The following is a 144,179-nucleotide window of genomic DNA, read 5'->3' on the forward strand; positions in this document are numbered from 1 at the left end:
GTTTTTTCCGTCATTTGAGTTGGGGGGTACATTCTATTCCTAATTCTTCATATCCCTCCACCTCCATCATCTTTTTCTTTTTTTCACTTTTTCCATCCATGCATGTTGAATCGAGTTTAAGTCATGTGGTTAACAATAATAATAAAAAAAAAGTTAAAAAAAATGAGGGTAATGATGAAACAAATGCACAAGGCAAGCTTCTCACCAAGATTTCATGCTTTCTTCTTCTTTTTTTCAAACCCTTTCCCCAATAAATCTAGCATAGGCACCCTTCATCCTCCTTGAATTTATTTCTTAGAGTTTGAATTTTACCCTTCACTTTTTAAATAAAAGGAGCATTTATTTTCTTGCATATGATCATCGCATTGCATTGCATTAAAAAAAAAATCCATGTCGAATTAAGCACAAGGTATACCAATGATTTGAGGCACCTCTTGTAGCCACATCATATCACATTTCACCCTTCAAATATACAATCCTTTTTTTTATAAACCACTTTGAGCCTTGTCTAATGACAGACCTTTCATTTTTCAACCTATATCTACCTAATCTTGGGATGGGATAGGGTGCAACTTATGCAATTTTCAATATCATAAAAAGCTTGAGTGACTTCAAAAGATTAAAATAGCAAAAAAATAAGCAAAAAAGTAATAAAAGTGTACAAAAGGGCAAGTGTTCCAATGTCTTTGACATGAACATGTCTTTGATATGAATACGTCTCAGATTGCGTCTCTTATCGAGTGCTCGGTACCGTGCCTGAGAAACATGAATGCCAAGTGAGTGATAGACCGCATGATCGGGATTGCCCACACTTGCAAAAATAAAATAAAATAAAGCAAAAAAAAAAAAAAGAGCTAAAAAAGAGTTAAAATCCTCAAGCATAAAAATATAAATATTCCAAAAGCAAAGTTGCACACCTTGGGGGCTTATCTAGGGTCTTGAGCTTTTATCCCCTTCTTCTTCAAACCTTTAGCCTAACCACGTTACAACCCTTAAAAAGACCTTTTTGAGGTATACACACTTGTGCGAGGTTCGGCTAGAGCTACGTTCGGCCTGATTCCTAACGGATACGTAGGCAACCTCACATCGAGGTGCGGCCGTAATAAACATGCATTCATATTCACATTCACACACTTACACCATGATCATATCAAGGGATCTCCTATGCTCATCCCTATTTTCTTAGAGCTAGACTCGGGGGCTTGATCCCTACATTATTAGCTTACCTAGCCTAAGAGTCACCACCATTTGACTCTTTTCAATATTTTCTACACACTTAGCTCTTGCGGCCTAACTTTAGTGTCACTTTCACACACTGCACAGATACATGACCAAATATACTTCCCTTAGGAACCCTTTGTCATGAAATCTTAACATAACGTTGAAGCATACCTTGTCATATCAACATCACTCATAATTGTCATTGCATCACGAAGTATGAAGTGCTCAGCCTCCGTGCCTAATTTACCCAAATACTTTCATCATTGAGTCAACCATTGAAATAGCCTAGGATAGATTAATCCTTGCACCTTGAGAGATAGTATCAAACAACATTTGACTAAGCTCATTCAACATGCACCTTCAAACACTTCGATTCTTTTTCGCGTTTTTCTTTTTTGGGAGAAAGTCGGTACCCTCCACAAAAATGACGGAAATTTTTTGCTTTTTTAGCATTTTCGAGTCGCACGATCACATTACAATGCACACACGGGTCATGAGTCACACGTGTCATTTCACTTTGAGTTGAGTCAACCTCGAGTCGGTCAATCACAGAGAGTCAAGTTTATAACTTGAGTCGTGTCAAGTCGATGAGTCAAGCAACATTAAATCTTAGGTCAACCCTAAGATAATTGAAAAGAGATTGGCAAAGTTCTATAATAAATACAGGTGCAGCAGAATAGGGAAGACCCTATCACGGCATTCGGCGACAGAGTCAATTCTTGGCGCCAGAAATATCTCAACAACGACAGAGCTCGAAGCCTCTCAGAAAGGTGATTTCGACCTCATGCAGTAATTTTGGGTTCCTTGGTACGCCAGTTAGCCCCTATAAGCAATTTGACATGATTAGTAGTCGGCTCGATTACAATCGTAGTAAGTGATCGACCTGACGAAAGATCGTCTCACTTAGCTTAAGCGCCTAAAACACTGGCTCATTACAATCGGTTTAAAAGCAAGCACTTAAACAATAATATTTTCAAATATGGATTGTCGCGCATTCTTCTTAAACGACAATTTTTCCAAGATTGGATTGTCATCTCCGGTAAAGTTTACAAGCGTGGATTGTCGTGCTCCTTCTTTATTGGCAAGTTTTTCCAAGTTCGGATTGTCATACATTCATCAACTCGTTGGCAAGTTTTCCGAGATTGGATTGTCATACACCCAGTTCCCTATGGCAAAATTTCCCAAAGGATTGTTGTAGGTCTCTACTCATCATAAATTTCGGTAAAGGTTCCTCAACGTGGATTGTCATTCATTTCAGTAAGTGGCAAATTTTCCCAAAGTGGATTGTCGGTCGACTCTGTTTTGCAAATGTTCCAAGACGCGGGTTGTCAATAGTGGCAATATTTTCCCAAAAGGATTGTCGCATAGCGTTGGCAAATTTCTAAGGTGGATTGCTTTCAAGAGTTATATTCCAAGATGTGGATTGTCGATCGTAGCAAAGTTCTTATGAAAGATTCTTACAAAGCATTGACAACTTTCCCTGAATCGGATTGTCATACATCATACAAGAGTTGTGTTGGAAACTATTCCCAAAGAAAAGAGGATTGTCATCACAGCAAAAGCACCGACATACTGGTTCATAAGCAGCAAAGCGCTGACGTACTGGCATAGCAGCATTAAGGATTAAAAAGCAGTGATCTTTTCGAAGACTATCACAGCGGAAATTGGAGTCATATAAAAAAGAAGCTCTTTGTTCAGAGACGCGTGAACATCAAAACAGCAAGGTGGCGTTCCCTAGATTGTGGAGAGTTGTCACAAACAACTGAGGATTGTTTCAAGAGAAGCAATCTTCGATAGTATTCCCTTGGAAGTGGAATGTTATCATAGCGGAGGAGGATATTTTAGGCGAAGCAATCTTCTAAATTGAAAGCAGTTACAGGCGTAGCGGTTTTCAAGCGGGATGGCATTCTCTAGCCTGCAGGAGGTCATCAAAACAATCGGTTACTTTCAGAGACGTGTGCTCGACGGTGCAAGATACGCGTTTCTTAACTCTTTTATCTGTTTAAATAACGCTAGTTTTGCAGGTATCGGCGTTGCAAGAATGGTTTAGGATCGCAGAACGTTCTGAATCATTCTCCGTCCCTATCGCTACTTTGACTTTTGTTTTCGAAACTTGCGTTTCTCCAAACTCAGTCAAAGTGGGGGCTTCTGTAGACACCCATTTGTGTCTCCCCAAAACCAAACCCAGTGATGAGTACCTTTCGCGTCGAATCATAATCGAATGAAGTGAAAGTGTGGAAAGTCTAGTGTTGCGGATAGTTTTAATTTCTTTTTCTCTTCTCTCTGTTTTTGAAAAACTTATTTTAAAAAAACAGCCAATCCAGTTTGGTTGGTCCATGATATGGGTCCAATAATGGTGTATTTGGATGGGGCTTGCAAAGATCTTTCCAACGATATATTATAAGCCTAATTCCGATGAATATTGAGGAAGTTATGGCCAATTTACAAAACTAGGCCAGGTTTGAGCCTTATGTGCGGCCCGATGATCTAGAGGAGGGCCTAATATGATTTATCATTCCTAATGCAATTAGGAATGGTTTTAGTCTTCTAGATTCTTCTAGAAGGTTCTTTTCATTCCTAATTCAATTAGCATTGATAAATTGACTTTTGACTTTTCAGTGTTTTAATTAAAATCAAAAAGCATTTTCGAGAAAAATATACGATTTTATCCTCCAGTACGGCAAACTTATCTGATTTTCGAAAATGCGTTAAAAACTGGCCTGGCGCCTGACTCCAGGCATTGGCGCCTGGTGCTAGCCATTGGCGCCTGGCGCCAATTAGCCAGGGTTGGCGCCAGCTCTGTTTTGCGTGCGCCAATCTCGTTTTGCGTGCACCAAGTGCTCTGTTTTGATATTTTATCTTTTTGGCTGATTTTCTCTATAAATACCGCATTAAAAACTCCGTTTTCATTATCCTATTCTCACCAATTCTCACGAATTCTCATCAACAATCAGTTTTCATTCGCAATCATTAATTGTCTAATTCTCTCATTCATCATCTCTCTCTTTCTTTTATTCTAAACCTTGCTTTTTTCATACGAAATTCCGCATTCACAAGATCTAGAAACACCTAGCCATATTCAAAGTTGCCTTCGCCCTAGACGTGAAAGGTTTAATTTCTGAGGGTTTGGCCCCAAATCTCTCTTTCAATTATTTAATTTAATTGTTTGTTTATTATTTTTCTTGAAGTTACTAACGTGTGTATTTTGTTATTAGAAAGAGGTACAAAGCATCAAAGTAAGTACTTTAATGTTTTTATTGATATTATGATGTAGACATCATGTTTATATTGTTATTATGATATTCCTAGTATCATGTCTAGGGTAATTTTAATATTAAATATGATTGTTACGATGCCTTTTATTTTCTTCCTAATATTTATGATTGCTAGTATCATGTTAGGGTTAAAGATTTGATCTTTATTGCTTAGTGACATGCTAGGGTTTGTTATTAATCTTGTTAGTATCATGCCTAGGATCTTGCTATTTTTATTATGCTTTAACATGATTTATGATTATTTTTATTGTTTTGATTATGATTACAATTTTATAATTATTATTAATATGATTAACATGATTATTATTATTATAGTTAATATGATTATTGTTATTGTGATAATTATTGTTTTGATGATTATATTTTTATTATCATGATCATGTTTATTATTATGTTGCTTGATATTTATATTTATTGCTTGATCACACCTTTTATGCATGTTTAAAGGGAATTGATACTTGTAATCACGCTTAATAACATAATTGATAATCTTGTTAGGGTTAATATGATTATAATTCAAGTGATCGCCAATAATAGATTTATTTGTGCATTAATATTCAACCAACATAGATAAACAGGTTTAGGGTTAATCCTATTGATTGCATGTTAATTAAAAAGCGCACATGAATACGATTAGAATAAAGTAGAGGCCTATTATTAGGGCAGGTTCAATCTATTTTAGGTTGGATTTGTACCTTCATCCCCGTACCCTTATTTGGTTCTAGACCTTATGGAGTTGACGATCTCTTGGATCGTTAAGGGGTGTAACCTTCACCTCGTGAACGGTTTACAAGTTCCTAAAAAACTTGTTGGCGAATCTTTTGCTCTATCTTCTTCCCTTTTGGACGCCACCATACTTTAGTGTATGATCACAGTGGGGTTCAAGCTAAGGGGTTAACGCTTGAAATTATTCCCTATGCAGGGCCATCAGCAAGCCAACCAAATCCTGCTGGCAATTTAAGTCCAAGAGCTAGGAAAATCATGAATAGGTTGTCAATGCTTTAGCAAGATGTTTGTTATATGTTGTCAATTTTTGGGTCTAAAACTAGATGTTTGAACTTTATTTTGGTAGGATACATCAATGTGGCAGTGCACTTCTTTTTGGTCTAGGAACAAACCTGAACACATGCATGCATTTTTACTGCCAAGTGGTAGCATTTTGAACTAGTGATGTAATTTTTTGACTATTATAACATACATATATATATGGCCAGTTAATATTATATATGACCAAATATATGATTGAATACATGACTATGATTGTACTCATTAACTCATAATTTGCAAGGGGAAACCAATTATATTTGCGTTTCACATTGATAAACATACAACCATTTAACAAAATCCAACCTAATTCCACCCCATACTGCCTACTTACACAACTTGTAAATTTAACTTTTTCTTCCTAATTCTGACCATTACTCAACTCAAAAGCACGATAATAACTAACATTATTACATACATAAATAAACCTAATTTTAAAATAACCATCATGTAACAGGATAATTCTTTCAATTTTTCATTCATGCTTAATATCTGCACTCGAAGTTGCTCTAGTTCTTCATCTCCAACCTTACTTCCTCGAATATCGCTTTCCAGCAACCACTTGAAATAGCCACAGTCGTTGCACTTGAAGAAACCTTTTCTTGGGTTGCGACTTGTGGTAGAGATCTTCAACTTTGCTACTTTGTTGGGATTGCAATAGAACCTTGATAACTTGTTATTTGGTATGATTTTAGGGTACTTTTGAACCTTGTTTTCGTGATTATTCGACATCAAAGTTAATTATTTATCCTATTTTTATACAAATTTTGTACCATCCATGCTTCACGGGTTGTTTGTGTTTTTGATGTAATGTAGCTATTTTTAGCACTATATATGGACGTGATCAAGCATGAGTGAACAAGGAGAAGGGAAAGCTTGGTTGATAGAGCAATTAAGGAAGAAGGATGAGTGCCTTAAAGAGAAATGAAAAGCTTTTGGAAAGTTTTGGAAGGATTTTTTCACTAAGGTCAACTTCAACTGACCATAACTTTTGTTCTACTCAACATTTTGAAGTGATTCAAATTGGAGATTAAAGTTCATCTTAATATCTTTCCAACGACTGGTCACATACCTTATTCTGATGAGTAACAAAGAAGTTATGACCTTCCAAAAATAAGTTGTTTTGCCAGAAAAGAGCTGCACGTCCGTGCCAATAAGTGGCACGTCCGTGCAAGTCCTTGCACGTCCGTACCAAATGAAGCACGTCCGTACCAAATGAAGCACGTCCGTGCAAGGTCCGTGCAACCTTTGACACGTCCGTGTCGACCTGTAGACGGTTCGTTTCCTCGTGTTCTCCGTCCTTTTACTTGGGGGTTATATAATACCTCTTTGGCTTCATTTGTAAGGGAGGATCTTCTTAGTGTAGTTTTAGCTTAGGTTAGGTGTTTAGAGAGAGAAAATCTCAATTTCTAGAGAGAGAAAGTGGGAAAAACTTGTTGAAAGCTTGGAATATGAAGAATTGAAGGAAGGAGACTTGAAGATTTGATTATTTCTTGCATTATCAATGAGAATTTCTTACTCTCTCTCTTATTTTATTGCTTTAATTGCTTATTTTTGTATCTTTTCTTGTTTTATTACTTGTTTATGTTAAATTAGTGTTTGATTTCATGTTCTTAGTTGTTAGTTATTTATTTAGATTTGCAATTTATTATGATTTGTGACTAGTTCTTTTACTTGGGATGGTTGAAACCATTGATGAATTCACAAATACTTGTTTGCATGTGTTGATTTAGCTAATGTGGGATGTTAATTAGTTGAGCTTAAGTGGTTTAATTGTTAGTTCTTGTAAATGGACATTGCTAGAACTATTTATCTAAGCTTTCTCAACGAAGGATCGAGAGATGAACTTGAGTTAGCTCCCTTATGCTTAATTGACTTGAAATGCCATGAGAATAGGAATTTCCAGTCAAGGGAATGTTTATGTCATCGTGATTATGCTTTAACACTTGTTTTATGCTTTGTAACCACGAGAGTAGGTTGTATTCATAACTCAAGTAATCCCTCTAGCTTGAGAGGGTAGTTGGGTGCCTTAGATGACTTCCCCTAATTTATCCCCAAATTTCTATGTTTTGTATGTTAAATTGTAGTTTGTGAATGACTTAATTGGTGGATACCTTCCCAAGATCCTTTTTATTATTGTTTGTAGTTTTTCTGTATAACTCAAAACCCAAAAAGACTTGACTTAGCTTATCACAAATTGATACTTGTTAGTGCTCCCCTTAGTCCTTGTGGGATCAACCCTTACTTGCCCTTTCTACCCATTAGAGAGACCAAGTTAGGTTTTTATCTTTGGTAGGCTCGACGACGGCCTATCACACCTAGGGCTGATAAATTCCAAGGAACATTCTGAATTGGAGGAGAACGAATTCCTTGAGTTAGACATGTTTACTCATATGAAAAAGGAGGAGAGAGTAATTGAAGAGGGAAATCAAGGTGGGAGAGATTAAATAAAAAACAGAGGTCTGCCGCAAACCCTAGACAAGCTCCTAACTTTTGGAGGGAAAGCTACCCGCTGTAATTAACCAACATAAATTACAACATAATCGTATTTTACTTAACTAACTAACAGCAGCTTAACGGCAGGAATATATCTTGTAACGGTGTCAAAGGTGGAGGGTACAGTGTACAACTTTGTAAAATCGTGGGTACAAGTGAGAAACTTAAAAAATAGGAGGGCACAGCTTAGAATTTCCCTAAAAAGAAAATAATTTAACCTCAAAAGCTATTTCCATGGAGGATCAGAGAACATGGATAAAGGAGAGGAGAGAGAAAGCAACTGAGTAGAGAAAAGGACTAATCTGATCCAAAGAAAACCAAAGTAGCCTGCCTTATTTAGTAAAAGGGTAAAGACGTCAATAAACTTTCTTTAGTTTTTTAGGGGTAGAATAGTCAGTACACTGTTCATAAGAAGATACCCATTTTTTCACCAATTTGGCTTTTAAGAGTTATAGATATACAGAGCTACAATGACGAATAGTGTAGTTATAATTTGATCCCAAATCTTAAACACAAAATCGACCTTAATATTTTAGGTAACTAAGCTATATAGTTAATCATCCACAATACCTTGCACGCACAATAATAAGGGGCTTGCTTATTTATTAGGCTTGGTTGTGAATTGTGATTTGAATCATTCAATGATATAAAAATTACTCCCTTCGTCCCCTTTTGATAGTCCTTATGGACATTTTTCACGGAAATTAATTAAAAAAAAAAGGTTAAAGTACATTGAAAAATTAAATTGACATTGGGTATGCAAAAAAGTAGAGATAGAAAGTAATAAAAGTACATGGGAAAACAAAATTTACATGAAAAAGTTAAATTTGCACAAATAATGTTGCAAATTGGAGGGAATTTTGGTTAAAAAATTACTCGCAATATTAATAGTTGTTGGAAAAAGCAAATGAGGTGAAAATTTTGGGCTAAAAGGACTATTAAAAGAGAATGGAGGGAGTAGGTGATACAAAAATAAATTTAAAAAAAAAGTCTTAAGAAACTCTAACTACTTTACGCGGCAAGGGCGAAGGGAAGGACTGGCCCTGATTTGCTACCCATATATTATACCTTATGGCCCCCCTTAAAATTAGTATATATAATATTCAAGACACATACTTAAAAATAAATAGGAAAATTTAACAACAATAAACCAACCTTTGCTCCATTATCCCAAAATGAACCAACCTTTAAATCTGCCCAAAATAAACACAAGTTTGCTTTTATTCTCCCAAAATGAACCGAACAGGTCACCTTACCTGTTACACTAGGTAAAAATCCACGTGTCATTAAATCATTGGTCAAGACTTCTTTTTTTTTGATAATTTTTACAAACAAAAACAGAAATTAAAAAAAAAAAGCAAAACACCCTTCCAAATGCCAGCCACCCCACTACCAACCACTCGAAGCTTGACCCCCAGCCCCCGGTGCTGACCCGCCCAGAACCCCCCTCCTCCGGTCGTCGATGCCGACTATACTCACACCTTAACCTTCACCCTTCTCGCCACCAAAACCAACATTACTTACCAACAACCATATTCTCCACCTGCTGCACAAACAAAGCAACATCAGCAGCCCACAGTCCCACACCTACAACCGCCAAGACCCACAAATCACGACTCACCTCAACAACAATCGCCACCCCTGAACCCTAATCGAACTCTTCATCAACAATATCAACAACGTTGAGGGACGAGTCATAGTGTTGCTAGCCGACGACAGGTTGCGGGTTGCGAGTTGAGGTGTTACTCCGTTTATGGGTTAAGGTATTACAAAATCAACAACGATGATTATAGCCTTACAGGGGTGTGATTGGTGGCGATTTTGGGCTGTGGTTGGAAGAGGAATGTGTGGTGAATGGTGGTAAGGCAAAGGATGTTTGTTGCGGCAAAGTGGTGGTGATTGGTTTACAATTGAGGGGTAAATTGTGGCGTAAGAGGGTGGTTTCGAGAAGGTGATTTAGGGTTTGAGGGTGGGGTTGCTGGCACCCGAAGTGGTTGGGCGCCGGCCGCCGGCAGACGGAGGGAGGAGGGGTGGCTGGCAATGGATTGGGAGTTGAGTTTTTTTTTTAATTATTTTAATTTTATTTTATTTATTTTAAAAAGATAATAAATGGAAAATAAAAAAAGTGACCGGTTATTCAGGTCACAAGTCATTTGGGTTTACTATGGGAGAAAAAAATGCAAACTTGTGTTTATTTTGGGCAGATTTAAAGGTTGATTCATTTTGGGAGAATGGAGCAAAGGTTTGTTTGTCATTGTTAAATTTTCCAAATAAATACAGCTTGTCAAGTTGGTTGGGTAATGTTGTATTTTCCCAAGGGGGTTGGGTTCGAATCCCATCACCCATAAGCTTTTTAATTAAAACTTCTTATTCAACTTGGGTTTCTAGCACTAGATTTTTTTTTTTTTTTTTTTTTTATTGTCGTAGATTTTAGTGTTTAATCTTTGATTGATGATTTTGCTACTATGAAAAATCATCGAGTATGATTTAACTAATGTTTTTTGGTGACAATAAAATATTAGTACACTTTAATTTTTTCCATCAATCTATTAAAACTTCTTATTCAACTTGGGTTTCTAGCACTAGATTTTTTTTTTTTTTATTGTCGTAGATTTTGGTGTTTAATCGTTGATTGATGATTTTGCTACTCTGAAAAAAAAATCATCAAGTATGATTTAACTAATGTTTTTTTGTGACAATAAAATATTAGTATACTTTAATTTTTTCCATCAATCTGTTGTCTAATAAGTCCGGCCCTCGAAACTTGAAAATCCTGACTTCGCCCCTGTCACGCGGATAATTTACATTTAATCTAGATGAGTACAATTTGATGACCAATTACGTCATTTAATTATTCTACAAAAACTTCCCGTCAAAAAAAAAAACAAAAAAAAAATTATTCTACAAAAACTTAAGGATAATGTTGTCTATGCATGTGAAGGTGCATGGTAGTTTCTTAAACATGAACATTTACGTACGTAATTTTCAACGCGTCAAGTATTATATTAGCTTCCAAATTTGTTGAATTTACATCTTTATATCACACGTAAATGTATACTTAGCTGAGAAGAAAATGAATATTTCTTTCCTATATATAGATCACAAAAATTGTACATAGATATAATTGTTTCTCATTTAAAATCGTAACAAATTAAACTCGATCTTTATATCTTTCAACTTCTCAATCCATCTTTACTCTACGAACAACTTGTTATTCGCAACATGACTGGTCTCCACCGTCACAACAATCACAAGGAGGAGGCACCTAAAGACCCGAAGAAGGAAATGAAGCACCATAAACACCTTCAACATCTCGGCCAAGCTACTACCATTGCCGTTGGTGCTTATGCCCTAGTAAGTGTCGCTATCTATTTGCCAATGAGCAATAATTGTTAGCTACATAATTATATTAAGTTAAATTCAATATTTTTTTTTTGGTGATCAATATAATCTGGTTTTTATAGTTAGGCTTGCTCATTTATATAAGATATACCTAAAGACTACATCTAATAATTTGTTTTAATGACATTCGCTTCACTTATATATGTAAACTAGCATATTGCCCGTGCGAAGCACGGTTTATAAATCAAACTATTAAACCCGTAGGAAAAATAAAAATAAAAACAAAGGTAATTCATTTACTATTAAAGGACTTGGTTACTAATGGTCAATAAAAAAAAATTAAAGGAACGTTATTTTTTTTGAGAACATTAAAGGAACGTTATTTGAATAGTATTTTATGTTATTTGAATTTCTTTTAATTTTTTATAATGTTATTTTATTAATTGAAAAATAATTGAATAATACACCACATAGCTATATAAGAAGTGGACTAATTTATTTATATCTCCCGTTGAGAAAAAACTAAAATTTTCTTATCATACCATCCACATCAGTAGCTACAATCAATCTAATATATACATTTTTTATTTACCCGTCGCACTCATTAAATCTATAGACACAATAATAACCATATATTTTCCTAAGTTAAGCATTGTGCCAAAAACTATATATTAAATAGTCATATATATAACCAACAACTGATTAAATATAGTATACAACACAAATTCTTTGTATATAGGTATGGATACTGATAATTTTATATAAGTAAAATATACGGAGTATATATTACTAAGTTTTACTTAATTATAAAATGGTTAACAAAACTCTTATAATAGTGCATGGACATTTATATATCTAAAAATGTTCTTTTTACATATATTTTCCCCCATTTAATTTTAAAAGCCTTAAAATTGTCTCTTGAATTCGCTAAATTGATTTAAAAGGTTATGTTTATTTCAATATTTAAAGCCATTTACTATTTTTATTTCCTTTTGTTTTAATTTTTCTATTTAGAATTTATTAGACTATTAGGTTTCAAGATCGAAGTCAATATCTTTTTCCCGTACAATCACTAAATCAAAGTCGCTCAACTAAAGTTTTGGACATTGCATAGCTACACAACATCCAACACATTTAATGATTACATGCAAATAATGTTAATAAAATGTTAGTTTTTCCAAAAAAAATTCATAAGTAATAGCATTGTTAATACGAATATTACAATTTAAAACACGAGTAATAGTTATAATACATTTTATATCTATCCCTTTTCCGTCAAATGTCTAATTCAATTTAACTTTTATTTTTCTTGTTTTGATTGGTTATTGGTTCATTTTTTTTTATGCAAGAAAAACAAAAGGTCATTGTAAAACACATTGTATAGAAAATGAAAGGCCGATCAAAATTAAATTTATGTTCACGATTATGTATTTTTTTCCAAGACAACATTTCGGCTCAGCATTCAGTATTTGTTAAGGAGTACAACAAACGATAAAAGTAATTTTTACACTATTTTGTATCTTTATCAAAAACTTTTGTATTCATCCGATTACTTGAATTGAATTTAGAATAACTTGTAGACTATTTTGGGTAACTTTTATCAATAAAGCATAAATAACTTTCATTCATTACATGGTAGCTTTTATAATAGGTGCACAATTTTTTATTGTACATCTGATTTTTTTTAAATGTTTGTATTGATTTCATAATTGACGTCAAACTAAATTCTTATCGATTTTATTTAATTTTCATAAAAAAATAATAATATTAGCCTTTCAAAATACGAAATATTTGTTTCCTTAATTATGCCACTTTAATCATATTGCTTCAAATTAGTTATTATTCTTTAACTTGACTATAAATAAAGATTGGAAAGACTTTATGGATTATTTGTAGTATTGAAAAGTATATATTTATTATAAAAAATTTAAATCAATATTTATGTTAGGAAATCATGAAAATCTTATACATGTATAGAAACTTGCTTTTATTGTTTGAAGTTTAACAAAAATAACTATGTTTGAATATGTAAACAGTAATTATATAGATATATTTAATACTTAAGATAAGCCAATGAGAGAGTGACATTTGTCATCCTCACATTGAGGCGCTTGTCTTTTAGTATAATATAATAATATATAGATAGATTATACATAATAATAACCCTTTTTATCACCCGGAATATTTGATTTCTGTAAGATATTAAACTGCTATTAATTTTCCATAATTTTATCAACCTTCAAACTGTATTATTTTTTATTTTTTATTTTTTTAAAAATCTTTTCATTACAACAAATATTACCTATGTTGGATAAATGAAATATTACTTGTATTATTTTATAGAAATTAATGTACTGTGTTGCCCTTTAAATATATGTATAGCATGAGAAGCGTCAAGCTAAAAAAGATATGGAGCATGCCCACAAGCACAAGGTGAAAGAAGGGGTTGCCGCCGCGGTTGCAGTTGGGGCTGCTGGATTTTCATTCCATGAACATCACAAGAAGAAGGAAGCCAAGGAAGAACTTAAGAAACACAAGCACCATCAGCATAAACACTAGTTATATCAAATTAAAAGCCCTAGCTTATGAACACACATATTACATATAGTATATATATCTATTTTAATTATATGGTCATTTGTATAATTCATGTTATAATTTTATTTGATTGATTATGTGTTGTAATTTATATATATTATATGATTGTTTAATTATTAATTATTACATTCTTTTGCATCATTTGATATAAATTATTGCCTTATTAGTTAATTGGTGGTCTGTTTCAGGCTACTATTTTATTCCGCATTATCAACTTTTCGATCTCATTTTATACTTAACTTCCTCCTTTTTTTTTAAGTTGACAATTTAACTTCTGCATTATTCACAAACAACAATTTGACTAGATTTTATGAGTTATAACTATGATAAAACATAGTCATATGACTTTTTATTTTAATTATTTAAATTTACAATGTTAATATTTAGATATTAATCGTTAAAATTATGCATTAGCAAGAAGTGTTAAAAAAAAAGTATCAACTACCGAGTAAAATACAAAAGGTGGTATTATCTATACAAGAAAATATAGTATTGACGAATAGTAGTAGACTATTATTAGTGCTCTGTGCACCTCGCTCTAATTTAATTTGTATGGGGTCCGATCCAAGGGACCATTGGCTCCCAGTAGTCGGGTACAATATTTGTGGCCTGAGTCCCTACTAATTAATTAAATATTAAACTTATTTTCTAAGGTCCTCAATTAAGTTGTGTACCTTAAGGCCATTTTTCAGTTTTTCCCTAACTATTATAGCCATGCATGATGGCCTTACAAATATCAGATCTGATCTAATCTGATTCGATTCTAACTATTTGATGTATAACTAAACATATTTATATTAAGGAAAGTTCAATCTTGAAAATTTGAATATCTAATTTGAAATATCTAAATGTAATAAAAATGGATTGGATAGCTGTTTTCTTGGATTAAATATCCTTATCTTGATGTTTTCCATACTAAAATTATACAAGTAATTGGTAACTGTTTAGGGTTTACTCTTAATAGGTTTTTAATTTATCAATCAAATATTTTGTTGATTGCAAATTTAAAAGATTGGTAAGAATAATTCCAAAAAAAGAAATTATTGTAGTTTGGAGTATAGATAGAGCTAGCAAGTTAAATTAAGTGATTGGAAGTTAGGAACAATGTTCCATGATTAATGAAGATCCCTTAAAATAAAGATCATTTTCAATAACTAATAAAAATTGACTAATTATTAAATATAGAGCAATTGTGTAAAATCATACTTGTCAATCATTCTTCTATTTGATTATGCTAGAATGCTAGTACTTTGGACCTTGGTCATTATTGAGAATTTTGGCACTTTTGTTTGTGAAAATTAAAATTTAAAAGTAAAATCACCACATAAATGGGAGTAGAGATGTTAAACTTACATGAAGTAGAATTGTTAAGTTTGTTATCATGTCACGAGACCCAAAAAAAAAATGAAAAAAGAAAAAGTAAAAGTAACAAAAATATCAAGAACTCGTGGCTTTAATTATGTTTTGGCAAAGTCTTCAATGAATTACTACACAAAATCATGTGAACAACGAACTTTAAGCTATAAAATTCGGATATATTGGGTAATTATTGTAGCATGAAAGTAGATTATTATTATTGAAAATATTTAAAGAGTATAAATTAAGAGTTACTTCTTACGAGTCTATCGGTACATGTCCCACAAAAAATAGTGAAATTGTCAAATACAATCATTTAATTAAACATACAAATATACAATTATACATCTATATAAAAATATTTTTTTAAAAAAAAAAAAAAAAAAAAAAACTATGTCCCACAAGTAACTTTCAATAATAAATACTACAAGTAATAATAATAATATTATTATTAACACATCACTAATTACAATCAACCAGATATAACCTGTTTGGTGATAAGTAACTAAAGATACAAGCCAAACATATCATTCACGAACTTAATTACAACAAATAATATTTATCATTCACGAACTTAATTACAACAAATAATATTGTAACTAATTAAGATAATAACATGAGGCTTATCACTTAAACACCAATTAACAACATAAGTGTTTTAATTTTCCCCATGACAATACAATAAAAAGAGTACCAAAATAAAAACCATTTTTTTTTTTGTTTTGTTTTTAAGGGAAAATTAAAACATTTAAAAAAAAAAAAAAAAAAAAAGCATAGTATATTAAACTTTAAAGGGGTTGATTAAAATTAGAAGAAATGGTGCTTCTTTTCCTTGCCCTCCGCCTCTTCGGCCTCCTCTCGATCCTCCTTAACACCCTTCTTCTCGTGATGCTCATGGAAAGCAAAACCCCCGGACGCGACCGCCCCAACAGCTGCCACTTCTTCAGCTATCCTGTGCTTGTGTGCATTCTCTGGGTCCTTCTTTGCTTGGTGCTTCTCATACTATGATTTTCATCCAAAACAAATATAACAATAATTAATTTGTGCATCAATAATCATTTTTTAACTACTAATCATCACATGATAATAGGGAAGCATATATTTAGTTAAAATGATAACATAATAAGACAGCTTTTAATTTTACCTCATAAATATGAATATTAATTTGATCATTGTTTTGATCATGATGAATTGATGATATAAGAGTTAATAAATTAAAAAAATAAATTAAAAGAACTACTACAAAGTTGTAAAAAGTTTAAGTAGCACTACCACTTTAATAATTCCAACTAGAATATTCGGCATGTAGTTTCTACTTTTTACCTTTACCTCATAAAATCATAATCAAAATTATCTAAATTACCCTTCATAAAAGTAAAAAGTGATAAAAAGTGAGACCCAAATACCGGAGATTTTAGCCAAAATTGTTAAAGTGGTAGTGCTAGTTAAACTTTTTATATTTTTGTGCTAGTTCTTCTAAAAAAAATTAATAAGTAGTTGTTTTCAAAACACGTGCTTTAATTGGTATTTATTGACAAAATTTCCTTTTACTAAATATTATTTTTATGGAGGTGAGTTGAACGGGACCTTAATGTACACACCATAATCTATTTATAACATTTAAATTGAAGATATTAACCCAAAAGAAATTATTGTAGAAAAAGTAAAAAAAAAAAAAAAAATTACCATAGCATAAGCACCGGAAGCAACAGCACCAAGGCCACCAAGTTGTTCAAGATGCTTATGTTTCTTCTCTTCCTTATCATAATCCCTAGCTGGCTCTTCACTACTCATCTCATCACTATTTTTGTAGCCACCTTCCTCTTCATACTTTTTCGTCTCACCACCATACTCACCACCGGTGGTGTTGTCGGATTCATACCGGTTACCCTCAGTGGACCCATACCCACCACCACCAACACCACCGGTACCAGTGTTGTAGTCTGAGGAACCATAGCGGTTGCCTTCTGTCTCACCACCATAGCCACCACCACCACCACCAGAGCCATAGCGGTTGCCTTCTGACTCACCATAGCCGCCACCACCACCACCAGAGCCATAACGGTTGCCTTCTGTCTCAGTTTCACCATAGCCTCCAGAGCCATAGCGGTTGCCTTCAGTGGCACCATAGCCGGTGTTTTCGGAACCATAACCACCTCTTTCCATTTTGTCTAAAAGAGTTGATAGGGAATTGAAGTGTAGTAAATTTTAAGGATGTACTATCACTGAGCTTAATTACTAGGGTTTGGTATATATTTTGAGTGTATAATTTGTTGTTTGGTTGAATGATGTGTATGATCAAGTTTAAGGAGCTATTTATAGTAAGTTGATGAGTAGAAAATCTACGTATAATACTACGGAAATACCACGTCAATACTACGTTCGTATATTTGGCAAGTTTGAACGTAGAGAATTATTGTGTTGCCAAATAGTACGTATGATGGTTTCACGATTTAATGACGACAATGACAAGTTATTTCTTTTTCTTCTTTTTAACTAAATTTTTAATTTTTGATTTGTTGTTTTGGAAAGGTGTATTGACTCGTCAAATAATAAAAACTTTGAGACTGTGTTTTTTTCTTTCATCTATCCAACATTCCAACTGTAAGATTATCTAGCATATATAGACAACCTTAATATTTTAGTGGGGTTTAAAGCTTTAAACTCATCAACCAAAAAAAAAAAAATAAATAAAAAAAAAAAAATGAGTTAAGACAATCAATGAACTATTCAATTAAATAAGTGCAAGCTTATCTAAAGCTCTTTTATGTTCATTTATAAAAAGAATCCAGGATTTAAAAGTTAACCTGAAAAAGTTTTGAAACTTGATTAGGAAATGAGTTTTAACAATAATAAAGGTACAATTGTACAAAGTCGTTCATGAATTACTCGTTTATTGTATTTGTGTAGTTACAAAAAGACTATTTATTTTAATTAATAAAATCACGATGTTTAGATATTACTTAATATATTTAGCACATTATATCTAAAAATTATTGGACTTTTTTTTTGGCCTAGTTAATTTTTATAATTTCAAAAGTCTAAAGCACATATACAGAGTATAATTTATGAAAAATAAATGTTCAATTATAAAAAAAAAAAGTAATGAAATTGGCTTAATAACTAACGAATAGACGTTATGTTACATATATGATATATCAGAAAATATATCAGACATATTTTCCAATATCTCATATCTCTAACACGTTATGTTAACAAGTTATTTTTCAATATTATCATAACGTGTTAGAGATATGTTAGCTAGGGAAATTGAACTAATACTTGAACAAATTTTGGAGCTTAATAAGTCACAAATTTCAGAGTGTGTTATGTTGAGTTGAACGTTAATACTAAATTTTAAACTAATAAGTACAGTATACAAACAAGGATACTTGACAAAAATTTCACATGAAGGGCGGTCTGTTCTCATCAGATTAAGTTCAGTTCAGTTCAGCTCCTAATTTCCTTCTTTCATAAAATATTCAGTTTAGTTCAGCTCATTTCAGTCAATAAGAACATACCCGAACTCAACGGATTAATTCACTGTAGCTGGTATAGTGAGCTATGTCTCGGACCCAACATTCACATTCACTATAACTCACGTACATAAGGCCTTTTTTTAAAAAAAAAAAGATTTTTTTTTAATTGCAAATTAAGAAGCATCTAGCTACGTCGAACCACTATGCTTCGTGTACGACTTTCCAAACTCACTACGTGTCTCATCTATATCACCTAAAGTCTTTAATATTTATACTGCGAATTATATATATTTTATATTTCATTTAATGTTGTAATTAATTTGAGACAGTGATTAATTCTATGTATTTAACCGATTTGTTTGCCACCTATTGTGTGAACTAGATCGGAACAGGGACCATAGACAATTCATGAACTCATGAAGCATATCTTTCGTCGACAATCTCCATCATTTGAAACGATTTATCAACGGTCGTAAAGTTTAAGCTAATGGGGCAATTGCTATCATATAAGATTAAGCTAGTTTGGTACGTTCCTATTCACAGCCAAGTGTACCCCTTATCTTTAGCCAAGTATACACTAGTACACTACCAATGGATGTGGATATTTGATTGAATTTTACTCCTTTAATTTTATGCTCTTGAGTTGTCCATCTTGTAAATTTGGCCAAATATAAAGATGAAATATTGATATATAGTCTACACTATACAATGAATCCAATGGTGGTTAATTAGTTGTAATTCGTTATTGTTAGTAACAAGTAGTTTTCAATGATTATATACATGAAATATTTTGGTTATTCAAAATAATGTATGATATCATCAAAATTTTATTTTTGTGGCCTCAAAACACCCCCTCGCTCTTATGGACGATCCAACCCTATTAGAGTAGGGCTTCAGTGACACGTTGTTATTCAAGAAATTAATAAAATGTTAATGAAAATCAAGAAACAAGTATTTTATGTGATTCACTAACGAAAAGTTAGTTTTAGCTAATACTTGTATATGTTATGTAATCAATATTGAAATATGAGTAATATTTTCCATATTAATTAATTACATAGCATATCTCTTACGGTTAATTATATCCCATACAAGTGAGAGGATGGAGAGCGCTATTGATCTTGATAATTGTACAGATTATAGAAAAGTGATTAAATTAAACAAAAGCGCAGGGAATAGAAAAATAGACATATTAGTCCACATGATATGACTCATGTGATAATCATTTAACGAGGATTAAATTGATTCAAGACATATTCTAACAACATACTCCGTAACTTTTAGTAGAGGTCTGATCAATATATATATTCATCTTTTACAAAAACATAGTAATTTTCTTTTTTCGATCTTTTGGAATAGCTATCAAATTATCGTGTGGGAGAAGTAAATTAGTCAGCATGAATCATGCATTAATTGTCTAAGTTTTATAATTGTAGCTAGCCTTGAAGGATACATTATCTCTTCAATAATAACAATAATAACGGTCTTACATAAAAAAAAAGTAGCGATGAAACAAGGAAAATGTGACACGAGGTTTCTTATAATCCTATGCTTTTATATCGGAAGACCTAAAATAAGATAATTTTAAGGGCAAAACAAACTAAATTTCTAAGGGCATAAACTGTTTAATTTTGGTATAACTTTAATTTTTTTGTCAAATCTATTTAACACAAATAAAAGACATAATTGGACGGTGGTATTACCCAATCTCGTGGAACTTTGGTGAGTGGCCCACTGTCGGCAAACATCTGATCTTTCACAAAGCAAATTGTAATTGGTACAACTTTGTAATAGTACTATCTTGTGCGTTACATGACTTAAGTTACATCTTACAATATTAATTGTGAATTTAGGATTTTGATATGGACATGCAACGTCATTGTATTCTTAGAGAGTTAAAGGTAGTTTGTTCACATGTGTTTAGCATTATCCAAATTGTATCTCCTTCTTTGAGGTTAGCTGTTAGCTGTTTGATGTACTCGTTATGTATTTTTTTTTTTTTTTTTTTTTTGTGTGTTCCACCTGCTTCACCCTTTGGGCTAATTTGGATTCGGGGATCAGTTCTAGGTGGTTAGGTTCCACTCCCCTCCCGATTGTTGTTGCGGGGGATCGAACACGAGTCCTCCCTACCAAGTGTAGTCTCAATCACCACTACACCAACAACCAATTGGTTACTCGTTATGTATTTAACTGATTGTATTAGCTAGTTTAACATGTCATTTATATAGGTTAACAAATTTATAAATTGATGCTAGGTTTTATTTTTATTTTTTTTTTATGATTCTATATTCCGAATCTTATGCTTTCTAGGCGTTGTTCGACAAAATGTAGATGTAGAGATAACTATTAGTTGTTAACTGTTAGCAATAAGCGTAATTGATATGTAGTATACATCATAATAAAGTGTATAATATATTCTTGAGCCTTAATTATTAGCTTAAATTTTAGTTTAATTGAAACTTTTATGTAGTATTAGAAGTCAATGTGACAAAGAGGTAATAGATTCAATCTCATTTGCCCCTCCTTTGAAAGTGTAATATCTACACTTCAAGCCCATCAAGCTCTCGTATGATATGATGTGATAGAGTTAATATATTGTTGAGCCTCAACCATTAGCTTAAGTTTATAGTTGAATTAATCCTTTAACACTCACTCATAATTTCTTCAAAATTATCCTTTTGGGTTCAAAACATTTTGGGTTCAAAATTCACTCTTAACCTTCTTTCAGCTAGATATTACCAATAAGTTATCAGTTAAATTTTTGTGTTAAACTTTTTTCCCCTAACCTCTCAAACAAAACTCCCCTATATTAAGGCCCTGTTTGGTAGTAGCGTTTGAGGTAACAGTTAGCGTTTTGACTAGTCAAAACACTACCAAAAAAAATTTGAGAGTGTTTGGTAAGGTAGCGATTCTAGTAGCGGCTAGCGATAGAGGTAGCGTTTAGGTAACTTTTCTCAAACGTTAAAAATAGTAGTGTTTAGAAGTAGCGGGTAACGTTTGACAATTTTTTATTACTTTTAAAACAATTATTATATCAATTTTGATATATTTTGGTATTGCAACCGCTACGTTTCCAAACATTCATACTATCAACCGTTACCTTGACAGCTAACCTCTACCCACTAGGTTACTACTAATTGACCGCTACTCGCTACCTTAATAGGTACCCGCTACTTGATCGCTAAAAACTACCCGTTACCATTACTTTTGCCAAACATGACCTATATTACCTTTTTTGACAATTAGCGGTTCTCAGTGTAGAACCGCAATAATCACTGGGGGTTTTTAGTCAAGTACCACAATCACAGTTTGCGGTTTAATTGTGAATTAAGTAACCAAGTAAAATTGACTTTGGCATATTTGCGCATTGAAAGCACAAATGCCAAAAGTGCGTGGTTCTTACCTATTGCTTGCCTACAAAAATCTTATTTTGAAGCATAGGGTACATGGATCAGACATTATGCTCTTATTCATACATGATCTAATAGTAAAGTTATGCAAAGTAATAATAATGCATGTTAACAATTAGATCAAGTTATGTAAACTAAACATATCCTTTTCTAAAATTCTTTGAAAAAAAAAAAAAAACAAAAAAAAAACAACTATGGTACAATGTCCAAACTATGGGCCTCCATGGTTGCCTTTCTCCCATCTAGGTGGATCATTACTCATCATTTAATCAAAGCTCTAACTTTATTATGAAGAGATCAAATTGTATCCTTGACGAGTGAAGTCTATATCCATATCATACTTTCAAATTTTAAAAAAGACAAAATATAATTAAGTTACATTGATTAAGATATGCTTGTATATGTTATATATATGGATCCCTTAAATTTTTCTTTTTTAAAAAAAAAAAAAATTATTAAAAAAAAATTATTAAAAAAAAAAAAAAGATTTTGTATTGTCACATGTATTACAAAACTAATAAAAGTCTAATCAGTTGCTAAGCTAAATAGCTAATCTATCTCTCCATTGTCCAAACCCGTGGATCCACCTGTATTACTGTTACAAATACGGCATATACAATTGTTGGTCATAAACTCATAATTTCTTAACTGTCAACTGTATCTTCCAAATTAAATAAATAAAGAAACTGTCAAACTGCATGAATACTGGCTTTCTCAAGTGGTAGGGAACTCAACAATTCAGTTGAAAGTAGAGGCGTGATGCCACGTCTATGGACGTGAAGGCACTCCAAAATATCATATTCATGATTAAAGTTTTGCGTGGGTCGGGTTGGTACAAGGGCCGATTAGGCACAACTAGCACTGTCAAAACGGTTTGACAGTTCGAGTTCATTTCGGTTTGAAATCGGTTCGGTATTAAATCGGGTCGGTTTGAAATCGGTTTAAGTGTCTCGAAGGTCGGTTTCAGTTCGGTTTAAATAGTTATCGGTTCGATCCGGTTTCGGTTTATACTTGAGCGATTTTTATTCGGTTCGGGTTGTAAACAGTCCGGGTAGTAAACGGTTCGCTGCAGACGGGTTGCGGTTTGTTAACGGTTCAATGTAAACGGTTTTTATCCCGGTTAAAACAGTTTCGGGTTGGAAACAGTTCGCTTTTTTCGATTTAGTTTATAACTAGTTCGGTTTTTTTTTTCGGTTCAATTTATAATTGGTTTGGTTCAGTTTATAACTGGTTCGGTTCTTCTAAGGTTTAACGTTATTTGAATCGGTTCCATTTCGATTTTACTAAATAACAGTTTGGGTCGGTTTTCGGTTTCAAAAAATCGATTGTTTATCGAGTCGTTTGAATTCGGGCAGTTAAATGGTTTTGGTTTGAAATTTGATAGTACTTGCTAACCATTTGGATTTGCTTTGCAAGCGGTTCGGTTTATATACAGTTCGGTGCTAACGGGTCGTGGGTTGTTAACGGTTCAGTGTAAACAGTTTTTATCTTGGTTCAAACGGTTTCGGGTTGAAAGCGGTTTCGGGTTAGAAACAGTTCGGTTCTTTTTCGGTTCGGTTTGATTTCAGTTCGGCTTAGAACTGGTTCGGTTCTTATACGGTGTAACGTTATTCAGATCGGTTCGGTTTCGGGTCATTTACATCAGTTCGGGTCATTTTTGGTTTCTAAAAAACAGTTTTTAATCGGTTTAGTTCTCATTTAGGTCGGTTGTTTCAGGCAGTTAAACAGTTTCGGTTTGAAATTTGACAGCACTAGGCACAACACAAATTTGGCTTAGTCCGACAATAGTTTGTTACAAAGCCGATATGATATGAGAGACATGTTGATAGGTTATGTAGGGATATCAATTTCAAAAGTTGGCATGAACTCGGCATCATAGGTAAACAAATGTATCAACTGATAATGTATGTCGACCAAATTATAATTAAAGGGGAATGATAACACGACACAACTTGTCGAACAGTTCTATCTGTAGCCAATTAGCCAGGTTTCTAATAACAAAATTCTCCTGAGTGTGTTGGGTTTTTTTAGGTATATCAAGATGTCTCGAGTCTATGTCCAATTGTCCTAAATTCTGAGAGCTCTACCTTGCAAAGGTATGTCTGAGAGCTTCTTCTTGCATTGACGTCTGAGGGATCGGCCTGCAAGACAGAGAAGGTTAGCTCCCTTGGGGGTGTGCCTCGGGAAAACCTCTCCTATGCTTAAGTTAGCGAATGGTATTTTTAAAGAGTGAAAGTAGATACAGTGTACTTTCTATGTTATTTGATTAGGGGTTACTCTGCCGATTATAGGTTATTCGGTCATGAGTCACTTGGCCAAGGTTACTCGATCGGTCATGGGTTATCCAGTCAGTATTTTGGTGTGTTGTATATAGTTGTACTTTCATGTGGCAAATCCGTAATAATTAGACAGATCAGTGATAAATACGTACTTTGTAATGATTAATGGTGGATTAGTTTATAGAGGGGTATTTTTGTCATTTCAGAATACTAAACTTTATACATGGACTAGAACCAAACAAGTCATATAGGCTTTTTTTATGAAAGATGAGCACAACACAGGAGTACAAGTTTAGGATGCTATTGTGCTAAACGGATATCCCTATGACCCACAAAACAAAATCAATGCGTATCAACGTCTATTTCGTCATTTACTCACCCAACTAACTTCTCTTTTACTAATTTGTTTACAAATGGTAATAAGAGAGCTTCTAGAATCAAGATACCAGATATTTGAAATATCTTCTTTTGTTGGGTGGATCAGGAACTTGTGCTTCACAATAAACCACTAAAAGTTAAAGTGGACTTACATATGAAGTCTTAAAATAGAGGCAATGTAGGACATATTCATAAAAGTCATTTTCATTTTAAAAAAAAAAAAAAAACGTCGGTAGTTTTTGTGATTATTATAATGCTTTTTGCCCAACTTTTAGAAACTGCGCTCTTTACATCTTTTATGTTTGTTCCAACTAAATTATTTTATTTGAATAGATACGGAGTAGAAATTTACATAATAACTAATAAAATTATGATTATTTATTCTTTCAAAAAAAAATTATAATTATTTATCGATATATCTTATATAATTCAAACTTGTCTAGTATTATGGTTTTATCATATTAACTTCCATAGTTTTAATCAGACTAAAAATACACTTCATCCGTTCTCCTTATATTGCAACAATGCAAATAAAAAAATGTTTCAATATTTATAGAGCGAAAAAAGTGCATAGTAGTATAAACTTTTAACTTGTAATACATCATGTTAGCACAATACAAAATGACAGCCCGGCCAATTTAACAGTGTGATAGCTTAAAAAATATTTACAGAATTACAACACATACAAAGAGGCCCAATTACAATTGCTTTTTTCAGTAACATTATTACTAGTACTACTAGTTTATTTCACAGCTATTTTGTAAAACTTTTAACAATTAACTTTTGCATTGTTTGTACAAATTTCGATCTTAAATTATTTACTAATATTGGATTCAATATTGTTTATATACAAAAGAAGCCTTCCTAGGACAAAAATTATTCATACTTATTAGCACATCATATGATAAAAGAACACAAACCGACGTGGGAAAATCCTTAAACAACTACGGAGTACCATCTAGTCATCTACCTATCTCCCACGAAAATATACAAGCTAACTCATAGGCAACTATATTGCCCTTCCATCTTACAAAAATCCAAGATAACTAAGCATATCAAAATGAACATCATACATAAGATGGAATGAGCAATTTCAGCTTCTCAGTTGTTGATTGCTTTTACCAGTACTTCACTACTTGATAACCAAACTCATCTGCTAGTTTAATGCTCACCAAGACTGTCTTGGCTTCTCAAATTTGCACACTAAGCACACAGAGCTGCCTCGCTACCATCCTGGAGTACGACACCAATATTCACTCCAACTGAGCTGAGTAAATAACCATTAACGTTACCCTTGACTCTACCCACAGGTGGGGCAGACCAGCACTGCAGAACTGCTGAATAACAGGTAGTTGCAAAGAAGGTTTTGTTGAGATCATGTCAACAATAAGCTTATTATAAGCAGCAGTAGCGGAGGGGGTGTGCCAATCATGCTCTCTAACACCCTTGCAACAAGCTCCCCTAACGGCCCAATGTAACACCTACTCTAATTCCTGAAAGACCTCTAACAGACACCAGCTTCCCAAATTGCTAGTTTGCTACAGCTAGAGGACAGCACAATAGAGCATAATATCCACCCTATGGGTCATCCCAACACACTACACATACACACTCACCATGAAGTTAGCACACTTTTGCAGACCGTTATCATAAGTGAAAGCATATGCAGTAGATTGTACCTCACAGAAACCACACAAATCCACAGCTCCTTTGAAGTTCTGAATTTGATCATTCCTGCCCTGAATCCCTGATTTTACTTGACAGTTAACATATAGAATCTCTGTATGAATTATGCCAAATCCTTATAAAAGATGACAAAGGCACAAAGGAGTATTTGACCAACATCGGCTCAATGTTCTAGTAATTCCCCAGGCCACGTGTCAAATGTGTCATGCATCCGCCAATCCCTGACTTGAAATAGTATGACACAATGAAGATTGTCTCATTATTCAATTTGATCCAAATGAGGAATCGAATTCGAATAATAACTGAACAAAAAATTTAGTCTAAAGCTCCAACAAAAAGATTCTCGAATGTGATTTGCTTTGGCTGGCCTATGTCAAAGCATATTGTCGATTCAACCAAAAAATTGGGTACAATGTTTGGAATCATGACTGAAGTGTTCTTGTAATCTCAATCAACTTTCCAAAAATGCTCAATGTATTCCACTGTAGTCATACGTATAACTGGCTTTGAAATCAAATGATCATATATAAATCACATTTCGTATCAATTGAGTGTTATATGAATGACCATAGCAAATGCTTGACAAAAAGCCACCATACAACAAACAATGCACACCTAGTTGATAGGTAGCTGTCCTTACATCTATGGACTCGTCGCCCGATACACATTTGCTAAGATCTCCATTCTCACTTCCATGACATGAGTTGAACTCAGCTTGCTGTGACCAAGTATACTCAAAAGTCCTCTTAACTTGAATCCAGCTGAAATCAATGGGATCTTTAACATCTTTCAAGTTTTTGCAACCTTGAATTAAGAAGCTCCAAACCTTTGGAGTGATAATTGATGTACATTTGTGAAACACTTGAGTTGTGTTATCAAAATACTTATTTTGAGTTTGAGTAAAAATGTAGTGGGACTTAAAGTTATCCATCAAGGAACAGCCAGGGCAATTAACTTCAGGAGCATCTGGAAGATTTCGCAACTTGCCATTTGCAAAAGAACTCCAAAATGGACAGCCAATAGATAGTAAGGACTGTCCAGCATCTATCCAGAAAGTTGCAGCAGAAGCAATCAAAGATGGCTCAGACAGAAAAAGATGGTGTGTTGCACCAGCAAGCAGCAAGCTGTATGCTGCCCTAGTTCTGCTCATGTCAATGCTCAAGTGGTCCATTTCGCCACTAAAATTAGCACGCATGTTGTATGTAGAAATCAATGTAGTGTATGCGTTCAAAGAGAGATAATGAAAGGGAGACAACTTGACATCTATAGCAACATCTCCTTTAGCTTGCCCCAAATGTTGATTTAACAGGCCTTCAGAAAAGAGTCCTTCAAGCTTCTCACAGCATGATACAGGATCACCTACCTCCATATACTCCTCTATAGTACTATCCAACATATCACTCAACAATTCAACCACTTGATCCTTATAATCATTGTCCAGAGTTTTTGAGCAACCTCTGGTAAAATTGGCACAAAACATCTCCTGAAAAAGTAAGACATGTTTTAATCATGATTGGTAAGCATGATTGCTTTTAAATGAAGGAAATTTGGCAAAGACAAAGCTGCAATGGGAAACCAAGGAGATGCAACCCAGTCCAAAAGTAAGGCAGTACAATCAATTGTAGAGGCAAATTATAGCACTACATTAGAGAAATCCAAACAAACTACTTACATGCGTATTTGGTAAAACACCAGCACTTCGATCAGAAAAGTTATGAAACATCCAACTATATATGACTGAATTAATTATTTAATTGATTGACTACAGACAATCCAGGTACAGAGGTACTACACCAAACAACTCTTGCATCTGATCGGCTTATGTTTATAACCATGCTTATGCCTCATACTCCTTACAGCAGCTTTTAATGATTAATGCTTGATTATAAAGTATGGATTTTCTATTTTCATCTTCAATTCATTTCTAATGGTACATCCAGCATACAAATTTTACGTACTTACATGCTCTCTCCATCCCTAAATGTCGTCTTGTTTTACTAATCCTTAAATATTAGAAATTAATGCATGGAGTTTGACCCATAAATCAAATTATAGAACTCAACTTGCACCATTTGTTAGACTGAATCAAATTTTTGGCATCTTCACCATATCAAAACCAACTCATCCCCTTCATAGATTTAAAAATCCATTACAAAATGAAACGAATAAAACAAATAAACCACTAATCCCTTTGTCATTTGTTTCTATTTTTGTGGTGAAAAGCACCCAGTTCGAAATTACAACCAATTTAGAGGGGGGGGGGGTGTTTACTATTTTGTCCATCCTTTGTAACTCATTTACCCATTTCCTTTGGAACTCCATAAGACCAGTTATTCCACTCATATTTCACCAAAGGGGTAGTCATCCAGACGCAACCTAGCATACTATCTTCTTAATACCAAATTGTACCGTGAAAGTTGACTTCTACAGTTCTACTTGTAGTTGTTACTTTTACTAGTGCTTATGGGTCACTCCTCAAATTGCTCAGGTTTCCTATTGCCCATTACCAAACCAAGTCTTGGTAAAACTGTTCTAAGTTCCACTTGGGTTTCTGCTTATCCACTTTCATCCTATTATTCTAACAGTCTAACAGTCTCAGACTTGTTCTTCAACTAATTATGTTGAGATTCTTCCATACTAGTGTTGACTTTTTACCACTCACTAATCCAATGGCTACATAGTACATACTCTGTCCTTGATGATCACACCCACCCCCCCCCCTCTCCCCTGGATCTAATCCTCAGTGATAGATGATCACACCCCCCCCTGGATCTAATCCTCAGTGATAGATGATCAAGATAGATAAATACCAATATATATAATTTATTAGTTCCAACATCGTTTGCTTACTTTTGGGGCTAGACCAAAGTAGACAAAAACAAGTGATGCGAAGAAATATCTTCTCACAACAGAGACAAGGGATTTTATGTAAGAGACCATACAATATATAATGCGTAAGGGCCGACAAAAAGTAGAAATAATATGAAAGACAGAAGAAGTAGATACATAAGCACTCATGTTTCCGGATGCTCCATGCTCCTAGAAACAAGTATTTATTCTTCTTTAGACAAATGAAACACTTGCAATACCAAGCACTGTTAAGGTGCTTACATCATCTATATTTAATAAGACCAAGACTATCACACTTAAATATGTCTAAATAGAGCCATATTGCATGTCCTGCAACATCCTAAATGACGCACAACCTAGATGTGTTGGACCCTAAAAGGGTTTAATGACCCTTAGTCCTCTCACCAATCAACTTCCATTGAAATGGGCCTTAATTTAGAAATAATTTCATAGCTAATGTTATAAAACAAAAACCCTAGATCTGTCGATTGAAAGCCAAATACACAAACCTTCAATCAAGACACTAAAGCATTGGTTTGAGGTGAAGCATTAATCCACCATCTTATTACTCATCAATGGTAGGCCAAGCTGCTTGTCAGCATTCTTTTCCAACTAGATGTGAAGTAAGTCTCCATCCTTTCATTTTCCTTCTCCTTAATTCTTTACTACCAGCTCCTTTTTTAAATAATTTCTTTTCTCTGATTATTATCTCTCTCAATCACCTTCAAAACAAGGTGTAATTTTATAATGTCATGAAAACTCTCAAAACTAAAGGATTTGAATACCTACTTTCATGAGAGTACTCAACAGGTCTTATAATTTTCACCCCATAAACAAGGTCGCTTTTTATTAATCTGACCTTTCACATAATAGTTTTCTTTCACAATTATCGCTGTAGGCAATTAGTAGGATTTTAAAGATCCATGTTATGAACTCATAATAAATTTCTGAATCACCCAATGAATCCATGTATCATTGAATTATACAACTTAAAAATCTGATCCATGGCTTTGCACCTGGTCAATCCTTATCCATAATCTAGGTTAACATGTCTGTGCTCGCGAAGGTGAATTTAGACTCATTGTACACATGCATGTTATTAATGAGATGATAACTTGGACAAACAAATATTTTTAGGAGCTTGTCTTGTAAATCACGTAATACAATATTACAACGATGTATGAGACAAATTAAATGTAGTTAAAAAGGTTACTGAAAAGGAAATGTATACTACATATAAGAATCGTAAGGAATCCTTAATGATAGGACTACTTGTATAGCATTTCGGGTAATATTTGAGATATGCAGAGATAATATACGTATAACATTTTGTGTACCGGTGATTTAATCGCCGAGGTCAACCATGCCATACATATGTTACCTCTCTGATTTAGCAACCTTAAATTTCTAGAACCAGTACAAAATGACATGCTCATCGTTAAGCATAACAGAACAAACTCAACAAAGCCATGCAAGTTTTATGCAAATTGTAGCAGCAACTTTAGAAAATAAAAGTGCTTCTTGAAAAAAGACCTACCTGCAGAGCATGATCAACATAATCTTGAGGTACTGCGCTACACCGTTTACAACTACACACAAATTTGTATTCCAGCAACAACTCTGATTGCCTCAGCGCCTACAAAATTGATAGAAAACAAATTATAGCACAGATTTGCAAAGATCTAAAGAATATTAGGGAGAAGCTGTGTTCTAATAATTTTTAGAGAACAATACCAGGAATCAACATAACCAACAAAAATAAAAGATAACACGACAAAATACGAATTTTACATCTCAAATTTGCTTATTACTTGTCGTGCTTTCTCCCTCATAAAATACATTCACATGGTTTTTGTCCATAACCTCTTTGGTTAGAGATTCCTGAAGAGTCAGTCGTAATATGTCAGCTAGTAAAATTGCTTGTAAGTCAAAATAAGGCAGCTATATCTACCAGCAACTTTAGTTTTAAGCATGCCGAATTGTTCAACATGATGAAATGGATTTTTTCATGTGGTAGTAGCAATTTGAGTATTTAGTACGGAGTAACAATCATCACATGTGGAGAGAGAGAGAGAGAGAGAGAGAGAGAGAGAGAGAGGGGGGGGGGGGAGGGTTCTTTTGTAACAAACCATGGGATTACTCATGACTGGATAACTTACATGAGGAGGGGAAAGCACGGCCTTGAAGAAGAACACTAGTGGAGCAGCAGTTAGCAGAGCAACAGGACAAATGACTAATGGGATAGCTGTTGGGTAGGTAGGATCCTTGGTGACTTGGCTTTTGTGGAGTGAATTATCTACATATAAAAAGGGCGGGGGGGGGGGGGGGGGGGCAGGAAATAGGCAGCTTATGTGTGCAGAAATTGGGTAATGAGAGTGGTGTCCTAAAGCCTCCAATGTTGGAAATCTGTAACCAGAAGTTTGTTTTTTTTTTTTTTTTTTTTGACAAAAGAGCTAAGGAAAAAAAAACTAATACTGAAAATACAGCAATTGCCTATGACGACCACACCCAGCCAACCAGTGAGCCGAGTCTGACACACCAACAGGGAACGAACAGCGTCACGCAAGTCTTGAATGAGCCACCAAACTGAAATGTCTAAAGACCCTCGAGACGAGAGAAACGAAATGACAGCAGCACAATCCGTATGAATCCAGATCTTCAAGAAACCCTTGCGCGGTGCAAACTGAACTCCCCATTAACTCAGAATGTAAAGCAGAACTCGCCATAAAAGCCCGACTCCCACCACCTAGGACCTCCAATGAACAAAGGTCACGAATAACCCAAGCCTGCCTGCTCTATAGGTAGAACTATCCCAAGCCCCATCCACAATCAAGCAAGGTGTTGGGAAAACATTAGGTTACCCCTGCAAGCAAAGCCACGGGACAGCCGACAAACCCGAACCAACAGCCGAACGAGAAATCGAAGAGTTCTTCTGAACACACCGATAATACCATTCCTTAGCCATATTCTCAATTGTACCGCCAAATAGCCCAGAGAATAGCAAATAAAGCCATAACCTTGTTTTCAGAACCAGCCGAAGAATAACGAGAAATAGAATCAGCCAACCAAACCCCAAAAGGTGAAGACTGAGAAAACACCCAAGGAACGGACGAACAGACGGAGAGTCCCTGAAAGTGTGTGCCGTCACCTCCAATTGAGTGTGGCAAAAAGCACAAATTGGATCAACTGGACAACCACGAGAAGATAGGAGTGCAGACAACGGAAGAGCGTCCTGTAACAACTTCCAACCAAAACATTTCCAACGAGGCAGAATAGGTAACCTCCAAAATTTCCGCCACAAGGAAGACAACAACCAGAAATGCTAGACTGGCATTGAAGGGCATAAGCTGATTTTGTAGAAAATACACTGTCCCTAGTGAATTTCCAATAAACAAAATCGTCCACTAGACGCCCCGGACGATCCAAAGACAGAATCCTCATCGCAGAATGAGAATCAAACAGGTTGTGAAGAACCAAAGTATCCCACGCGTAAGAACGCGAATCAAATAGAGAAGAAACAAGAGACGGCATAGCTGCCTCCGATGGCTGGTCCTTAAATTGGACCGGCCCACCCAGAACCCAAGAATCCTCTAGAATCCGGACTCTAGAACCTGAACTGACCTTCCAAACTAAACCTCTAGATAACATCGAAAAACCATAAAGCAGACCCCTACAACCCCAAGATGGATGAGAAACCAAAGCAGCCTCCCTATTCCTCAAAGAAGGATATTTTGCAAACAACAGACGAGAAAACCAGCAACTGAATAAGACGCCAGCTTTGCTTAGCTAGCAAAGCAGAGTTGAAAGGAGCAACACTACGAATTCCCAAACCTCCCAATCCCTTTGGGAGATGCAGCAAAGCAGAAGATTTGATAGCCATCCCTCGACTTGAAGAAGAAGATTTCCACCAAAACCTAGCTAACAAGTTATCTATCTTGGAGCAAATAGTCTCAGGAACTTTAAAAATCGATAAAATGTGTTTACACGAAGCTACTAACACCGAGTTAATTACAACCAATTTTGCAGCGGAAGAGAGATGCAAAGACGCAAAACCCGCAAAACCACTTTATCTAAAAGAAAATTAAACTCCGAGCATTTACTTCGCCCCTGATCAACCGGGAGCCCCAAATAAGATCCGAGCCGGGATTCAGAGCGCAATCTCAAACAGTTAGAAAGATGGTCACGAAAATCCTCCGGCATATTAGGACTAAATTTAACAAACGATTTATGCATATTAAGCAAAAATACTCTTAGTATTTCTGTGCTTGTGTTCATATAATCATATTTGTAGATGGTTCATAACATCTTTGTACAGCTGCCGCAGCAGGGATTAGTAATCTCACTATAAGATTGTACCAGAAAATACTCTCTTAACCCAAAATATGAAATTACTACTCACAAAATCAGAACTCATACGCACTTTGATTAGTAATTTTACTGCCATGTAAAAAGGATACTTTGTTCGAATCCCAAATTCCTAATCATGCTCATCAAATAATTTGACACTTTCACCAAAACACTATACCAGCTTCCTGCCTTTGCTGATTGATAAAATATAATGTCCTGTTTCGGATCCATGATTACAGCTCAGACCTAGAGGATACTGGGAAGTAATTTTCTTTATAATGTATCTTAAAAATAGCATAATGATGCACAAAACATAGAAAGCTCCTTTGCCACAGTCAAATTATTCTTGCTTCTCTACTACAGTTATTCCCTTAATCCTTTCCATGCATGAATAAAACCAACCTATTTTTTTAGAACTCTTCCAAATAAATGAGGGCGTCTATAATATAACAGCCCTTTACTTGTCCATATAGTTTGTTAAAGAAACCCATGAACCTACCCCCTCTGACCCCTGATACCAACATACCTTACTAAGATATATGCTGCACATAATGATGCCTCTATATCTTCTTTCTACCTCTTGCTTCATCAATTTAACAAATGCCTATTTTCCCTGCATTTTTTGTACCAAGTTCATTGCATAAGTCTTCCTAGCTATGCATAAAATCACAAGTCACTCGGACCAATTAACATGTCTGTGATGTCGTGATTATCACGTTATACATTTGTTCAAAAACCTAAAATTAAGTCTTTCAGCATTTCCAATATCATGAAACTGTTCATCCCATCCAGGATCCGCTTCACAATAACTTCCCTACACTCTTTGCCAGACCATCCAATACAACATCTAGATGGACTAAAAATATATTGCAAAAGAAAAATGCAACCCACATTGTTTATGACATTCCCTTAAAACATAATTAGAGCACTCCTAAGAGAATACCACAAAGATATTAGAAATAAATCTTTGAATACAAAATATAAACCAATTCTCATAGTTAGAATTCCTCTTTTTTTAAATAACTGTAGACAATCTCTTTGACTTTAATCACTCTGTTGAGCTCTTCTGCATATAATATTCAATTATACAACAATTTTGCCTCATGCTCTTCAATGCCATTTTGCAACTTTTCACCCTAAATTTATCCAGTATTGAAGCTGGATAAACAGTATATTAGCCTTTAAAAAGTTTTGTTATTCTATTATTCTATGATTACAATGCCAAATACGGTATTTATACATTATTAACTCCCGTATTTGGCATAATCAACACTACCAGCTTGAAAGTACCACTAATTTATCCACAAGGCTAAACTAAGATCTTCAACATCACCAAAACATGATATTGTCATCCACTCATCCGTCACACCAATGCATATACTTTCACTCCAAAAAAATGCAACATAATATAAGAAGGAAGAGGTAATCATCAATAACATTAGAAGGGTACCGTAGGCTTCAACAAATCGGTATATGTAATCGTCACCTCCTCTCCTCTTTGAATTCCCTTAATACTTCTAACAATTATTCTTGGACCATAATTCCCAACTCCTACATCTCATTCAAATCAACAAAATCAATCTTACTTTCTACAATAAACTCAATTACCAAATGCAAAACCTTTTTCATTAAAAAAAACTAACCTTTAGCCAAATTATCAGTACTACCACCTCTACCTTCCATCTACATAAAAATACACAAAACAACACTATAATTAGATCCCAGAAAAAATGAAGCAACACTAAGACAAAAACAAATTCAAAAGACGAAAAACAAATACATTAGCTGCATCACCACAAGGGGAAATCCGCATTGCCGTGGACGACACCAAAGAATCATCATCCAAAATCGGAACAAACCGAAAACAAGAATTTGGAGAACAGCTATGATTAATCCAAGAGAAGCGGCAATCATAAACCCCAATTCCAACCCTAACACCATTAAAATGAATTTCAACAGCATTAGTAATCACCAAACACAAAACAGCCTCCTCCAACTCACAACTATCAAAATCGGAGTCTCCTTTATCCCTGATTGCCCGCGCCATGGCCATAACCCTAGCTCCAACCCTAACCCTAGCTGAATCCCGAAATTGATCTCGATTAGTGAGGACACCGAGGAGGCGAGGAGAGAGAGAGTGGGAGTGAGAAGGGAGGAGGTGGAGGAGGCGGAGAGAGAGTCGGAGGTCGGAGGAGTCGGAGTGAGGGAAGAGAGAAGGGTTGGAGTGGAGGAGAGAGAGAAGGTGGTGTTCGGCGGAGGAGTAGTGGAGAGATGCGTCAATGGTGGAGGAGCAGCCGCCATTAGAGCAGTAGTTGATGAAGGTTGCGGTGGTATTGGTGGTGGTGGAGAGAGGAAGGGAGCAGGAGGAGCAGTGAGAGGAGAGAGAAGAGTTGTAGAGAGAGAAAGCTAAAGGTGGTAATGGTGGTGTTATGTCTTCTGATACTTGGATGTCTTCTTTTGCTCTCATTTCCATGCTTTCTTTGGGGGGGATTTCTGGTTTTTGAGTTCTTTCCCGGGAAATATAGTTACTGCTCTTAGGCCCTAATCTTTAGAGCTGTTTTGCTCTGTTTGGCCCTGCTCTACTGAAATTTGCTCTACTGAAATTTGCTCTGCTGAAATCTGCTCTGCTCTGCTCTAGGTTAATATCAATTAATAATATTAATGAACCAATAATTAATAATACTTAATAATTAAAGTGCATAATAATTAATATTTAAAAATTATAATAAAGTAGCAGTAGTAGCAGCAGCAGTAGCAGCAGTAGTAGCAGTAGTAATAATGGTAGTACAATGCGATAATGATAGTAATAGTAGTTAAATTAAATAGTAATAATAATAATAATAATAATAATAATAATAATAAATTAATAATAGTAGTTGTATTAATATTAATAAAAATAATGCTGAAATCTGCTCTGCTCTGCTGAAATCTGCTCTGTTGACCCCTGCTCTACTCTGCCTAGAAGCTTAAAAGAACAGGGCCTTACTAGTACTTGGCTACTTGCTCAAAACAAATCTTGTGTTATCTAAGGATAATGTTTGGAAAAGTAAGGGCAATTATGACAATTGCTCAAAAGTATTTTGGCTAGACGTTAACTATTGGGGAGGCACTACATTCACACTCAGTGTGTAAAAGGATCTTGCACACTCCTCTCTCATTGGTTAGAAAGACATCTTAATATAATGGGCCTCTTAAATTTTCATTCAAAATTTTAAAATGATTTCTGAAATTTTCAAATTCAATTTTCAAATGTAATTTAACTTTCCAACCACCTAAATTAATAATTGTAATTCCCAAAACAGGCATCACCTTCACTCCTTCTTTTATCATACAAAGTATTAAGCCATTTCATCATCTTATATCCTTACTTTTCATGCTAAAGTCACGAACTATTTGATACTACTTTTAAATATGGCTTTACTAATATAAATATTTGTACAAAATTATGTAATTTTCAAGATGATTATCAAAACATTAAGAAAAAACACTTGAACATTATTATCAAACTAAACAAATACTCTGCACAAATTAGCAATAGTTAATGATTGAAATTACAAATTTTACTTTGTTACCACACAATATATTGGTATAAAACATTTTAATACAAAAGATCACAATATGACAATTGAATATTTATCCATCAATATATATTTAAAGTGTTACTAACAATTCATCAAGAGTAAAAAATAAAAAAAATCAATGAAGGTTTCAAATAAATTCAAAAGGATACTTATTAAGAAAGGAAGTTAAATCTATCACCAACCACATCTCTATAGCAAATACATATATATGATCCTATAAGTGTTTGATGATCCATTCAAGTCTATTGGAATTATAGAATAGTCCACTTCAATACCGTTCATCTTTTAGAAAACCCTTGAACCCTATGCTCTCTTATTTAGAAAAAGTCATGGCATACGAAGTTTATGATAAATTTTATGTGTTCTATTCTCTTCATCTTACAAGAAATATTCATCAAAAATAATTTTAATTTATTTAAATAATTTTAGTCTAGTAAAAATAAGTCCAATTCATTTAATTTTTTTTATCAATAAAAAATCAGTAACTTTAAAGAGCAAATATATATATATATATATAAGGAAGTAGTAAAGTTAATTCCCCAAAAAGAGCAAATATAATAAGGAAGTAGTAAAGTTAATTCCAGTTCAGAAAAAATAAGATGAACAGAACTAAGTCTATTAATGGGCAATCCCCCAAAAAGAGCTAATATAATAAGGAAGTAGTAATGTTAATTCCAGTTTAGTTAAATTAATTCCAGTTCAGAAAAAATAAGATGAACAGAACTAAGTCTATTAATGGATGAAACCTTAAGCTTGGCACATTCTTAATCCATATATCAACAGGGAAGCCATGTAATTTTTTTTTTCTTTTTCTTCTTTGTTTATTTTTTTTCTGGGGCTAGTCCCTTCTTGTTCATCAATAAAAAAATAAAATTGTACGACAATATTTCGTTATAAACAAAAGATTAAGAAAAAAATAGTGAACGATAAAAATTAACTCAACAATACTATAAAAATAGTTTAAAAAAATGAAATAATAGTATTTCCTTTAACTTACACCTTTTAATAATGAATTCAATAATGCTAATTTTTTTTAAAAATTACTATTTTCTTTTGAAAATACTAAGAGACGTAAAATATACACAAATTGCAGATCAATGCACTTAGGTTGTAGCATTTGAAGTGAATGATAAAAGTTATGCCCTCCCTATATAATCCCCACACATCAACCACCATTGTTTCAAAAAAAAAAAAAAAAGTTGTGTAGCTCACTTGTTAATTTTGGTACGTGGTCACTTGATTTTCATCTATTTAATGAACAAAAACATAAACTAGACACATTAATATAGGCGCGGGTAAGATATATGACAACTAATCTATCAATACGAAGGGTTACTCATAATAAATAATTAAACCAGTGGTTATGATTTTTTTTAAAGGGTAACGGTTATGAAAAACTAGCGAATGTTTAAAATTAATTAACTCAAAATGATACTATGCAAAAAGGAAGGCTAAGCACCTGTTCACTTCACCTTACAAAAATAATAATAAGTAAAAATAATTCCAGTTCAGTAGAAATAAGTTCAGTTCAGTAAAAATAATTTCAGTTCAGTAAAAATAAGTTCAGTTTAGTAAAATTAATTTCAGTTAAGTAAAAATAAGTTCAGTTCAGTTGAGTAAAATTCAGTAACTATAAACAAGAAATATAATAGAAAATTAGTAAAAATAATTAGTTCAGCAAAAATAATTTTAGTACGGTAAAATTAATTTTAGTTCAGCAAAAAAAAATTTCAGTTCAGTAAAATTAATTTCAGTTCAGTAAAAATAATTTAAGTTCAGCAAAAATAATTTCAATTCAGTAAAAATAATTTCAGTTCAGCAAAAATAAAGTGAAGTGAATGGGGCCTTAGTCCAATATCAATTGTATGCATCGCTACTGATAATAAAAAAAGTGCTCCTAAAAAGTGTTAATTGATCCTTTAAACCTAGCCGCAATTCAATTGACAAAGTTTTTTTTTTTTTTTTGTACACAGGATTTGTGCTACTAATAATACACCAAGAGTTAAGATAAAGCAGGGAAAAGTTAAAATTGATATAAAATTACAAGCTAAAATGGGTAAGATAAGTTTAAATACATAAATGCGCCTAAAAATAACCCTTTAGCATTATACAAGCAAAGTCAATACTTATTGAATATATTCAAATCATAACATAAAAAATAAAAAAAAAATAAATAAATAAATAAAATTGAATAAGAAATAATTTAACTTCAGTAAGAATAATTTCAATTTAGCAAAAATAAGGTAAAAATAACATGACCTAGCCTAGTGGTTACTAATAAAATAAACCAGATATTATTAAAAATAAGTGATTCAAATTAACTCAAAATGATACTAGTTAAAAAGGAAGGTTAAATCTAACATAAACTGCATCTTAACTACTAACTAGCATAGTATCTGTGCAATGCACGGTTTATAAATTAAATTATTAATCCTATAGGAAAAAAAATAATTCAATTAGTAATAAAGGGTTCATTTACTAATGGTTGATACTTGATACAATAATAAAGGAACGTAATTTGAATAGTATTTTAAGTTATTTGTATTTTTTTTTATAAATTCAATTTATTAATTGAAAAATAAATGAATATTGCTCCACATAACTATGTATTTAAGTTGACTATTCATTTCCTATCTCCTGTAGAGAAAAAAAATAAATTTTTTTGTCATACCTTTCGCTTCAGTAGCTACAATCTAATACGAAGTACATGTTTTACCTGTCGAGTTCAGCAAAAATAAAGTGATACTAATAAAATAATTTCTCATAATTAAAGTGCTTTACTTATTAAAAATGAAATAAAATTATTCAATTGTATTCAAGCTTTTTCATGGAATTCTCTTTAAATAGAAATTGTAAATTTTTTTCTCCTTGTATTCTTTCAATGTGGGACAAGTTCAACCAAGTAATTAAATTTTGTTAACAAAATGTGTTACGAATAATTCATCTAGGATTACAAAAAAATTGTAGATGGTTAAACTTAATTCAAAATGATACTAGTTAAAAAGGTACTCTCTCCGTCCCTAAATTATATTCCAACTTCTCTCTATTATGTGAGGAATAAAATCTATTAAAAATAATAATAATTATAATGATAATGATAATGATAATGATAATGATAATGATAATGATAATGATAATGATAATGATAATGATAATGATAATGATAATGATAATGATAATGATAATGATAATGATAATGATAATAATAATAATAATAATAATAATAATAATAATAATAATAATAATAAATGTGAGGAATAAAATAATAAATGCTAGAAATAGGAATGTAATTTAGAAACGGAGGAAGTATGTAACATGACTATTCGTTGGCTATTAGGGCAAATTTGATATCAATATCCACCTTTGTTATGGCATACCTATTATCTATTCGTTGGCTATTATGGGCTTATGGCAACAGCATACCTAAAAATTTTACAAGACTTTAAACAAAATATCTTCACAAGAGACAAGACCAATCCACCCTTTTTTTTTTTTTTTTTTTTTGTGTGTGTGTGTTCCACCCGCTTCACCCTTCAAGTTAATTCGGATTCTGGGATCAGTTTTGGGTGGTTAGGTTCCACTCCCCTCCCAATTGTTGTTGCAAGGGATCGAACATGGGTCCTCCTCCCCAAATATAGTCTCAATCACCACTAGTCCACTACACCAACAATCAACTGGTACCTTTATTATGGCATACCTAATATCAATATTAATTCATGATATTCAACATTATCCCGGTCGTTGTATGATGATCACTGACGTGTAACTTAATTCTCTACTTACTATATGTTATGGGTAAAAATCTGCAAGAGTTAGTCAACGACAGTCAATGAAGGTCAATGACGAAGACTCCCCTTGACGAAGCTGCAAGCTCGACGACGCATGAAGACATCGACGGAAGACAAAGTCAAGTAACGGCTCCCTATTTTTTAGGAAGAGGATAAGCAAGGATTTAGTCCAACCTCAGCCAAATCAGTCCGTTGGAATTCAAAACAGAAGAAGAATATTTTCAGCAACTAACATCCGAAAATCATGGGCATAATCTTATCTCCTTGCAACGGCTAGGTTCAACCTAGCAAACCATCTATATAAAGGGCAAGGCAACGACGAGTATAGGACATTCTCATCCAACGATACACATCCTACATCATATCTTGTAAACTGATATTATTATTTTTTTTGGCATAGTGAAAGTTTGGTAGATCCTCATTCTACCCACGGTTTTTACCTTCATTGGGTTTTCCGCGTCACCAATTCCTCGTGTCATTTATTCTCTTTTTAGTCTTGTCTTACTTTTGATTTTGCTTAGTTGATCCGTAGCCTAGATTTTGATAATCAATCCCACCTAACAAAAATTAGCATAAACACTTTACATCAACCCATGATCCTATACCGATGTTAAAAATGTTTTTTTTTTTTCGCATGACATAATGCTACCAAATTATTTTATTTGACCGTCAAATAAAGTCAAATTGTTATGGGTACTATTACTAGCCCTTTTGTATTAATCGATTAGTCATTGACTTTATTTGACCGTCGTTGACTTATACTTATAGATTTTTACCCATAACAATTTGCCCCTAATTGCTAAATGTGGATTGCCATATTCACTTTTGGCAATTAAAAACAAAATAAAAAGCGAAAACAAAAGAAAAAAAGTAAAAAATGCAGAAAAATTCAAATTACATGGGGGCGATTCCGTCTTTTCATTTATCATGCACATTCTTTAGGGAAGTTACTCCATTTTTCCCACTTTCTTACTCTAACCGTCATTTCACTCTTTAATTGCTGCAACACGCTTCGCGCTTCCCCAAACTTCCACTCCACTTCACTCTTTTCTCTCTACTTTCTTTTTCTTTCTCGGAGTTACTCGGGTGGTTGAGCGGCAGCGATTTTGAACTTCCGGCATATTCAATTTACCAGGTAATTTTCTTAATTTCTTCCTTTGTCAGTTAATTTGGGCTGAATGTCGAACGAAATTCCCAAAAATAGAACTAGGTTTTCTCTTCGCGTTATTGAAAAAAGGGGAACTAGGTAAAATCTAAAAATCCCTCGCTAAAACCTCCAATATGTCAGCCGACGAAATGACCCCAGAACAGCTAAAAGCTGCTTATGAGAAAATTCAGGCCGACCTTGAAGCATCTAGGGAATCTAATGAGCGTCTCAGCAAGGAAAAAGAAGCGTCAGATTCTGATGCAGCTGCTCTCCGCCAGCAATTGGAGTCCGCCCAGAGCAATCGTCGTCGCCGACCAAGGCAGTTAGACCTGATCCCCAGAATGCCGTCACTGGATGTCATTGAGTCTCCACATGACACTGATACTGAATCCAGTGACGGAGAAATGGATTTGGACCCCCCAATCAGGAATGCCGGGCAAGGGACCATTCGGACTTCAGGAGACGACCAAGGCAATCCGCAGCCGGACCAGACTAAAATCCTGCTCCAGAGGTTGGCTGCCTTAGAAAAGCAGAATTCCAGGGTCCTGTCGATGATGAAGAAGATGTCCGGCGTGCCGATCCCTGTCCAGCGAGAAGCTCGAGATGGATTCGCCGCAACCCCATTTTGCGACGAGTTGGCCCTGGCCCGAATTCCCAAAAGATTTTCGCTCTCGACGTTTATGTCGCTCTACGATGGAATGACATGTCTCGAGCAGCATGTCGAGTACTACAAGCAGCGAATGTGGCAAGCTTCGATCTCGTTCGAGTGCTGGAAAGCGTGCATGTGCAAATCTTTTGGTGCGACGCTGACAGGCCCCGCCCTCAAGTGGCTCAGCAAACTCGAACCAGGTAGTATAACTAGTTTTGCTATGTTAGTTAACAAATTATATTCCCATTTTGAAAGTAGCAGGCAGTTCGACAAGCAGACGAGCGATCTGTATCAGATCGTCCAGGGTCCCAAGGAGACCATCAGAACTTATTGGTCTGGGTTCAACAAGGAGAAAGTCTCGATCAAGAATGTCGACAATAGGACTGCCATTGAAGCCTTCCTCCGCGGATTGCATACGGACTCGGACCTGTACAAGGATATGGTCAAATATCCATGCTCAACATTTGAAGAAGTCCGGACCAGAGCCGTTGCTCAAATACGCTTCGAAGAAGATATCGCCAATCGCAGCTCCTACCCAAGTTCCAGAAGTTCGTCCGATCGGAAGGCCCCAAGCAACCCAAGAGGATCGTGGCGACATCAGCCCTACGAGGCAACAGGTAGATCACGCTCTGTTAATGCTGTGCAGATCAAAGATATCCTCGACGCCCCGTAGTACCCCGAAATATTGGAGTATGGCTTCGACGTGAATATCGTAGCAGTAGTGAAAGAGTTGGAGCCCTTGGGAAGTAAAGTGCGCTGGCCGTCAAAGAGCAACAAGCCGGAATCGGAGAAGGATATGAGCAAATGGTGCGAGTTCCATAGCGATCATGGCCATAAGACGGAAGATTGATACGCCCTGCGAAGAGAGGTCGTCTTCCAGCTGAAGAGAGGCAACCTCAAGCATCTATTGGGGAAAAAGAAGAGCAATGACGCAAGTCGCCATCAGCCAGAAACGACGACGACAGCCGGACCTCCGAAGCCCCCTGTACCTAAGGTAATAGTTAATGTTATCACTAGTGGTTCCGATATTTGTAGACTAACCTATTCTGCAGCAAAGAGGATCGCAAAGTCGACGATAGATAATGTAGATGTCCCGGACGAGATCAGAGACCCCCTGGAAAAGAAGCTGGAGGCGATGTCAATTACTTTCGATGATGACGACGTCAACAACATCAACAGAGAGCATGAAGACTCTTTGGTAATTTCTTTGGTCGTCGGGAATTTTCTGCTTCGAAGGGTGCTGGTCGACGGAGGAAGCTCCGCAAATGTCCTGTTCAGAAGAGCCATGGAAGACATGGGATTGAAGGATAGAGACATCACCATAAGGTCGACGACTCTGGTCGGTTTCAGTGGAGAAAGCATGTCAACTCTTGGAGACATAACCCTTCCAACCTATGCAGGAGGCCTAAACCCTCAAACCAAATTCAACATCGTCGACTGCCCATCAGCCTATAATGCCATACTCGGACGACCCTAGATTCACCGATTGAAAGCCATTCCTTCCACCTACCACCAATCAATCAAATTTCCCACCCCATGGGGAGTCGAAGAAATTAAAGGAGAACCCCGCGAAGCCAAACACTGCTACAAAACAACCCTTAAACCAACCATGAGAACCGCATAACAATTACAGCATGGCCCGACACCAGACAATCCCAACGACCTCGAAATTGACGAAATACCTTTAGACCCCAAAAAGCCTGATCAAACCGTCCGTGTCAGAGCCAACTTAACACCTGAACTCAAAAACAACATCCTAGCCTTTCTCCGAGAGAACAAAGATTGTCTCGCCTGGTCTCATAAGGACATGACTGGTATAGACCCGAGCATCATCTCGCATAAGCTGAACGTCGACCCAAATCATAAGCCCGTCAAGCAGAAGCGTCGAAAGTTTGCTCCGGAAAGAAATAAAATCATCAACGACGAAGTGCAACAGCTGATCGACACGGGAAAAATAAGAGAAGTTAAGTATCCAGATTGGCTCGCAAATGTTGTCGTCATTAGTAAAAGAACGACAAGTGGAGAGTATGCATCGACTTCACCGATCTCAACAAAGCATGCCCTAAGGATTCGTTCCCGCTCCCGCACATCGACGCCATGGTAGACGCAACACTAGGTCACGAGCTCTTAACATTCATGGACGCCTACTCCGGATACAACAAGATCCTAATGCATCCCGACGATCAGGAGAAGACGGCCTTCATGACCGACAAAGGTATATATTGTTATAAAGTCATGCCATTTGGACTAAAAAATGCAGGTTCGACGTACCAGAGGCTAGTCAACAAGATGTTCAAGGACCAGGTAGGAGAGACAATGGAGGTATACATCGACGATATGCTGGTGAAATCTAAGAAGTCGAAGGACCACGTCGATCACCTCAGACAAACCTTTGAGGTATTGCGAAAATATGGTATGAAACTTAACCCTACTAAATTCTCATTTAGAGTGTCTGCTGGAAAATTTTTGGGCTATATAGTAACACAAAGGGGAATTGAAGCCAGCCCTGACCAAGTCAGAGCCCTAATAAATATTCAATCCCCCCTAAATGTTAAAGAAACCCAAAAATTGACGGGACGAGTGGCAACATTAAATCGCTACATCTCTCGATCGTCAGATAAATGTCATCTATTTTACAAAGTTTTGAGAAAAATTAAAGATTTTGAATGGACTGACGATCATGAGAAAGCTCTGCAAGATTTAAAAACATACCTAATGACGCCACCCCTCCTGTCGAAACCCAAAACTAACGAGCCTTTGCAGCTTTATATTGCCGTCAGCGCAGTCTTGACGAGAGAAGACGACGAAGCTGGGCAGCTTCCGGTTTACTATGTAAGTAAAACCTTACTCCCAACCGAGGTAAGATACACTTCCCTAGAAAAGTTAGCCCTCGCTTTAATCACTGCTGTTAAAAAGCTAAGGCACTATTTTAAAACCCACCACGTAGTGGTGATGACTAATTATCCGCTTAAGTCTGTTTTGAGAAAACCAGATCTGATTGGACGTTTGGGTAAGTGGAGCATTTCGTTGAGCACGATGGACATCGAGTACCAACCCAGAAAAGCAATAAAATCCCAAGCCCTAGCAGATTTTGTGGCTGACTTCAGCCCCGACCTATAGGCTATAGCTGACAAAGAGGTAGAAGAAATCAACAACGTCCAGAGCGAAAGCAAATGGATCTTGTTCGTCGATGGATCGTCCAACCAACGAGGGGCTGGCTTGGGAATGGTGCTAAAGTCACCATAAGGGGACATGATAGTAAGGTCTGTATCTTGTGATTTTAAAGCAATTAACAATGAAGAAGAATATGAAGCTTTGATTGCAGGAATGACCGTTGCGAAAGACCTAGGTGCCACAGCCTTGGATGTATACAGCGACTCCCTCCTCGTCGTCAGCCAGATAACAGGTGACTTCGCAGCAAAAGACTCCAAAATGTCAGCATTCCTCGACATAGCAAAAGAAAAAGCCAAACACTTTGATCCTTTTACCATCTCTCAAATTCCAAGAGACCAAAATGCCTAAGCCGACGCATTGGCAAACCTAGCCTCCGCCCTCAAAAAGACCACCTTCACAAACATCCCCTTAGTCCATTTGCAAAATCCATCCGTATCCTTTAAAGAAATCCTATCAGTCGACGACGTCAACAACGACGACGACTGGACCAGACCCATCATAGACTACCTGACTAAAAATATCCTACCCAGTGAGAAAGTAGAATCACGAAAACTAAAATACAAAGCCTCCCGATACCACATCATTGACGGAGTCCTGTTCCGCAAGTCAGCGTCGGGGTCATCCCAAAGATGCATCCAAAAACATGAACAACAGTCCGTCCTCAGCCACTTGCACGATGGGATATGCAGTAGTCACGTCGGAGGGAGAAGATTAGCTAAAATTGCAAAACGACAAGGATACTTTTGGCCAACGCTTCATGAAGACGCAGTACAATACGTGACCTAATGCGACAGCTGTCAGCGGTTCGCCAATACCGTCCATAAGCCGTCAGAGCCCCTCCACCAAACATTATATCTATGGCCCTTTATGAGGTGGGGAATGGACATCGTTGGAAAGCTACCAGCGGCACCAGGACAAAGAGTGTATATGTTAGCACTAACCGATTATTTTTCTAAATGGATTGAGGCAGTTGCTTTGAAACAGGTGATGGACAAGGAAGTCATTACATTCATATGTACTAACATTATATGCAGGTTTGGAATTTCGTCGGTGATCGTCTGTGACAACGGGTCACAGTTTATTAGCGACAAAACTCGTTCTTTTTTGCAGAAATTTTGCATAGAGTTGAGGACGTCGACACCAAGGTACCCCCAAGCCAATGGACAGGCCGAGTCCAGCAACAAAGTCGTCATGGAAGCCATCAAGAAAATATTAAAAGCAGCAAAAGGCAAGTGGGCTGACGAGCTCCCATCAGTTCTATGGGCCAACCAGACGACGCCAAGAGAAGTGACGGGGCAGACGCCCTTCTCCCTTGTCTATGGGTGCGAAGCCGTTCTCCTAGTCGAGGCCGACTTCCCAACATCAAGATTCGGTCTCATGACGGAGGAGAGAAATCAAGAGGAAATGGAGGACAGCTTAGACGCAGTTGAAGAATTAAGAGAAACAACGCTAATCAGAATGGCAGCACAACAACAAATCGTCGCAAGAAGCTTCAACAAAAATTTCAAAGCCAAAACATTTCAATTGGGAGACTGGGTACTAAGGAAAGCATTCCAGAATACAAAGAATCCGGCCGACGAAAAGCTCATTCCCCCATGGGAAGGACCATATGAAATTACCCAAGTCATCGGCAACGGTGCTTATTGGTTAACCGACCAGCAAGGTAACCCCATTCCACGAAGTTGGAACGCAACTCATCTCAGAAAATACTACTTTTAAACAGACAGTCGAAAACGTTCGTCGATGAAACAGTAATGTTCTAAGCAAAACGCTCACCTTATTTCATTCGTTTAAAGTTTCTATTCATGACTAAGGGTACTGACTTAAGCATCAGAGGGCCATTGGCCGTGCCAACGGCCAACGGTGCTTTTACCATGTTTTTTTTGCAGTACATCGATCGACGAAGCATTTGACTAAAGGAAAAGAAAAGCGCGGCTTTAACCCAACTGTAAAAAGCAAACAACGACAGACGTCAGCTACACTGACATCCTTCAAAAAGATGAGTAAAGCTGTCGTTCAATCGACAATCTAAGCACGACGAAGCCCGGGGAAAAACCTGACCTTAGCGTCTGACGCCAAACACCCGATACTTGATCCATGAACCAGTCTTCAGGGTTCAGCATCGACGCTGGGACGCAAGGGGCATTGGCAAACAATGCAACGATAGGCCTAAAATCACAAAGTCTTCGACAAAGCGTACTGTGTAGCTACACATCTATATTTAAAACGTCAACTCTTGTTTAAACATGTTATCTTAAAGTTAATAAAAAAGTTTTTCGAAGTTTTTGGAATTTAACAATTTTATTTTTTTGACTTATCATTTTTAGCAAACAGATTTTAATTGTGTTTTGCCTTACGTCCACAGATCGCGACTTGAGCAAATAACGAAAAGCAAAGGAATACTTAGCATATAAAACAAAGCAAACTGTCAAAAGAACCACTTGCCCTTAAGTGGAACAAAAGCACAAAGACACAAGTCACCAAATTAAAATACAAGTTTTTGAAGCAAAAACAAAAGATTGTTTAAAAAGTATACAAAGCAAAAGTTTGAACCATCATAGACGACGACCTTCATGCATCAGTCCCGTCGGAAGAAAGCCCATCGATGACCTCTTTGACGATCTCATCAGCTCGAGCATTGTCATCAACAACCTTGACCTGCGACTCCTCGGTACCACCGACGGATTGGTCAACAGCAACAACAGGCTGATCATCGACAATAGCCGGCTGGTCGACAGCGATCACAAGCTGATCCCCAACGGCGGGAGATTAGACATCAATCGCAGCAACAGACGAAGCAATAGTGACGGAGGGGCCAGGACCTGAATCCTGCTCGTCAAGGGTCCAGCCGTTAGCCAGAAAACGATCGATCACCTATTGAGGACGCCCCTCTGAAGCCTTCCCGTCCAAGAATTGTTTCATTAACTTTTCTTTCACCTTAATGTCCAACTCAGCATAATCATCTAGCGCATCGTCCAAGTCCTTCTGCGCCGACGCTAACTCCTCTTGTACTTTCATCAGAGCTTCGTCCTTAGCTGCAATTACCCCAACTTTGTCTTCCAACTGCTTAGCCTGCTCCGTTAGCTGGTCCTAAAACTTTTGACGCTCTTTCCCCATGTCCTCTGATTGAACCTTTAGTTGTTTTTCAAGGTCGTCCACCTTCTTCGTCGCTTCATCCAAATCCTTCTTAGTCAGCTGAAAAACATTAACCGCAGTCTTGCGTTGAGCTTCACTATTCTTGGCTGCACTATCCAGCCTCTTCATCTCCTTAGCCAGCCCAATCACCCTCTCTCGCAGCACCAAGGAATTTTGCAGACACTGATCATACACGATACAAATCATAAACCCAAATATTTAACCCCAATAGGCAAAAATTTTGTACTTACCAAAAAATTACGTAAAGATGAGCCGTAGCCGCCTCAAAAGCCAAATCCAAGGCAGAAGTACCGGCCAAATGTTCCCTCGAGCCTAGAAACAGCAGCTGGTTTAGGCCGGGAAAGAGAGAACAACGATCGTCCCTTCGAAGGTCTAAGAAATCTGTAGGAAAGCGCGCCAAGATGTCAGGGACGACGGGTTCCTCGTCAACCATCTGTTGCTTGCGTGGAGGGGACGGAGATAAGGTAATAGTGCCAAACTTGTCGACGGTCCTCTGAGTTGCCGGAGTCTGAACGGGCTCCGATTTCTCCGCCACCTCGGACAGTCGTTTCTCCTGAGGATTCAAGCCCCGCTTCCTCCTCATTTGCAAATCGGCCTCTTGCTGAGTCAAGCTCCGACCTCGACGAACGCCTTGAGCAGCCGACTCTGGCAGAGCATTAAGACATGGTTAACTACAAAGCAACGACACAATAACGAAGCAACGAAAGTCGCCTTGCGCTAAGTAAAAACTTACGAGTTGGCATTGTCTCTTCGGAATCTTCTGCTTGTTTTGATGTGCTCACTGGAGTGCTCTGTCCTTGCCCCGCTTGGTCGCCCGTCGACTTCTTCTTTCGCACAAACGTTCTTGCTGAAGGACTGATGGCAAGGAATTCTTTCACCTTCGACGAAGAGGTCTCCGATGACTCAAGAAAGCCCAAGTCCAACTCTGCATAATTAGAGAAAAGATCAAACCATTTAGCCAAAATCAAGCTAGAGGAACAAGAATACCATAAAAATACTTACCCTTCCTCGGCCATCCCTCCGTCAACCACAGTCCGTCATTACCCAACGACACCCTCTTAACAAATAAGAGCCACTTTTTCCAACCCCTGTCATTCACATCGTTATTCAAAACCAACCGACTTCCTTTTTTGCACAGACTGACGAAACCACTTTCAGCCATCTTTATCTCATACCCTACCGCCAAATCTTCCAAAGTAAAGGGATCCTTCCAATCTTTTGGTCAATTCTACTATTACTGACAAAATTCTCCAACAAGAAGGCATCAGCTGTCCAGGACTGATGCCTAGAACTTCAAAGAAAGAACGAACCAAGGGCGAGAAAGGGAATTTAATCGTCGTCTCCGCAAAAGGGTATCTAAAGAAAACAACGAAATCTTCGGGACAATCCTCCACCGTTTAGCTGGGCCTCGGAATATAGGCAGAGGTAATGCCAGGAAAGCCCACCATCTTGACGAAATCACTCGTCATGTTCGGAGCCATCAACGAATTAGAGACTTTGAGTTTTGCTGTGAAACAATCGTTCCTCTTTTTTCAACAACGCGAAGAGAAAACCTAGTTCTAGTTTTGGGAATTTTGTTCGACATCGTGCTTAAAATTGATTAATGCAAAAAGAAGTTAAGTAGATTACCTGGTAATTGAAGATGCCGGGAGTTCGAAATCGCCGCCGCACGCTGCCGCCAAACTACTGGAAAATCTCGCAAGAGAGAGAAGAATTGGAGAGAGAAAAGTAGAATGGAGTAGAAGTTTGGGGAAGCGCGAAGCGTGTTTCAGTAATTAAAGAATGAAGTGACGGTTAAGAGTAAAGAGAGTGGGAGAAGTGGAGTAACTCCTCTGAAGAACGTGCATGATAAAGGACGAAATCGCCCCTCTAAATAATTAGAAATTTTTACAGTTATTTGATTTTTGTTTATTTTTTGTTATTTTTATTTTGTCTTGCATTTTTATTTTTTAAGTAATTGCCAAAAGTGTATAGTTATCTACATTTTAGCAATTAGGGGCAAATTGTTATGGGTAAAAATCTGCAAGAGTTAGTCAACGACAGTCAATGAAGGTCAATGACGAAGACTCCCCTTGACGAAGCTGCAAGCTCGACGACGCATGAAGACATCGATGGAAGACAACTTCAAGTAACGACTCCCTATTTTTTAGGAAGAGAATAAGCAAGGATTTAGTCCAACCTCAGCCAAATCAGTCCGTTGGAATTCAAAACAGAAGAAGAATATTTTTAGCAACTAACATCCGAAAATCATGGGCATAATCTTATCTCCTTGCAACGGCTAGGTTCAACTTAGCAAACCATATATATAAAGGGCAAGGCAACGACGAGTATAGGACATTCTCATCCAACGATACACATCCTACATCATATCTTGTAAACTGATATTATTATTTTTTTTGGCATAGTGAAAGTTTGGTAGATCCTCATTCTACCCGCGGTTTTTACCTTCATTGGGTTTTCCGCGTCACCAATTCCTCGTGTCAGTTATTCTCTTTTTATTCTTGTCTTACTTTTGATTTTGCTTAGTTGATCCGTAGCCTAGATTTTGATAATCAATCCCACCTAACAAAAATTAGCATAAACACTTTACATCAACCCATGATCCTATACCGATGTTAAAAATGTTTTTTTTTTCGCATGACATAATGCTACCAAATTATTTTATTTGACCGTCAAATAAAGTCAAATTGTTATGGGTACTATTACTAGCCCTTTTGTATTAATCGATTAGTCATTGACTTTATTTGACCGTCGTTGACTTACACTTATAGATTTTTACCCATAACAATTTGCCCCTAATTGCTAAATGTGGATTGCCATATTCACTTTTGGCAATTAAAAACAAAATAAAAAGCGAAAACAAAAGAAAAAAAGTAAAAAATGCAGAAAAATTCAAATTACATGGGGGCGATTCCGTCTTTTCATTTATCATGCACATTCTTTAGGGAAGTTACTCCATTTTTCCCACTTTCTTACTCTAACCGTCATTTCACTCTTTAATTGCTGCAACACGCTTCGCGCTTCCCCAAACTTCCACTCCACTTCACTCTTTTCTCTCTACTTTCTTTTTCTTTCTCGGAGTTACTCGGGTGGTTGAGCGGCAGTGTGCGGCGGCGATTTTGAACTTCCGGCATATTCAATTTACCAGGTAATTTTCTTAATTTCTTCCTTTGTCAGTTAATTTGGGCTGAATGTCGAACGAAATTCCCAAAAATAGAACTAGGCTTTCTCTTCGTGTTATTGAAAAAAGGGGAACGGTTGTTTCACAGAAAGAATCGATGTCTCGACCAAAGTCTTCAATGACGCCCAATATGACAAAAGAATTTGTCAAAATGGCGGGCTTTCCCAACACTACCTTTTCCCATATTCCGGGACTGGGGCAGACGGTGGAGGATTTTCAGGAAGGTTTCGTTGCTTTTTTTTAAGTATCCTTTCGTGGAGACAGGAATTACGTTCCCGTTTTCGCCTTTGGTCCGTTCTTTTCTTGAGGTTTTGGGTATCAGTCCTGGACAACTGATGCCATCTGGTTGGAGGATCCTGTCGCTGATATCAGAGAAGACGAAGGACTGGGAAGATCCTTTTACTCTGGCGGATTTGGCCATAGGTTACGAGATAAAAATGGCTGAAAGTGGGTTTGTTAGTTTATGCAATAAAGGGGATAGGTTGGTTTTGAACACCGATGTGAATGACAGGGACTGGAAGAAATGGTTTCTTTTTATCAGGAAGACGTCTTTAGGTGATGATGGAGTATGGTTGACGGAAGGGTGGCCGACGAAGGGTAAGTGTTCTTCTCTCGAATACGTGTTCTATCGGACTAAAACTGGCTAAATTGTTTGGTCTTGGTTTTACTTGTGCAGAGTTGGATTTGGGGTTTCTTGAGACGTCGGAGACATCTTCGGCAAACGTGAAGAGGTTCCTAACACTTAGCCCTTCGGTGAGAACCTTTGCAAGGAAGAAGAAGGCTGTTGGTGATCAGTCGGGACATAAGCAGGTAACACCGACGAGTACTTCTCAACAAGTCAAAGATTCTGAAGAAACGATGTTAACTCGTAAGTTCTGCGTTGTCATTGCTTTACTCTCGTCTTGTCATTGTACCCTTACTTATGCATTCGTCTGTCGTACTTTGTGTTGTGGCAGACTCAGCTGCTCAAGGCGTTCGTCGTGGTCGGAGCTTGACTTAACAAGAATACGACTTACGAATGAGAAGGAAGCGGGGTCTGGCGTCTCGTGAACAGCAGCTGTTGTCTTCCGATGAGAAGGTGGAGCCTATTTCGACTCCAACGTCTAGGAGAACAGTCAACGAGGAGGGAACTATTACACTGTTGCCGACTCCTCCGCGCAAGAATCAGAAGACTGACGACGATCCTCCTGTTCCCGACATTCTGGCGCGCTTTCCCGCCTATTTCCTGGATCGGAAGGACGACCGACGTTCTCTTTTCCCTGCCCTGAACCAACTGCTGTTCCCTAAGTCTAGGGAGGTCTTGGCTGGGACTTCTGTATTGGACATAGCCTCTGAAGCTGCTGCGGCTAACTTATACGTAAGTCTCTATTTGGTTTAGTTTTTATTTATCGGGGTTAATTCTTTGGTTTGTAACTGGGGGTGTGTTTGGCCAGTGTTTGCGAAATTCTCTGGTGTTGAGGGACAGGGTAATCGGCTTGGCCAGAGAGATGAAAAGGTTGGACGGGTGCTGCCAAGAATAGTGAAGCTCAACGTAAGACTGCAGTTAACGTGTTCTAGATGACCAAGAAAGATTTGGACGAGGCGACAAAGAAGGTGGACGATTTGGAAAATCAGCTGAAAGCTCAATCGAAGACAATGAAGGAGGAAACTCAAAAGCTTAGGGACTAGTTGAAGGAGCAGGCCAAGCATTTGGAGGAGAAGGTTGGGGTTATTGCTGCTAAGGACGAGGCTTTGACGAGGGTTCAGGAAGAGTTGGCATCGACCCAAAAGGAGTTGGAAGATGCGTTGGACGACTATGCCGAGTTGGGTATCAATGTGAAGGCGAAGCTGATAAAGAAATTTCTTGATGGGAAGGCTCCGGAATGGCGCCCTTAAGAGGTGATCGATTGCTTTTCGACCAACGGTGGGGCTCTTGAACTGGAGGAGGATGCTGCAGTTGCGTCGACTGCGGATTCTAGTCCGTCGGTCATCGTTCCTTCACCTTTTGCTGATGTCGATACTCAGCCTCTCATCGTCGGCGATCAGTCTGTAACCGTTGGGGACCAACCTGTCGTTGTCAAAGATCAACCTGCCGAGGGTGCTGAGGAACCGCAGGTCAAAGGTGTTGACGAAAAATGCTCGTGCCGATGAGATCGTCAAAGAAGTCGTTGATGGGCTCTTTGTCGAAGGAACTAATGCTTGAAGGCCATCGTCTATGATGTTTTAGACTTTTGCTTTGTATGCTGACTAACTTTTGCTTTCGTTGGAAAAACTATATTTTTATTATCTTCGTACTTTGTTCCACTTGAGGGCAAGTGGTTTTTTAATTTCTTCTGTTTGTATGACATTGCTCTTTCATGCTACGTATTTCTTGCTTTTCGATGCTACTTGATATCGATTTGTGTTCTGTAGATATGAAGTCAAAACATAACACTAAGGTTTTGTGAAAAAATATGGCTAAGTAAAAACAGAGGTTTGAAAAGGATGACATGTCAAGGGTATGCAAAAAAGATTTCAAATTTTTTTTTACTTTTATTAATGTTTGAATAATGTATAAACAGTAAAATCATAAAAATGTTTAAGCGTAAAAGTACTTCTATCACTATACAGTGTCCTCGTATACTTCTATCACTATACAGTGTGCTCGTCGGAGGTTTTGTATTTTAGGCCTATCGTTGCGTTGCTTGCCAATGCCCCTTGCGTACTAGCGTCGACGCTGAACACTGAAGACTAGTTCATTGTTCAGGTATCGGGTGTTTGGCGTCGGACGCTAAGGTCAGATTTACCCCGGGCTTTGTCATGCTTCGATTATCGTTTGAACGGCAGCTTTCCTCATCCCTCTTTAAAGGATGTCAGTGTAGCTGACACCTGTCGTCGTTTGCCTTTTCTATATGTTTGGATTGTGACCAAGTTTTTTTGCTTTTTTGACTACGTGCTTTGTCGGTCAATGTTTTGCAAAACCAACACGGTTAAAGTACCGTTGGCCGTTGGCACGGCCAACGGCCCTCCGATGCTTAAGTCAGTACACTTGATCATAAAAGGAAACTTTAAAGGAATGAAACGAGCTTGGAATTTTAATAGGATGTTACCTCTTAGTCGACGAGTGCTTTTAACGATTACTTAGAAGTAGTATTTTCTGAGATGAGTTGCGTTCCAGCTTCTTGGAACGGGGTTGCCTTTTTGGTCGGTCAGTCGATAAGCGCCATTTCCGACGACTTGGGTGATTTTATATGGACCTTCCCATGGAGGGGAAAGCTTTCCGTCGGCCGGATTCTTAGTGTTCTGGAATGCTTTCCTGAGTACCCAGTCACCTAGTTGGAATGTTTTGGCCTTGACGTTTTTATTGAACCTTCTTGCGACGATCTGTTGTTGTGCCGCCATTCTGATTAACGCCGCCTCTCTTAATTCTTCGGTTGCATCTAAGTTGTCCTCCATTTCCTCCTGATTTCTTTCTTCCGTCATGAGACCGAATCTTGACGTCGGGAAGTCGGCCTCTACTGGGAGAACGACTTCACATCCGTAGACCAGGGAGAAGGGCGTCTGCCCCGTCACTTCTCTTGGCGTCGTCTGGTTGGCCCATAGGACTGCTGGGAGCTCGTAGGCCCATTTGCCTTTAGCTGTTTTTATCCTTTTTTTGATGGCCTCCATGACAACTTTGTTGCTGGACTCGGCCTGTCCGTTGGCTTGTGGATACCTTGGCGTCGACGTTGTTAGCTCTATGCAAAACTTCTGCAAAAAAGAATGAGTTTTGTCGCTAATAAACTGCGACCCGTTGTCACAGACGATCACTGACGGGATTCCTAACCTACAAATAATATTAGTCCGTATGAACGTAATGACCTCCTTGTCCGTCACCTATTTCAAAGCAATTGCCTCAATCCATTTGGAAAAATAATCGGTTAGTGCTAGCATATAAACTCTTTGCCCTGGTGCTGCGGGTAGCTTCCCGACTATATCCATTCCCCATCTCATGAAGGGCCACGGAGAAAACGTCTGGTGGAGGGGTTCCGACGGTTTATGGACGGTGTTGGCGAACCGCTGACAGCTGTTGCATCTGGTCACATATTGCACTGCGTCTTCGTGAAGCGTCGGCCAGAAGTATCCTTGTCTTTTCGCAATTTTGGCTAGTCTTCTTCCTCTGACGTGACTACTGCATATTCCGTCGTTCAAGTGGCTAAGGATGGACTGTTGTTCATGTTTTTGGATGCATCTTTGGGATAACCCTAACGCTGATTTGTGGAATAGGACTCCGTCGACGATATGGTATCGATCGGCTTTGTATTTGAGTTTTTGAGATTCCGCCTTGTTATTGGGGAGGATGTCTTTGGTTAGGTAATCTACAATGGGTTTGGTCCAATCATCGTCGTCATCGACGTCATCAATGGGTAAGATTTCTTTGGTGGACACGGATGGTTTTTGCAAGTGGACTAAAGGAATATTTGAGAAGGTGGTCTTTTTAAGGGCGGAAGCTAGGTTTGCTAATGCGTCGGCTTGGGCATTTTGGTCTCTTGGGATTTGTGAGATAGTGAAATGGTCAAAGTGTCTGGCTTTTTCTTTGGCGACATCGAGGTATGCTGTCATTTTGGAGTCTTTGGCTGCGAAGTCACCTGTTATCCGGCTGACGATGAGAAGGGAGTCACTGTAGATATCCAAGGATGTGGCACCTAAATCTTTTGTGACGATCATTTCTGCAATCAAAGCTTCATATTCTGCTTCATTGTTAGTTGCTTTAAAATCACAAGATATAGACCTTACTATCATGTCCCCTTGTGGCGACTATAGCACCATTCCCAGGCCAGCCCCTCGTTGATTGGACGAGCCGTCGACGAACAGGATCCATTTGCCCTTTTTCTGGATGTTATTGATTTCTTCTACTTCTTTGTCGGCTAAGGCTTGCTAATGGGGGTGAAGTCAGCCACAAAATCTTCTAGTGCCTGGGACTTGATTGCTTTCCTGGGTTGGTACTCGATGTCCATTATACTTAGGGATATGCTCCATTTGCCTAATCGTCCTGTTAAATCTGGCTTTCTCAATACAGACTTAAGTGGGTAGTTAGTCATCACCACTACATGGTGGGTTTCAAAATAGTGCCTTAGTTTCTTAACAGCAGTAATTAGAGTAAGAGCTAACTTTTCTAGAGACGTGTACCTTACCTCGGCTGGGAGAAAAGTTTTACTTACGTAATAGACCGGAAGCTGCCCAGCTTCGTCGTCTTCTCTCGTCAAGACTGCGCTGACGGCAACAACGCTGACGGCAATGTAAAGCTACAAAGGTTCGTTAGTCTTAGGTTTTGACAGGAGGGAAGGTATCATTAGATACTTCTTCAAATCTTGCAAAGCTTTTTCATGATCTTCAGTCCATTTTGTTTGACGGAGGTGATCGACGTGGTCCTCTGACTTCTTTTATTTCACCAGCATATCGTCGATGTCTACCTCCATCGAGTCTCCTAGCTGATCCTTGAACATCCTGTTGACGAGTCTCTGGTACGTCGAACCTGCATTTTTTAGTCCAAAAGGCATAACTTTGTAGCAATTAATACCTTTATCGGTCATGAAGGCCGTCTTCTGCTGATCGTCGGGATGCATTAAGATCTGGTTGTATCCGGAGTAGGCGTTCATGAATGTTAAAAGCTCATGACCTGCTGTTGCATCTACTAGGGCGTCGATGTGCGGTAATGAAAATGGATCTTTGGGACATGCTTTGTTGAGATCGGTGAAGTCGATGCATACTCTCCACTTGCCGTTCTTTTTTCTAACAACGACGACATTAGCGAGCCAATATGGATACTTGATTTCTCTTATTTTCCCGGTGTTGATTAGCTGTTGCACTTCGTCGTTGATGATTTTGTTGCGCTCTGGAGCAAACTTTTGACGCTTTTGTTTGACGTGCTTGTGATTTGGATTGACGTTCAACTTGTGCGAGATGATAATCGGATCTATTCCAGTCATATCTTCATTGGACCAGGCGAAACAATCTTTATTTTCTCGGAGAAAGGTTAGGATAGTATCTTTGAGTTCAGGTGCTAGGCTGGCTCTGACACGGACGGTCTGATCTTGTTTTTTAGGGTCTAAAGGTATTTCGTCAATTTCGAGGTCGTTGGGATTGTCTGGAGTCGGGCCATGCTGTAATTGCTATGCAGTTCTCATGGTTGGCTTTAGGGTTGTTTTGTATATGTGTTTAGCTTCGCGGGGATCTCCTTTAATTTCTTGGATCCCCCACGGGGTTAGGAATTTTATTGAATGGTGGTAGGTGGAAGGGATAGCTTTTAGTCGTTGGATCCATGGTCTGCCTACTATGGCATTGTAGGCTGAAGGGCAGTCGATGATGTTGAATTTGGTTTGAGGGTTTAGGCCTCCTGCGTAGGTTGGTAGGGTTATGTCTCCGAGAGTTGACATACTTTCGCCACTAAAATCGACAAGAGTTGTTGACCTTTTGGTGATGTCGCTGTCTTTCAACCCCATATCTTCCATAGTTCTTTTGAATAGGACATTTGCGGAGCTTCCTCCGTCGACCAACACCCTTCGAAGCAGACAATTTCCGATGACCAAGGAAATAACAAAGAATCCTCATGCTCTCTGTTGATGTTATTGATATCGTCATCGTCAAAGGTAATTGTCATCGCCTCTAACTTCTTTTCCAAAGGATCTCTGATTTCTTCTGGGACATCTTTATTATCTATTGTCGACTTTGCGAACCTCTTTGCTGCAGAATAGGTTAGTCCACAAATATCGGAACCGCCAACATTAACTATTACCTTAGGTACGGGTGGCTTTGGGGGCCCGTTTGTCGTCGATTCTGGTTGAGGGCGATCGGCGTCGCTGCTTTTATTCTTCCCCAAAAGGTGCTTGAGGTTGCCTCTCTTCAACTGGAAGGCGACTTCTCTTAGTAGGGCGTAGCAATCTTCCGTCTTGTGGCCATGATTGCTGTGGAACTCACACCACTTGCTCATATCTTTCTCCGACTCTGGCTAGTTAATCTTCATCGGCCAGCGGACTTTGCTCCCCAAGGGCTGCAATTCTTTCATCCACAGCCACAATGTTCACGTCAAACTCGTACTCGAATATCTCGGGGTATTGCGGGGCGCCGAGGATCTGTTCCACCTGCGCAACATTAACAGAGCGTGATCTACCTGCTGCCTCATCGGGCTGGTGTCGCCATGATTCTCTGTGGTTGCTTGGGGCTTTGCGGTCGGACGAGCCTCTGGAGCTTGGATAGGAGCTCCGATTGGCGATATCCTCGTCGAAGCGCATTTGGGCCACTACTCTCGTCCTGACTTCTTCGAATGTTGAGCATGGGTACTTGACCATATCTTTGTACATATCTGAATCTGTATGCAATCCATGGAGGAAGGCTTTGATGTCAGTTCTATTGTCGACGTTTTTGATCGAGACCTTCTCTTTGTTGAATCGAGACCAAGAAGTCTTAATGGTTTCCTTGGGTCCTTGGACGATCCGATATAGATCGCTTGTTTGCTTGTCGAACTGCCTGCTACTTTCAAAATGGGAATAGAATTTGTTAACTAACATAGAAAAACTAGTTATACTACCTAGTTCGAGTTTGCCGAGCCATTTGAGAGCGGGGCCAGTCAGCGTCGCGCCGAACGATTTGCACATGCACGCTTCCCAGCACTCGAACGGGATCAAAGCTTGCCACATCTGCTGCTTGTAATATTCGACATGCTGCTCTGGACAGGTCATTCCATCATAAAGCGACATGAAGGTCGGGAGCGACACTCTTCTGGGAATCTGGGCTAGGGCCAGCTCGTCACAAAACGGAGTTGCTGCGAACCCATATGGAGCTTCTCTCTGAATAGGGATCGGAACACCTGGCATTCTCTTCATCATTGACAGTACCCTGGATTTCTGCTTTTCTAAGGCGACAAACCTCTGGAGCAGGATCTCTATTTGGTCCGGTTACGGGTTGTCCTGGTCATTCCCTGAAGTCCGGATGATTCCTTGCCCGCTGTTCCTAATTGGAGGATCCGTATTCATTTCCCCGTCACTAGATTTGGTGTCGGTGTCATGTCGAGACTTAACGACATCCAACGACGACATCCTATGGATCACACCTAGGTGTCTCGGCCGGTGACGACGATTGCTCTGAGCGGACTCTAATGGTTGACGAGAGTGGCTGCATCGAATTCCGATGCTCCCTTTTCCTTGCTGAGACGCTCATTGGATTCCCTGGCTGCTTCAAGATCGGCTTGAGCTTTCTCATAGGCTTACTTCAGCTGTTCTGGGGTCATTTCGTTGGAAGACATATTGGAAGGTGAATAGGGATTTTCGGATTTTACCTAGTTGTAGCCCCACGGTGGGCGCCAAATTGTTTATGCTTATTTTCGTTGAGTGGGATTTAATATCAAAATCTAGGCTACGGATCAACTAAATAAAATCAAAGATAAAACGAAATGAAAGATAATTAAGTGGCACAAGGGATTAGTGACGCGGAAAACCCAATGAAGGTAAAAACCGCGGGTAGAATGAGGATCTACCAAACTTTCACTATGAAAAAATATCGAAGGTAACAAAATACAATATATGATTTGAGTATGAATATCGATATTCCCTTCTCTGTCGATATTCTTCTCATTATATAGGCTATTGCTAGGTTAAATTCTAGTCGTTGCAAGGAGGTGAATCGGATTCCATGATTTTCGGATAGTGGTTGTGCAGAATATCTTTTCTGTTTTTATCCTCAGTGAAGGGAGTAGGCTGAGCTTAGACTTGGTCTACCAAGCTTATCTTCCCTTAAGAAATAGGGAGTCGTTACTTGGGTCTGTCCTCCGTCCTTGCTGAAGCAATTTGTCCTATTTCAGCCTTCGTCAAGATGAGTCTCCGTCATTGGCTTTATTTGACCGTCGTTAACTTATACTTATAGATTTTTACCCATAACAATTGCTTTATACATTAAATCTTGTGTTGTTAACTTATTCACAATTGCATATTAAATAATTACATATTTATATATAACTTTTTATGATCAAATTTATATTCATTTTTTTTACAGTCCCCTAATCTAAAAAAGAGATGTTTCTTAAATATTTTATCTTATTAAATTTGATTTCATATATATATATATAGCAAGAATAGCCTATTACTCCTAATATATATGTAATTGAAATAGTGTTAATTCATTATTCATTCATAGAATTATGCATGTCTAATAAATTAAATTATATATGTTCTTTATAACATTGATATACTTTTCATTTTCCTTGATCAACTAAATTTTGTATGCAATACATTCTACAATAAAAGGAATACAGAGTACATATTGATATTCTCCGTATGTAAAAAATATTCACTTGTATTAATTATATGTTTTTATTGCATCACAAAAACACTAATAGTAACAAATTATATATTCTGGTATCGAATGAGAAATATTATTAATAAAACTTGTTTGGGTCCAATTTAGTCCAATTGGGCCTGGTCACTGAATGATCCAATTAAAAGCCCAAGGTTAAGGTTCAACTCTCCAAATGTGCTAAAGTCAAAAATCAACATCCTCAAAGCCATGTCAAGGACAGTCAACGGCCCAATCAGCTTGGCCCAGCCCAACTGACTTCCGGGCCCAATCCGCCTCCTTCATTAGCCAAGGTATAAAAGCCAACAATTTGGTCAATTCTTGGTAAGACAATAAAGCCTCAAGCAACTAAACTCTTGCACAGCTTTCTCTCTCTAATATACTGACTTAAGCATCGGAGGGGCCTTCCTCGGCGTCCCCCCGAGGCTAGTTTACGTGTATTTGTTGTGCAGGAAACCCTCGGCTCCTGCGTCGTTCGGACCGAGACCAAGTTCCCTCAAGATAAAAGGATCTTCCGAGATTCGATTGTTTTCATCCGAAACAATTTGGCGCCGTCTGTGGGGAACGCTACTAAATTTCGCGTCAGTCATCAAACACTCCGGCAGTCGCCATGACTAAGAGTGGAAAGAGTTCCAAGAAGGCTAAGAAGGGAGGAGGCCAGATTACGGTGAGGGAACGCCAGCCGGTTTATCCCTCCCCGGAGCAAGCCTCTTCCGAATCGGAGGCCCCCATTTCTCCGGAAAGGGAAGCCTCAAGAGGTCCTAGCCTCCAGGAGGAGAACACCTCGCACCACACTCGGCAGCCGGGGCCATCCCCGAGACCGAGTGGCTCAGGTGCGAGGAACTCCCCGCCGCGCCATAGCGTGCAATCCAGGTCACATCCGCGGGAGACTCCTCCCTCCGGACCCTCCACCGAGGAAGTGGCCAGAGCAGTGGCCATCTGCATGGAGTTCCTTAAAGCTCAAGGGGCTCCAATCCAGATGCCTGATGATCACCAGCCGAGAAACCTGAAAAGGAGGATCGGTCAGGATGATGGTGGACAAGTTCCACCACATAGAGAGCTCGGCCAGAGGTGGCGAGGGGACACCCGAAACTCCAGTAAGGAGAGGAGGAGGAACCCTCAACCCTCTGACCACTCCGAAGCTCAGAATTCCATGGGGCCCTCCAAGGACCCGGAATTCGCCCGCCAAAGCGTTCACGAACGCTTGGGTTCGAGGGAGGTGAGTGTGCATAGCCGCCTCACCTTCCCAGAGGATACCGGACCCCACCCAACCTTGTCTCAGCCGGGGACGAAAACCACTTCCACCTCTGAGAGAGGAGGGAGCGAGGTCCCTGAGGCTGGGTACAAGGGGAAGGCGGTCATGGTTCCATCGAACTCGCCCTTCCAGAAGTGGATTCTGGAAGAGCATGTGCCAACGGTCAAAATCCCGGCACATATTACTTACGATGGTACCTCAGATCCTAAGGATCACATTGCCTCTTACGAGGGGCACATGTATCTGAACCCGAGGTCTGAGGCTACCTGGTGTAAATACTTTCCTACGACCCTCAAAGGTGTTGCCCAATCCTGGATCACCAAAGGGCTCAAGGAAGGCTCCATAACCGGTTGGAACGACCTCTCCAACAAGTTCAAGAGCAAATTCTCTACGGCCAACCGCCGAGAGAAGACCACTGCAGAGCTAATGAGTCTGCAGCAGGCGGAGGACGAGAGCCTCCGCGACTATCTGACTCGCTTCAGCAACGAGTCATCCGGAATCACAAGCCTGGATCAAGGCCTGGCCGTGTTCGCGCTACGGAACGGCCTCCAAGCTGGAAAGTTCCTGGACTTCATGGTCATGCATCCCCCGCAGACCCTGGAGGAAGCCTTGGAAGCATCGGATAGGTTCATCCGAGCCGAGGAGTGGAACAGATCCAGGTCTCAGTCTCGTCCGAGAATTGAGAAGCCGAAAGGGCAGCAGCCCGAAGTCTCGGCGCAGAGGAAAGGGAAGGCTAAGGCCTCAGAACCGTCCTCTGCTGCCGAGCCGAAGAAGGAAAGACACTTTCCCTACACGGGAAGGTACGATTCATACACTCCACTCTCCCTTCCCCGTGCTAAGATTTTCAGCACGACGAAGGACGAGGGGAGATTCAAAAAACCTCGTCCGTTGCCTCCCTGGCATCAGACGAGGGGAAAGGACCAGTGGTGCGAGTTCCATGACTCACCCGGACATCGCACCGAGGACTGCGTCCAGCTGAAGGACCAGATTGAGGATCTGGTCCGCAAGGGGTACCTGAGCCAATACCTCGCGGACAGGCGCGAGGAGAAAAAAGCTGAAAAAGATTCTCGGCAGGACCTCAACTTCGCTCGGAAGAAGGATAAGGGACCTCAGGGCAAGGAGTCCCTCGACATCCTAGTTATTTCCGGGGGAATCTCGCGAGGCACAGCCAAACGCCAACTGAGGGGTCTAACCCATCAGATTCATCAGGCTGAGCTTCGGCAGTCCCAGTCACCGGCGCCGAACATCCTGTTCACAGCCGAAGACTGTGAGGGGGTGGTATACCCCCACGATGACCCACTAGTAATCATTCTGGGCATCGCCAACCGCAACGTCTGGCGGACCCTCGTCGACGGCGGTAGCGGGGCGAACATCCTCTTCCGAGGAGCGTTCGACCAGCTGAGGATGGGAGCCGAGCACCTGGCCCCCGCACCCTACCCGGTGTCTGGATTCAACGGCTCTTCCTCGTATCCTGACGGGAAGATTACACTTCCTGTCACCATCGGCGAAGGCCGAGCAGCTAGGAATATCATGGCCGAATTTTTGGTCGTAGATGCTCCATCTGCATACAACGTGATCATGGGGAGACCCCTCATTCACGGCATTCAAGGAGTCGTCTCCACGTATCATCAAATCATGATATACGTTTCAGACGAGGGACGCTCCGAGAAAATAAAGGGCAGTCAAAAAGAAGCCCGCCGATGCAATCACCTCAAGCCATCCACGTCTCGCCGAGGCGACCGTGGCGATGGGGAGGAAAAGCACCGGGACCGAAACGCCAAAAAGCCGAGAGGCTCAGACGTTTCGGCTAATGAAGCCCCAGACAACGAGAAATCTGATGGGGGCCAAAAGGCTGACTCCGCCTCAGAGCCGAACGACTCTGATGGCCAGCCGCGGTCAGGAAAGTCTGCTAATATTGATAGCAGGCCGGAATTCGAGGAATCCAACTCTAAGAGCATGGAGACGGATGACCTGACCGAGTCAATAGAACTGACCGTAGGAGATCCGAACAGATGTGTTAGCATCGGGTCGTCACTGGAGCCAAACACCCGTGCGGCACTCGTCCAACTCCTACGGGCCAGTGGAGACGTGTTCGCCTTCTCAGCCGCAGAAATGCCCGGGATTGATCCGGACTTCGTCTCCCATAGGCTTAATGTCGACCCCTCCAGTCGACCCATTAAGCAGAAAAAGCGGAACTACTCCGCCGAAAAGAACCAGAACATCGCAGCTGAGGTCGATAAGCTCCTAGATGCTGGGTTCATTGAACCCTGTCAGTATCCGGAGTGGCTGGCCAATGTTGTAATGGTTCAGAAGGCAAATGGTAACTGGAGGATGTGCGTTGACTTCACGGACCTGAATAGGGCATGTCCCAAGGACTCCTATCCGCTGCCGAGGATCGACCAACTGGTCGACTCGACAAGCGGGCATGCTCTGCTCAGTTTCATGGACGCATTCTCGGGATACCATCAGATCTTCATGCACCCCGAGGACCGAGCTAAAACAGCGTTCATAACAAGTTCCGGGTTGTACAATTACAGAATGATGCCCTTCGGATTGAAAAATGCGGGGGCAACATATCAGAGGTTGGTTGATCAGGTTTTCGCCGAGCAAAAAGGCCGAAACATGGAGGTTTATGTTGACGACTCAATCGTCAAAAGCATAAAAGAAAAAGATCATGTCACGGACCTAGCCGAAACCTTCGCCACCCTCAGAAAATACAAAATGAAGCTGAATCCGAAGAAATGTGTCTTCGGCGTGAAGTCAGGCAAGTTCCTCGGCTTCATGGTCAGCAAGAGGGGGATTGATGCAAACCCCGCCAAAGTACAAGCTGCTTTAGACCTCCCCGAGCCGAAGACAAAAAGGGATATTCAGCGTCTAGCCGGGAGAATGGCTGCCTTGTCCAGGTTCATCTCACGAGCCTCAGACAAAGGGCTCCCTTTCTTCAAGGCGCTGAAGCTCCAAAATTCAAAAGGCATTGAATGGGGAGACGAACAAAAGTCAGCCTTTCAGCAGCTCCGTGAACACCTGGCTCAACTCCCAACACTGGCAAGGCCAGTCGTAGGAGACATCCTATACTTATACGTGGCGGTCAGTCCAGCCACGGTAAGCGCGGTGCTGCTAAGGGAAGAAGAAAAAGTTCAACAGCCGATCTATTTCGTCAGCCACACCCTGACGGATGCCGAGACGCGCTACCCATTGTTAGAAAAAGTGGCTTATGCAGTGGTGGTGGCTGCTCGGAAGTTGCGACCCTATTTTGATTCTCATCAAATAGCGGTTCTAACTGATCAGCCGTTAGAGAAAGTCCTCGGCAAGGTTGAAAAATCCGGTAGACTAGCAAAGTGGGCTTTCGAGCTCACCGAGTTCAGTATCGGTTATCAGCCGAGAACAGCCATCAAGGCGCAAGCCTTGGCAGACTTCTTGGCCGAGTGCTCCTATCAGGAGACTCTGGATGCAAGGAGGAAAATCTGGACCGTCTTCACGGATGGGTCCTCCACCGTGAACGGTTCGGGGGCAGGGGTCGTCATCACCTCTCCCGAAGGCAAAACCTTCGAGTATGCACTAAAATTTTCATTCAAAGCCTCTAACAACGAGGCCGAATATGAAGCAGCCATTGCTGGCTTAGACCTGTGCGTATCGTTGGAAGCCGAGCATGTCTACCTCAAGACAGATTCTCAGCTGGTCGCCAATCAGATCCGGGGGGAGTATGAGGCTAAAGAGCCTTCAATGGCAGCTTACCTCACAAGGATCAAATCGACAATTGCGAAGCTGAGATCTTTCGAAGTAGAGCTGATCCCAAGGGGTCAAAATGCTCAAGCGGACGCACTCTCCAAACTTGCAAGCTCAACTCTGACTGAGTTAAGCCGTTCTGTCTATGTGGAGGTGCGCCGAGAAAAGAGTGTAGCCGAAGCAATATCAATCTGCTGCGCTGCACTCGAGCCGAGCTGGATGGATGACATCCTGGCTTATAAACTCAGGGACGAGCTCCCCGAGGATAGGAATTCGGCCTCCAAGATAAAGCGGATCAGTTCACGATTCCTCGTCTTCGGCGGCCAACTCCTCAGAAAATCCTTCTCCGCTCCATTATTGAAATGCGTGGGTCCAGCGGATGCCGACTATATTCTCCGAGAGATTCACCTCGGCATCTGCGGAAACCACATAGGAGGGAGAACCTTAGCCCACAAAGCTCTCAGGGCAGGGTATTTTTGGCCTACAATGATCTCGGATGCAAAGAACATGGTCAGAAAATGCGAGAAATGCCAAAAAATTTGCACCGGTAATCCATCGGCCATGCCTAGATCTCCAGCCAATTCTTAATCCTCTTCCATTTGCACAATGGGGGTTGGATATTCTGGGACCCTTTCCCGAGGCCCCATACAAAAGAAAGTGGCTGATAGTCGGAATCGACTATTTCAGCAAATGGATTGAAGCGGAAGCTGCTTCAAGCATATCTGAGCAAACTGTCAGACAGTTCATCTGGCAGAACATAATAACTCGGTTCGGCATCCCAAAAGTTTTTGTGTTCGACCACGGCAGACAGTTTGACAACCTGCCCTTGCGCCGATACACTGATCAATTCGGGATAAAATTGGCTTACTCCGCGGTTTGCCACCCTCAGAGTAATGGCCAAGCCGAAGCCGCAAATAAACAGATCCTTAACGCTCTCAGAAAAAGAGTAGAGGATCAAAAGTCCAAGTGGGTAGAGGAACTTCCGGGAACCCTCTGGTCACTCCGGACAACCGAGAAGGAGGCAACGGGGCATTCACCTTTTCAGCTGGTGTATGGATCCGAAGCAGTGCTTCCAGTGGAAGTGGGCTCAGAAAGCCTACGAGTGAATCTCTTCTCAGCCGAGGAAAATGAGCAGCTCATGAAAGAGTCCCTCGACTTCCTTGACGAGATTAGAGATCTAGCCCGAGAAAGGATGGCTGCACACAAGCTCAGAATGAGCAAGTCCTACAACCGAAGAGTCTATCAACGACCTCTCAGAGTTGGGGATTTAGTTTTGAGGAATGCTGCAGCTGTTCAAAAAAGTCGCATTCATGGCAAACTCTCAGCATCTTGGGAGGGACCTTATGAAATTTATCAAGAGCTTCAGCCCGGTACCTTCAGACTCAAACAAATGGATGGCACCGAGCTGAAAAACCATTGGAATGCCGATGTGCTCAAAAAATACTATGTGTAAATCCTTCGGATAGTACAATCTATGTAAGTACACTGATTTTGTTTATAAAAAGGCCATCGAGCCAGTATTCATTCAGATTGCGTGTATTCTTTAAGTCTTTATGCTTTCTACGGTTTTTCAAAAATTCAAGGTTTCATTCGGCGCTGTCCGGGGTATTGCATAATGATGCCTTGTACCTCGGCAAGCCGTAAAACCTGCCAAAAAAAGATACAAGCCCGAAGTATTGCATAGTGATGCCTTGTACTTCGGAGAATCTGTTCCTTTGGGCAAAAAGGCCATAGACTTATCCGAAACATAGCCTAAAAAATAGGAACTGATAAAGCCCCGAAGTATTGCATAGTGATGCCTTGTACTTCGGATGAATCAGTTCCGGGTGGTAGTTGCAACTCTGAAGTATTGCATGATGATGCCTCGTACTTCAGATAAACTGCTGCCCCGGCATGGTGTTTCGGATAGTTGTTCCCTTGGATGAATTGAAGAAAGTGTCACAAGAGTACCATCTCTAGAGTGAAAACTCTCAGGTGGGAAATCAGTACTTTAAAAACAGATGTAGAAAATAAAGCAAAGTGTTCAAAGATCCTCGGCTTAGCCGAGAAAAATTATCAGCCATTCCAGAATTCAGAAGACCTCATCTTCAGATTTCTGGGGGGGCAGAGGGAAATAGAGAAATGGCACAACTGATCTAATACCCTTCAGCTCAGCCGAAGTTTGATACTTATGTCAGTTTTTTCACAAGTTGAAAACATCCGAGTACAAACGGCAAAAAGAAGTCTCAGCAGAAATGATTCTCGCTAGCCGAAGTTCTGCACTTAGCAAATATTTGAAAGATCATTCAAAGAAAGCAGTAAAGTGCGAAGACTGGTAAAGCGAAGAGAAGAAAAAAAAATACACAAGAAAGCTGAGAAAGTGAACTTCTTTGAAATAAAAATGTTGAATTACAAAAATAGTCGGCAGCCGCCCACAAGCGGAAAGTAACAGCTGCCGAAATACGTACAGGCAAAATAAAAATATAATAAGCTGTTGTACGATAAGGCAAGCTGAAGCAAAAAAAAAACAAAAGGCAAAAATTCAGAAAGCGGCAAGTCTAAAGTTGAGCGCATGATGAACCGCAAGATTCTGAAGACGACTGCCCGAGTTCCTATGCTTCAGCCTGAGGATCAGACTGATCAGCTTCATTGGGCCCAATGGTGGTCTCAGCTCCAGCAGCAGAAGAAGCAGGCTTTGCACTTTGCCGAGCCTCCCTTTCCCTCTGCTCAGCCTCCAACTCCATCCTCTCAGCTTCTTCCTCGGCTTCCTCAGCCTTAAGGATTTCAGCTTCGATTGGAGTGGCATACTTCATGTGAGGGTCTTCGGGATCTTGGACCCATTCAGCACATTTGGACCAGTCCAGCTTCGGCTCAGCATGAAGGCAGACCCTTCGGCACACTCTGAACCCGTTTCTAAAACCCATTTCATACTCTTCTTGGGTATAGATACGGACTTTGAGTAGAGCCTCAGCATCGGCCAACTTCTTCTTCGTCTCCTCCAAGTCTTCCTCGGATCTCTTCAGCTCATCGACGAGCTTGGAGGAGGAGCCTTTCAGCTCGGTAAACTCTTGCTGAACCTGGGAAGCCTCGGCCTGAACTTGGACCATTTCTTCCTTCTTGGCAGTGAGCTGATCCTCAGCCTCTTGTAGCTTAGCTCTTTGAGCTTCAGCAGCAGCAGCAGCCCTTGAGAGTTGGACATCCCTAGCTTGGAGCATCTCTTCAGCAGCCATTCTGCTGGCTTCAAGAGATTCTAGCTGATGCTGCACTTCAGCCAGTGCAGCAGCTCCTTCTTGGATTCGGCTCTCGATAGCAGCCTTGAACTTGGAGATGTCCACCCCCAGGTGCTCTTGGAGGAATTTTTCCCCTTCCATCAGTGAGGGAAAAACTTCCTTCTCCATAGCGTCGCAGAAGGTCTGGAGGGCTTCAGCAGCCTTTTTCTCGTACTCCTCAGCCTTCTGCTGCTTCTCTTCAGCTGCTGCCTGCTTCAGCTTAGCAAGCTTTAGCTCTTCCTCGGCTACCCTTTGATCGTGCTCGGCAGCGTCCACCCTATCTTGTAGGGAATCTATCAGCTCTACAGTGAGAGTCTGATTGTGCACGAACTGAAAACAGGGGCACAAGTTAAAAAAGTAAAAAATAATAGCTGAAAGGTTGAGTTCAGAAAGAAATCAAGGCAAGGAGAATTACCTGCATCATCAGCAGTTGGTTGGACCTGGCAGGGTCAGGAACTGATCTGCTGGATTCGCCCATCCCAGCAGTGGCCTTCAGCGACCAAATCCTTGCCCTATCTACTTCGGACAGGCCAGCAAAATCGCCGAAGTAGGCTGCAGCACCTTCTCGGTTCTGACCCCATATGAGGTCCCAGATGTGGTCTGGGACTGGAATTCGGGGGGCCGAGAAACCCATTTCTCCAGACTGCAGCGTCTGGAAGGAAGGGAAGGATGACGATGGAGCCTCTTTAGCTTTGGGTGGCTCAACGTCCTCCTCCTTCTCAGAAGAGTCAATTATTGTGACCTCTTCTTCTTCAGGTGTGAGGACGAAGGCCCCAACCTCTCTGGCAATGTCCGCCGTGAAACCCTCAGCACTGGGCATCACGGCGTCTCCATCCTTGTCCTCGGCGGCACTCTCTCGAGCTTCTTCCAGAACCTCTCCCTTAGGTTTGGGAGTTCTCTGATCCACCTCCATCTCGGGGGGTGGCGGAGAGGCCCTTGGGGGTGATTGAGGCGGTGGCCGGGGAACCCTCGGCGATCCATTGCCTTCCTCGGGTTCCCTTATTTCAACGCCGATGGTCATCGGCCTCCGCTGAAAGTCATGCGGGCCGATGATGGCCATTCTTCGGCGCCTCTTCTGAAGCGGCTGCTCGTCCATACCCGAGTCTGAAGACTCTTCTTGTACTTGGTCTTCGGGACGAACAGGGGCTTTCCCTTCCCTGTGTCTGCTGCTCTCTTCAGACTGTAAAGGGCAGGCAGGGGGAAGAATGTGAGTAAAAAAAAAAAAAAAGAAGAAGAAAGACAAAGTTAAGTCTAAAGGCTCACCGAGGTCTTCAGCAAAGCCTCGTCTTCTTCAGCTGCCCTAGCCGCAGCTTCTTCAGCAACTCTGGAGGACCCTTCTCCACCTTCACAAGCTTCAATAACCCGTGCAACCTCTTCGGCTGTACGGGCAGCTTCAGCTTCTTCTTCCAGCAGCTGAAACAAGGGATCTCTCTTCTTCCACCAAGGCTTCTGCCTCTGATACAGAGCAACAGCCTCAATTTGGAAGTGGGAAGAGTCTAGGTGAACCTCTCGGCGCCTTGGTTCAGTGATAGGGGGAGCCCGATCAGTTACGACTCGTTCTCGGTTGACGCCAAGGCGAGCGTAATCAATGCCGACGTTGGTCTCGTCCCATTCTGAAAAAGAAAAGGGGAGAAGTCAATTCAGTTAGTTCGGCACATCACAAGAAAGCAAAATGAAAGAAGAAAAGAGATAATTAAAAGGCCTCGGCCCCAGCCGAAGAAGATTACCATCCCTAAACTTTCGGCTGAGGCCGACAGCTGCCAGCATATTCTCTTGGAAAACATAGTGCGTATCGGGGAGCCAAGTCTCCGGGATATGCTGCATTCGGCCGCTGCCTCCCCGGTTCGGCAGCTTGCCGAAGATGTTCTGCTGATTAAGGTTCGGGTCTGGCCCGCTATCTTCGGGAGGACCTAAACTTCCCATATCAGGATCCGGCTCGGCAAGATACCGGGGAGCGCTGAAAACGTAAGGGTGGCTCGGCTCCGTGGGTGCCCTAACCCAAATCCATTGACCTCTCCAGTCCTTGTCTGAAGAGTCGTTCGGCCACATGGTTAGGAACGGGGGCCGAGACTCAATCCGATACCACCCAGAGCCATGGCATCCGTGCCCACTTTGAATGTTTGGCACTAGCCGATGGAGCCTTTTGAAGCAATGCAGGTTCGGCACGTACCTGAAGAATTTGCAGACCCATAAGTACGTCATTACCCTTCGGATGCTGGTGGGGGTCAGCTGGCACAGGGAAATGTTGTAATGGATCAGCAAGTCTCGGACGAATACGTCCAAAGGGAACCTCAGCCCGTACTGGAGTTGTCTTGTGTACACCCCCACATACCCCGGGGGTGGACGGTGGATTCTATCGGAGGCCGTGGGCATTCGGCACCAATACCCATCGGCTTCAAGGATGCCGTAATGCAACTCAATTTGCTCGGCAAACCGGTACTGATCAGCATTCTCCACCCACCATGAGTAGGGGCGGTTCTTTATCATGGCCGAAGCTACTTCGGCATCCTCCCACTCTGAAAACCCTGGGAGGATATCCCAAAGGACAGCGGGAACTTCATCATCCCGTCCTGAAGCGCTCACCCCCTCAGCCCTCTGAGGAGGAGCCGAAGAAATGGGAGTCGCCCTAACCCCTTCAGCAGGGTCAGACTCTGTCCTTCGTCCATTCCAGGTCCCAATCCTGTCCCTGGGATCGGGGATTAGCCTTGCTCTTCTTGGAGCACGGGCTCCACCTCTAACTCCCCTCACCATTGACGAATTTCGAAGGAAAAAGTCGAAAAAGGGGAAAGAGTGCAAAGTCGAAGAAAAATGAAATAAAATCAAAGGAATTTACCTTGATCTGAAGCAAAAGTCGCCGATTTACGAATTGGTAGTGACAAGTCTCAGCTTCTAAGCTTAATGCTCGGGGAATTTGCGAAGTTTTGATGCGGGCTCTTGAGCGTTCTTGAGAATTCTGGGTTTGTGTTGATGAATGAGTGGGGAGAGAAGACGCGCCTCTATTTATATCTCCAGAAATGGGAATTCAAGGAGTCTGCGTTTCAATTTCTCTCAAGCACCCCACTAAGTAACCGTTAAACACACGACCTTGCAGTTAAATCGCCCACTACCCGTCCAACTTCCGCAATTATCCACATTAACTGTTGTTATCTCATTAATCATGGGTTAATTATGGTTTAAATTCACATTTTTGGATTAACAAATCATTCACTTCCCTCCTTTTCTGATTAAATCAAACCCGACCCGTCATCCTTCCAAATCGGGTCTGGGGGGCAAGTTGTTTGGGTCCAATTTAGTCCAATTGGGCCTGGTCACTGAATGATCCAATTAAAAGCCCAAGGTTAAGGTTCAACTCTCCAAATGTGCTAAAGTCAAAAATCAACATCCTCAAAGCCATGTCAAGGACAGTCAACGGCCCAATCAGCTTGGCCCAGCCCAACTGACTTCCGGGCCCAATCCGCCTCCTTCATTAGCCAAGGTATAAAAGCCAACAATTTGGTCAATTCTTGGTAAGACAATAAAGCCTCAAGCAACTAAACTCTTGCACAGCTTTCTCTCTCTAATATACTGACTTAAGCATCGGAGGGGCCTTCCTCGGCGTCCCCCCCGAGGCTAGTTTACGTGTATTTGTTGTGCAGGAAACCCTCGGCTCCTGCGTCGTTCGGACCGAGACCAAGTTCCCTCAAGATAAAAGGATCTTCCGAGATTCGATTGTTTTCATCCGAAACAAAACTCATTGAGGCATTTCGTTGAACACCTTGTAAGCGACAATCGTAAGAATAATATTGTAAGAATTACAATGGTTTCCTGAGTTATTGCAAACATCTTGGTCTTTGGGTTTGAGTCAAATCATCCATTATTATTGCACAGCCACCATGAATTCACCCAAGTAACCTATCCCTTTTTCCAATAACAGACGAAGGCAATATAAAAAGGAGGAGAGAGGATAATAAGTTTAAGAGCAAACACAATGGTTGCCCACAATCATTGTGGTTATTGCTTATTTTATTAATTTTACATCTTCCACCTCACCTATAACCACTCTTATACCCATTTAATAATCAATGTCTTCCAATAGTTAACCACATCTTTTTGGTTATACATTTTCTCTCCCCTACTTTTACCCAACCCCACCACACAATATCTCTCTTAAATCCTATCATATATAACTAATACACTTGGTATTAATCAATCAAAACTAATAATTATTATTAGCATACATTAATTAAATAAAATGACTTATGTTTAAAATTAATGCATTATATTATTTAATTAGTAAGTAATTAGTCGTTAATTAAGAAATACACAATAGTTGCAACTTTACTAAATTCGATAATAGTACATATTCTATCAAATAACAGCAATCTTTAAAAGATAAAAACACTACTAAAATTCTGTCGAATTGCGACCGTTTTTCTACGACCGTCATGAAAACGGTCGCCAAAATTGATATTTGCGACCGTTTTTTAAGCGGTCGCAAATTTGCGACCGTTTTTTAAGCGGTCGCAAAATTACGATCGTTTATGGGCTATAAAACGGTCGCAAAGGTAATTAAATATATTTTTAAAATAAAATTCATGTAAAAATTTATTCAAAATTAAATTAATTATGTTACGACTATTAGTAGCGGTTGCAATATGTGTTAATTACGACCGTTTGAGAAACGGTCGCAAAATGCGTAAATTACGACCGTTAAAAGTGTTTTTTTTTTTAATTTTAAGAAAAAGGGTATATAAGGAGATCACCCAAACCCTAGTATTAGAACAACCGTCTCACGCATCCTCTATCCTCTCTCTCTCCTCACGCATCCTCTTCTCCTCTCTCTTTTCTCACACCCTTCTTCTTTCTCTCTCTTCTCTTTCCTCTTTCCACCTCCTTGTGAACGACCCTCATCTCATGAATCCTCTTCTCCTCATCTTTTTCTCCTTCTCTCGCATCTCTTCTCTTCACCAACCCGAAATAGAGCAGCCACCGTCACAAGCAAAGCCAACCGTTAAAAGCAACAAGCTAGTTTGGTGTTTATGGTCAAATTCGGCCTTAAAAATTCCAGATCTGGAGTTTTCTTGGTCGAATTTGACCATATTAACCTAAAGAGGAAGATAGATTATGAAAGGTATGTTTATTTTTCTGAAAATTTTGTTTATTTTCAAATTTTTTGGTTGAATTTCGTATTCCGTTCGAATTTCCATGTTTGTTTGATTTTGTTATCGATTTTTGTTAGCGTTTTTGTTCCAATTCCTTTGATTTTGGTTTTCTTTTGAGTTTTTGTTAATTCTGTTCGAATTTGTTCTTTATTTGTTCGAATTTCATAGATTTTTGGTTTGATTTTAAGCTCGAACTTGTCGAATTAAGGTTCGAATTTGTGGGTTTAATTGTTGAATTTTGGTTCAAATTATGAGGGTTTTGTTTCGTTTTTTGTTTGATTTTTTGTCGAATTTTTTGTTCGATTATGTGGGTTTAATTATTCTGGGTTTTTTTTGGTTGAATTTTTGGCCGATTTTTTTATTTAATTTTTGTTCGTTTTTTGGTTTAATTCTGAGCATTTTATTTGTGGGTTAATTGTTTTGATAAATTTGGATTTTTGTTCGAAATTGTTTGATTTTTGTAGGTGATTTTTTTTAACTGTTTTTTTGTGTTAAGGGTGAGTGGTGGAGGGTATTGGTGGTTGAAGTTGGGCAAAGATAATGGTGGGTAGAGGGCGACAGAGGCGGCTACTGGTTGTTTAGGGTGGGCAGTGGTGGTGGTTTGGGTGGGATCTTGGTTAAGGGTGTGGGTGGGTGGGTTTTTTTTTCTTTTTTTTTTGTTTTTTAAAAACTTTTAGCGACTGCTTATGACGGTCGCTAATTTCAATATTTGCGACCCTTTCATAAGACGATCGCAATTTTTAATATTTGCGACTGTTTTTTTTTACGGTCGTTGAAAATAGTTAAAAAGGCCGTTAAATATCTGCGACCGTCAAATGGTCGAATATTTTTTTTTGCGACCAAGATAATAACGACCGTCATGTTGCGACCGTTAATGGTCGCAATTATGTTTTACGACCGTTTTCACTATTTTTTGCGACCGTTTGCGCCAGTCGCAATTTGGCCAATTTTTAGTAGTGAAACGAACCGTGCTTGGGTACAAATACAATAATTTAATATTACGATTATACAACTATTAACGCAAATTATTTTGCCTACTGTGAACACCGAATTTGAGCCACATATGTTCAACTAAGTCTTTCTTTAAGGCTTTATGCATAGCTTCATCACGAACACGAGCTCTATTAGACATATAAATTTCCAAACTTGCAATTCGGTTGTTGCTATTTTCGAACTGAAAAGGCTCTTTAGTGTTTCTATTACTTGAAGACACGTTTGTAGCTTGAACATATTCATTTGGATCATAATACGTTTTATACGTATCTCTTTCGTCCTCAACGATCATAGTGTGCATAATAATACATGCTATCATTATTTTTCCTAACATTGATGCGTCACGAGCTAGCGCAGGATTTCGTATTATTGCAAAACGAGCTTGTAATACTCCAAAAACACGCTCAACATCCTTTCGTCTAGCTTCTTGTAATTTGGCAAAAATACCTTCTTTTTCATTTTGTGGTAGTGATATTGTAGGAATGAATGCTGCCCATTTAGGATATATACCATCAGTGAGATAATACCCCATATTGTAATGATGGTCATTCACAACATAGTTAATAGAAGGTGCACGACCTTTAAAAACATCGTTAAACAAAGGGGATCTATCAAGAACGTTAATATTATTACGACCACCTGGTGTCCCCAAAAAAGCATGCCAGATCCAAAGATCATATGATGCCACAACTTCCTATATTAATGTGGGCTTACCTGGTCTTCCAGAAAACATACCTTTTAATCGAAGTGGACAATTTTTCCACCGCCAATGCATGCAATCAATAGAACCTAACATACCTGGAAATCCTCGACGTTCACCAATTCTTAGTAGTATTACTAGATCTTATTCATTGGGATTTCTAAGGTATTCATCACTAAAGTAAGAGACAATTCCTTCCACAAAATGTTGTAGTGAATCTCTTGCAAGAGATGCACTAATTCGAATGTAGTCATCTACAGAATCAGCAGAGGTGCCATAAACTATTAGCCTCATAGCAGCTGTGCATTTTTGCAATCCGGAGGCACCAAATCTTCCTGTAGCATCTTGTCTTTGTTGAAAGAAGGGATGACGTTCTTCTAAAGTTTGCTTTATTCGGAGAAATATATGTTTGTTCATGCGAAATCTCCGACGAAATAACTATGGGGGAAACACAGGATGGTCAGCAAAGTAGTCATTCCATAAACGATTGTGTCCATCCTTACGATCCCTTGGAACGGGGATCCTTGGTGCCCTTGGAACTTGATTTAACATTTGATATACTTCAATTGGATTGGACATAAAAAATTCATCCATCATTCGGTTAACAAGACGATTGGCTTGCCTTCGTCTTTCATATCGTTGTGTTTGACTATTTTTCTTATTGGATGAAGAATTAGAAGAGTTGGAGCTTTCGTCGGATGACATGTTATTAAAACCAAGTTGATATGAGAATGGAAGGTAGAAGTTTTTTAGGGGAAAAGATGGATGGTTAATCAAGTGAAATGTATCTCATCCATTTTATAGAACAAATGTATTGGGTACGTAGTCATCTTTATTGTCTTATATGGTGAATTTAAAGTCTTGCATGCATGCATTGATTCAGAAAAAAATTAATAATTTTTCAGTAATGTAGATGCATGCATTTGTATTGTCAATATCACCTTAACATTGTTATGTACGTAAAAGCAATGTAATGTTACTATTAACTTTTCAGTGTTAAGTATATCAGTGTGCAGTGTTTATCACTATTACCTTTTCAGTGTTAAGTACATCAGTGTGCAATATTTATCACTATTACCTTTTCAATGTTAAGTAAATCAATGTCTAGTATCTAATATTTGCTTTTCAGTGTTGGGTACATCAATTCTTTTTCAGTGTAATGTAAATCAATTTACATATTTTGCTGTGAAATATCAAAGTGAATTGATGGGTTTATTCAAATCAATAATAATTATATGTATATAAAGCGTATCGTATAATACGATTTTAATACTAGATATGTAATAAACTTGTTTTTTTTATATTAATAATAACATTACAATGTAACATTCATTCATATCCTAAATCAAAAACACATTAAAAATTGCAAAAATAAAAATTGAACCTTAGTACATAAAACAGAAAACTAAAAAACAAATTCAACTAATAAGCAAATTCAACTAGTGGAAGGACTTCCATGTATTAAGTTCCTGTATGACAAAGTGTGTGATGCTTGTGTTAGAGGAAAACAGACTCAAGTTTCTGTTAAGTCCAAGAAAATGGTAAGTACCAAAAGACCTTTGGAACTTGTTCATATGGATCTATGTGGTCCTATGAGAATCCAAAGTAGAAGTGGTAAGAGATACGTTATGGTTATTGTTGATGACTTTTCAAGGTTTACTTGGGTTTTCTTTCTTGTGAGTAAAGATGAAACGTTTGAGGAATTTGTAGCTTTTGTAAAGAAAGAACAGAGAAGAACAGGCAACCCATTGATACACCTCAGATCAGATCATGGCACAGAATTTGAACATTCAAAATTTGAAGAATTTTGCACTGAACATGGAAGGGATCACAACTTCTCTGCCCCTAGGACCCCTCAACAAAATGGAGTGGTAGAACGCAAGATCAGAAGCCTTGAAGACATGGCTAGAACAATGCTGATCTCAAGTGGTTTGCCTAGGAACTTCTGGGCAGAAGCAGTGAATACATCATGCTATATTCTTAACAGAGTATCAGTTAGAGCCATTATCAACAAAACTCCTTATGAGCTGATCAAAGGGAGAAAACCTAATATTTCTTACTTTAGATCTTTTGGTTGTAAATGTTTTGTTCATAACAATGGTAAAAGGAACTTGGGAAAGTTTGATGAACGTAGTGATAAGGCTGTATTCTTTAGGATATGCTTCTAATAGTAAAGCATATAGAGTTTATAATAAAAGGACAATGTGTGTTGAGGAATCTGTACATATTATATTTGATGAAACTTAACAGTCTTTGAATAATGTACATGAGTGTGATAATGATTTCGAAATTAGACTTGTCCGCAAGACAGATCCAGATGAAAAATCAACATCATTGCAGAAGCAGCAAGTGGAAATTGGTGAGCAAACAAATCTGGAAGCAAATGAAGAACCAGAAACGAAGAATGCTCCAGGAACTCCTGCTCAAGAACAAGATCAAAATCAGAATGAGGAGAATCCTGTTGAGGTTCCAACTGAGCTCAAGAACAAGTTCCTACAGAAGAACCAGTCAACAATGATCAGGAAAGATTGTATCCAGTGAAGGACTTTACACCTAAACGATGGAAACATCAGAAATCACATCCTGTTGATGCAATCATGAGTGATATTACAAAAGGAACTCATACTAGATCTCAACTTTGGAACTTCTGTGCATTCTATGCATTCCTTTCTTCTATGGAACCTAAGAATTATGTTGAAGCTTTAACTAACGCAGACTGGATTAATGCTATGCAAGCTGAACTAAATGAGTTTGAAAGAAATAAAGTATGGCATCTGGAACCTAGACCCAAAGATAAGAAGACAATAGGTCTAAAGTGGGTGTTTAGGAACAAGCTAGATGAGCATGGTATTATTGTCAGAATTAAAGCAAGACTGGTTGTACAAGGTTTCAATCAACAAGAAGGAATAGATTATGAAGAAACATTTGCTCCAGTAGCCAGGTTAGAGGCTATTTGTTTACTTATTGCTTTTGCTACATATATGGGATTCACGTTGTTCCAGATGGATATGAAATGTGCTTTTCTAAATGGTTTTCTGAATGAAGAAGTCTATGTGGAACAACCTCCTGGATTTGAAAATCCAGAGTTCCCAAACCATGTCTACAAGCTTGACAAAGCTCTTTATGGGTTGGAGCAAGCTCCTAGAGCATGGTATGAAATATTGTCAAAGTTCCTATTACAAAATGGTTTTAAACGTGGCAAAATAGATAAAACTTTGTTTTTAAAATCAAATGGAACTGACATATTAGTTGTACAAATTTATGTTGATGATATTTTGTTTGGTGCAACTAATGAATCTTTGTGCAAGTATTTTGCTGACCTTATGAGTGGAGAATTTGAAATGAGCATGATGGGAGAATTAAATTTCTTCCTCGGACTGCAAATAAAGCAATCTGAGAAAGGAATCATGATCCATCAACAAAAGTATATCAAGGAACTGATCAAGAAATACAAACTTGAAAATGCTAAGACAAATGATACTCCAATAGGTATTGAAACCAGATTGGATGATGATCCATCTGGAACTTGTGTTTATCAACCTATGTACAGAGGTATGATAGGTTCTTTACTTTACTTAACAACTAGTAGACCTGACATATCTTTCAGTGTAGGTTTGTGTGCCAGGTTCCAAGCAAACCCAAAGGAGTCTCACCTGAAAGCAGTAAAGAGAATCCTTAGATACTTGAAAGGAACTGATAACTTGTGTCTCTTCTATCCTAGAAGTGACTCATTCGATTTACATGGCTTTACTGATGCTGACTATGCAGCTGATTCGGTGAATAGAAAAAGCACTTCAGGAATGGTACAATTCTTAGGACCTTGTTTAGTTTCTTGGGGTTCCAAGAAGCAAAACACAGTTGCTTTATCTACAGCTAAAGCTGAATACGTGGCAGCAGCAACATGTTGTTCACAAGTACTTTGGATAAAACAACAGGTTAGAGATTTTGGTCTTATTTTTGAATGTGTACCTATCTACTGTGACAACACAAGTGCTATATGTATTTCTAAAGATCCAGTTCAGCACTCTAAGGTAAAACACATCCACATTAGGCATCACTTTCTAAAAGATAATGTGGAGCAAGGGAATATTAAATTGGAATTTTGTAATACGGAATATCAACTTGTAGATATTTTGACCAAACCCTTGAACAGAGAAAGATTTGAGAAATTGAGACTGGAACTTTGAATGATCAAGCTGAATTGATTGCTTCTGAAGTTCCTAGATATGGCAAAGTCAAAAATAATGGAAATAGAGCAAAAAGAGCATTTAGTACAATCTTGGTGTGATAAGCATAGCTGAAGTGTCACCGTTGTAAACTACCAAAGGTAAGTTCATTAAATTGCTTAACTGTGTTAGTTATTAAATATATACATTGCACATATGTAAAAAGCGTGTTCCAATTGTGTATTTATAGAAAGTTTCTTTTAAATTAAATGAATTTGAAAAGAAAAGTTTTAGAAAGATTCATCCAATAATTTCAAAATTTCAAAATTAATTAAATTTGTTCAATTAATGACTGAACAGTGAAACCCCTTAAATTCCTTCACACCGCTTCATTAATTATAAAAGCTGATTTCACCCACTTCTTTCACCTCACTGTCAAATCAATTAACTTCTTCTAAGTAAAAACCCTCTTGAACTTTAAAACCTTCTCCAGAACAACAATGGTCATCATTGCTGAAATTGTCTCCTCAGAAAACTCTCAACACTCCGAAAATACCATTCAAGAAGAAGCATCTCCTTTAGCCATGGTGAACCACAAGTCATCTTCTACTTCAAACAAAACTCCTGAAAACCCTAAAAAATCACCTCCGAAACCTAAAGAAGTTGAAAGTAAGAGTGATCAAGGAAAATCCTCTGTCTCAAGTATTCTTCAACGGCTGAAAGAGTGGAAGGAGAAGAAACAAAGTGGGAAGTCTCTTGAAGAGCAAATCGAGGAAGTGGACGATTTTGCTCAAGGTAAAAATTCAAAAGAGACAAAAGAGGAGAACGAAGAGGAAGAAGAGATGAGTGAGGGAGAAGAAGATAAAGAAGATGAGAACAATTCAGAAAAGGAAGAATCTGAAAAAGAAGATGAAGAAGAGGAGGTAACTGATCAAGTGGAACTTGAGTCACAGGCCAGGGAGGTATGTTGTAGGACATCGCATTGATTTAGTTTGGTGTAGGAAAGCAAGATTTTTAGAATTTCTTGACTTAATTAAGTTTCAAGGCTGGGAATTCCTGTTGTCAAGAGTTTGAGCAAATTATTTGTACCCTATTGCTATGACTGAATTCTGTCAAAATTTTCAAGCAAAACTAGGAGTAATTTCGAGTGCAGTTAATGGAATTAAAATTGAATTAAACATTGAAACCTAGGTAAAATTCTGAAAACTCCTACTGAGGGTTATGAGTCATATATCAAAGGGAAGGGCAGTGTCAAAGTAGGAAACTACTTGACATGTGATATTGTTGAAGCTCTAGGTGGTCAAAGGGGGAAGAAGGTCATGAGTCATGATGATCTAAGTCCCATGAATAAATTGTTGTTTAATCTTGTCAAGAAAACTATTCTGCCTCGAACTGCTAAGAAAGGGGAAGCTTGTTTGATGGATATGGCAGTGATCTTCTGCATATCTAAGAAGATTAAGGTTAATTTTCCCTCCTTAATGTACCAGCATCTGGCACACTGTGTTCCTAGTAGGACAAAAGTGGGGTATGGAGCCATTTTATCTACTGTGTTTGAGAATGCTGGAGTAGTTCTGAAGGGTAAATATGGGGCTTTGGATGAAAATCCAGAAAATGTGATCAATGAGGAAACTTTAGCCGGGTTAAGTTTGGAGGTAGTGAAAGGAAAAAATCAGAAAATAGAAAAGGGAGAGAAAAAGAAAGAGAAAGCGACTGGGAAAAGGAAGAAAAAGGTTGTGTCTAAGCAGCCTGTGAGAAAGAGTAGGAGGATTTCTGCTAGTGTTGTTCCTCAAACCAGTATGGAACAACCACTGGAGTTGGATGTTGAGGAAAGTATCCTCGATGGGCAAGTTGAAGAATTGGTGGACAGGATGGAAAGGGTTGAGAATCAGGTGAAGGATTCTGCTGGAAAACTTCAGATGCTGACCCTGGAAAGGCTGGTGCAGGAGCAAGGGAAGGAGTTAAAGGAACTCAAGAAGCTGGTGCTAAAACAGGACAAGGAACTTCAAGAGCAAAAGAAGTTTTCAAGAGTAAGAACTGAACAAGGCTCTACAGGAACAAAAGGAGGAGTTTCTGGTGAAACTCAGGAGTCTTGAAGATAATCTGGAAGCTTCTGCACAACAGACAAAGGAAGACTACAAGAAAATTCTGGAGTTCCTTGAAACTTAGCCTACCCTACTCCTTTTCAATCTATATTTAGCCTAGCCTATTTTCTCTGTCTTAGTCATGAACAACTTTAATTTCTGTTTTTAGTGTTTGAACAATTAATTTTGGTTGTAAATTTTCTAAAATTGTTCAACTGGATGATAAATCTTTTGGTTTTCAATGATTAGTTGGAACTTTGCTTATACTTGTGTGTTTATGTATGTATTGAACACTTATGCAGAAAGGTAGAACTTGCTTGAGGTTGCTTAGCAATACTGCCTTTAGTTTCCCACACTCGATGAATTGCTTGTGGGGCTGTGGCTAGATGCTTAATACCTTGAAAAACAGGACTTTTTGATAATGCCAAAAGGGGGAAAAGAAGAAGCAAACTTGGAGGCTATAGTTGTTCTGGGTTTTAGTTAATAAAGTATCAGAAATCTCTTCTCTCTGATATGATACTTGAGTAATTCAGTTAGTTTTTAGTTTATTTCTGTTTTTAGTTTATATCTGCTTTTGCTTATTTTATTTCCGTTTTTTCTTATTTTTGTTTTATTGCCTTTAGTTTAATTTTTGTTCTGTGAGTGTTTACTTTTTGTTTATAAAAAAAAAATCAAAAATACGACCTTTTATTTTGTTTAACTTGTTTTAGAGTTTGCTTAAGTTTGTCATCATCAAAAAGGGGGAAATTGTTGAAGCATAATGGTTTTGATGATGAGGAACTTAAACTAAAAGCAAACTCAACTAATAAAGATTCTCTAGTGTGTGATTAGTCAAGGTGCAGAATAATCTTGGTGATTGAAGAGCCATCTGAATCTAAGAAGACATGAAGAAGATCTTTATTGAAGAAGTTAAACAAATCAGAGGAAGAGTTCTCTAACAAGAACTAAGTTCCCTAACAGGAACGTTCCCTAATAGGAACTTGAAGACTAGCAGTTAAGTTCTTTGGTGGAACTCGATATGCTTGGAGCCCAAGTAATTCATCTGATCAAAGTGCGGCGCAACAATAATAGTTAAGGTTTTATTGTTAATATGGTAAGTAGGTTAGTGCACGAAATTTATTAGAAACGTGATAAGTTTGCTTGGTAAATGAAATAAATATGGAAAATAATAAAAGATAGATTTTCTAAAAAGATTATTTTTCTCTAAAGTCGGTTTATTAAAAAGATAAGTCTTCTTAATAAATATCTTTTTATACTTATTTTCGGAAAAGATTTTATTTCCACTTGATTTGCTAAAACCGTGTTTAAAAGATAAGTTAAGTTAACATATTTATCTTTTTAGAAAACCTACTTTCTATACAAGTGTTGCTTGTATAAATAGTAGAGAGCAAAATGATTTAGGTTTTTTGTGAGTTTATGCGTGGAGAAATCACATTACTTTAATTGAGTAATTTTCCCAAGCTTTTAACTTATCATATTAGTTTCATTGCTTACCTATCATAATAGGCGTCTTATATTTGTATTGGTTGTGTTATTTGGGTGATATCTATAGTTTGTTACATACAGTTTTGTGTTAGCTTCTTGGTGAGGCTGTGAGTTTTGTACTGGGGTGGTACGAGTGTTTTGTGCTTTGGCAGTACGTGTAGTACTTTGGTGGTACGAGTGAATCTAAGTGTGGTGCTTAGATTGGGTAGGATAGGGTCCTATCAAGTAGCAAGTCCAGTGAGGAACTTGTGAAATAAAGGTCTGTGTCTAATAGGTTGTAACTTGGTGTTTGCCCTATTATAGTGAAGTGTTTTGTGTTTGAAATCCCTAAGGTAGGATCGAGGTTTTACTTCCAGTTGGGCCCTAGAAGGTTTCCTCGTAAAATCTGTGTGTTTTCTTAAGTTCCTATTCGCATTGTTTATTTATCCGCAAAAAGTAGTCATTATGAACTCTATACAATTCACCCCCCCTCTTGTATTAATTGCCTCAACTAACAAAAGGAAATGAAGTGAAAGTACTTGGATTTGAGAAATTGATATTTTGTGAACCATAATTCGAAAATTGTTGAAAATTTGTATCTAAATCTGAGTTGAGATAAATTGGAATGTTAGAATAGTAAGGTTGAAGATTTGGATTATTTTGGGGTTGTGATGAGTTTTGAGATTTTGTGGGTGTTTTTTTTCTATTAGATTTTGGAATATTCATCTCTTACACAATTTGATAATAAAGAGAGTAATATTCACTAAAAAAATTATTTCAAAATACCTCAATATTAGGCTCATTTTATAGAGAAAAATAAAATAGAGCCGTTGGTGTTTTTTTTTTTTTTTAGAATTGTATTTTAAAAATTATGGCCGTAACAAAATTACAACAATAATAAAAATCAGAGCAAATCTCAGCCATTGATTAAAGAAATAGGTGCCACAATCCTATTCTGCCACATCATCAAGGGTGTCATAAAAACCATCCCACTTGCAATATTATAATCCATAACCAACCACAAATAACCGGTTATCAAAATAACCAGGTTATTGAAATATTCCCCCAACTTTTTCTCTCTCTTCAATTTTTTTTATTATTTTTTCACTTTATCTCTCCTAATAACCAACCCAATTGGTTGTCCATTGGGCATGCTCTAAGTTGATTAAAATGAAAAAAATATTTAAAAAAAATAATAAAATTGAGAAGAACAGAGTTGGGATGAAATTATGGATTGATTTTTCAAAAACAAAAAATTAAATCATGGTCTCATGGGTTGAATAAGAAGATAAATGAGATACTTTCTCTCTCCTAATTAAAATTACAAGCTATGATGGCGCCATCCAAATTTCTCCCGATGCAAAGACTACTTGTGCAGGAAAATGCCAAAAAAATTCCCTCTTAATTCTCCCTCCTAAAATTTCAGCTTCCCTCTTCTTTTTTGTGGGACCTGCTGAGTTGTCCAAATTCTATTTGTAGTGTGTAAAATTGATTTGTACACTGAGTGTGAATGTAGTGTTATCGTAACTACTGAGTTGTTGACCGTTAACTTCGAATTTTGTTGACTTTTATCTCTCCTCATTAAATTTCTATGTCCTCAGTTCTGTAAATAATTTTTCTCTCTCCACAACAAATTGTTCCTCTCTTTCCTCAGGAGTATCACCATTCTCACCACTGGAGTACTTGGGATGAGTATGGATATTTTCATTTAAATTTTTAATATAAGCCTATATGCCATTCCCAACAAAGCAACAAGCAAAACAAAACAATTAAATACAAGTTACAATTAAGAACTTGAACCTGGGTAATCCACCATTGGAGTGAATTACCAATTTTGGGTCATAAGGATGAAGTTGGAATGGTTTCCTTCGACACAAACTGTCGGTAAGGACCTGAGCCACCGGTGTGTCAGTATGTAGTATGGTTTTATATCAACCTCCAAAAACAAATTTTAAAAATTGAATCCCAATTTCTCCTAATCAAAATGTCATAAATTTCCTGTAAATACATGTGCTATGTGCTACAGAGTAAAAATTAAAAACAAAAATAATTTACGGTACCAAGAACGATTCCAGAATCATCCCAGAGAAATGTGTTGATAGTGTTCTCCTGGTGTTTATCGAAATTGACTTTGGTATGGTTGTTAAAAAAAAAAGAACTTGGTAGCAGATAGGAGAGAGAAGAATGTCATTAGTCCCGACCTCCGATGGCGGTAACAACGGGTCGTTCTTCGCAGAAGTAGAAATGGGAGCTGTAACACCCCCAAATCTCCCTCTACGGAAATACTAGTATAATACGTATAATTATACCATAGAGATAGACTTGGGCGTATTAACGCCGCGTGATTACGCAAGGCTACTCAAAGTACTTAACTCAACAACAAAACTTGCAGCGAAAACTCAATTTTCTTTTATTAACACTTATAAAAATAGTAACATTGTTATGAGTGCTCAAAAATAAATACAAGACTAACATTCCTTAACTAGGTGAAGCAAATCCCTGGACTCCCATATACTCATTCATGACTCCACCTGAAAATAGTCAACACTGCTTATCATTACGGTAAACAGGGCGAACCAAAACAAATAAGAAATACGGATTAGCAAAATATGCCAAGTACGATAAGCGCAAGATAGTGTAAACTCAATTTATTTGCAAACATGCTTTTAAAACCAATTTCAATAATTAATCCAATAAATTCAAAACTCATTATTCCAAAACCGATTCCAATGATTCAATATTCAAAATAATAGTTAATAAAACCAATTCCTTTATTAAGAACCAATTCCTTTTAATCCAATTCCTCACCCAAGTGTGCACACCCCCCAAGCTAGTCTCCTTATATTACAAGGTTATTCTTGAGGAAAGACCCGGTCATACAAAGTCCAAGGCCTTATCAATAAGCCAAATCCGCATAGTGGAATTACTAACATGCTTATAAAGCATTAATAATTATAATTCAATTGTTCAATAAATCCTTTTAATATACAATAGTTTCCAATATTATTTAAACATGATAATTAATCCAACCCATTCAAAACACGATTTAAAAATCAATCATTCAAATACTTTTATTAAAATAAATACCTTCAAACATAATTTATTTCAAAATCAATTTAATTCAATCACCAATCAAATCATGTAAGATATGTTATTCAAACCCATTACTTTCAAAGGTATCTAGCCACCTAAACATACCTTGATCCACAAAAAAAGAACCTCAAGAACCTTGATTGAACACACCCTACAAATAAATATAACCTTAATCAATAAGGTTAACAAATAATCACAAATAATTAAATTAAAACCTCCCAACTATATGTACATGAACCTTTCAACATAAACATTATTAAAAAAAATCTGATTTTATATAATTAAAACTACTCATAATAATTATTTATAAATCCCCAATAATAATAATAATAATTGTCAAAAAAAGAAAAGATAAGAAATCAAGGAAAAGAGAAGAATTGGATTTGCGTTGGAAAGAATAGGCAGAATTTGCAGAGGCTATAAATCCTTTGATATAAATCCTAATTGGGTTATTCTTGAGCCTAACCTCAAGAATTTTTTGAGAGAAACAATATTTTGTGAAACGTCAATACCCCAAAAACTGACCAGAAGTTCCCAAAAATTGGCTTCAAAGATAAACGGGATGATTTGTGTAAAAAGAGGAGAAGAAAAGTATAGAATTGGTGTGAATAAGTGGAAAGAATTAAGGGTCTATTTATAGTGTTGAGGGTGTAGAAAGGATAGAGTTTAAGGTGTGATATGATTACTAGAAAATGTGATAAGTTTTTGGGATTGTTAAGGTACTTGAATCAAATTAAGTCTAGATTAATAGTTGCGTTAAAAGATAAGAAAATTTAAATGGATATACATATGGTTGGGAGAAGAAGGATAAGAACAAAATGAGATAATGAAGAAGAGAATTAAATTAAGTCTAGATTAATAGTTAGCTTAAAATATAAGAAAATTTAAAAGGATATACATATGGTTGGGAGAAGAAAGATAGGAACAAAATGAGATAATGAAGAAGAGAATTAGAAGTTTTTTTTGAGGGAAAACGTTAGCAGCAAATTTATTTCAGATCAAGTTCCGCTAAGGTAAGGAGGCCCTGCGGAATAGAGTCAATACAAATAAGTTCCGAACAATTACGAGTGTCCCATCAAGCTACAAGGTGGGCCACCGTATGTCCTGCTCTATGAATATGAGACATATGAAAAACATGAAAAGAACTAACAATGTTCCGAATATCATCATAAATTAGCCATAAAGGTGAAGAACCTCCTGCTTCTCAATTTTGCTAACAACGTTCATTGCATCCCCTTCAAGCCATACCTTCAAATGCCCCATTCTTCTCGCAACCTGACATCCGAACCTGACAGCAGCAGCTTCTGCTTCTTCGACTGACAAGAGAATTAGAGGTTAATTATTTAAAATATAATAATTAACAAACTAAAGTGATAATAATAACTCTTCAAAACATGATCAAATCACGTTTCACAATTATTATTATTTATTTATTATTTTTAATATAAAAATGAAAATAATAATAAAATAATTGAATAAATAAATATTTTAGATGATATAAAATTAGTTAAATACATAATTTATATTAGATATTTCTCTTGAAATAGTTAGTATAATAAAATATGGACCGACCTTAAAAAAAGATAACTAAACCTATATCATTAATTTAGAAATCCGAAAATAATTAATTATTCAAATGATTAAATACTTATATTTGGCGCCAAAATTCAAATATTATTTTGGCTCAAAATAATGAATTTAATAAAATACCCTTTTATAAAATAATTCATAATTAATTAATTAGAAAATACGTATGAAAATACGGGGTATTACAGGAGCTGACTCTTCTGCTCCCAGTGTTTGCGCCACCATTGTCCAAGCTTCTATCGTCTTCTAGATGACATGGAAGGACATGGTTGAAGTTCTACAAATTATGGAAGGACATGGAAGGCATGGTTGAAGTTCTACAGAGCACCGTTCTGAGTTGGAAGTTGGGGGGAAAGCTATTTTTGGGCGTACTCGTGGGAGTCGATTTTTGCACCTGTTCAACTTCTTCTCTTATTTAATTGTTCTCTCCCCTCTCTCTTCTGACAAAGTTACTTTAATTTCTCTCTCCATGGTAAAAAGTTAACCTCTCATAGAATTCTCCGTTTAATCTACCGTTAACCATACAGCTGGCATCTGAGCACATGGGCATTCTTTAATTTTTCAATTTTTTACGGATTTCAAGGCAAGGTATTTGCAAGATTGCCATTTGATCAACATATTTCGTTTATCATTTGAATCAACCGAGGCTCCCTCCTATTGTTTGTTACTTTGTTGGTAGAGCCCTTAAAACCTTTAGAAGGATCTATGAGATGGAGTAGTGGCACCGCTCTCACCTCGTATTCCTAAGGTCTAGGGATAAGGCTTATGGGACTCATGGCTTACCCTTATCTCCCCTCACAAATGAGCCCCTTCTTCTTACCAAAGAAAAAAAAAATAAAATTCTTTAGAAGGCTTTTTGTCAATATTTTGCAGGTCATTGGGTCAAGTTTTTTTTTGAACCCATAGGCAGAGGTAAGGGCAGGGGCTCTTTAAACTTTTTGAAGGCTCTTTATCATATTAGAATTTAAGGCTATTCGTTTCTAAAAGTTGTTCGACTATTGTTTCTTAAAAAAAAAAAAGTTCTTTGACTACGCACGTTTGTCAATTTTTTTATTTATTTATTATTATTATTTTTTGAAGAAATGTCAATATATTATTATGATGTTGTCAATAATGCATTATTATGCATTATTTTATATTATTATTATTTTAATTATCCAACGGAGTAGTAAAGACGAACACAAACACAAATTGTGTCTGTAAGAACCGGTTGAAACAATGCAGGCTACGGTTATTTTGATTAATTATGAACTAACTAGGTAGGGTATTTGGCGCTTTCAACAATAGCTCAGGCACTTGAACACTAGAATTATATGCATAAGCTGATAGAATTGTGAGCATTTGAGGGCTTATTAACACCTACCAATTATTCTATGTAGCCACAAGAAATTCAACCTCAATCCAAACTCAAACAAAAGAAATGCTGAGATATCATGATACTCGTTGATTTTTACATAAACCAAAAATATATCTAAGCTGGTTCACGGTTACAATATATAAGACAATAATTTCATTTCTCTGAATCTCAAATGCATTTTCCTCTTTTTGAGTGCTTATCTTGCTAGATCAAAGGCAACAATTACGTGCACATACAAAGCTGCCAAAGAATCACTATGTATCAGGCGAATCTCAGAATCATGATTTCACTGCCAAAGAAGTCTCAATGCGTTGGATTAGCTTATCTGCAGGCAATGCACCTTCCTGGATTTATCAACAGCATACAATGCAAAGTGTTAGATTATCAGAGACCCTATGACAAAAACTGGAGCTAAGCTTCACAGTATAGGCCTAACGACATAGCGATTTTATGTTGTAAACAAAACATAGTAGCAACTCAACATCTCAACTGAGCACCCAAAATAATGATTCCCAAGCCTTCTTCATATAGAGAGGATGGAAACCTAGACTCAACTTAGGAAAGTATTTTAGCATCTAACAAGATCTAAAATACTAACATCAAAAAACATAAAATTCTATCCTAAACTAATATGGAGTAAGTAATTACAATTAATATATAAGCAATCTCTTATTATCCTTGTACAACCAAGCTAATGAAACTATCTTGTTTCTGATTGATCTTAACTTTTCCAATTTTAGTCTGTTTCTGAAAGACTTAACCACTTTCAATTTATTTCATTTTTAGCAAACTCTTTTTACTATATTATCCTTTTACCCCGAAATACTTTTATCTTTCCACTTACTCTATCCACCTTTTGTCTTACACTCCACATACGGAGTATTTACACTCACTCACTTGAACACTTGAACCACCTTTTTCAGTTTCTCTTACACCCCACCCTCCCATTTTCCTAATTGTGTATATAGTAAGTAATGAGATTAAACTGAAACAGAAGTAGTAAACCAGGAAACCACAACTTCCTTGCACCACACAAAGATATAGGCTGCAGCCTCCATTGTGGTCTCTATTGCAGCGTTACCCACAATGCTTTTGCATTGTTTCTTGCTTCACTTACTTTGTTCCTTCACAACTCAATCAGAAACCCACCTCACGTCTTGGGAAGTTGGGACCCATTGATGTGTTGACTTTCAGCCTAACAGTTCCTTCATTTTACATTTGGGTGCTCCCTAATCCGAGAGCTACAAACCTTCAAAGCTCTTTATTGTAAAACAGAGAGGTAATATATCTGGAAGTTCCACATTTGTCACATCTTACACGAATCACACCAGTCTGCCCCAAAGATCAGCAAGGTCTAAAAAACTGCTAAACATACTCTGCTACCCTACCCTATTCTCAAGTCCCTATAAGATCTCAAACCCAGGTTTCAGACCTGGAATTCAGAGGCAGCACCAATTATGCTGACCTTCTGACAACCAAGTGGCAAGGTTGCTGTGCAAGAAATATCATCTCAATGATTTTTAACAACAATTTAAAAGTGAACCTCACAATCAAAAGCAATAAGCATAATTGACTTACAAAGCGATCACAAGGTTTCCCATCCTTGAATAGAATAAATGTAGGCAAAGCCTCAATCTTGTACTTGTCAGCAATTTCTGGATATTTCTCCGTATCAATTTTAACCACCTGGATTTTGTCTTTCAAAGTGGTATTCACTTGTTCAAGAATAGGAACCATAAACTGACAAGGACCACACCTGTATCAGGGACCATCACATTAACTTCTAATGAAAACTTTTCTACATAGGAAAAGTAAAATGTTCCTGCACATAATGAAGTCCCAAAACAGATAAATTTAACGTAAATTATACCCAAGATTTCATTTGGTTGGAGAAACACGTCAACTACAAGTACATACTTACAAGAGCAGGATTTAGGAGTTGAAAGAACTATTAGAAGTGCTGTAATTTTACTGTGATTATCTTTTAAAACTGTTATGCTTTTAGTGCAAGAAATTTGAGGGGTGATTTCTCAAATTGGATAATTTTCTGATCACATAAAGCATTCGAACTAAGGGATTTTTGACTTTTAGATGATCAGAAGTACCACCCCCTCGCCCCCCCCCCCCCAAAAAAAAAAAAAAGAAAAAAGAAAAAAAAAGTCCAATAATAAAATGCAGATACATCTGAAGTCACAGTGGTTAAGAATTTTAGTTCTACTCAGTTAACAAGATACTGTTTATGAAAAATGCTTTAGTTGAAAATTTTGGTAGTAAAAGCATTCAGGCAAATACACCGTCATAAAAGTCCAAGCAGGCATTTTAAAACTTTTGTGTGGATCCAAGACTTATCAATTTGGAGCTATCAATTGTGTCAAAAAACATATCCTTTTATTGCTTTTGGAAGGGTATAAGACAATACATGAAGCAACAAGCAAGGCCAGCTATTGTCTTCAACCCTTACCAGATCATTTCTTCTTACTCAAAACGAGTAAAAGCGAGTTAGGCATAATAATAAAACCTTATAAAAAAAATATAGAAATCAATCACAATGATGAGTCAAATAAATTAACTTAAGTGAAGCAACTACCATGTAGCGTAGAAGTCAACTAAAACTGGTTTGTCAGAGTTGCTGAGCAACTCATCAATGGTAGTAAATGTCTGCTGCTTTGCTTGTACCTACAGATTTGAAGACCAGATTTCCTTAATAAATATAATGCGTATGCACATTTAAAAAATCAAAAGTGTTGCAATCAGTTTACAAAAATAAGAAACACGCCTATTAGAAAACACATAATAAAGTGCTTTACGATGGACTCCTCTCCTCTCCTAACTGCACAGCTAGTTTCCATGAATGATAAGGAGAGTGTTCATGATTCCAAAAAGTCATCAGCACTTACAAATAAAAATATTGGAGTGAATCTTAAAAGGAGGCGGTGAACAGGTCAACAGTACCAGCCACAATATAGAAAGTGAAAGACTTTCCATTCAGCAATGAACATTAGAGCAAATATTTCATATCTTTAATGGGGTTTAAAGCATGAATCTCACCCGAGCTGAAAACCATCTTTTATAATCCATAATAAATTCCCACATACAAAGTCCAGGACCATCACATTTGGCAGTTTAAATTTTATGGGCAGCTTTGACTAAAGACAGTCTTGTTGAATTTAAACACCAGCTAGGGAGGGATGGTGGACTCGAAAAGTAAGGCTTAGCAGGTGAATTTCCAAAGAAGTTCTTCTAAACATAACCTACCAGAGCAAAAAGGTATTTGACTCAGGTCCATTACAAAGGCAATAACCTAGCATGAACACAAATAAAAGGCGACATAAATAAATCAAACTTTAATAATCCTTAAGTTGCACATTTGCAGCTTTATACAAAAACAACAGAGATAGATCACTCTCTCTAACTTGTCGATTTATGTGAGTTTCTAATGGACTAAGTTTACGAAAAAAAGCTTCAACATTATAAAAACTAATTACGCAACAGAAACCCTCCCTCTCCTTGTAAATGGTGTTCAGTGGTTCACATCGGATCCTTGCAAACTTTCATTTTAACCTACTTCAAATAGATCATGGGGTTCAAAATTCAAAAACCTCTAAACCCAAGACACATGCTGACTATAAATCAGCCTCAACCATTATAACACCTTCTCTAAAGCATTTCCACAAAGAGCCTAACAGAACTGGAAACTAGATGGCAGATGATAATTTTTACTGTTGCATGAGAAAACTGATATCAAACTGCTAAATTTCAAATAATTGTGGCTTTGAGTCACCACCCTTGACAAACAAGTAAATTATACATCACTGCCAAGAGTGTCAACAAAAGGTGCACTTCATCTCCACCATACTTACAAAACCTGATGAATGAAGCATAAAAGCCTGATACTTTCGACACCATTCGAAGTCATAGACACGCAGGAACGTTCCAGGCCATTAGGAGCCTAGGAACAACAAACAAACAACACTATGGATTCGATAATTACATATTCCGTGACCTCAGTTGCTAAATATCAGAAATCCTAAATCATTTCTTTCCACAATAACAAATTAACACACAGAAGTTTATATATTCTGTTGAAACCCATTGTAGCCCACTTGTGAGTGTCCTACATTGGAGAAAGAAGAGAGATGGTTCCACTCTATAAGGTTGAGGAGTTACTCCTACTATTGTCAATTAGTTTTAGTATGGAAGTTCGGGTTGCCCGAGCCCATTTTATATTGTCTCGAAATTAACATATTCAGCATTAGAAACACTTTTCTTTCAAATAACAAACAACTTCCAACTCAACATTATTTCTCCCCAAAAAAACAAGAGGTATGAATATATTACCACCGTCCGAATATAGTTGTCACATTAATAGTTCAAATTATAATATCAAAGCGACTATTAATTCTATAAGGAGTAGTACAATACTAGTATTAATAAAAATTGGATATTCATTCATTCCCAGAAAAAATATTGACAAATATCAAACCCTAGAAATCCAAAACAGCATATCAATTCAAAATTAAACAGAAATTGCAATCAATCAGACCAAAAAAAAACACAAATTACAACCACCAGCAATTAAAATATTGCAATTATTACCAGAGGAAGAACTCTGGAAGGTTGATGAGAGAGAGAGCGAGAATTTCCAATACGAAGCTGACGACGAAGCTGCCATGGAAATTGTTGTTGCAGAGAAGACAAAGAAGAAGAAGAACACTTATTAGCAGTTCTTGTTGTAATTGAAGAGCAAATGAAATTGCAGGAATGGTCGGAGGTTAGGGATGAAATGGTGGTGGAAGGTAAGGAAATCGCCATTGCAGGAACAATCGAGGTTTTTTTTAGAGAGAGAAAGAAGAGAGAGAGAGAGAGTTGGGGAAACTCAGACGTTGAAGATGACGATGTATAAAAATGGGTAGTTGCTGTTGCTTAGAGGGAGTCTGCGAGGATGATTTTCTTACCTTTGTGAGTGACTGAATGAATGTGGCTCTGTTTATGTACAAGTGGACCAGACCTTTTTTAAAAAAAAATAAAAATTACTTCATACTCCATATAAGAGAAACACAAATTTTCATACTTAGTCAGGGTTTACTCGTCGGGAGGAACTCGCTTAGGGTTTACTCTTTATTATAACTCGATCATTACTGGTTTAATGGTGTGGACGTGTGTGGCTAATCACACCAAAAAAAGTATTTTAATTTTTTTTAACAAACCAAAAAGAGTTGTAAGAGAAAATGAATTATAAAAATTAAAAAATAGTAATACGAAGTACTAATGTACTATGTAAAAAGGTTTTGATTTTTTGAAGAAATTCAATATGTTCTCTTAAATATACAAATAGTGCAATGTTTTGATATTATCATCTTAAGGATGTATACATTTTCATAAAAAAAATAAACACAAAATCAAATAAATTAAACTATTTATATAATATTATCCGGAATAAATAAATAAATAAATAAATAAAATTCTAAAATTTCTGTTGAAAAAAAATATACAAAAAAATTGTTTGAATCAATTTAGAGTTATTTATAAGTTAATCTACATTTCGTCATTTCTAGACTTAATAAGAGAAAATAAATTGATCGTAACAACGACTAGTGTAAATGTGTAAGGAGTACACGCCATATCTTCTATCAACCCATTCATCAGTTACCAATTCTGAGAAAATGTCTCAGCTTCAACAATTTTAGAAAATTTTTCATCTTATAGGTATACAATCATTACAAGCTTTTACAACTGGATCTGATGAATGTAGCCACAAGGCCAAAAGGATGAAAAGGGATATCATAACACCTAATCACCTATATAAGAAACAAGATTGTGAGTCGATCTCTATGAATACACTACGTCTAAAATTGCATCCATCTCTTACACATAACAGCTTGCTACAAATGTAGAAGAAAAAAAGAGTGGTAAAAAATGTTACAAAGTTGATCACAGCTGCTGGTTGCAGCAACAGATTACCCATCACTAGCCCATATTAACGTGAAAATGATGATTGCAAAGGTGGAGATAGTAGTCACCAAAGGGAATAACCACATAATCTTACTGCTTACTCCCTGTCTTTCCTGAGTTCCTAACTCAACTTCATTCAGAAGTTTCTGCACCTCTTGTATGTCGGAATCTTTAGCAGCCTGGATTAGCTTACCTTGTATCTTTTCTAGCTTACTAAGTCTTTTCATTCTAGAGACGTTCTGAGATGACCATATAAAACCTGTCATTTTCCACAAGAGGATACCAACGTAGATAGCTACAACACAATCAACACTGTAGTGATGACGCTCCCTGACTTCTCTCTGAGCACTGTGCAGGACTAAAAGCCACACAAGGGCTGAACTAAAACCTCCATAAGCTTCCTGCATTAATTTCAATCATTCAAGAATGTTCATATCCAGGCATCCAGCAGTTATATTGTGTATATTAAACATGGTAAAGGTCGGAACAGGGATTGAGAAACAAAAGGAGACTAGAGCTATTCAGTAATTCTGAAGGTTGAACTTTAAAACTATTTTTATAAGCATCTAGGTGATGTATCAAAGAAAATTTGGTTACCCATGCTAAATGTCATGGTGCAAATAGCCCTCTCATTTTGTTGTTTTTCAGGTCTGTTAAATTAATTCACTTCCCAGGAAAAGAGTACCATAGAACTGTATATTCTATGGAGGAAAAAAAAACATAAAACTGTAAATTATAAGGGTACAGAAAGTGACCATCATACCGTCCAAGCCATGGCTGTCAGTACCGCAATTAGCATGTGGCCACTGTAGACTAGGTCATTGCAACCGCCTCCAGCCTTCTTCAGCAGAGGAAACCATGAAGAGCCCTCAGCAGGAGTTGGGCGCAGAAAATCGATAAGAAAGTTCATTGAACCCCAGTCAGGACGGTAGTCACCAAGTAATTTACCAGGATCAGCTACAAGACATTAAATTGGATTTAGACTGTCAGCAGCAACTTGGCGCAAAAGATAATGACAAGGTACATGCCAGCTGTAAATCAAAACGTTGAGAGAATTTTATTACACAAGCCATGTCTTCTAACTTCTTTTCTGAAATTAAACAATCACATACCAAGACTTTCACCAACATGGCAAGACCCAATGTCTCTTGAAAGCCAGTCATTATAACCTGATAATGGTCATGCTTCATTTCATGGGAGAGTGTACATCTGATGTTCCAATACCCTCTCCCCCTCATTTGTTTTGGCCGAGTATATACTTGATTAGTGTGATGGGTATAAATGGATGTCATAGGTACTAGATCAAGTTGAATAAATCTTGGCAAATTTATATAGATCAGTATATATTGCAACATTTACAATAAACAGCCAAGACAAAATGAATCAAAAACTTTATCATTTGCAGGAGCTTTTAATCTGCATAATTATAAGGGTTGACAGTAAATAATGCATAAGATACATAGGATTGCACGTAGAATTCAAGGTCACAAAATTTATCCAACTCAGATCACTTGGAAAAAAAGGATGTAAACTGTCAAAGCCATGTAGAAAAATGTTCCTTGATAAAAGAGGAGGAACAACATGAATTTTGACCAAGTAATTGCAAAATAGAAGAGCTGAGGAATAAATACGACAAAAGTAGACTCACCATAAGCATAATCCTTATTTAATAACTGACGAATAGCATTAGCATCCGAAGCATAAGGGACATAATACTTCTGTGCCCAACGATGAGGATGCCCTGGAACTTGAAAGCGAGCTGCAGCACACCAAGGCCGAGCTGATGGAAGAATTGTTGATGCAAAACTAAAGGTCCGCAAAAGACGGCCAACTGCCATTGTGAACACATACCTTGCTCCAAGCCCAAAGCCAGGGGCTTTTACAGAGTCAAACAGCACAGAGAAAGCAAGCATAATAAACAGCATCAAGAAGTGATGCAGCCCAACTATGTGTGCTCTCAGAATGTCAACCACAGTCTGGGGAAGCTTTTCATTCAGAGCGAGGAGTAGCCACTGGCCTGTGTCTGGAAGAGGAGGTGTATTTCTGTCATAAGTCAACCAAAAATAGTTTAATGAATTGTAGAATGTAGATACACAGGCATGGAGATGTGCATGCTAAGTTAACCCAGAAAGAGAATGTATGAAATAAACCACACAAAAGGAGCCATGCCATCCAATCAAAATCTACAAATAATTTCAGGTTGAATATTTTACCAGGATTGAAAAAAAAAGATGCATTTTCTACATCCAAAAACATGGGGAATGCTTGGTGAAGAGCTGATTGGACTTTCCTTTACGAATCATCCTCATCTGGCATCATTAGAAGGTACTATTTATTTTATTTTTTTTTTTTTTTTTTTTTTTTTTTTATGGTCATTTAGATAACTAATTTTCAACCCTAACATCATTGAATCTATAAGTTAACATGGGTTATAGTTTTACTCTATTTTTGTACTCTCTTTAGTGCAGTCATATATATTATATAGGACAATCTATTTTTTATGGCTTATAATTTTATCCATCTACAGTTGAGTTTTCCTAGCATTAATCAATTAACTAATACTATAATGTACTTTTGTCCATATGTTTCACTTTAGATACAAAAAGCAAACTGTTGACAAATTTACCAAACGCCCTGTAATTTGTCATACACAATCATTCTTTTGGAAATTTTAGCCTTTTTATACATGTTAATAATGCCAAGTCTTAGTTTCAAATAACCCCTTCTCTGTTCTCTCTCAAGAAAACCTATTTTCATAGTTGTAAATTTCTGACCCTCAGGATTACTGACAAAGACACCAATTCACCAACACGTACCACTAGCTTACAATCCCCGCCACCCCCCCCCCCCCAACATCTGCGCGCACACACACACACACACACAAAAGGAAAAGAAAACAGCTCTATAATTGATAGTATAAGTAGCAAAATTCTATCATTAACAAGCCACATGACAGCTGAAAAAAATTTTGGGTTTTCAAAATTCAAAGAGTGCAACTGCGATTAGAAATGGAGTAATGGTTTTGTTATCATAGTGATTTATCAGGAACAGCCTATCTTCAGGATTGGGCACTAACTCCAAACACTGATCAAGAAATCACAAGTACTCTGTAATAAACTGCAGAAGCATGTTGTGGAAACAAATGACAACTGAGAATAACCCTTGTGCAGACCAGCATGGTAAGGCAATGCATCTGAAGTGAACATCCCTTCCCCCTTCATTGGACAGCACATCTTTAAGAGACATTGAGGAAATTTGGAAATTCTTCTCGTAATAAATTTCAAAATTAAGAGGTGCCATAAGTTACAGAAAATCATTGATAATCAACACAACTAATCCAAGCCAATTCAAATTCTCCTCTTATCCTAGTCCTAGCCCATATTCTGGTAAAACTAGTTTCCATTGGATAACTTCATCACTTATTTCCAAACTGGCAACACAACCATCATTTTCATAGGCAAATTGATTATTTAGAGGCATTACTCCTACATTGCTTTCACTTCCAGAATTACCCTAAAACAATTACCCCATAATTTTATTGCAAAATGTGAATTAAAATGAGAGGATAAAGGGAGTGTGCACCGCATACTACCTTACTTTTCTTAATTTTTTTATTAATTTTTTTTTTTTTGTAGAAGTAGAGCAATCTTTTCTTAAATTTTTTTTTTCTAATCTGATTTGAGCCATCAAAAATGTCTCTTAACTACCAATCATGAAGGACTTGTGTAAGCTGAGAAGTAAGCACTTACAGACTTAGAGCTTGATACTAAAGCAAAAAGGAGTCAATAGTGTTAGCCTTTAAACCCTTTGATAGTTTTATCTTTATTCACAAACAATATATTCACTTGTTCCATGTCAAATCCAATACATTTTATATTCCCATTTTTCCAGCTGTCGTGAAACATTTTCATAACTTTAATATTTAAGAGAGAGAGAGACAGAGAGCAGATATTCTATCAATGTAGAGGTTAATGATGAGAGTTGCACTGCACATTTACTCAGCTTAACCCACGCGTTCAAACTCGAGCTCAACTTGAAAAATGGCAAGCTCAAAATGCTAAAGATTGACTCTAACTCAAAACCTCAAACCTCAAACCTCAATTTAGAGACAGAGAGCAGATATTCTATCAAAAATGGCAAGTAAATAAATGCTCTTTTTTTTTTTTTTGACGAAATATAAATGCTTATTTTACTTATAATAAAATCTGTTAAAATAATTTTGGGAATGTTCTAGTGATATACACAAAACCTTATAAGAGTGCATTAAAACAGTTTATAATACATTATAGCATAAAACACTAACTGAATTTCATACTTTGTATTAGTTTTTTTTGTATTAGTTTTCATAATTAGAGGATGAAAGAAATGGAGATTTTTGGGTCATTGTCTCATTGATATCTTATCTCATCAGAACCCTTGTATTAATGTTATTATTCTCATTTGCACACTCACCCAGCTACCACCGATCACACTCACATAAGGTGACAAGCACCCATAGACACAATGTCAAATCCAAAGGTCAATCAACAGAACAGCAGTTGCATAGCTACCATTCTACCAATCACCCAAACTTCTTATTCATATTCTATATTTTCTATTCTCCAATATCAAGTAAAATCTTGCCAATATAGGCGACTACCAGCCATGAAAAGCAACAACAAAAAAATTAAAAAATCGTTGTAGTAAAAATAGAGGAATGAGTGGAGAAAGCATGACATAATGCTTCAATTAAACTGCTTTCCTCCCTATCAACCTTCACAAAAGGACCAAGTTACAAGAGTTGAGTTGAACAAATCCTTAATTCCATATCATGCTCAAGATTGAAAGAAAATTCTGACTATGATCATATACATTTCACAGTTGTAGTGAATTCTGCTCCATCATAAATTGCTTGTAGACAATAATCTGAATTAATGCCAAAAATCACCAACTCGCCTTAATCATGTCCACATTCAGCATTCCTCAATTAGCTCCTCCAATCTAAAATATTTCTACTTTCCCTTCATAAAATCTCAATCATAAATAAGGAAAATTTCTCATAATGATAATATCTGCAGAATTCAAAGATTAAATGCCCCTATAATTAAGCCTAATTTTCCCATATCTAGCTCTATATCCAACATTTAATAACCTGTGATCTTTCCCAAATTAACAAACCTTCAATTAACTTAAGAACCCACCAAAAACACCTGAAAATATTACGCATAGCATTAATTAAACATTAATTACACCAATCAACGCGTAATTTTATCAAACCTTCCCTATATACTTAGCCTACCCTTCAAGTAAACCAAAATGGAAGAAAACCCAGTTCAGATCACACACAAAAACACTCACAAAATCCACAAAAAATCAAAAAAAACAAGCAAATTAACTAAAGAACTAAGCTCAATCTAGGAGAGAGAGAAAACAGAAGAATACCATACCGATGCCAATCAAGCCCAAGCACAGCCGTGACAGAACGAACAGATATAGCTTCATAAAGAAGAGCACAAAGAAGAAAAATGGCGGACCCCACAAACGGAAGAACAGCACGAAACTCGGCGGACCAATGCTTGTAAGAGAAGATTCGAGAAAGAGCGATAAGAGAGAGAATAGACCAAAGAGCTGGTTGAAGACGAGAATGCCATAAAGGGGAGATTTCTCGAAGATAATCAATGGTGATGTACGCCATTGCTGCTACTCCGAGGCCGCCGCCATTGAGCCTGATCGGCGGCGACCACCGCATGACGGCGGTGGGTGTTGCGGAGGAGAGAGAAAGTGGGGAGAAATTGAATGTTTTTAGTGAAAGTCTCAGCTCTCAGATGATCAGTTTGACCATGTTTTTACAAACGGTTTCCTAGAAATTGTTTAAATCAAAATTAATTCCCACTTTGGGTCGTTTTAAAAACAAATTTCCTAGATGGTGTCCAAGTAGGATCGGGTTTAACCTTGTTTTTTTTTTTTTTTTGTTCAGTGTAGAACCGCAACTGGTGTTGGCGGTTTGCATATATAACCGCAATTGATAGTAGCGGTTTTATATTTTACAACTGCAATTGTTGGTAACGGTTGTATTTGTAAAACCAACATCAGTATTAGCGTTTCTAACTGCAACTTTTTTTCACTTTATGACAGTCCCACCTCCTACTGCCCACTGATATTAATATATTCCAAACCTGATAAAGCTGTTAACCAATAAAAAAAATAAGATAAGGAATTGGGATTAATAAGACATAATGCCATTAGTAGCCAACTGAAAATGCAATACACCTTGACAAAAATTCTCAAAAGTAGACCAATTAAGAAATCAGATTTCGTACTAAAAAAAACATCAAATTTAACCATTCAAAATTCCAAATGATTTTCTTCAAAATAAATAAGGTTTCATAATTTTACATCAAACTATGAACCAAAGCAAAATTAACACATCAGGTACAATATAATGTTGCTTCTAGTTATCTAACAACTAAGAAGTACGCCTTTTCTTCGACTGATGTGCTGATGATCCTAACGCAGACTCATCCACCTTTGTAATGGACTCTAAAACAAAAGATGTCGATGTCCGAGGGCATCTCTGGTAGGTCAATGGTGGCAGGGGGGATAATCCTAACAGAGAACTACACTCAGTTATTTAAAGGTAATGAAGATGGGCTCGGAAAACTAAGTGGTGAGGAAGGAGGATGAAGAGTAGTAGTATAAGATCGAGGAGAAGCATGAGCATAATATTGAGAAGGAGGAGGAGTTAGAGATCGAGGAGGACAAGGAGGATGAGGAGTAAGAGATCGAGGAGGAGTGGGAGTAGGAGTAGGAGAAATTGGAGGTCGAGGGTAATTAGGGATGTGTCGTGATGGTCTAGGATCTAGGATACTTGACGAGGAGGTTGACTGAGTTGCAAGACCTAAATCATGGAGCATGTATGCTTTGTCAACTGCATATAAGGTCTCAGTGCAAGAATTTGCTAAGCTTTTTAAGGTATGCAATGCCAATTCTAGTGCTTTATCATCAGGCAGATCAGAAGTAGTCTCTATAGCACGAGTGCACTTCCTTGCCATTTCAGCTATCGCTTCAGACTAGAAAATATAAGTAGTTAGCTTATCCATTCTTATAATTTATGATTAAAAAAAAAAGCAGGACATATGATTTTTTTTAAAAAAAAAAGCAGGACAAATGATTTTAAAAAAAAAAAGCAGGACAGAGTAACTACATAAGTGTAAACCATACCAGAACAAATTCATTAGAGGCCGGTTGATATTGAGTTGAAGGACGCTCTAGGTTTGGCGGAGTGATAATGAGCCTTGAAATAGTCCGATACCATGATAAATAGGCATGTAGTGATGCTGATGATGTTTGACCCCTGGGCAAAGTGCCAGTTACAACTCTATCTTCCCGTTTATTCCATTCTTCTAAGTATTTAGCATGTATAACTCTTGTTCTTTACCCCTCTACGATCAATGCGGTGAAGTGATTCACTCGTGAAACACGGAAGAGGTATAGGCTGCTCATATCCAAACTGGCGCATCACTCAATTGGGTTGATGATACTCAACAATGTCAAAGCATATTAGTGGTGAGTAAGTTTGCCACACATGTCTATCACTTCGACATATATCCGGAAGTACCGAAAGAATGTCCTCTGTATAAGGTTGCTATGTCATCTGTTAAGAGGCGCATATAAATGACAAGTATATCAATAATGTGCTCTGTAATACAAATAAAAAAAATAAATAAATAGGAGCAACTTCCTATTCAAGGCCCAAGTTCAGAAAGAATTTATACTAAGTATCATAGTGTTATTATTAGTATACTTAAAATATATAATCAGATTGAGAAGTATGTAATATAAAAATATTACTCTAAAAAAATAATCCTACATGACAATACCCTATCCGAGTGAGCATTCTTGTAAATGATCCCATCCCTTCATTAGGAATTGTTCCCTTTGAGTTTGAAAGCATACCCGACAAAGAATCCACGGTAGGAAAAGAACCAATGTTGTCAACCATACTTTGTTGCTTGGGAACCAATTCAATGTACAATTGCATATTAGACATTGAATTCTTTCTCACAGCCACCCACATGTCTCTCAATGAGCTATCATCATACAACCGAACAATTGTATATGAGTTATGTATAGGGTACTTCACTTGCATCTTCAACTCTAGATTTTGTCTATCACACCCTAAAACTTCATATATTTTACTCAAAATCTCTGAGAAACTCATAACAGGACTAATGAATAAAAACCTATTCTCCCCGCCTAAATACGACACATCACCTCCTTTTTCCAAATAACAGAGTAGGGGGAAGTTTGAGAGCTCCATAGTTTTCTAAATTCAGAATTTTAGCATATATAAGTAACATAAGACCAACATTTCTAATAGATTAAAAAACAAAAATTCAAAATTTAATTTTGTAAACACCTACTTACTGCATGCATTAACCATAGGTAGAGATTAGAGAATCCAAAGTACTAGAACATAAAGACAAAAAAAATAATAAAAAAATAAACCACTACAATACACCTTCAATTAAACCCTAAACTGATAATTGTTCAAGTTCATGAATTTTTCAACTCGATTCCCAATAATTAACCATAATTTCGAATCTATTTATGAATAAAACAAAATATTCATGATGAATTATAAAATTATCAATGGAAATTATTAGGGCTAACCTGAGATATACGAATGACGATTGGGATGACGATAATCAGGTGGTGGCGCCACCCTACTGACGACGTTGAAGACTGTTGGCAATGACAATTGACGATTGATAGAATTATGGTTCAGACTATTGTCTTGCTTTGCTATTGTGAAAAAGGACTAAGTGAAGAAGATGATCGTGGGAAAATAGAATATAAAACAAGTAAAGAGGAATACAAAAGGTTAGGCATTAAAAAAAAGAGAAAAAAAACAAGTCAGCAATTTTATTAATAAACCGCCAATGGTGATTGCGGTTTTAATGATAAAACCGTTATTGCCACTAGCGGTTTTACATATTAAAAAATGCTTGAAAAAATTAGTGACCAGATCCTACGTGGACACCGTATAGGGAATTTGTTTTTAAAACGACCCAAAGTGAGAATTAATTTTAATTTAAACAATTTATAGGGAAATCGTAAAACGTACTGATTTTATTAATCTGTTTTTATTTTTTTTTTAAAATAATCCTTAAGATTCGATCCCATAATATAAGAATCCGATCCAAAATTTTCAGATATCAATTTTGTATATCCGATCCAAATATTCAAAAATTGGATATTTATATCTCAATTCCTAAATATGGACTCGTAAAAGACGGTGTAAAACTATCCGAAGATCCGATCCGATAATATAAGATATTCGATCCAAAATTTTCAGATATCATATATCAATTTTATATATCTGATCAAAATATCCAAAAATTGGATATTTATACCTCTTCTTTACAAACAAATCGGATTAAAAATTGAAAATTTTGGAATTTGGTATCTCGAAAATGGGGACTGTTGAATTTTGTTACCCGCTTAAAACTTCATTTTATTTTGGTACCCATCAAAGTTTAAAATTATAGCTTTTGGTATCTCTGTCCATGTTCCGTTAAGTTTTCCTTTAGTGAGGCCCAGCCATGCTCCTGCCACCTCCCAGCCACTCCTTCCTCCTCTTCAGCCAGGACACTGCTAGCCTCCCTCTCTGTACGGCCCGTCGGCGACCCAAAAACCATCCCTTCACCTCCAAAACGAACCACCGACTCCAACCAACACCACCTTTCACCAGAAAATCCACCAGCCAACACCTCCTTTCATGCAAACTGCACCAAGGCAGCCCCACCGCATTCGCCTCAACCACCACCCCAACAACAACACCCAGGCAGCCATAACCGACCACCATCAAGCAGCCCACGCACCAGCAGTTAATAACCATGGCAGCACCAGCATGCAATAACCCACAATCTACACCAAAACCACCACTACAAACGTCGAAGCCTCCACAACGAACCACCGCGTTCGCCTTGAACACGGCGCGCCACGAGCGCCCTTGAAGCCACCACTACCGTTGTTGTTGTTGTATAATTTGAGGAGAGAGAATGTAACCCTAAAACCTAAAAAAATTGATTTGGGGGAAAGGGGGAAAGGGTGGTGTCGGGGGCAACCAAGAGTAGGAAAGGGGAGGTTGGTCGGCAGGGGAAAGGGAAGGGTGAAGTCGCTGACTCCGGGGAACGTTTGGGCATCGGTAGCCGGCACAAGGTTGGGGAAAGGTGGCTGACGGGGAGGGGGGAAGGGTGCAAGTTTTTTTTTTTTTTTAAAAAAAAAAAGTTTTCTTTTTAAAAAAATAATAATAATTATTAATTAATTAGATAATGGGTCCTACTAACGGAAAACTTAACAGAAGTTGAACGGAGGTACCAAAAGCTATAATTTTAAACTTTAATGGGTACCAAAATAAGATTAAGTTTTTAAATGGGTACCAAAATTCAATAGCCCCCATTTTCGAGGTACCAAATTTGTTATATGCTGTTTTGGATATCGAATATTCGTGAAATTCAATATTCAAAACTTTTCGGATCAAATTCACATATCCGATATCCCAACTTCGAATATCGGATATCCGATCCGTGCTCACCCTACTACTGTATTAAGTAGGGTGCATGTCAATCGTTTTTCAATTATTGCATATTTGTTATCATATGAAATGTGTGCTAGTGCATTTGACGAATTTTTGCGATCGTTGTATATTATTTACTAGCACAAGTCAAGCTTAATGACTTTATATAAGCCCTTCTCGGAAGGTCACCGTGTTTGGTAGTATTTTCTCACTTTTATTTCCTTTTTAGTGTTGCTCTTTTTTATATAGGTTGGTGCTTAGATTTGGATCCTGATTCGTGGCGGGATAAATTATCTTCCCTTTATAAACTTTTAGAGATGAGAAAATATTAGGGGATTATGGACCAAAAAGGTTTAATATATTGGATCGTTTATGGAGTTTGTGCCTTCTCCGTCCTATGAGGTAAATCTTTCCTCTTTCTTGTCTTACGAATTATAGTTCATGCGAATACTAGTTTTCTCTCTAATTAGTTGTGTAAATATGTTTTTTTTATTTTAATTTTTATGCTTAGCTTAGTTATGTATTATTCTTGCCTAATTTCTTTTACAAAAAATGAAAAAAAAAATGAAAAAAATGCCCAAGGATGAGACTTAAATGATGAAGATTCTAAATAAAACTCATAAAAAGTCCAATTATCAATGCTAATCACATTAGGATTCAAAAGAACTTTCTAGAAGATTCTAAAAGACTATAATCAATCCTAATCGCATTTGGAATGATAAATCATAATAGGCCCTCCTCTTGATCATTGGGCCGCATATAAAGATCAAACCGGGCCCAGTTTAGTAATTTGGTCATAACTTCCTCATTATTCATCGGAATTGGGCTTATAATATATTGTTGGAAAACTCCATTCGAACTCGATCCAACTACACTATTATTGGACCCTAGTTTTGAACCAAACTAAACTGGATAGGCTATTTTCATAAAACAGGTTTTCAAAAACAGAAAGATTGAAGAGAAATTAAACTAACCGCAACACTAGACTTTCCACACTTTCACTTCATTCGATTATGATTTGACGTGAAAGGTATTAATCACCGGGTTTGGTTTTGGGGAGACACAAATGGGTGTCTACAGAAGCCCCCACTTTAACTGAGTTTGGAGAAACGCAAGTTTCGAAAACAAAAGCCAAAGTATCGATAGGGACGGAGAATGATTCAGAATGTTCTTCGATCTTAAATCATTCTTGTAACGCCGATACCTAAAAACTAGCGTTAGTTTAAAACAAATAAAAGAGTTAAGAAACGCGTATCTTGCACCGTCGAGCACACGTCTCTGAGGGTAACGGATTGTTGCATTTGTTGTTGTGACAACCTTCCACAAGCTAGGGAATGCCATCGAAGATAACTTCTATTGAAATAACTTCCAGTTGTTTGTGACAACCTTCCACAAGCTAGGGAATGCCGTTGATCAATATTGCTACATCTCGAGCCTTTTTCTTGAATCATAGTGACAACCTTCCCAATCATAGCAAAAGTCGTCGAAGACCGCCTCATCACAAACCGCTCTTCTCAAATCTTGGTGACAACCTCCACAATCTTAGCGAATGTCGTCGAAGATCGCCCATCTCGTGCTATCTTCTCAAATCTTAGTGACAACCTCCACAATCTTAGCGAATGTTGTCGAAGATAACTTCACTTGAAGTCATCCTCAGTTGTTGCAATAATATTCCAAGGAAACTACCAAAGACCAACGCTTGTTGATCCTTAATGCTACTTGAATTTTGTTGTTGTAGATACTTGCTGAAATTGCTTCTGTGCCAGTACGTCGGCGCTTTTGCTTTTTGTGAACCATTACGTCGGCGCCTGCGATGAGCCAACGCTTAGGCGCTTTAAGCTAAGTGAGAAGATCTTTTGTCAAGTCGATCACTTATAGCGATTGTAATCAAGCCGACTACCCAATCATGTCAAATTTCTTATAGGGGCTAACTGGCGTACCAAGGAACCCGAAAATTGTTGCACTAGGTCCGCATAATCTAATTTGGGAGCCACACATTGTGTTGCCGCACCAGCGCCCACTGGAACTATCTGGTGTCTCGCTTTCCTTCTGTTGCCTAGGCGACAGATGTTGTCGCCAGACGACAACCGTGTCGTCTGGCGCTGGAGTCGGGTTTTCCCTATTTTGCCCTTGCTGCTGCTGTTCGTTGCTCGGTTTTGCTTCGAACTTTGAACTTGGTCGTTTCCTTTCAACCAAATCCGCTTAAATCTTTTGTAAATTAAAGCTCTTCATCTCTAATTTACTTATCCATGTAATTTTGCTCAAACTCCTCTTATCTTGGAGGAATCTCATGTGGTCATATTCGCAATTTTTTGAAAAAATCCGAGAATATTCTTACTCGTTTGCTTTTTGGAATGTACCTGCACTTATATTTTGGACTATAGGACTTTGCTCATATTTCTTTAGGGTTGACCTAAGACTTAGTATTACTTGACTCGTTGAATTGACATGACTCAAGGTATGACGACTCACTTCATGTGATTCATGTGTGCGTAGACTTAACTCGATGCGATAACATGACATGAATCAATGGGTACATGACTCGTGTGTGCATTGTAATGTGATTGTGCGACTCAAAAATGCAAAAAAGAAAAAAATTTCCGTCATTTATGTGGAGGGTACCGACTTTCTCCCAAAAAAGAAGGACGCGAAAAAGAATCAAAGTGTTTGAGGGTGCATGTTGAATGAGCTTAGTCAAATGTCATTTGATACTATCTCTCAAGGTGCAAGGATTAATTCATCCTAGGCTATCTTTGATGAAAATATTTGGGTAACTTAGGCACGGAGGCTAAGCACTTCATACTTCGTTATGCAATGATGATTGATGATGATATGACAAGGCATGCTTCAGCGTTGTGTTAAGATTTCATGACAAAGGGTACCTAAGGGAAGGAGTATGTGGTCATGTATCTGTGATGTGTGTGAAAGTGATACTAAAGTTAGGGCGCAAGGCTAAGTGTGGGAAAATATATTGAAAAGAGTCAAATGGTGATGACTCTTAGGCTGGGTAAGCTAAGAATATAAGGATCAAGCCCCCAAGTCTAGCTCTAAACGGATAGGGATGAGCCTTGGAAATTCTTAGATATGATCAATTATGAATGTAAATGTGGATGCATTTTTATTACAGCCGCACCTCAATGTGAGATTGCCTACGTATCCGTTAGGAATCAGGCCGAACGTAGCTCTAGCCGAACCTCGCACAAGTGTGTGTATACCTCAAAAAGGTGTTTTTAAGGGTTGTAACGTGGTTAGGCTAAAGGTTTGAAGAAGAAGGGGATAAAGGCTCAAGACGCTAGATAAGCCCCCAAGGTGTGCAACCTTGCTTTTGAATCTTTATATTTTCATGCTTGAGGCTTTTAACTCTTTTTTAGCTTTTTTTTTTTTTTTTTTTTTGCGATTATTTTATCTTTATAAGTGTGGGCAATCCCGATCATGCGGTCTATCACTCACTTGGCATTCATGTTTCTCAGGCACGGTACCGAGCACTCGATAAGAGACGCAATCTGAGACGTGTTCATATCAAAGACATGTTCATGTTAAAGACATTGGAACACTTGCCCTTTTGTACACTTTTATTTATTTTTTTGCTTATTTTTTGCTATTTTAATCTTTTGAAGTCACTCAAGATTTTTATGAAATTGAAAATTGCATAACTTGCACACCATCCCATCCCAAGGTTAGGTAGATGTAGGTTGAAGAAAGAAAGGTCTATCGTTAGACGAGGCTCAAAGTGGTTCATCAAAAAAGGATTGTATATTTGAAGGGTGAAAGGTAATATGATTGGCTACAAGGGGTGCCTTACATCATTGGTATACCTTGCGAGTCAATAAGAAGTTAATGAGCTCAAGAAGCAAATGGCTGGTGTTACTGAACTGCTAAAGACCCTAACCCTCCAAATTAATGACCCTGTGAAGCAACAACAAATGGAGCTCATGCAAGAAAGCTTGAGCAAGATATCTAATGATTACAGGTTCCAGGGCATTAGTTCATAAGGGGTCTTTGAAGGTTCAATGGGCACTCAAGAGGGGGGGGGGGGTGAATTGAGTGTTAAGTAATCGTTGGCTAATTTTGCTTCTTTTCGGATTATGTGTGAGGAACCAGTTGTGCTGGTTCCCGTACGCAGCGGAATATAAATAAGCAATAAAGAAGACAATAAATTTAACGAAATAAAACAAAGCAATAAAGAACACAACAAATTTAACGAGGTTCAGCCAACTCAGGCCTACGTCCTCCTATCCTAAGTTCTTTATTAATCTACTCCGAAAAACAAAGACAAAGAACACTCTGCTGTTCCCTACTCCGGGAACCAGCAAACCCCACACTCTACTCCGAGTGTGCTCTCGACTTACACTCGTAAGCCCAATGTGTTTGAACTCACAAACACTCACCCAGCCTTTAACCCCTTTGTTAAAGACTCAATACAAGAATCAAGAACTCCCCTTTGATCTCACTTCTACAAAGCTAATTAAGAGAAAAAGTTTAAGTACTAGAATGCTCTTGTATATAACTTGATGAATGGGATTAGTGCTTAAGTATATGCTCTCAAATAATTGCTCTTTTAATTTCTAGAGAGGCACACGAAATATGTGAAATAAGATGAGTTTATATAAGCTTAGATTCCTAAAACCTAGTTTCCTTAAATCACACAATCTTAGAGAATAAGATATAATGTAATTTTAGGAAAGTTTTTATCTTATTTGATTTAATCACAAAGATAGAATCAATTAAGATAAATACTCCTAGATTTTAGGTAACCAAGAATATTTCATCTTATTTCCAGCTGCACAAAATATTTTCAAGATAATCTTTTCGAAAAAATCTTTTTGTAAAATCTTTTTCCAAAACGGCAGCTCGAATACAGTGAACCTGGTTCCCCGACCTGGTTCCCTGAATTGAAACATGTTATGAAACCTGTTCCAACTTTGTACCAGATTTCATATCATACTTCAATATATTTTTAAGCACTTATATAACCCAAACATGCAAGCATACTACGGAGCATATTACATGAAAACCTAGATAACATATTAAAGCATAAATCGTCTTTTCTTCATGTAATCTTCAAGATTTGAATCTTCCTTGAATACTTCTATTATGAGCAAACAATCTTTCTTCGAAATATCTTCGAAAGGCTTCTATGCTCCAAGTCTTGGAATCAACTCAACTACTGCACATGTAACATGGTTAATGCACAATAAAGAGTATGTGACTGCTTTACCACGTAGCAACCATGGAAACAGTACATACTGGTTCCCTACCAGTACATAACACTTTTACCATATAACTGTTCCCTGTATAAAGACAAGTTAGTTCAATAAGAAAACTCATGTAAGTAATAACTTGTCTGGGGAAACAGTGTTCTATGTTAGCTGGTTCCCCCAACTGTATCGAACACTTTCAAGGACCTGTTTCCCTTAGCTGTTTGTCATCATTCAAAACTATCAATCAAAACCTAAGGGACTCAACAAATTCCCCCTTTTTGATGATGACAAACTCTTGAAGTTCCTGAACCTGTGGACACGCTCAAAAAGAAAACCGTCAAAAACTTCAAGGACTCAAAACTCTTTGGAACAAGTCAGTTAGGCTAACTGGTCCCCTAAGCAGAAAATAGAAAATACGAAATAAAAAGACTCAAACTGACTCAATCTAAACTAGCTAAACCTTAGGCTTCAACTTCAGACTACAATCAATCTAAACTAGCTAAACCTTAGGCTTCAACTTCAGACTACTTCCCCCTTTTGGCATCATTAAAAAGTATCCACAAGTAAAAGCAATGTGCACAAGTTAATGTGCTTATCCATACAATGGCATCAACCACCATTCAAGCATTATGCTGCAAAAAGAGATTAGTCAAACAGTTCATACCATAGCAGAGTTAGTCGTTCATACAAGCCAACAAAGTTCAACCAAAGAAGCCCAAATCCATCCAAAAAGAAAGTTCATGGAATGGAGAGAAGTAGACAGACCAACAAAATCAGTTATTTTAGAATAAACATGAGGGTGAGGAAACAAGAACAGAAACAGCATCACTTCTCATCATCATTCTCGTTCCCTTCCTCCTCCTCAAACTTTGCAACATCTTCTGTATTATCATCTGATTCCTCTTCATCTTTGTCACCATGCTCTGCTTAAACCAAAATCATTATATTACTAAGCATATTCTTGTGATTCCCCAATCTGCTTCAAAACCACTTCCTGACCTGCTGGTTCCTCTTTTTTTTTTTTTTTTTTTTTTTTTTTTTTTTTTTTTTATAAAACATGAGAGATATGTACTGATTCAGAATGTTCTCCTTGTTGCATAACGAGTGCAAAACTGTTCTCCTTGTTGCATAACGAGTGCAAAACTAGCATCACATCAATCAAGCAAAGAGGTTCTTGCTGGTACCCTTTTTCTCTTGGTTCCTGGAACAGCGTCAATGGACTGTTCCTCCTGCACCTTCTCAGTGAACTTCTTTAATTGAGTTACTCTACTTCGTACCATGGTCTTAGCAGTGGGTGTCTCCTCATAATAACCAACAACCTCTATTTCATCCTTTTCACTTTGACTTTTCTGAATTTCCTCCAACTTCGGGCTTAAGGACATTTATGCTTCCTTCTGATGTTCCCCCTGAGACTGAGCTGGTTCCTTGAGTGAACAGTAACCAAATGAACAATGATGAATTTAAAGCATACGAGAGAGAGAAAGAGAATTTCGAGTGATGATGATTGATGATCTGCACAAAGGGTTAGTGTATATTTTAACAATGAAGCACAAAGAGAGAAGAAGGAAAGAAAAGAGTTAGTTGAGCCAATAAAAAGCAACTGTAAAGGATATTTTTAAATTGAAATCAAAAATTTGGTAATTATCTTTTACCATAATTATCTCAACCAACTATAAATAAGGCATATGATATGTTTGCCTTTTATATGGGATTAAATAACTGAAATAAGATAAATTCCTTCCAAAAGGAAATATCTTATAGTAATCTTCCGAAAATAAAAGATATTATCGGATGACATATCAGAGCTGGTCTGCTGTTTTCCTTTGCTGGTACCTGTATAGAACCATGTCACGCTGTTTCTGGCAATTCAGCCTGATTTCACCTGTTTCTTACAACAATGATTCTCAATCCTTTTGAGATTTTGAACCATCTACACAACACTTGAAAGATATCAACATAAGTATGTACACACACTATACAAGAGAATACCATTCTAACCAATCATTGAAGGAAGTAATTGAAGCCAATACCTAAAATCTAACTAGACCTAAAAGGACTCTTAACCTACAAAAAGACTCTCTACACAAAGGCTTTGTGAAGATATCAGCAATTTGATCTTCACTTTTACAAAACAACATCTCCACCAATCCTTTTTCCACATTGTCTCTTAAAAAATGGTGTCTTATTTCAATGTGTTTTGTCTTGGAGTGTTGCACAGGATTCTTTGAAATATTGATTGCACTAGTGTTATCACAAAAAATAGGAACACTTTTATAAATAACACCAAAATCTTTCAGCTGGTTCCTTATCCACAGTAGCTGGGAACAGCATGAAGCTGCAGCTATATATTCAGACTCTGCCGTGGATAGGGCCACTGAATTTTGCTTTTTAGAACCCCATGAAATTAGACAAGAGCCAAGAAAGTGTGCCATACCTGATGTGCTCTTTCTATCAACTAAGAAACCAGCATAATCTGCATCTGTGTATCCAATAAGATCAATGGTACTGCCTTTGGGGTACCACAATCCCAGATTTGCTGTTCCTACAAGATACCTAAGTATCCTTCTAACAGCCTTCAAGTGAGATTCCTTTGGATTGCTTTGAAACCTAGCACACAAACCAACAGAAAACACAATGTCAGGTCTACTAGCTGTTAGGTAAAGAAGAGAACCTATCATTCCTCTATAAAGAGAAGCTTCAACATCTTTTCCTTTAAGATCAGCATCTAATTTTGTAGATGGGGGAACAGGTGTATCATAAGCTTTGCTGTTCTCCATGCCGAATTTTTTCAGCAACTCTTTTAAGTACTTTTGTTGATGGATCATTATTCCATCATCCATTTGCTTAATCTGCAGCCCTAGGAAGAATCCTAGTTCTCCCATCATGCTCATTTCAAATTCACTCTGCATAAGATTAGCAAATTCATCACATAAAACCTGATTAGTAGCACCAAATAAAATATCATCAACATAAATTTGTACTACAATCAAGTGTTTCCCCCTGGTTCTTATGAACAAGGTCTTGTCTATTGTTCCCCTCTTGTAATCATTTGCCATCAAGAAATTGGACAATCTTTCATACCAAGCCCTCGGAGCTTGTTTCAATCCATATAATGCTTTGTCCAACTTGTACACATGTTGGGGGAACAGTGCATCTTCAAAACCAGGTGGCTGCTCCACATATACTTCTTCCTTTAAATATCCATTGAGGAAGGCAGTCTTTACATCCATCTGAAACAACTTAAAATTCATGTGAGCAGCATAAGCAATTAAAATCCTAATAGCCTCTAGCCTAGCTACTGGTGCAAACGTCTCATCATAGTCAATTCCTTCTTGTTGATTGTACCCTTGCACCACTAGCCTTGCTTTGTTTCTGACTATAGTACCAAGGTCATCTAACTTGTTTCTAAAGACCCATCTAGTGCCAATGACTGATCTTTCCTTGGGACGGGGAACCAGGTGCCAAACCTGGTTCCTCTGAAACTGATTTAACTCATCTTGCATAGCTAGTACCCAATCAGGATCAGTCAATGCCATTTTATAGTCAGTAGGCTCTACATTAGACAAGAAAGAATAGAAAGCACAAAAGTTTTGAAAAACATTTGTTCTCGTTTGAATCCCCTTATTTATATCACTAATTATTTGATCAGTGGGATGAGAAGATTGATATCTATAACTTTTAAAATTAAGACTGTTTTGTGCTTTCTCATTAAGTTGGGAACCAGCATGTTCATGGATCTCTCCTTCTTCTGAGGAGCCAGGAGGATTCACATTCATGCTGTTTCCTCTATCATTACTTACCTCAGGTTCAGGGGTGGTACCTTCTTCTGTTCCCCCTGAACTCATTACCTGTCTATTATTTGAGGAACCATCAGGACTTGGTTCCCCTTCAGAGTCCTCATTATCTTCATTTTCTTCTCTAGGCACTTCATCATTATCATCTGGTGGAGTATTTGGTAGGCCTAGATCTGCTTGCACTTCATCCGTGGGACCAGTATACTGGTTCCCCGTGAAATCCATCAATCCAATCACTTCATCAGGTTGTACCTGCGCAATCTCAGAAGACATGTTAAATTCATCAAAAATGACATGGACACTCTCCTCAACACGAAGAGTCCTTTTATTAAAGACTCTATATGCTTTGCTGTGAGAAGAGTATCCAAGGAAGATTCCCTCATCACTTCTAGGATCAAATTTATCAAGCTGGTCCTTCCCATTATTATGCACATAACATTTACATCCAAAAATGCGAAAATATGTAATGTTGGGCTTTCGACCTTTAAGCAGTTCATAGGGAGTCTTATTTAACTTTGGTCTAATGAGACCTCTATTCAATATATAGCAAGCAGTGTCAACAGCTTCTCCCCAAAAACTCTTTGGGAGACCACTCTCAATGAGCATCGTCCTCGCCATCTCCTCAAGAGTTCTATTCTTCCTTTCTACAACACCATTCTGTTGAGGTGTTCTAGGGGCTGAGAAGTTGTGATTAACTCCATGTTCCCTACAATAATCAATAAAGTTAGCATTATCAAATTCAGTACCATGGTCTGATCTTACCGAGACCAGCTTGTGGGTGAGCTGGTTCTCCACTTGTTTCACCAATGTTACCCATTCTTCAAACGTTTCATCCTTTGTGTGTAACATCATTACCCAAGTGTACCTAGAATAATCATCAACCATAACACAGACATATCTATGACCTCTTCGACTTTGTACTCTCATGGGACCACACAAATCAATGTGTACAAGTTCGAAGGGTCTGCTGGTACTCAAAACAGTTTTAGGCTTAAAAGAGATTTTGACCTGTTTCCCCCTTACACATTCAGAACAAACTTTATCAGCTTCATACTTAATGTTAGGAAGGCCTACAACTAAGTCACGTGTTTTAAGTTTGTTTAGAAGTGTTAGGCTAGCATGTCCAAACCTCTTATGCCAAATCCATTGATTATTGTCAGAAACAGCTTTCAAACAGATGGACTTGTCTTGAGGGATTTTATCTAAGAAGGTGATGTAAACATCATGCTTCCTGGTTCCCTCACATACAAGTTCTCCTGTTTGTGAGTTAACTATGTGACATAGGTTGGCTTGAAACTCAACTATATTACCTTTGTCACATAATTGAGAAATACTCAAGAGATTATGTTGCAAGCCTTCAACATAATAAACATCATCTATTGCGTTAGAAAGTGTCTTACCAACCTTACCTAAACCAGTGATGGTTCCCTTGCTGTTATCCCCAAAGGTGACACTTCCTCCATCAAAGGCCACTAGTGAAAGGAATTGATCTTTATCCCCGGACATGTGTCTTGAGCAACCACTGTCCAAATACCAATAGGTGTCTCCCTTCACTCTAGCCTGCAAGAGCAAATCAAACATTAGTTTTAGGAACCCAAACATACTTGGGTCCCTTTTCAACAACATTAACATCTTGTTGATCCTTTCTTCTCCATACATATTTTACACCCTTGCTGTTCTTATTAGCACTAATTTTCTTAGCTGGACATTCATGCATTTTATGTCCATTTTTACCACAATGAAAACACACATGCATCTCTTTAGTCATGACATACTTGCCTCGTTGATATTCTTTGATCCAGGTGGTTTCTCTGGGAGACCAGTTAGTCCTGGTTCTCTGTCTAATATAACCAAGACCCACTTTTCCTCTGTTTCCTCTTGATGAAGTCAGGTAATTTAAGGATTCTTGAGCATTCAATAATTTGTCCACATGTCTATGACTATCATTAAGTTCTTTTTCTCTGGTTTCAAGTGTTTTAGTTAACAATTCGTTTTTCTCTTTAAGAAAATCAAAGTTACTTTTTAAAGCTTCGAATTGTAGATTAAGCTTTGAAACCATAGAGTCAATAGACATGTCAACAACCACTGGTTGCTTGTCCTTTTTCAGTTGATTGATTTCCGCATGCAAATCACAAATATTACTTTCATACTTATCAATCGTATTACTGACATCTACACTGGTACCTGTAGGGGAAACAGTGAACTGTGCAGCTTTAAGTGAAGCAATTTCCTTGTGAGAGTTTTCCAGGTTGTAAGCCAATGTTTCAAAGGCCTTCAACAAGGAAGTTCTAGTACACGAATTTGCTTTACTTATAGCTACTGAAAAATCAAGAGTATCACTAGTGGTTGATAAGTCTCTAGGGAACCAGGAGGTCAGATCCTCTTCACCATCAATTGGTTCAAACGATCTTTCCTTTTCTAGTTCCACTTTACACTTGTCCAATTCAACCTCTAGTTCTGCTACTTGATTTTTTAGTTCATAACAGACTCCTTCTAGATGATCACAACTAGCAATAGCAATATTACATTCACCACGTTTTTCTTTTAATTCTCTTTTGCAAGTTATGTATGTTTCACTTAGTTTATAGCATTCATCTAGTAAGGAATCAATACAAGCAAGCATATTTTCTCTATCATATTCATGCATATCTTCTCTAATTTGCTCTAAGCTTACCTTGCGTTCATGTAGTACATCCTTCTTTGCCATAAAGCATTTGTTGAATGTACTGGTTCCCCCTCTGGTTCCTGGACCAGTGCTGTTTTCCTTGATGTTTGTAAAGGCAGTTAGGCAAACATCTGAGTTGGGTGATCCTTCTTCCTCATCTGACCCTGAGTCAGAGTCTCCCCACATGGAAGCTATCATGGCATTCTTGTATGCTTGTTTATCTCCGGATTTAGACTGTTTGTCATTCCACTTAGGACAATCTCGAATAAGATGTCCTTTTTCTCCACACTTGAAACATCCTGTAGAAGAAGAATTAGAGTTAGATTTTTTATAGTTTTTAAAATGCTTACCTTTGAAATTCTTTCTTTGATCTCGAAGAGATCTCTCAAATCTTTTTGCAATCATGCTAATTTCATCTTCATCATCTTCTACTGTTCCCTTAAGCGCCATGCCTTTTGCTGGTTCCTTCTCAGACTTAGAGTCAATCAGCATCTCATGAGTCATAAGGGAACCAATCAGCTGTTCCAGAGACAAGGTAGACAGATCCTTTGCTTCATATACTGCTGTTACCTTGGCTGTCCATGCATCTGTTAAACTACGCAATAATTTTCTCACAAGATCCTCGTCAGATAAATTTTTACCAAGAGATCTAAGATCATTTACAATAGTCATAAACCTACGAAAGCAATCATTGATTTTTTCATTTTTATTCATGGCAAACAATTCATATTTAGACATGATTAAATCAATTTTAGACCGTTTTACCTCACTGGTTCCCTCAAACGCAAGTTCAAGGGTGTCCCATATCTCCTTAGCACTACTGCAGCCAGATATACGATTTGTTTCGGTCTCACCTATTGCTTGTTGTAGTATTGACATTGCCTTAGCATTCTTCTCCAGCAACTTGTAATCAGCAGTGACCAATTCGCTATCTTTCTTGGGAACCTGGTTCCCCTCAACATCTGTCTTGAGAATGATATTAGGACCATTTTTAACTACGAGCCAGCATTCATAATCAATACCCATGATAACATTCTGGATCCTGTTCTTCCACCAAGCATAATTATTTCCATTAAACTTGGGTGACTTGTTGTCATAACCGATTGCACTTAATTCTTGAGTACTCATTCTTAACTCCTCTAGATGTTACTCTTTCGAGAAGCTTAGGCTCTGATACCAATTGAAGGTTCAATGGGCACTCAAGAGGGGGGGGGGGGGGTGAATTGAGTGTTAAGTAATCGTTGGCTAATTTTGCTTCTTTTCGGATTATGTGTGAGGAACCAGTTGTGCTGGTTCCCGTACGCAGCGGAATATAAATAAGCAATAAAGAAGACAATAAATTTAACGAAATAAAACAAAGCAATAAAGAACACAACAAATTTAACGAGGTTCAGCCAACTCAGGCCTACGTCCTCCTATCCTAAGTTCTTTATTAATCTACTCCGAAAAACAAAGACAAAGAACACTCTGCTGTTCCCTACTCCGGGAACCAGCAAACCCCACACTCTACTCCGAGTGTGCTCTCGACTTACACTCGTAAGCCCAATGTGTTTGAACTCACAAACACTCACCCAGCCTTTAACCCCTTTGTTAAAGACTCAATACAAGAATCAAGAACTCCCCTTTGATCTCACTTCTACAAAGCTAATTAAGAGAAAAAGTTTAAGTACTAGAATGCTCTTGTATATAACTTGATGAATGGGATTAGTGCTTAAGTATATGCTCTCAAATAATTGCTCTTTTAATTTCTAGAGAGGCACACGAAATATGTGAAATAAGATGAGTTTATATAAGCTTAGATTCCTAAAACCTAGTTTCCTTAAATCACACAATCTTAGAGAATAAGATATAATGTAATTTTAGGAAAGTTTTTATCTTATTTGATTTAATCACAAAGATAGAATCAATTAAGATAAATACTCCTAGATTTTAGGTAACCAAGAATATTTCATCTTATTTCCAGCTGCACAAAATATTTTCAAGATAATCTTTTCGAAAAAATCTTTTTGTAAAATCTTTTTCCAAAACGGCAGCTCGAATACAGTGAACCTGGTTCCCCGACCTGGTTCCCTGAATTGAAACATGTTATGAAACCTGTTCCAACTTTGTACCAGATTTCATATCATACTTCAATATATTTTTAAGCACTTATATAACCCAAACATGCAAGCATACTACGGAGCATATTACATGAAAACCTAGATAACATATTAAAGCATAAATCGTCTTTTCTTCATGTAATCTTCAAGATTTGAATCTTCCTTGAATACTTCTATTATGAGCAAACAATCTTTCTTCGAAATATCTTCGAAAGGCTTCTATGCTCCAAGTCTTGGAATCAACTCAACTACTGCACATGTAACATGGTTAATGCACAATAAAGAGTATGTGACTGCTTTACCACGTAGCAACCATGGAAACAGTACATACTGGTTCCCTACCAGTACATAACACTTTTACCATATAACTGTTCCCTGTATAAAGACAAGTTAGTTCAATAAGAAAACTCATGTAAGTAATAACTTGTCTGGGGAAACAGTGTTCTATGTTAGCTGGTTCCCCCAACTGTATCGAACACTTTCAAGGACCTGTTTCCCTTAGCTGTTTGTCATCATTCAAAACTATCAATCAAAACCTAAGGGACTCAACAGTCTTGGTGGACAAGGAGCTTCTTCCGCAGAAGTTCAATGCCAATGACATCCCAAAATTCAAAACAACTGATAACCCTTACTTTCATTTAAGATCTTTTGAAACAGTAATGAATATTAAGGGTATTGATAGAAAAGTATTTCACTCTTTATTTTCCTTATCTCTTGAAACCGTTTGAAAACAATGGTTCTTTTACCTTGACAAAGAGAAAACCTCTACTCGGGAAACAATTGTAAACGCTTTCATTGATAGGTATAAATGCAATATTCAAGTTGAAACTAATCATAGGGAACTTGAAATACTTAAGCAAAAAGAGAATGAAGGCTTCACTTCTTTCTTCAATAAATGGAGAGAAACCTCTACTAGGATGATTGAAGTACCGAGTGAAAAATAATCTGTCAGGTTTTTTATCAAGAACCTCCAAGAAAAGTACTCCAAGCATCTTAAGTACCAAAACAACCTTCATACCTTCAAGGCCGTCTATGATATTGAGATTAACATTGAAGACGACCTTGCTAAACAAAAAACTGCTAACAATAACTCCAACACTGGCTGGAAAGGCAAGAAGAACGACAATTCTTCTTCTTCCAAAACCACCCACTCAAATAATGTTAGCACCTTTAATTTGAGTGAAGTCCTTGCTATGAACAACCAAGGACAAAAGAAACCATTTAGGAGGAACTTCACTCCTATTGGTATGAGTTATGATACCGCATTTGATCGACTGAATACAAAAGGTCTTATAACTCCTATTGGTCCATTTGGGGACCCACTAGTTGAAAAGAGGACAGCTAACTGGAACCCAATGCACACTGCAAATATCACCAAGGTAGGGGTCATATCACTGAGAATTGTTGGAAGCTTAAGGAAGCTATCCAAGATTTGATTGATAAAACAATAAGCTACCATTGCCCCCTGCAAGTAAGAAGCCAAGCATCAACAATGCACCACTCTCCGATTCCTTGACTATCTCTGATGAGGTAAACCATGCTGATCCCTCATCCCTTATCAAACCAATTAAAGAAATTCATGCCATCAAAGAAGAAAAAGAAACCCCTTTCGATGCCATGAGTGATTTCTCAACAGGGCAAGGACCAATGTTTGAAAAGTCGTCTGAGTCAGAGTCTTTTCCTGTAAAGTCCTCCAAGTCTTTAGCTATAGCATCCCCTATTTCTAATTCTTCTACTCCTAGGATAGTTAGTAATCAAGTCCTTGAGGACATTTCCCTTTTCGATGTAATGATTTCAGAATTCAATAATATGTCTTCTTCCTCTTACTCCTCGTGTTTTTCATTAATCCAAGATGATGAGCATTGCTTAACTAACAATGGAAATGACAAAGAAATTATTAAAGCAATGGAAACACTTGAAAAGAAAACACTGATAATTGAGGATACTGAGACGGTTGATATCTCAAATGATTCAACCATTAAAAGAGAAGTTAAAATCGGATTAACGCTTAATAAACAAGAAAGAACCAATTTAAATAATCTACCCAAAGAATTTATCGATGTATTTGCCTGGTCATATGAAGATATGTCAGGCATTAATAGAGAAATAGCTCAACACACTATACCACTAATTCCAGGAATGAAACCTGTAAAACAAAAGCTGCGTCGAATGAAACCCGACGTAACTCTTAAAATAAAAGAAGAAGTTCAAAAACAAATAACTGCATGTTTTATCAGGGTATCCAAATACCCCTATTGAGTAGCAAATGTGGTCCAAGTTCCGAAGAAGGATGGAAGGGTAAGAATGTGTTTTGACTATCAAGATTTAAATAAGGCAAGTCCAAAGGACGACTTCCCTTTACCATACATCGATATTTTAGTAGATAATACAGCAAATCATGCGCTTCTCTCATTTATGGATGGATACGCAGGATACAATCAAATTCTCATGGCAGAAGAAGACATAGAGAAAACAAAATTCATAACACCATGGGGTACTTACTGTTACACGGTGATGCCATTCGGGTTGAAAAACGCGGGTGCTACTTACCAACAAGTAGCAACTGCCCTATTCCATGACATGATGCACAAAGATGTTGAAGTATATGTAGATGTCATGATTGAGAAATCAAAAGATTGCCCAGGACATCAAGTAGCCTTAAAAAAATTCTTCGAAAGGCTAAGAAAATGCAACATGAGGTTGAATCCATCAAAGTGTGCTTTTGAAATCACCTCAAGAAAGCTCTTGGGATATGTCATAAGCTCTAGAGGAATAGAGATTGACCTAACCAAGATCAAGGCGATCATGTCAATGCCACCGCACAAAACCGAGAAACAAATTCAAGGATTTATTGGCCGGTTGCAATATATAAGTAGGTTCATATCGAAATTAACAAGGATATGCGAACTAATATTCAAGAAGCTTAAAAATAATGTGCCAGTAATATGGGATGACGAGTGTCAAAAAGCCTTTGAGAAGATCAAAGCCTATCTCGCAAATCCTCCCGTATTAGCGCCAGCACTCCCAGGGATCCCTCTTAGGTTGTACTTAACAGTCACCAAGGAGACAATGGGGCTATGCTTGCACAAGAAGTAGAAGGTAAAGAAAATGCAATCTACTATCTAAGCAAAAAGATGCTCGAATATGAAGTGCGCTATACACCGCTTTAGAAATTGTGCCTCGCATTGGTGTGGGCCACAACCAAGCTAAGACATTACATGCTTGTGCACACAATCTTTGTAGTTTCTCGAATGGATCCACTTAAGTATCTATTCGAAAAGTCTACACTCAATGGGCGCATATCAAGGTGGATAGTCAATTTAGCCCAGTTCGATGTAAGATTCATGCCTCAAAAGGCTATCAAAGGATATGTGGGCTTGGACTTTATACTTCGATGGAGCCTCAAACCAAAAGGGATGTGGCGTTGGAGTATTATTAGTATCACCTAAAGAAGAACACGTCCCAATCTCTATAAAGCTATATTTCGACGTTACCAACAACGCTGCCGAATACGAAGCATGCATGGTAGGCCTTGAAACAGCTTTGGCATTGGGAGTGAAGAAACTACGAATATTCGGAGACTCTTCATTGATCATCAACCAAATTTCCAAAAGATGGAAAGTAAGGAGTGAAAGTCTAGCCCCTTACCAAACTTATCTGGAAATTCTCACCAATCAATTAGAAAAGGTAGAATACACCTATCTACCTAGAGAGGAAAACCAATTTGCTGATGCCTTGGCAAGACTAGCTTCAATGGTTAGGATTCCTATGAAAATCAAGCAAATGCCTCTAACTATAGAGAAAAGGCATAAACCGGCTAATATTCAAGCCATAGAAGATGATGAAGTGATCCAAGAAGAAGAAGAGGAAGAAGAACCATGGTATACAGATATACTTAAATACGTCATCAAAGGAGAATATCCTCCTCATTATGACAAAAGAGCAAAACGAGCATTAAGACTCTTGGCTTCCCAAAATGTATTGATAGACAACGAGTTACACAAAAGGGTACCTAAGGGCCGAGCTCTCTTATGTGTAGGGAAAAAGGATGCCCAAAAATCTATGAGAATAGTCCACAAAGGCATTTGTGGAACCCATGTTAATGGAAAAATGCTAGTCCAAAAGATAATGGGAGAAGGTTACTATTGGACTACCATGAATAGGGATTGTCATCAATATGTAAAAAGATGCCCTAAGTGCCAAATTTATGCCAATTTACAACATGTTCCTCCATCTCTACTTTACACCTACACTTCACCGTGGCCATTCTCTACATGGGGAATTGATATTATCGGTAAAATTACCCCTCTTGGGATAGGAGGTCACGAATACATCTTAGTAGAAATTGATTACTTCACAAAGTGGGTTGAAGCACAATCATATGCCAAACTCACTGCAAAACATGTAACACTCTTTATCTAAAAGAATATTATTTTTCGATACAGAGTCCCACATGAGATGATAAGTGACAATGGAACTCACTTTCAAGCTGAATGTGAAGAATTGCTACAAAAATATGGCATTCAAAACCATCATTCTTCCCCTTATAGACCTCAAGAAAATGGAGCTGTTGAGGCGGCTAGTAAAAACCTAAACAATATTATCTAGAAAATGACAGAAAATTACAAGGATTGGCCTGACAAACTCCATTTTGCACTTTAAGGTTATCACACGTCAATTCACACATCAACAGGAAATACGCCATTCTCCTTAGTTTATGGAATGGATGTCGTACAACCTGTAGAGCTAGAGACACCATCTCTATGCATTGCACTAGAAAGTAAACTCGATCAAGTCGAATGGAGTAGAGCAAGGTATGAAGAGCTAATTCTACTTGATGATAAAAGCGACTACAAGCTCTACATCATACCTAATGCTATCAAACCCGTATGGCTAGGCACTTTAATAAGAAGGTCAAGACAAGAAACATCAAAGTAGGAGACTTGGTGTTAAAAGCATTAAGGAAAAATGTTTTGGATCCAAGAGGAAAATTTAGGCCTAATTGGTCCGGACCTTATGTTGTCAAAATAATCCTATCACGAGGTGCAGCAAAACTAACTGACATGGATGTCAATGAGTTCTCAAACATGACAAACCTTGACCAACTTAAAAAGTACTACACATAATTACTTGAGCAGGACACTCAAGAGAGCTACGTTTGGTGACAGGCTTAAGTCGTATCACCTAATCAAAAGTAATTCCTAAAACCACTAATTAATAATAGATAGGGAAGTAGGGTCGAATCCATAGGGAAATGAGTCTTTCTATTCCTAATTAACTAATATAGTCTAGATTATCAAGTAACCAAATTTGTTGTTGTAAAAGTAATTAAACTAAGGAGAATAAAAATAGGGAAGAATAAAAATAAGGAGAAATCAATTAATAAAAGCCTAGGGAATAGGGCCATAGGTTCACCAATAAATAATACTCCAGGGTAAAACATAACAATCAAATCATCAATGCATCAATTAATCAGATCATAAAGGGCTTTCGCTACGTATTACAATCACACAATAAATTTACCGGTATTAAATCTCATCTCTCGAATCTCGACTTAACCATTTATAAACTAACCCGCCTATTGAAACTAGACCTAAACATCAATTCTCATCTCTGGAATCTCTAATCAATATTGTTAAACTCATGCATAAAAGATCAGGCCTAATCTAGTCACAGAGCATTAAATCAATCAATAGGAAAATAATCAAGCATTGATAATCAACAATAATAAATTACCCCTTCATATTATTTATGGATCCCCATAAACCCTAGAAATAAGACTACTCAAACATAAATAAATCTAAACTAATCAAATCAATAAAATAAGCTAGACATGATGAAAGAATAAATAAATAACTGAGATTAGGAGAAAAGGAATCGTTACCAAAGTAATCTGTAATTAAGAGTAGAGTAAAGAACGAAGTATTAGAGAGAGAAAACTAATCTAAAAGCTAAGTAGAGAGAGAAAACTAAGAGAAGAATTAAGAAAGAGTAAAAAAAGATACTAAACTCGCTTAACGGAATAGTATTTATATTAAGCAAGAATCCTAAACTAAAACAAACTTAAACGACGATTAAACCGCTTAATAATAACACACGCCCGATCGGGCGCGCCTTTTTCTCATCAGGTATGTTTCTCGCGCTCCGCCGGGCGCGAGTTCGGGCGCCGGCTTTACTTCCCCGCCCGGTCGGGCGCGCCTTTGGGCGGGAACTTCTTTGGCCGGGCGGTACTCTCGAGCCACTCTTTGGACTTCTATTGGGCTCCAATTCTTCGGGCCAATTTGGATTTCCTCTTCGGGTCTTGAATACTCGGTCCAAATGCCCCGGTATCACATATACCGAGCCATTAATCACCGGTTCGATGGCTCTAACCGGCCCTGGGCTACAGAAATTGGTCGTGCTTCTCCAATGCTCGTAGTTGCTTCATAAAATCTCAGGAAAATGCTCCAAAAGCACAAATCCCTACAAAAGTCAACCAACTCTACGAAAACACTAGAAAACACCAATTAGTAATAAAAGTGGCTCTAAAGAGCCAAAAACACTACTAATTATGACCAAGAGACAGGGGTAAAATACTATATAAAATGAACATATCAAACTCCCCTAAGACAAACCTTTGGTTATCCCTAAGCAAAGATCTCATCAATGAATAAATAAATATGCTTCACCCCAAAAAGTAAAAATCAAACACAAACTAATCAAGGTAAATCTAATAAACATGCTTCAAAATCAACCAATCAAATTCATCCAATTACTCTTCCTCCCTAACAATTGTCAAATAGAGCAAACCACAAGAGCATATAGAATTCAAGGCTAGTGCTCACACACTTAACTCTCATTTATGTGGCGAGTAAAGAATGTACTTGATCGCTCTCCAACCAACCCCTTTATGTTAACAATGCCCTCCCAACTCACATTTTCGTGTGTATAAAAAGATGTACGCTCAGCCTACTAGTCGACTCGAAATATGTCAAATCATAACTTGCATTGGTAAACAACACTTTCACATTCATACAACTCTATGCACAAAGGTCGGACGGTCTTTAAAGCTTGTAATTTAAGGCTAGGGCAAAGGGTAGGAATCATTTGGGAATAAGTGAGAGAAAAGCTATGCTTAAGGGAGCAAATCCTAATAAAACCAATGATCAAAATAAATAATGATCAACATCTCCTACATAACCAATTCCAACAAGAATCCACCAAATACAATTCCAATCATAGCAAACAATCCCAACACTTATAATTCCACTCATAAAAATATGATAGTGTAGAACTAGAGTGAATGAGCAAACTTTATTTTTCAAACTTGAATTTTTTTCCATTGAAGCTCAATTTTTTTCCTTTGATTAACCTCTAACTAGAACATTTGAACATTGAACAATTTTTTTTTTCTTTTTGCTCTTTTTTTTTCTTTTGAAGCTCACTTATTTTTTTTTTCACATTTTTTTTTCACTTCTTTTTTTTTCATAACATCATACTTTATTTTTCTCAAGAAGATTAAACATTCAAGCTCATCAAAAATAAACTACGATCAAGAACAAAATAACTTCTCAAAACCCACCAAAATTGTGCAAATAATAAGAACACTACAAACGCCCTCACCTCACTCACTAATAGCTCCCCCAAGCCAAGCTTGAGACTAGTAACCAATGGGGAAAAATAGGCTTGTAATGTGGATAATAAACAACAAAAAGTCAAGGCATTAACATGGGTATCAAGAAGGAAACAAATGTATCTAAAATCATCTGAAGGCTACCTAAATGAACAAATGTCTTCACCCTCCTCAATGTGCATAATAATGAGTCATATAAACATTACTTATAGTTGTAAACCAATACTCAAATTCATTGACATACCAGGAACTATCACACATTCCTAACCAAATCAACTAGTCAAGCACTATATTCACAAGTAGTTGGACAAAATTGACGCATGTTAGGACATCTAAGCAATCAAACTTCAAATCATGATCAACAAATCCACAATGCTTATCATCATATACCAAGAATCAAAACAATATTTTCCAAGTATGGGGCACAGGGAAGCATGATTTATAATTCATCGGAACGTATTTTTGGATTTTTTTATTTTTTAATTTTTTTGTATTTTTCATATTTAAGAAAGCAATCAAACTAACCTAAAAAGCAATAAATCTAAGCTAAGAAAACACACCAAAAACAAAAGAAAAGAGAAAAAAGAAAGATACCAAATCCAAAATCTCCCCCAAGCTAGAATCAGACAATGTCCTCATTGGCTCAGGAACTAGCCCAGCATAGCTAGTCCTCATCATCCTCATCCATGGAGCCGAAACCTCCACCTCCACTACCACCTGTACCAGCGCCGGTCCCCCAAAAGGAATGTCCTGGCCGTACCCATGGAAGGCAGAATAGTCAGTATAAATACCATGGGCAGTGGGATCCTTATCGTATCCCTGGGGTGGAGGCTGAAACCAGTCAGGGTAAATGGCGTCGTCGGGAATATTGCCTCGACGAGCATAATCATCATACATAAGGTAGAGAGCTCTACCTTGATTCCTCTCAAGGTACCCTGACCTATGGTCAATGGAGCCTACCATCCTCCTAAGGTCAGTGTGGGAATGCTCAATAATGCCTAAAGCCTGACCTATACTCTGAAGGTCCCAAACTGGGTCAGAGTCAACATGGGGGACAGAGTGAGACATGCGAGGTGGTGAACGCACTACCTCGAGCTCAGTCTGGGGTGGTGGAACTGGTGGTGCTTTCCCCCTAGCATGGGCAACTAAAAGGTCGTACATGTAGGACGCTTGCCTGGGGGAAAAGGCGGTCAAGTCAGGACTAAGTAAGGAAAAGATAGGCAATGGCTGCTCGATCCTTGTCCTAATACACCAGTGGAAGGTCTGCTCACTATCCGATCGTACCCAACCCAACTCCTCTAGGTACCTAGTGGTCATGTAGGTATCCGGTCCACAGTTAGTCATCTGGTGGGGTCTAGTCTCTACAAAATCGGCCTTCTTAATAGCTATCCTAGTGATAAGGCCACCTAGACGGATGGGGGTACTAGCTGCGTTACTAGCTGTGGCATGCCTAGCTCAGTGATGGATGATATACCTAGCTATGTTAAGCTTCCCAAAGTCGTACACATAATGGCCAATAACAACAAGTTCATTGGTCTGACAGTTATGGGGCTCGTTCCTACCTAAAAAGCTAACACCCGCAAATCTTTGCCATATTGTTGGAACGGGATGATGGATTGGTTTAGCACTAGCATGTTGGGCGTTAGGCACCGAAAAACCAGTCAAAGCAGTATAAGTATCATCCATTTTATATTCAGCATGCCATTGGTGAGGCAAATCAGGTTCCAAATCAAATAATTTACAAAAATCAACAAAAGTTAAAGTAATATTTCTATTATTTAACCTAAATATCAATTTTGGCCCAATTTTATGGTTATGAACATGCAAATAAGAAAGAAATTCACAGGTTAATTCACGATAAGTGGCATAATGCATATCAACAAATTTCCTTATACCAATATCGTTCAAAAATCTCCTAACATAGTCATATAATCCCAATGCTTCTAGAGTAAGGTGATGTAACCACCGTGAAGGAACTACCTCTCGCCCGTAGAGCTGCTCAAGCTTTTCCTTCTATTCCGGGGTTGCTATCTTGATCGTCGACCAATGTGGTAGTTGCAAAGCCGGGTCGTATTGTTGGCTTGAGCTTCCCCCTAGAAGTGTTCTTGCCCTCTTTTCCGCCATTTTTGAGAATGGGTATAAAAATTATTTGAGTGGAACTTGAGGATTTTTATATAGGATTGTAGAGGATGAAGAGAGGATTAAGAATATGTAAAAATTATTGGATTTGGGTAAGTAATGAAGAGAAGATCTTAGAGAGAAGGTAGAGGAAAATGGATTTTTAGTGAGAGAAAGTATGGAGTAAAGAGAGAAAATGAAGAAAGAAATAAAGAAGAAGAAGAAAGACGCGGAGTATGAGTCGCGCCTTATCGGGCGGACCTTCGCCCGGTCAGGCGATCTGGGCTTCTTTATGATGAGTCGTTCTCGCGCCCGGTCGGGCGATCTGTTGCCCATAAAACCCTTTTATTCTCGCGCCCGGTCGGGCGATCTAATGCCCAAAATTTTTTCTTCTCTCGCGCCCGGTCGAGCAAAAATTCCTGATTTTCTAACCTCATTCTCGCGCCCGGTCGGGCGAGCTTCGCCCGATCGGGCCCGAGGCTAATTGGACGCTTTTTTTTGTTTTCTTCTTTTCTTCAATTTTTGGCTAACTCTTTTCCTTCAAGCCTGTACAAAAACTCATAAAACTCGTTAGATTCCCTCATCTCTCCTTTCACTAGAAAAAGAAATAAAAACTAGTCTAAAAAGCATTAAAGTACGGGTTGCCTCCCGCAAAGCGCTGGTTTATCTAGGTCCCGCACGACCTTCTTTCCAAGAACAAGAAATAGGACTCTTGGCCTAACGTTTGGTCGGGTGGTTTCTCACCTGGTCAAGCGATGTTTAGGCCACGACGCGGCTTCCTGACATACCCTATGGGACGCCAATTCACCTTATCCGGTGGATCTTCCTTGACTTGGACTGGGGGTTCTTCAATGCTACGCACTAAAGATCCCTCTTCGATCGATGGTTGCTTAAAATTGTCACTACATTTAGCACTTGCAACTCGATCTGGCGGAACACTTATCGTAGGCTTAAGTTCCACAACTTGCTTGTTTAGTTCCACCTTCTCATCTTCGAAGCCAAGACCGACAGTGTAGACGGCTCTTTCTATTGCATCAACTTCCTTCTGTCATTTGTCTATCTCATTTGTAAAGGATGCAACACAAGATACCGCCTCCAAGGGATCTTTTACAAGAGCTTGGGGCTTGTTAGAATAACTTTGAACCACATCAACACTAAAACACTTCTCCTCTGCCATGGGGCTTTTAGGGGTATTATTAAGATTAAAAATAATTTTATCGTCCCCCACTGGTAGTGTCAATTTGCCACATCTCACATCTATAATTGCTCCTGCAATGTTAAGGAATGATCTACCCAAAATATATGGGTATTTAAAATCAAGAACAACAAAATCAACAGGTATATAAAATTTACCTACTCTAACAGGAACATCCTCTAAAACACCTAAGGGGTATTTAAAAGAACGATCGGCCATTTGTAGAGTAATATTGGTAGCTTTTAGTTTACCCGTATTTAACTTGGAACACACAGACAATGGCATAATACTAACGCTAGCGCCCAAATCACATAATGCATTATCAATCATCAAATTGCCAATATGACAAGGAATAAAAAAACTACCCAGATCTTTCAGTTTAGGTGGAGATTTATTTTGAAGTACGACACTACATTCTGCAGTGAAAGCTACTGTCTCTACCTCACTAATAGACCTTTTTCTTGTCAATATTTCCTTCATGAATTTTGCATATGCAGGAATTTGTGTAATTAATTCAATGAAGGGAACTGTTACCTGCAAATCTTTAACCATCTCCAGAAACTTACCAAACTGCCTATCCAAATTTGTTTTCAAGTGACGATTGGGGAATGGAAGTTTGATAACTGGCTTTGGAGCATTACTACTCTTATCTGGAGTTGCTACCTTCCCTGGAGTCATACCCTGAAATGTAAAATTAGATATATTAGTACTATTCTTTAGCCCCGGGGGGCTATTAGCTACATTGTCAGGTTTAACGGAATCAAGATTAGCATTATTTATTAAAACAAATTCATCATCTCTGGGCATAGAGGGCCCTTCATAGTTTGAACCACTCCTTAGAGTAATTGCATAAGCTTAATCCGTAGACCTAGTCGGCTGTGCTGGTAGGGCTCCCTGTTGACGGGCTTGTAGAGTAGCAGAAATTTGCGCAATTTGATTATCTACAATTTTATTGTGTGCTAGGATCGAATCAATTTGGCATCTCTACTCTGCATGTGCTTCTGCATGTTAGCCAACATCGCTCTAATTTCTACCAAAGTAGGGTCGAAAGATGAGGAGGGTTGTTGTGGTTGGTTCTTCTGGCCAACATTGGGGTGGTAATATTCCTGCTGTTGTTGTTGTGGCGCCTGTGATTCTTGTGGTGGTGGTGGATTTTGAACATTGGTGCTCCGGTAGGAAAGGTACGGATGCTTTCGGTACCTAGGATTGTAGGTGTTGGAGTATGGGTTATTCTGCCTATAAGCTTGAAAGGCATTGACTTGCTCCACGGAACTCCTGCAATCTTGTTCCCAATGACCTAAAATTCCACAATTTTCACAGAAAGCCTCATTAGCATTATTATTAATTGCAAAAACATTAGCTACATTTTCAGTACTAAGATTATCTAGTTTTTGGCAAATAGAGGTTGATTGAGCTTGTAAAAAGGATACAGAGTCAACACTATGCTTCCCCTTATTAGCAAAGCCTCTAGGATTCGCATATTGGGAATTATGTATCGCCATATCTTTGATAACTTGACCTACATCATCAACATTAAGGTTCATAAACCTCCCACTAGCAGCAGAATCCAATATTATTCTAGATGAATTTCCAATCCCATTGTAAAAGACTTGGATTAACTGCCATTGTGCCAAGTTATGGTGGGGGCATTCTCTTTGTAGATCCTTGAACCTTTCCCAAGCCTCATATAAAGTTTCATTGGCTTCTTGGGAAAAGTTCTGGATAGCACTCCGTAGTACAGATGTTCTCTCTGCAGGATAATACTTGTTATAAAAATTCAAAACAAGAGTTTCCCAGTTAGTTATACCAAGTGCAGTTCTATTTAAACCATTAAACCATAATTTGGCTTTTCCACTTAAAGAGAAAGGAAAGAGAATCTCCCTGATTCGGTCTTGTGTAACCCTAGCTTGCCTGATGGTATTACAGTACTGACAATAGTTTCCGATATGAAGATTTGGGTCTTCTCCCTTAGCTCCACTAAATTGCTTCCTTTCTATCATTGTTATAAATTGCGGTTTAATCTCAAATTATACCCCATCAAGAGCTGGAGTGGGAGTAAGGTGTGGAAAATTTGTAAGCTTTGGTTGTGAATAATCACTAAGCTTTTTAGCAACCGCCACCTCTGATTCTGGATCTGAAGATACCTCTAAATCGCTAGAATCAGTTGGAAGGTCTCGGTGATTATTGTTATCACCAGAACCCGCCAGAATTTGCTTGTAAAAATTCTTCTGTCTATGGAAGGATCGTTTGATCTCAGGATCGAATGGGATGTAACCTGATCTAGAACACCTGGGCATAAACAAAGAACTAAAAGCAAATATGAGACTTGCCTCAAAGAACTAACATTCTCTGAGACAAAAGGAAATAACCTAGACTACAAAAATAATCAGAAATAAAAATAAAACCGTTTCCCCGGAAACGGCGCCAAATTTTGACAGGCTTAAGTCGTATCACCTAATCAAAAGTAATTCCTAAAACCACTAACTAATAATAGATAGGGAAGTAGGGTCGAATCCACAGGGAAACGAGTATTTCTATTCCTAATTAACTAATATAGTCTAGATTATCAAGTAACCAAATTTGTTGTTGTAAAAGGAATTAAACTAAGGAGAATAAAAATAAGGAGAAATCAATTAATAAAAGCCTAGGGCATAGGTTCACCAATAAATAATACTCCAGGGTAAAACATAACAATCAATCATGAATGCATCAATTAATCAGATCATAAAGGGCTTTCGCTACGTATTACAATCACACAATTAATTTACCGGTATTAAATCTCATCTCTCGAATCTCGACTTAACCATTTATAAATTAACCCGCCTATTGAAACTAGACCTAAACATCAATTCTCATCTCTCGAATCTCTAATCAATATTGTCAAACTCATGCATAAAAGATCAGGCCTAATCTAGTCACAGAGCATTAAATCAATAGGAAAATAATCAAGCATTGATAATCAACAATAATAAATTACCCCTTCATATTATTTATGGATCCCCATAAACCTCAGAAAGAAGACTACTCAAACATAATTAAATCTAAACTAATCAAAGCAATAAAATAAGACATGATGAAAGAATAAATAAATAACTGAGATTAAGAGAAAAGGAATCGTTACCAAAGTAATCTGGAATTAAGAGTAGAGTAAAGAACAAAGTATTAGAGAGAGAAAACTAATCTAAAAGCTAAGTAGAGAGAGAAAATCTTAGAGAAGAATTAAGAAAGAGTAAAAAAAGATATTAAACTCGCTTAACGGAAAAGTATTTATATTAAGCAAGAATCCTAAACTAAAACAAACTTAAACGACGATTAAACCACCTAATAATAACACGCGCCCGATCGGGCGAGGCACAGCCCGAACGGGCGCTCCTTTTTCTCATCAGGTATGTTTCTCGCGCTCGGCAGGGCGCGAGTTCGGGCGCCGGCTTTACTTCCCCCGCCCGGCCGGGCACGCCTTCGGGCGGGAACTTCTTTGGCCGGGCGGCACTCTTGGGCCACTCTTTGGACTTCTATTGGGCTCCAATTCTTCGGGCCAATCTGGATTTCCTCTTCGGGTCTTGAATACTCGGTCAAAATGCCCCGGTATCACATACACCGAGCCCTTAATCACCGGTTCGATGGCTTTAACCGACCCTGGGCTATAGAAACTGGTCGTGCTTCTCCAATGCTCGTAGTTGCTCCATAAAATCTCGGGAAAAGGATTCAAAAGCGCAAATCTCTACAAAAGTCAACCAAATCTACGAAAATACTAGTAAACACCAATTAGTAATAAAAGTGGCTCTAAAGAGCGAAAAAACACTACTAAGGGGCCGTTTGGTTTGGGTGTATAATCAAAGAGAAAGGGAATGGACAGGCTCCATTCCCTTTGTTGTTGTTTGTTTGTCATCATCTATCATTCCCTTTACCCTTTTTTTTATTTTTGTGTTTACCCAAATATCTTTTACACCCATTCCCCACCCTCCCTCAGACTTTAGCAATCCCATTTCCCTTTCATTCCCCATCACTCTTTCTCTCCTCTCTTACCCTAAGAAATTCCCAGCAACCGTCACCCCTCACCGGAGCTCCGGCCACCACGACAACCAACCGAAGTTGTACACCTGCGACTATTTCCGACTGATCCCCACAAGGTACGATCTCCGGCGACCGTAATATTCATATTTTCGTTCTAGATCTACCTTAATCTGTCGTTTTTTTTGTTTTATTCATAAATTGATAGGTAATTTATACATTATTCCTAATTCATGAGGAATTATTCACGTTATCAATCACCTCCATAATGATTGATATTAATTTGTTGTTCACTGTTGCTATTTGAAGGGTTTACCGGTTTTAATTTTTTTTCCTCCTTGAATGAATGCTAATTATATTTGATGTTTATATATACTAATGTTCATGTATGTGTATATATTTGTTTTGCTTGAAATTTTTATGTATCTAGAGTATAAATGATATGTAAACTAGTCAATGATATGTTGTTGTTGATGTTCTTTTCTACATAAAATGGCTCGAATTGGTACTTCTTTGAAAAGGAAGAGAAATTGGGACTTTATTCGGTTCATAATTACTATGATTAATTGTGTTGTGTTGCTACATTTGATGTGTTACTCAATGAGAAAAACTATATACAATTCCCATTATCTTAAGCTAGATAAAAAAACTAGAAGGAAAATGAGATTGCACAACTTGAATAGAATGATTAGAGAAAGTGACACTTTGTGTAGGAACTATCTTCGTATAAATCGATACACATTTGGTGTAATTTTAGAAATGGTTAGAGATATCGGTGGATTAAACGAAACAAGAAACACATGTTTGGAAGAGATGGTTGCGGGCTTCTTATACACATTAGCTCACCATAAGAAAAATAGAATGATTGGTGCACATTTTTATAGAAGTGGTGAAACTATTAGTAGACAATTTCATGCTTGTTTGTTAGCAATCTTAAAGTTACATAATATTCTTCTTAAGAAACCAACTCCAATACAAGAGGATTGCGACGATGAAAGGTGGAAATATTTCAAGGTAAATTAAAAAACCAACACTTTAATTTGAGATAAAATAGAGAGACTATTACATAATTTAAAGTGATATTGTTTTTTTGTAGAGCTCATTAGGTGCCCTTGATGGTACAATGATTCTAGTTAATGTTCCTTGTGAAGATCGATCCAAATATCGCACTAGAAAAGGTACCCTTGCTATGAATGTACTAGGAGTATGCTCACCTGAAATGGAATTTATATATGTCTTACCTGGTTGGGAGGGATCGGCACATGATGGTTGGATTCTTCGAGATGCTATTTCTAGGCCTAATGGGTTGAAAGTTCCAAAAGGTAATTTGATTGACGTAGTAGACTTTATTTGAAATTGACTTAGTAAGAGAGTAATTTTTTTTAAAAAAAAATTTTCAAGGTTGTTATTATCTATGTGACGGAGGATATACTAATGGAGAGGGATTCCTTGCAACATACAGAGGCATCTTATCATCTTAGAGAATGGAATAATGGCCCCCGTCAACCTCAAACCGCCGAAGAATATTTCAACTTAAGGCATGCAAAAGCTAGATATGTGATTGAGAGATGCTTTGGGTTACTCAAGGGAAGATGGGGAATTCTTAGAAGTCCTTCTTGGTTTAGTTTACAAACACATGGTCGAATTGTGCTTGGTTGTGCCTTATTACATAACTTGGTAAAAAGATACATGCTTGAAGAATTTGATGATGATGACTTGTTTGAGGAAAGTGATAGTGATGATGATGATGATGGTGATGGTGATGCTAGTGATGAAGATGATGTGGAGTACATAACCTCCATTGCTGTAACCAATCCATGGACTAATTTTCAAAATACAATGGCCCAAAATATGTTCAATGATTGGAGGGCTAGACCCACAGAGTTACTTTGTGATATTATTCTTGTTTGGTAAACAACATTGTATTTGTTATTTGAACTTGAGACTTGTACCTTTGTTTCAATTTCGTGTTATTTTTTTATTTTTATTGTTGTATCAAGTTATGGATGTTGTGTTGGACTTATAATAATTTCCTTTATGTACTTGTATTGAATATTTTTTTTGTTAATTTCATTTTTATATATATGCAATGTTATTTTGACATGTTAATATGGTTCAAATTTTTTAGTAGGATGGATAAAAGTAGTGCAAGTGGAGGTGGAAGGGGAAAAAAACAAACGATTTTGGACCGCTCAAGAAGATAAAGTTCTTGTAGAAGCATTGTCAGAGCTAGCTGTTGATCCTCATTGGAAGTGTGAAAATGGGTTCAGAATCGGCTACATGGTTCGCTTAGAGGAGATCATAGGTAAGGCTCTTCCTGGTTGTGGGTTGAAGGCTATACCACACATCGATTCTCGACTAAAGACACTTGGAGCAAAGTTTAGGGCTATTTCTACTATGTTAAATACTAGTGGATTCGTTTGGGATGATTCCAAAAAATGGTTTATGTGGACCGGGCTGTTTATGATGAGTTTTGCAAGGTATGATAAATTTTTTAAGGTTATGAACTTTTAATTTGAATACTTGCTATTTTTGTTTATATTCCTATGGCTCTGGATGCTTAGCATTTTTGCTATTTTTTATATAAAGATTTGAAGGACTATTTATAAAAGCAAGCATAAGAACTATAGTTAGCAAGAACTATTTATACAAGTGCATCAGTTTAAAAAAAAAAAAAAAAATTGATTTTAGGATTTTGTTTGTAGTGCTAGCTAAAAAAAAAATCCTATGTGGAATGTCATTTAAATTATATTTGAGATACCTCGTGATGTTGTATATTTGAACATTTTGGGAATTTTTGTGCTTTTCAGAAACATCCAAGCTGCAAAAACTTGTATGGAGTTTCATTTCCCTACTTCCATGAACTCATGAATGTTTATGGCAAGGATTATGCAACTGGAAAACCAGCTGAAGATTTTGTTGAAGCAATCAACAATTTGCAAACTATTGCCCCCCCACAGGTTTTACTCGATTCAAGTGATGATGAGGAAGTTGCTGCTAGTGGTAATGTCACTCAGCCGTTACTTCTCCTCCTTCAAAAAAGATGAAGACTGAAAAAACTTCCAAAAAAAAAAGAAAGAAAAAGTGGTGCTGGAAGTAATTAGTTGGCTAGCTTACAAGCATTCATGAAAGACATGAATGTTCATCTTTCCACTATGGCAAATGTGATGGCACACACTGATGATCGTGAACAACAAGCGGATGAAAGAGAGCAAAAATTAGTGGAAAAGAGTGAGCAAGTGCTAGAGGAACTACTCTCTTTCAATTTAGAAGGTGTCACGGAATCCCAAGTTTTTGAAGTGGCTAACATTCTAACCGCACAACCAAACAAGCTCATGGTATTTTCAAAGTGTCCCGACGCTTTAAAAAGTGTTTATGTTAAGAGTCTTCTACGAGGAAGTGGAAATGGTGATGCTTAAAACTTATGTGGTGGTTTCATGTATGGTTTTCAATTAGGTGTTATTCACAAGCTACTACTTTTGGCATGAACTTTATCTAGAAAGGATTAGTAGCAAAGACTTGGGTTGAATGTTAATCTTATTATGAATCTTTTGGTATGAACTTTTATTTAGGAACAAGTACTTTGCATTGGTATTATTTTCACCAAGAGGTGATTACTTGGATTTGTAATCAATGGAGCTAGAAATATGTTATTTGGAGATATATTATTATTATTATTATTATTATTATTATTATTATTATTATTATTATTATTATTATTATTATTATTATTATTATTTCATATTACAGGAAAAGACGATACAGGTTGGTGGTATATTTTTTTTAAAAAAATAAAAATAAAAACAAGTTCTTCAAGTTTCCTGAAGAAACAAGTTTTATCAAATAATAACAAGTTATTTTTGAACAAAAATTAAAAGAATTTAAAAACTCAAAATTTGATTCCCTGGCTTGAACCAAACAGTCACAAAGGGAATCAATGAGTAGTTCATTCCGTTTCCTGGACATAACCAAACAACTAGGAAAAATCAGGGGAATCCATTCCTTTCTTCTCCATTCCCTTTCTTCATTTCATTCCGATTCCCCTCTACAAACCAAACGACCCCTAATTATGACCAAGGGATGGGGGTAAAATACTATATAAAATGAACATATCATTTGGCCTGATTCCTTAGGAAAGGATACGTAGGCAACCCTTTACAGGGTGCGGCCACTTTAATTTTTGCAAACCCTGCATTCTAGAAACAGTAGAAATTCGACGGAGTAGCAACGCCACAGATAGAGGTCTGCCGCCGGCTGATATACTACAGCGCCTGTCGCTCGGCGACAGACAGCAACGCCTGGAGACAGCTGCAAAACGGCGGCTCCGTTTTTCTGGGAAAATCTGGGAAATTTCGGTGTTTTTGGGAAAATTTTCGACTTCCGTACTTGAAAAAATTTCTGGAAAATAAAATAATTTAATTTGTTTTCATTGCTTTAATAAATTAAATTTAAAGAAGTTGATTTAATTAAAAAGCTGAAATTTCATTAATAAAAAAAAATAAAAATTACATTATTGATGGAATTTAAATGAAAGCTTAATAAAATAAATTAACTTTAAATTTAAACTAGTCTAATAAATTGGAAGTTGAGCAATGCTTCAATCTTTTTTCTCTTCTTTGCCCTTTTCCAATTTTTATCTGCATCCTCTTCATCATCCATGACTTTAGCTAGTAGGCATCCTTTAGAGGACCTACATTCAATTTTAGAGTAAATGGTTTCTCCTTTAGCTAGGACTCCAAGTTTCTTTTCTACCCAAACCTTCTTTTCTGAAATGTCAGCTTTTCTTTTCCCTTTATTCTTTGTAGAGTCTTTCTTCTTAGGCATCACAGGTGTTTTGAATTCAATCTTTTCACCCAAGCGTTCCTTAACATGAATCACTCTGTCACCTAGATGATTCTTCACATTGGTTCTACTACAATTTTTCTTCATGTACTTTGTAGGCTTATTAAGAAGCCATCTCTTCACATCATTGGGCAAGGAAGGAGGAACCTTTTGGGTAATCACTTCCCATAAAGGCCTAGAACTCCAATATGTGTCAAATTTCTCTACTTCTTGTGAAACAGGGAATTCATAGGGACGATAGATCCCTAGAAGGAATTGTTTGAAGTAGACCGTACTGCCTTTTTACCCTACAGGGATAATAAAAAGTCATTTTGGTTAAGCTTGGAAGACGGCAGAAGGGTTGCTTGTTGACACCAACCATCTTCTCTATTTTCTAGCAGGGGACGACCCACTTGATAGCAAAGTTGCAAGAGGCAAAGACTTTATTCCACTCATGGCGCCCCATCTTAGAGAAGAGTTTCTTTCGCCTCACAAAGCAATTTGGAGTATATTTTTCGATATTGTCAGGAAGACTAATTAATTCTATTCTCTCCATTAGCCATATCTGCAAAAAAAAAATATCAATGCAAATAAATTAGTATATTACTATACAAAAATATGTTTTTGATTTCTGTAATTAAAAATATTATTTTTCTACCTGTAATAAAATTGGAGAGCCCCGAAAAGGTGCTTTTGGATTTTTCTTCAATTCATCAAGATCAGACTAAGCATAGTCTCTCTAACAATTAATGGCGTCGGATTTCTTCCAGATTCAATTTGCTCCAAAACATTTAATATAATTGCTTGACCCTCATTAGTTCTACTACTAGTGAGAAGATATTGGTTAAGCATGCAAAAGAGAAAAGCCCTTCTTCTATAAACATGAAAAGATTCAGAATAAGGTCTATCAAAGTAGTGGCGTGCAAATTCTTTTAGATTAACTACGCTACCATCTAAATTATTTGTTAGATCTATGTCTCTTAAATTAAAGAAGCGCTCAAAATCTTTATAATAATATTCATTTATTCTAGGGATTACCGCAAGATCTAATGAAGGGAAGCCTAAGATGGCACCAAATTCTTATGGCAAAGGGCTAATTTCATCGCACCCTAGTCTAAAGCAATGTGTATCTGTATCCCAGTATTCTAAGGCGTTATGAATAAAATCTATATCAATATCTACCCCTTTAACACATATATACCTCCCATGTGAAAAAAGTCGAGTTCTTTTCTCTCTTTAGCAGTTAAAGACCGACACCATTCCCGAGTGAAATTGCTAAAACTCTTAGTAACTAAAGACATGATTATTTGTTGAGAAACTAAGATTATAATCTGTTCGAATTATACAGAAAATCGGCAGATTAGGGGGCTATTTATTTACAAAATCGATGCAGTTTGACTCCGGAAAGGACTCGGAATCAGCGCACTACAGCGCCGAACGACAAGCCTGTCGCTTGGCGACAGCAGCAGCGTTCAGCGACAGCGCTAAACGCATGGCGCTGCAGCGCTTCCTTGACGTACTATGCAAACTATGTTTTTCTGGCTATGATTCGAATTCGTACAATGACTTTACAACTTTGCCCTTTGTTCAAATATCCCACATATATTGATTTAATGTATTCCCCTTCTATTTTCTTCTTGGATTTATTCAGACTTAATTAAATTTAGGTTTGTTTTAAGTCCAATTTATTCAGACTTAATTAAATTTAGGTTTGTTTTAAGTCCAATTTATTTTTCATTTTTTCTTTTTGAGGGAGAAAGTATGATACCCTCCATTAGTAATAAAAATGACGGAAATTTTTGTGCAAAAATTAATCACAATTTCTTGCACACACATATGCACATAAAAATGAAAAATAAATACAAAGATAATACAATCATGATATGTAATAGTCTGGATATACAAATTGTGTCTAACAAATGTGTCAGTCAGACAAAGTCCTATAAAAGTTAGAATAAATAAACACAGGTACAACTACGGCGCTGGAGGACGCAGATGATGAGGAATGTTCATCATATCGAAGAACTGATCAGCTCGTGGAGTATGCTCCCCACCTGCTCCGGTCTCACCAGGAGAAGGGAAACTCAACTCGAGACTAGTTCACCCAAGGTCGCCCTGGTGATGAATCAGCAAAGGCTGAGGCTGCTGCGACGACGAGCCAACCTCGTATGTCCCACCACCTCTCGGAGCCGATGTCGCCTCTCCCTGGCCCATCGGCCCAACCTGTGCACTCTCAGATGAAGAGCGCGAGCCCTCCACCGCCTCGGTACGGGCAACATCAGAAGAGCCACCCCGACCACCAGAAGTAGTGCGGCAACGCCTCAAACTAGACCTAGCCGGCTCTCTCCGAACCTCAGGTCTCGTCCGAGTACGGGAAGGAATAGGTTGTCCCTGTAAAAAGAAATCATGTTAGAAGAAAAGAAAATAGAAATATAAAAGATGAAGAAATAAAGAGGAAAAGCTACCTCCCGAACAGTGTCGTCACGACGATAGGAAGCCACATTCCTCATCCGCACGAGCTGGCTCTAGAAGGCTTCTATGCACCTCGCCATCGACGTAACCACCTCGCACGAGAAATGTCAAAGAAATAAAATCAGTAACTGTTCCAAGTGCGGATCCAAGGGTTCTGCTGGGTGAACTGGGTCCTGTTAACTACCTACACAAGGCAGCACACGTAAATTGCCCTCGGGGGTGGCTCGAGGAACCCCCCTCCGAAGCTTAAGTTAGAGAGTGTTTAGAGAGAGAAAGTGTACTTAGAAAGATGTAGAAAGTATAATGACTTGATTGTCTTACCCCCTTTCTGTTGTACTTTATCCTCTATTTATTGGCGTACCATCTCCTTCGTGGAGAGTTCAGCCTGGTCAGCCCTGCCGGGCTAGTGAGCACTCCTTTAATTGCTTTCTCGGTAGTGAGTGCGTACCTTGGGGGCTGGGCGATGGTTCAGCGGGAGTTATCCTATACAACTAGACCCTCAAGAGGTGGTATGAGGTCACTCATGCCGACTCTTTGCTTGTAGGAACATTCTTCTTAACCGAGCCCAACTGGAAGGAATAGCTCAACAGGAGCTATCCCCAACAACTAGCCTCTCAAGAGATGGTGTGAGGTTCTTTTCATGCCAGCTGTTCTGAGCGTGTAGCCTTATCGGCCATGACTCAACGGGTCGTCTGGCTGAATTAACCTGCACACTCCTAGCCCCTCAAGTCTCTAGGGTTTTGATGCGCCCTGGAGACTTGGGAGGTCAGGTGCTGTTACTGTTGAGTCTGTTGCCGTATTGTTTATATGGTGACGTTGGTTCCAGTCTTAAGGAATGACGATCTCGCAGGGAGGAATTTCAATCACTCCCGCTGAAGTCTGAGAAATGACGTGCTTGTAGAGAGGATTTTCGATCACTCCCGCTGAAGTTTGAGAAATGACGATCTTGCATAGAGGATTTTCGATTACTCCCGCTGAAGTTTGAGAAATGACGATCCTGTAGAGAGGATTTTCGATCACTCCCGCTGAAGTCTGAGAAATGATGATCTTGCAGAGAGGATTTTCGATCACTCCCGCTGAAGTTTGAGAAATTACGATCTTGCAGAGAGGATTTTCGATCACTCTCGCTGAAGTTTTTTTTTCTT

At 37.9% G+C, this 144,179-nt stretch overlaps 9 protein-coding genes and 1 long non-coding RNA gene across 11 annotated transcripts; 3 read left to right on the forward strand and 7 right to left on the reverse strand.

Annotated features, from left to right (window-relative positions):
- Nucleotides 1-11,084: 11,084 nt before the first annotated feature.
- On the forward strand, nt 11,085-14,052 carry LOC110704265 (abscisic stress-ripening protein 1-like). The gene is made up of 2 exons (XM_021882061.1): nt 11,085-11,390; nt 13,761-14,052. Exons 1-2 carry the CDS (start codon nt 11,259-11,261, stop codon nt 13,935-13,937), a joined length of 309 nt encoding a protein of 102 aa, XP_021737753.1. The 5' UTR covers nt 11,085-11,258; the 3' UTR covers nt 13,938-14,052.
- Nucleotides 14,053-15,754: 1,702 nt separating this feature from the next.
- LOC110704261 (probable peroxisomal membrane protein PEX13) lies at nt 15,755-17,632 on the reverse strand. Its single transcript, XM_021882057.1, has 2 exons — nt 17,019-17,632; nt 15,755-16,334 (listed from the first exon to the last, which is right to left on the reverse strand). The coding sequence occupies exons 1-2, from the start codon at nt 17,496-17,498 to the stop codon at nt 16,140-16,142; spliced, it is 675 nt and encodes a 224-aa protein (XP_021737749.1). The 5' UTR covers nt 17,499-17,632; the 3' UTR covers nt 15,755-16,139.
- Nucleotides 17,633-25,545: 7,913 nt separating this feature from the next.
- On the reverse strand, nt 25,546-36,319 carry LOC110704269 (protein SET DOMAIN GROUP 41-like). The gene is made up of 5 exons (XM_021882063.1): nt 35,542-36,319; nt 35,405-35,444; nt 35,212-35,312; nt 30,952-31,050; nt 25,546-28,047 (listed from the first exon to the last, which is right to left on the reverse strand). The coding sequence occupies exons 1-5, from the start codon at nt 36,232-36,234 to the stop codon at nt 27,085-27,087; spliced, it is 1,896 nt and encodes a 631-aa protein (XP_021737755.1). The 5' UTR covers nt 36,235-36,319; the 3' UTR covers nt 25,546-27,084.
- A 19,217-nt stretch (nt 36,320-55,536) lies between these two features.
- On the reverse strand, nt 55,537-57,177 carry LOC110704232. The gene is made up of 2 exons (XM_021882021.1): nt 56,290-57,177; nt 55,537-56,145 (listed from the first exon to the last, which is right to left on the reverse strand). The coding sequence occupies exons 1-2, from the start codon at nt 57,175-57,177 to the stop codon at nt 55,537-55,539; spliced, it is 1,497 nt and encodes a 498-aa protein (XP_021737713.1).
- An 18,930-nt stretch (nt 57,178-76,107) lies between these two features.
- Nucleotides 76,108-76,881, reverse strand: LOC110704233. The gene is made up of 2 exons (XM_021882022.1): nt 76,821-76,881; nt 76,108-76,724 (listed from the first exon to the last, which is right to left on the reverse strand). Exons 1-2 carry the CDS (start codon nt 76,879-76,881, stop codon nt 76,108-76,110), a joined length of 678 nt encoding a protein of 225 aa, XP_021737714.1.
- Nucleotides 76,882-76,929: 48 nt separating this feature from the next.
- LOC110704234 lies at nt 76,930-77,490 on the reverse strand. Its single transcript, XM_021882023.1, has 2 exons — nt 77,347-77,490; nt 76,930-77,223 (listed from the first exon to the last, which is right to left on the reverse strand). The coding sequence occupies exons 1-2, from the start codon at nt 77,488-77,490 to the stop codon at nt 76,930-76,932; spliced, it is 438 nt and encodes a 145-aa protein (XP_021737715.1).
- A 2,645-nt stretch (nt 77,491-80,135) lies between these two features.
- LOC110704235 (uncharacterized mitochondrial protein AtMg00810-like) lies at nt 80,136-81,086 on the forward strand. Its single transcript, XM_021882024.1, has 2 exons — nt 80,136-80,720; nt 81,003-81,086. The coding sequence occupies exons 1-2, from the start codon at nt 80,136-80,138 to the stop codon at nt 81,084-81,086; spliced, it is 669 nt and encodes a 222-aa protein (XP_021737716.1).
- Nucleotides 81,087-90,490: 9,404 nt separating this feature from the next.
- On the reverse strand, nt 90,491-95,524 carry LOC110704271 (thioredoxin-like protein slr0233). Its single transcript, XM_021882066.1, has 4 exons — nt 95,130-95,524; nt 93,121-93,209; nt 92,112-92,289; nt 90,491-90,877 (listed from the first exon to the last, which is right to left on the reverse strand). The coding sequence occupies exons 1-4, from the start codon at nt 95,343-95,345 to the stop codon at nt 90,812-90,814; spliced, it is 549 nt and encodes a 182-aa protein (XP_021737758.1). The 5' UTR covers nt 95,346-95,524; the 3' UTR covers nt 90,491-90,811.
- A 632-nt stretch (nt 95,525-96,156) lies between these two features.
- LOC110704270 lies at nt 96,157-105,707 on the reverse strand. 2 transcript variants are annotated; one of them, XM_021882064.1, is made up of 6 exons: nt 105,138-105,707; nt 103,686-104,118; nt 101,912-103,534; nt 98,134-98,528; nt 97,249-97,442; nt 96,157-96,886 (listed from the first exon to the last, which is right to left on the reverse strand). In XM_021882064.1, exons 3-6 carry the CDS (start codon nt 102,211-102,213, stop codon nt 96,491-96,493), a joined length of 1,287 nt encoding a protein of 428 aa, XP_021737756.1. In that variant the 5' UTR covers nt 102,214-103,534; nt 103,686-104,118; nt 105,138-105,707; the 3' UTR covers nt 96,157-96,490. The 2 variants fall into 2 exon arrangements, with proteins under 2 accessions (XP_021737756.1, XP_021737757.1); XM_021882065.1 differs by lacking the exon at nt 105,138-105,707 and having other exon boundaries at nt 103,686-105,066.
- A 30,947-nt stretch (nt 105,708-136,654) lies between these two features.
- On the forward strand, nt 136,655-138,693 carry LOC110704272. Its single transcript, XR_002507892.1, has 3 exons — nt 136,655-136,755; nt 136,848-138,221; nt 138,552-138,693. It is a non-coding gene; the product is annotated as an uncharacterized LOC110704272 (long non-coding RNA).
- Nucleotides 138,694-144,179: the final 5,486 nt, after the last annotated feature.

Source organism: Chenopodium quinoa, unplaced genomic scaffold (genome assembly GCF_001683475.1).
Source record: "Chenopodium quinoa cultivar QQ74 unplaced genomic scaffold, ASM168347v1, whole genome shotgun sequence".
Classification (NCBI taxonomy): Eukaryota; Viridiplantae; Streptophyta; class Magnoliopsida; order Caryophyllales; family Amaranthaceae; genus Chenopodium; species Chenopodium quinoa.

Excerpts from the sequence above, each read along its gene's own strand:
- LOC110704265 (XM_021882061.1), top strand. The coding sequence starts at position 11,259 with ATGACTGGTCTCCACCGTCACAACAATCACAAGGAGGAGGCACCTAAA. Across the intron at positions 11,391-13,760 it reads CCGTTGGTGCTTATGCCCTA|CATGAGAAGCGTCAAGCTAA; the intron begins GTAAGTGTCGCT and ends ATATATGTATAG.
- LOC110704261 (XM_021882057.1), bottom strand. The coding sequence starts at position 17,498 with ATGGAAAGAGGTGGTTATGGTTCCGAAAACACCGGCTATGGTGCCACT. Across the intron at positions 16,335-17,018 it reads CTTCCGGTGCTTATGCTATG|TATGAGAAGCACCAAGCAAA; the intron begins GTAATTTTTTTT and ends TGAAAATCATAG.
- LOC110704269 (XM_021882063.1), bottom strand. The coding sequence starts at position 36,234 with ATGGAAATGAGAGCAAAAGAAGACATCCAAGTATCAGAAGACATAACA. Across the intron at positions 31,051-35,211 it reads CCGATTTGTTGAAGCCTACG|GCGCTGAGGCAATCAGAGTT; the intron begins GTACCCTTCTAA and ends TCAATTTTGTAG. Across the intron at positions 28,048-30,951 it reads ATGTTGATCATGCTCTGCAG|GAGATGTTTTGTGCCAATTT; the intron begins GTAGGTCTTTTT and ends TTACTTTTTCAG.
- LOC110704232 (XM_021882021.1), bottom strand. The coding sequence starts at position 57,177 with ATGATAGTAAGGTCTATATCTTGTGATTTTAAAGCAACTAACAATGAA. Across the intron at positions 56,146-56,289 it reads ATTTTTCCAAATGGATTGAG|AAGTTTTGCATAGAGCTAAC; the intron begins GCAATTGCTTTG and ends TCTTTTTTGCAG.
- LOC110704233 (XM_021882022.1), bottom strand. The coding sequence starts at position 76,881 with ATGTTAGGTTCTATTGATTGCATGCATTGGCGGTGGAAAAATTGTCCA. Across the intron at positions 76,725-76,820 it reads TTGTCCACTTCGATTAAAAG|GTGGTCGTAATAATATTAAC; the intron begins GTATGTTTTCTG and ends TGGGGACACCAG.
- LOC110704234 (XM_021882023.1), bottom strand. The coding sequence starts at position 77,490 with ATGTCATCCGACGAAAGCTCCAACTCTTCTAATTCTTCATCCAATAAG. Across the intron at positions 77,224-77,346 it reads TTATGTCCAATCCAATTGAA|TTATTTCGTCGGAGATTTCG; the intron begins GTATATCAAATG and ends TTTCCCCCATAG.
- LOC110704235 (XM_021882024.1), top strand. The coding sequence starts at position 80,136 with ATGGGAGAATTAAATTTCTTCCTCGGACTGCAAATAAAGCAATCTGAG. Across the intron at positions 80,721-81,002 it reads TACTTTGGATAAAACAACAG|TTCCTAGATATGGCAAAGTC; the intron begins GTTAGAGATTTT and ends TTGCTTCTGAAG.
- LOC110704271 (XM_021882066.1), bottom strand. The coding sequence starts at position 95,345 with ATGGCGATTTCCTTACCTTCCACCACCATTTCATCCCTAACCTCCGAC. Across the intron at positions 93,210-95,129 it reads CTTCCAGAGTTCTTCCTCTG|GTACAAGCAAAGCAGCAGAC; the intron begins GTAATAATTGCA and ends TCAAATCTGTAG. Across the intron at positions 92,290-93,120 it reads GTTGACTTCTACGCTACATG|GTGTGGTCCTTGTCAGTTTA; the intron begins GTAGTTGCTTCA and ends TCCCTGATACAG.
- LOC110704270 (XM_021882064.1), bottom strand. The coding sequence starts at position 102,213 with ATGCGGTGGTCGCCGCCGATCAGGCTCAATGGCGGCGGCCTCGGAGTA. Across the intron at positions 98,529-101,911 it reads CTTGGGCTTGATTGGCATCG|AAATACACCTCCTCTTCCAG; the intron begins GTATGGTATTCT and ends GACTTATGACAG. Across the intron at positions 97,443-98,133 it reads AAATAAGGATTATGCTTATG|CTGATCCTGGTAAATTACTT; the intron begins GTGAGTCTACTT and ends AATGTCTTGTAG.